Below are 120,982 nucleotides of genomic sequence, written 5' to 3' on the forward strand. Positions count from 1 at the left end.
TCAGGAGGTTGAGATTTGAAGACAGTGGTTCAAAGCCAGCCTGGACAAGAAAATCCATGAGAGACTCTTATCTCCTAAGAATCACCAGAAAACCAGAAGTAGAGCTGTGGCTCAACATAACAGAGCACTAGCGTTGAGCTGAAGAGTTCAGGACCAGCGTCCAGGTCCTGAGTTCAAGCCCCACAACTGACAAGAAGATTAAAAAAAATAAAATAAAATAAGAAAGTCCCAAACCAGGGGAGAATTTTCGGGTAAGGAAGGAGGCAGGCAAGCGTAGAGCTGAGAGAATGCCCGGGGCAGGCATGAAAATATCTTCCCAGAAACAATCAGAGTCTTAAGTTTGGGGAAACCCCAAGCAGGAAATATCTGGGCCTGGAATTCGTTTTTTTCTCTCTTTCCTTTGGGTCTGCATTGTGCTGGGGAGAGAGATTACTCCATAACCCCCCCTCCCCGTGCCAGCAGCCGCTATGCCAGCCTTTTATGCCTACAAGAACAAGGGCCAAGGGGCTATGTACTGAGCCTGAGCCTGAGATGGGTGTTAGAAAAGCAACAAAGCCACTACCTGGCACGGTGGCATATGTTCCAGTGACACAAGAGGCAGGAAGAAGGAAGGATCACAGTTCGAGGCCCACCTGGGCCCACGTAAGAGACCCTATCTGTGAAATGAACTAGAACAAACAGGATTGGAGGTATGAGGCCCTGAATTCCAAACCCCAGGAAACACTCCAATCACCTTAAAAAGCAAGGCGTTGGGACTGGGAATGTGGCCTAGTGGTAGAGTGCTGGCATGCATGAAGCCCTGGGTTCGATTCCTCAGTACCACAGACGCAGAAAAAGCTGGAAGTGGTGCTGTGGATCAAAGTGATAGAGCACAAGCCTTGAACTGAAGAGCTCTGGGACGGTGCCTGGGGCCGAGAGTTCAAGTCCCCTGACCAACAGTAAATACATAAATGAATACATAAATCAAATTTGGGGGAGATAGTTCCTCAGAACATTTGCTCTGTAGGGCTGGAGGGGGAAGGGGTAAAGGGAAGTCCAGGTAGCCAGAAGTTGGAGGGAGGGATGAAGACAGCAAAGGCTCTTAACCAATTGTGCTCTTACCAAATGTTACTCCATACGTGAAGGAAATTCAGTAACCAAATTGCTTCTCTCTGCCTGACCCGTCCTTCCTCATGTCCTTCTCCTCTGCCTTCCCCTCTCCTTCCTCAGACCCCCTCCTCCTCCTCCTCCTCCTCCTCTTCTTCCTCTCCTCCTCCTCTTCCTCCTCATCCTCCTCTTCTTCTTTCTCTTCCTCCTCCTCCTCTTCCTCCCTCGAGGCTCACTTTTAATCTCCCTGGACCAGTCCCTTCTCTGGCACCACTATGTATGTCTGTGAGATTCGGGGCCCGAGTATTCTAGAATCTTCTTTCATGTCCGTCTGTTCCCCTCCAGCCCACAGCCAGCATCTGGGCTCCTTCCTCAGATCTCTCCTCTACTTCTCTGTGTCTCGGTGTCTCTCTGTCTGTCTCTGTCTTTCTGTGTCTATCGGTCTTTGTTTCTGTCTCTGTCTCTCTATCACTCCCTATCTCTGTCTTTCTGTCTGTCTCTGTCTCTCTTTGTCTCTCTGTCTGTCTCTGTCTCTCTTTGTCTCTCTGTCTCTGTCTCTCTGTCTGTCTCTGTCTCTCTTTGTCTCTCTGTCTCTGTCTCTCTGTCTGTCTCTGTCTCTCTTTGTCTCTCTGTCTCTGTCTCTCTTTGTCTCTGTCTGTCTCTCTATCTCTGTCTCTCTTTGTCTCTGTCTCTCTTTGTCTCTGTCCATCTCTCTTTGTCTCTCTGTCTCTGTCTCTCTGTCTGTCTCTGTCTCTCTTTGTCTCTGTGTCTCTTTGTCTCTGTCTGTCTCTCTTTGTCTCTGTCTCTGTCTCTCTGTCTGTCTCTGTCTCTCTTTGTCTCTGTCTCTCTTTGTCTCTGTCTGTCTCTCTTTGTCTCTCTGTCTCTGTCTCTCTGTCTGTCTCTGTCTCTCTTTGTCTCTGTCCGTCTCTCTTTGTCTCTTTGTCTCTGTCTGTCTGTCTCTGTCTCTCTTTGTCTCTCTGTCTGTCTCTGTCTCTCTTTGTCTCTGTCTGTCTCTCTTTGTCTCTGTCCGTCTCTCTTTGTCTCTCTGTCTCTGTCTCTCTGTCTGTCTCCGTCTCTCTTTGTCTCTGTCTGTCTCTCTTTGTCTCTCTGTCTCTGTCTCTCTTTGTCTCTCTGTCTCTCTTTGTCTCTCTGTCTCTGTCTCTCTGTCTGTCTCTCTGTCTGTCTGTCTCTCTTTGTCTGTCTGTCTCTGTCTCTCTGTCTCTCTTTGTCTCTGTCTCTGTTACTCTTTGTCTCTGTCTGTCTCTCTGTTTCTAACTCTGTCTCTCTTTGTCTCTCTGTCTCTCTTTGTCTCTGTCTCTCTTTGTCTCTGTCCGTCTCTCTTTGTCTCTCTGTCTCTGTCTCTCTGTCTGTCTCCGTCTCTCTTTGTCTCTCTGTCTCTGTCTCTCTTTGTCTCTCTGTCTCTCTTTGTCTCTGTCTCTGTCTCTGTCTCTCTGTTTCTAACTCTGTCTCTCTTTGTCTCTCTGTCTCTGTCTCTATCTCTGCCTCTCTCTCTATCTCTGCTTCTCCATCTCCGTCTCTCTGTCTGTCTCTGTTTCTCTTTGTCTCTGTCTCTGTCTCTGCCTCTCTGTCTCTGTCTCTCTCTTTCTCTCTCTGTCTGTCTCTGTCTCTCTCTGTCTCTCTTTCTGTCTCTGTCTGTCTCTCTCTCTGTCTCTGTCTCTCTGTCTCTGTCTCTCTTTCTGTCTCTGTCTCTGTCTCTGTCTCTCTGGGAATTTGATCCTCAGGCCATCTTGTCAAACCACCAAGCCGACTCTTCAGGAGGCAGAGTTACTCCTCCTTTCTGCCTCTCCTCATCGTCTCTCCAGACTCTCCTCTTGCTCCCTCCTCTGATAAAACCCCTCTGCTCTAGAAAGTACTAGACGAGGCGCAGGCCTTGAACTGGAGGGAAGGCAACCCCACCCACCAGCTAGGTCAGTTATGGCAGGAGGCAGTAAGTATCCAGGCCCAGAGTTCGAGCCCCAGGACTGACTAAAGAAAGAAAGAAAGAAACACCGGCATTTGGAGGCCCTCAGTGCCATGCTTGGCAGAGTTGTGCCTCCGACAACTCATGTGCGCTGTGCCATTCGTTCCTGGTTGACACCCTTGTCGCCTCTGTGGGAGAAAGCTAAATAAATGAACGAGGAAATCGATGCCCTGGCTTTCTCCACAGCGTGTGGAAGAACTTGAGAAGGAAGGAAGTTTTCCTTCGATGAGACTCTGGCCCAGGAATAGCCCAGGGGGGCCCCCCACCCCCCCACCCCACTTCTTTCTAGCTGGGCTATGGGTACTGGTGCATACAGGACAGAAGTTCTAGCTAGAGGGCTAGGACCAGCCATGACGTCCATTCCATGGCAGCGGGTGCCATTTTCCCCTACTCCAGCTCTCAGGGGTGTGTGTGTGTGTGCGTGTGTGTGCTAGGATTTGAACCCAGAGCCCAGCCACTCTCCCTTAGCTCTGTTCCCTCTAGGCTGGGTGCTCTACCACTTGAGCCACAGCTCCGTGTCTGCCTTTTTTGGGGGGGAGGGGAGGAGTTCATTGGAGGTGAGAGTCTCATAGATTTTCTTTGCCCTGGATTGCTTTCGTATAGTCATCCTCAGATCTCAGCGTCCTGAGAAGCTAAGATGACAGACACACGTCACTGGTGCTATTTGACATTTTTTTGGGGGGGGGAGTGGGGGATAATCGTGGTATTTGAACTCAGGGCCTGGGTGCTGTCCTTGAGCTTCTTTATGCTCTACCACTTGAGCCACAGTGCTACTTGAGACTTTGCAGTGGTTCCGTGGAGATAAGAGGATCCCAGACACTTTTCAGCCGAGGCTGGCTTCGAACCAAGATCCTTAGATCTCAGCCTTCTCAGAGTAGACCGGCGTGAGCCACTGGGCAACTGGTTGACTTTAGCCTTTTGAACGACTCCTTGACATTTCCCAGAGGCCGGTCTTTGCCTCCTCTGAGAAGCCCCTGGAACTCAAAAAGCAAAGCTTCCTTTGAAACTCTGCTCTCAAATGTCCAATCTTACGCATGGCTGGAGAAAGTACAACAAGAGGAGGGTTCATAAATACATGGGTTAGGCAGGTCATAGAAGGGTAGGAATTTGGGCTGAGACTTGGGCTCTGGAGAGGTGAAGAGGAAGGAAAGCAGGAACAAGGATGTTTGGCAGACATAGAGAAACACCCCTTCTTTTCTGGGGGGGTGGGGTGGGGAAGACAGTTGTGGGGCTTGAGCTCAGGGCCTGAGCACCGTCCTTGGGTTTTCTCAAGGCTAGAGCTCTACCACTTGAGCCACAGCACCACTTCTGTCTTTTTTTTCTATATATGTGCTACCAAGGAATCGAACCCGGGTCTTCCTGCATGCTAGGCAAGCACTCTACCACTAGGCCACACTCCTGGCCCTTCTGTGAGACTCTTATCCCCATTAAACTATTCATAAAAGCTGGAATTGGGAACCGGGGAGTGCTTGCCTAGCATGCATGAAGACCTGGGTTCGATTCCTCGGTACCACATACGTAGAAAAAAGCCAGAAGTGGTGCTGTGGTAGAGCTCTAGCCTTGAAAAGACTCAAGGACAGTGCTCAGGCCCTGAGCTCAAGCCCCAGGCCTGGCAAAAGATATTCCCACCAACAGTGTTCTGCCAGCATTTGTTCAAATTCACACTAGTTGTACCACAGGGTTTGTATGGCACCACTGCCTCCCTGTGGTCAATATGGGCAAGTGCAGGCGTGCCTCTTCCTCCTGCAATGTCTCTCTTGAACCCTCTTAGTGAGAAAAGTTATAAGCAAAGCAGAATCTCCATACTGGTGGCTCATGCCTGTTTTCCTAGCTACTCAGGAGACTGAGATCTGAGGATGGAGGTTCAAAGCCAGCCTGGACAGGAAAGTCCATGAGAAACCAGAAGTAGGGACTGTGGCTCAAAGCAGCAGAGAGGAAGAGGAGGAGGAGGAGGAGGAGGGGGGGGGGGAATGTTATGCCCAGAAACTTGAAGCCCCCAAGAAGGATCACCAGAGACCAAAGATCAATGCAAATTGCAATGAGTCGTTTATGGACGAGCTCGAGCCCGGGTCTCTGCACACTGATAGTCGAGTGCAGACCAGAGGCCCAGAGCACAAAATGACAGCACCTTTAATACATTCTTTGGTAGGGGGCAGGTCCCAGCCAGCATTGGCAACAAATCAGTGCACCACGTGGGAGATTCATACCACGATTCCATTAAATGATTGGTGCAAGACAAAGCAGGAGGAGAGTCGTGAGTCATCATTGGTCGGTTTAGCGAGCTGTCGTGCTTTGAACTGATTGGCTAATGGGTGAAGGGAAAGACCCAATAAGGGGTCAGTGGAGAAAGACCTGACAAGGGGCCAGAGGTGGACAGGCCAAGGGGTTTGTGCCCAGTTCTCCAGATCCAGGAGTGTCTGGGACCCAGGGGCGAGTGTGTGGTTGTAGATTAGCCACAAGAACAGCAGTTACATTCCTCAGGGTTTTAGCAAGCAGGTAGACAGAAGCAGAAAGGCAAGTTAAGAAAATACAAGTATAAAAATGCAAATGAATATACGTATGAAAATACAAATGGCTAACATAGGTTTATACAAAATATATAGATTATTTTCTACGCTGCTCAGAATCGAACCCAGGGCTTCATGCATGCTAGGCAAGCACTCTACCACTAGGCTGTCTTCTCAGCCCCCCCCCCAAATCTGGTTAATTTATAACTGAACAAATAATATTGAGAAAGTGCAATGGGGAGGTGGGGTGTGGGGAGAAGAACCAGCCACCAATGTCATCCACCCAGGCTTGGAAAGGAAAGGAAATGGGAAGAGATTAGGATTTCAAAAGTCCCGGATGCTTTTTTACCAGCCACCACCCCAGTCTCCTCCTTTCCTTCCTGTTCTCCTGGCTGAGCGAAAGGCATTCTTCTTGAGGAAAAAACAAAACCCATGGAAAGACAAACTCGGAGCTAGCTGACAAGAAGACCCAAGATGTCGGCCTTGTGGTAAATATTTTCCAGAATCTTTTCTGCCTTTCCAGGGAGGGGAGACGTCTCCCCATTCGAGCATGGGTAGGGGTATGAGATGGAGGGGGGGGGCCGCTTAGTCTCCCAGGCCTCCTTTTAGGGGAACAAGATGATGGTTTCTGATTGATCTGGAGCCAGCTGGCTTAAGCTGGGTACTGGTGGCTCACGCCTGTCATCCAAGCTACTCAAGAGGCTGAGATCTGAGAATGGCGGTTCAAAGCCAGCCCCGGCAAAACTCTGATCTTTATTTTTATTGCCAGTCCTGGGGTTTGAACTTAGGGCCTAGACACTGTCTTGGAGCTTTCTCAAGGAAGGTGCTTTACCACTTGAGCCACAGCACCACTTCCAGCTTTTTCTGTATATATGGTAGTGAGGAATTGAACCCAGGGTTTCATGCATGCTGGGCAAACACTCTACCACTAGGCCAAACTCCCAGCTCCTCTCATCTTAATTAACCACCAAAATGCTGGAGGAGGAGATGTAAGACAAAAAATTAGAGATAAAGCCCAGGCCTTGGGGTTCAAACCCCAGGACCGACTGTCTGACACTCTCTCTTTCTCTCTCTCTCTCTCTCTCTCTCTCTCTCTCTCTCTCTCTCTCTCTCTCTCTCTCTCTCACACACACACACACACACACACACACACACACACACACACACACACCATAGACAGATGGTAGAGCCTGATTAAAATTCACTCAATTTTGATTCCAGAATTTTCTTCTTCGGTGTTATTTTTGGGGGGGATCAGTGAGGCCCCAAATATCTTCCCAGAAGGGACAGCTTCTCTCTCTGAACTTGGAAACAAGATAAAACTGACCTTTGATTTTTTTTTTTCTGGGGGTTAGACAGAAAGGACCCAATCCATCACCCCAATTTTCAAAGAGGGAGTCCAATTGAACCCTCCTTCTCCAAAATGGATGACCTCAGCCACTGCTACCCATCTGTGAGGCCCATAGAAGAGCCTAACACATCCAGAGACACCATGACAGCTGAGACCACACAGAACATAGAAGTGTGGAAGAAAGTGTTCCAGGAACTAATGCAGGAAGTCAAAACACACAAATGGACCCTGGAATTGGACAAAGAAATTCTTCCCAACACCCTGAAGCCAGGTTGGACACAGTGGCAGCAGAAGGCCTTTGCCAGGTAAGAAGGAAAACCCTTGCTTAGTTCCTTTGTGTTATTAATTCATGAATTAATTTAGTCAGTCCTGGGACTTGAACTCAGGGCCTGAGCTTCTTTTTGCTCAAGGCTAGCGCTCTATCACTTTGAGCCACAGCACCACTTCTGGTTTTCTGGTGGTTCCATGGAGAAAACCACTGGGACCTTTCTGCCCTGGCTAGCTTTGAACCACCATCCTCAGATCTTAGCCTCCTGAGTAGCTAGGATGATATGCCACCAGTGCCTGCTGGCCAGCCAAGAATCTTTGTAAAAATAGGACTTACGGGGCCAGAAGTGTGGCCTAGTGGTAGAGTGATTTCCTAGCATGCACAAAGGCCCAGGTTCGATTCCTGGGTATCACATACATAGAAAAAAGCCAGAAGTGGTGCTGTGGCTCAAGTAGTTGAGCTCTAGCCTTGAGAAAGTCCAAGGACAGTGGTCACGCCTTGAGCTTAAGCCCAGGACTGGCAAAAAAAAAAAAAGAAAAAGAAAAAGAAAGAAAAGAAAAAGAAAAAAAAGTTATCAAAAAGCCACAAGTAAAGCTGTGTGGCTCAAGTGGCAGAACACTAGCCTTGAACAAAAGAAGCTCTGGGACAGTGCTCAGGCCCCGAGTTCAAGCCCCAGGACCAGCAATAAACCTCCCCACCCCCAAGAAAAAAATAGGACTCTCAGAGGTCAAACAACCCCCCACATTCAGCTTGGAATCTGAAACCTAAAATTCCAGGCAAGAAGCCGGGGGGCCGGACTCAATACTCACAGAAGGTGGAGTCTAGTTGCTGTCTCCTTTAATCCCAACTAAGCAGACAAGGTAGTTTGTCCAGGCCCAGAGCTGGCAGAGGAAGCCACAGGGCAAAGTCTGTGTATTTGTAAGAACTTAGAAATTCGAGGGGCTGGGAGTTTGGCCTAGTGGTGGAGTGCTTGCCTAGCATGCATGAAGACCCGAGTTCAATTCCTGGGTACCACATATATAGAAAAAAAGCCAGAAGTGGTGCTGAGGCTCAAGTGGTAGAGCTCTAGCCTTGAGAAAGTCCAAGGACAGTGCTCAGGCCCTGAGTTCAAGCCCCAGGACTGGCTAAAAAAAAAAAAAAGTTCACTCTTTAGGGCTGAAAGTTTGGCTCAATCAGAAAAAAAAGTCTGCCTAAAAACTAACAAACGTAAGTTCCTGAGTTCAAACCCCAGTACCACAAAAATAAATACAAAACCAAAAATACACTGGATGGGTTTCTTCTACCTCTATTCTAGTCCCACCCACCCCACGTCGCGTGACCATGATTGATTGACAGCTCCTTTCTCTGGCTGTGTAGGTAAAGGCTAAGTTCAAAGTCATAGACCTGCCTCATCTCTCCCCAGATTTCGATGCTCTTCTTGTTCTCGAACTTGGGCTTCAGCTCAAGTCCTGGTCCTTTTCCATATGCGTTGGCATAAGAAGAAGCGACGGGGCCAGGTAAAAATGAGAGTGTTTGCCCAGAGATGTAAGAGATGTGTTTCATCTCAGTTTGAAATCCCAGAGTTCATGCCGGAAAATGTCTCCAGGATCTTAAACAATCTCGTGCTCCGAATCCTACAGAAATGCTATAAAGAAGGATTGCAGGCCCTGGAGGAGGTGTCTGTCATCAAAGACCTTGAACTTGAAGGACCCCATGACACTGCCAACTGTGAAGCCTGTCTTCAGGGCTTCTGCACTCAGACTGGTTCAGGTTTAGGGGTACAGCTGCCATCTTCACCCGGGCCCTGTGGGGAGACTGAGAACCCCCGAGTTCTTACTATCAACATTCCCCAATCGCAACCACCCCATCCTCAAGGGGACAAAATCCTTCCATCCACAGTGAACCCCAAATCTGACCCTTCCAAGACTCACTCCAAGAGTCAGCAGACACCTCAGACACAACAGGTTCCGTCCTCTTTGACAGTGAACCCCAAATCTGACCCTTCCAAGACTCACTCCAAGAGTCAGCAGACACCTCAGACACAACAAGTTCTGTCCTCTTTGACAGTGAACCCCAAATCTGACCCTTCCAAGACTCACTCCAAGAGTCAGCAGACATCTCAGACACAACAGGTTCCGTCCTCTTTGACAGTGAACCCCAAATCTAACCTTCCCAAAACAGACCCCAGGGTCAGCCATACCCCAAAGCCATCCACTGATCTACCATCTCCAACACGGATTGTGAACCCCAAAGTTCCTATCTTCCCCAACACTGACCCCCTCTCCCAGTACACCTCTGTATCGTCAACCGTTCCAACACGGCCAACCCAACAGGCCACAGGCACGTCTACCGTGAACCCCCAAATCTCTAACCCCCACAAAAATGCCTTCCAAGGCTACCAGATCTCAAAGGCACCCCCATTTCCAACACAGCATATGCCAGTCACGGGCTTATCTCACCTTGAGCCGGCCACTCAAATGGGTTCCCCAAACAGCATCCGAGATAGGGATGAGAATAGGAGGGTAATGCCAGGAAGGACTCAGTTACCCTATCCTCCTGTCATTGAACCCCTGGGGGACAGGGGGCCCCCCCATGCTAGCACTTCCTGCTGTTCAGAAACCTGTATCCAAATTGACCAGGCCTGTGAACAATGTCTGTGTCTGTCCAGGAATTGTCTGTGTGCCATGTTGAATAATCCCTGCAGGCTTTTCCTGGTGATGTTGGTGATTTTTGTTGTGTCATCTCTCTTTTTTGTGGTTGGACCTGGGCCTTGAACTCTGGGCCCACAGGCGGCACCTGAGCTCTTCAGCTTGAGGCTATATAGCGCTCTACCACTTTGAGCCACAGTGTCACTTTGGTTTTCTGGTAGTTCATTGGCTTTAAGAGTCTCAGGGACTTTCCTGCCCAGGCTGGCCTCGAACCGAGATCCTCTAGATCTCAGCTTCTTGAGTAGCTAAGATGGTAGGCGAGTATCCATTGTGTTCACGCTGGTGGGTGTCAGCTGAGTCCCAACACTGGTGGTTCATGTCTGTTATCCAAGTAATTCCCGGAGACTAAGATCTGAGGAGCGAGGTTCAAAGCCAGCCCTGAGCAAGAAAAGGCTGTGAGACTCTCATCTTGAGGCTACAGCTCTCCTTCCAAAGGAGAAGCCAGTGCAGCCATAGTGTGCAGTTGACACTATGTTGAAAATGAACTATACAGGCTGGGAGTTTGGCCTAGTGGTTAAAGTGCTTGCCTAGCATGCACGAAGACCCAGGTTCGATTCCTCGGTACCACATACATAGAAAAAAGCCAGAAGTGGTGCTGTGGCTCAAATGGTAGAGCTCTAGCCTTGAGAAAGTCCAAGGACAGTGCTCAGGCCCTGAGCTCAACACCCAGGTCTGGCAAAAAAAAAAAAAAAAAAAAAAATCAATTCCCAATAAAAGAAATACTGCATTAAAACAACTGCATTTATTTATTTGTTTGTTTGCTTGTTGATTTACTTTGTGACTGCACTGGGGCTTGAACTCAGGGCTTGTGTACTGCCTCTTAGCTTTTTTTGTTCCAAGTTAAGAACGCTGCCACTTGAGTCACAGCTCCACTTCTAGCCTTTTCCTTTTGTTTGTTTTTGCTGGTTCCTTCAAGAAAAGACTCCTAACAGACGTTCCTGCCTGCGCTAGCCTCCAATTGGGAAACTCAAGATTTCAGCCTCTTTAGTAGCTAGAAGAAAAAGCAGGAACTTACCAGCACCTGGCTTGTTTGTTTGATATTTATTTGTTTATACTGGTTCTGAGGCTTGAACTCAAGGCCTGCATTTTTCTCCCTTAGCTTTTTTCCTTGAAAGAAAAAACCTGGGTTTTGGTACTTCACTGGAGATTTAAAAAAGTCTCACAGACTTTCCTGCCCAGGCTGGCTTTGAACTAAGATCCTCAGATCTCAGCCTCCTGAGTAGCTAGGTTTACAAGCATGAGCCTCTGGCATCTGGCTGGCATATTTCTTCTTCTGACAGTGGTGTCTAGATTTGGTCGTGGTTTCTAGATGGCGCGCTGTACACACACAGACTTTGAAGCTCTAGAGGACTGGGAGAGATGATATCTTCAAGGTTTGTCGTTATGGATGTCAAAGCTGAAGGCTAAAAGAAACTTTGGTAGTATAACTAGGAACCGAGTCTGCAAATGAAAGGAAAAAAAATACACATAAGCAGCCACTCCCCCTTTTATCTATTATTATTATTTTATTTATTTTATTTTTTGTCAATTGTGGGGCTTGAACTCTGGGCCTGGACGCTGTCCCTGAGCTCTTCAGCTCAAGGCTAGCGCTCTAACACTTGAGCCACAGCACCACTTCTGGTTTTCTGGTGGTTCACTGGAAATAAAGAGTCTCACAGACTTTCCTGCCTGGGTTGGCTTGGAACCATGATCCTCAGATCTCAGTCTCCTGAGTCGCTAGGGTGACAGGCGTGAGCCACGGGTGTCTGGCTTATTTATTATTATTTTATTATCTACACTTCCACCCACTATAAAACACTAATCATTGCCACTTGATCGTTTAACTCATTTCTTTTTTTTTCTTTTTGTCAGTGGTGGGCCTTGAACTCATGGCCTAGGCACTGTCCCTGAGCCCCTTTATGCTCAAGGCTCAAAAAAATGAGCTCAGGGACAGTGCCCAGGCCCTGAGTTCAAGCTCTGTGACTAAAACCAAACTCAAACAAGCCTTAAATACAGGCAGCTCACCTCTTTCTCTAAGATCTTCAATATAGGCTTTCATAAATTCTTTATCAAGGTGTTGGCGGTCCTGTTTATTTTTCACAGTTTCGTTGTCATCCTGGCATTGAGTCTTCTCGATTGGATTGTCCATAAGACTTACGAATCTGTTTGAGAAATTACAGAAAAGAAGTTTCAAGCTGTGTGCCAGGTAGAAAAATAGGTAAGATTTTTTTTTTTTTTTTTGCCAGTCGTGGGTCTTGAACTCAAGACCTGGACTCTGTCCCTAAGGCTCTCTGTGCTCAAAGCTAGTGCTCTACCACTTGAGCCACGGTGCCACTTGCAGTTTTTCTGGTGGTTAACCAGAGATAAGAGTCTCACGGACTTTTGTGCCCAGGCTGGCTTTGAACCTCGATCCTCAGATCTCAGCCTTCTGCGTAGCCATGGTGCCTGGCCTGAGCCCTGTCCCTGAACTCAGGCTCCAGCAGTGCTAGCTCACATCCGCTCTACTCACTTTAAAGGCGTAGAGGAATCGCAGAGTGCAGTGGGAAGTTCCACTAAATGGTCTCCACTAACCACCAGCAAGGTAAGTTTCTTCAGATTTAGCAAGGCATGTGGAAGGTAGGTGAGCTTGTTCTTGTACAACAAGAAGCTGTGTAGTTCCTCCAGTCTGCAAAGAAGAGAATAGGATAAGAACATGAATATTGGGCCGGGAGTTTGGCCTAGTGGTTAAAGTGCTTGCCTAGCATGCATGAAGACCTGGGTTCGATTCCTTGGTACCACATACATAGAAAAAAGCTGGAAGTGGTGCTGAGGCTCAAGTGGTAGAGCTCTAGCCTTGAGAAAACCCAAAGACAGTGCTCAGGCCCTGAGCTCAAGCCCAGGACTGGCCAAAAAAAAAAAAAAAAAAAACATGAATATCTCAATTCCTAGGAATCACAAACCACAGTTAAGCCCTACTGAACTGATTTCACTTATGATATATAGATAGATAGGTAGATAGATAGATAATAGATGTCTGTAAGACCCGAGTTCAATTCCTCAGTATCACATACACAGAAAAAGCCAAAAGTGGTGCTGTGGCTCAAGTGGTAAAGCCTTGAGCAAAAGAAGCTCTGGGACAGTGCCCAGGCACTGGGGCTTGAACTCAGGGCCTGAGCACTGTCCCTAGGCTTTCTCAAGGCAATTGCTCTGCCACTGGAGCCACAGTACCACTTCCAGCTTTTTCTGTGGCTATGGTACGAGGAATTAAACCTGGGTCTTCATGCATGGTAGGCAAGCACTCTACCACTAGGCCAAATTCCTGGCTAAGGCCAGGAAACACTTATCTCTAAATTAACCACCAAAAACCAAAAGTGGAGCTGTGGCTCAAGTAGTAGAGGGCTTTCCTTGAGCCTAAAAACAAAACAAAACAACAATAACAACAAAACCCCACAGAAATAAGAAAAGAAAAAGCCCAGGCATTCTGTCCAGGGCCTGGCAAAAAAAAAAATAAAAATATAACATAGCAGGGCACTGGTAGCTCCCGCCTGTCGTCCTAGCTACTCAGGAGGCTGAGCTCTGAGGATCATGGTTCAAAGCCAGCCTGGGCCTGAAAGTCAGGGAGACTCTTATCTCCAATGAACCATCAGAACACTGGAAGTGGTGTTGTGGCTCAGATGGTAGAGAGATAGCCTTGAGAAAGTCCAAGGACGGTGCTCAAGCCCTGAGTTCAAGGCCCCAGACTGGCAAAACAAAACAGGATAGGGAGTAAAGGCATGAATAACTCATTTTACACCTCACCTTCAGGACCCAAGTACCTGTCTATATCCTGAGGCAGATCGTTCAAGCTGTTGTTGCTAATATCAAACCATTGCAAACTAGACATGCGCAGAACACACACGGGAACACTGCAGAACTTGTTGGCTGAGAGATCCAGAAAGTTCACTTGCTTCAGGTTACTTAGCTAGAAAGAAACAACAAAGGACCAAGAAGGTGGCTCAGTGGTAGAGTGCTCATCTAACATGCATGAAGTCCTGAGTTCGATTCCCCAGTACCACACATACAGAAAAAAAAAACCCAGAAATGGTGCTATGGCTCAAGTGGAACAGAGCCTTGAGCAAAAAAGAAGCTCAGGGACAATGGCCAGGACCTGGGTTCAAGCCCCAGGCCTGGCCCAACAAGAAAAACAAGGGTTGCATTACATTCACCAGATGGAAGGCGCATTACTTCACATACATTGATACCCTTTCTCATGTCTGGGTCCCCATTTTAAGTGGGTAGTTCTTACTTCAAAGGGGAGTTCGGTCAGATCCAGATTCCCAGAACAATCCAGTCTCTCCAGATTTTCGCAGTCTCCCAGTTCTGGTGGAATGGTCTTTAAATGGTTAAAACTCACATTGAGTTTTTTCAAGTTCTTCAAACGCCCTGGCAAGGGGATGGGAGGGGGGGCAAATTAAAACTTCATCAAGCAAATTAACACTTAATCTGGCAGAACCTTCAAGTTGTTTTCTTGTTTGTTTTGTTTTCTTTGCTAGTCCTGGGGCTTGAACTCAGGGCCTGAGCACTGTCCTTGGGTTTTCTCAAGGCTAGAGTTCTACCATTTGAGCCACAGCACCACTTCTGGCTTTTTTCTAGGTACGTGGTACTGAGGAATCGAACTCGGGTCTTCATGCATGCTAGGCAAGCACTCTACCACTAGGCCAAACTCCCGGCCCCTGTCTCTGGGGTTCTCAGATGAGCAAATCAACCCCATAATTAACAAAAGTCCATTTTCCCCCCAGCTTCTCAGCACAATGTTGGTGGCTCACGCCTGTTAGCCTAGCAACTCAGGGGGCTGAGATCTGAGGATCACGGTTCAAAGCCAACCCCAGGAAAGAAAGCTTCTGAGACTCTGATCTCCAATGAATCACCAGAACACTGGAAGTGGCACTGTAATTCAAAGTGGTAGGGCTCTAACCTTGAGCCAGAACAGCTCAGTGGACAATACCCAGGCCCTGAGTTCAAGCCCCACGACTGACAACAAACAAACTAGGCCTCACAACATACCGATTTCCGCTGGGAGATACAAGATTTGGTTTTTTGGCAGATCCAGAATTCTCATGGCTTGAAACAGCTCGAGGTAGGCAGGGATGGCTTGAATCTGAGTGTTTTGTATGTGCCATTCTTTCAGGTGTGTCTGCTCTTTCAACCAATCAGGAAGCTCCTATAACCAAGTAGGCGGTGACAATCAAAAACAGTTCCTAAGAGCCAGGAATTTGGCCTAGTGGTAGAGTGCTTGCCTAGCATGCATGAAGCCGTGGGTTCGATTCCTTGGTACCACATACATAGAAAAAGCTGGAAGTGGTGCTGAGGCTCAAGTGGTAGAGCTCTAGCCTTGAGAAAGCCCAAGGACAGTGCTCAGGCCCTGAGTTCAAGGCCCAGGACTGACAAACAAACCAAAAAACAGCTCCTAGCCAGGCATGGGTGGTCCACACCTCTAATCCTAGCTACTCAAGAGGCTAAGGTCTAAGGACTATGGTTTGAAGCCACCCCAGGCAGAAAAGTCCCCAAGAGACTTTTATCTCCAATGAACTACTCAGAAAAAACTGTAGGTGGCTTCTGTGGCGTAAGTAGAGAGTGCTGGGCTTGACTCAGGGACAATGCCCAGGCCTTGAGTTCAAGCCTACCAACCAACCAAACTAACAACAAAAGAGAGAAAACAAAAACCCAGCTCCTTGCCAAGAACAGATGTCTCATGCCTTTCTCCTTGCTCTTTCCATTGAGTTGCCTAGAGGAAGAAATAGGAGGATCAAGTTCCGGAGCAGATAACTATCGAGCCTTCTCTTCACCCACTGAACAAGCTCTCTACAGGCCAGAGTATTTCTTCAGCCAAAGCCAAGGTCAGGATTTGCTGCAGACATCTGTCAGTTCAAACATTGCATGAAACCACCCAACTGGCTACCATCAGAGACTGCTAGACTCACTTTCCAGTGCTCGCCGGAAAGTTCAAATACAAATGGACTGTTCTGTTGGTCTCTGGCCTTCGGAATTGTCCTGTGTTTTGTGAGCAAGTTCTTTTCCATCTTAGCCAGAAGTCTCATGTTGGTGTCTTTGACACCATTCTTGCAGTACTGAGTCTGAGGAATTCCTTTCTTCCTGCACTCAGCCACAAAGTTCCATTCCTCCTTGATCCTAAGACGAGAGTAACAGACCATGTTGTTTCTTAATCGCAGGGAGAAGCTAACACTACCCTTTCCTCTTTTTCTTTTCTTTTTTGCTCAGTCCTGGGACTTGAACCCAGGACCTGGGCACAGTCCCTGAGCTCTTTTTGCTCAAGGCTAGCTCTCTACCACTTGAGCCACAGCACCACTTCTGGCTTTTTCTGTATATGTGGTACCGAGGAATCGAACCCAGGGCTTCCTGCATGCTAGGCAAGCACTCTACCACTAAGCCACATTCACAACCAAGCCACGTACTTTTCTAGTGCGCTTTTCTCCAGCCTTTCTGCCTCCTTCTTCTGCCTTGCCTTGTGTTTCTTGACACGTGTTTCCCACAGCGATCTCACCACAGAGATATCAAATGCGACCACTTTATGTCCCATTTTGGAAGCAGGAAATGATCTAGTTAAAAAAATAATAATGCTATTAATAATAATCATAATACTGTACAGGTCAACTTCATAATAACAGAGAAAATCGTTTTAAGAGTTCTAGGTGTGAGCCACTGGCACGCAGCTTTCAGTCAAGTTCTTAATTAAATTACATTTGCTGGAACATGATCTGTGACCTTGGGGACACTTGATGATTTTTTTTTTATATAGTAATTTGTTAATCTTAGAAAATCATGTCAGAGGAGATCTAGGGTACAGACGGGATTAAGAGGCCAGGATCTGAGTCAGATATGCCCAGGCTGGAATTCTTCTGCCTGTCATCACCTTGTCCAAGAGACGCGGTCACCTCTGAATCTCACATGGGCCCAGGATTGGGGTGAGAACACCCCATTATCATTTGTCAAATGCTTAGGAACGGGAATCAGGCACCAAGGAAAGCAAGCCTGTTGTTTTACTTCTTGTTCTTTCTTTCTTTTCTTTTTGCCAGTCCTGGGGTTTGAACTCAGGGTCTGAGCACTGTCCTTGGGTTTTCTCAAGGCTAGAGCTCTATCACTTGAGCCACAGCACCACTTCTGGCCTTTTCTGTGTACGTGGTTCAGGGGAATCAAACCCAGGGTTTCCTGCATGCTAGGCAAGCATTCCATCACTCGGCCAAACTCCTGGCCCCTAATCACACTTTGTTGTTGTTGGTCCTGGGACTTGAACTCTGGGCCTGCATGCTCTCCCTGAGCTCTTCAGCTCAAGGCTACCACCTTATTTCTTGAACCACAGCACCACTTCTGGTTTTCTAGTGGTTCATTGGAGATAAGAATCTCATGGACGTTAGGGTCCGGGCTGGCTTTGAACCCTCAATCCTCAAATCTCAGCCTCCTGAGCAGCGAGGATGACAGCATAAATCGCAACACCCAACTCCCTGAGAAAAAACTACCAACGTTCATCTCCCTCCTTTTCCCTTCCCTTCCCGGCTCTCTCCCGTCTCTGCCCCTGTCAGGTATCCAGAATATTTTTTATGACCCCCAAAGAGGACATAAACAAAGTTGATTTATCACCACCACCCTCCCTCCAGAAAATACCTCCCAGCAAAACAAGAATGGAAAAACAAAAACAAGCCAGGAGCAGTGGCTCACGCCTGTGTCATCCTAGCTACACAGAAGGTTGAGATCTGAGGATCGCAGTTCAAAGCCAGCCCAGGCAGCAAAGTCTGTGAGACTCCAATGAACCACCAGGAAACTGGAAATGGCGCTGTGGCTTAAGGGGTAGGGCAGTAGCCTTGAGTTGAAGAGCTCAGGGACAGAGTCCAGGCCCTGAGTTCAAGCCCCACAACTGACAGACAAAAAAAAAAAAAAAAAGCAAACAAACAAAACCCACAGGACAAAGCCCCCAGATTCTTTGGGGACTATCAGAGCTTGGACACAAGTGCTCAAGCTCCATTATTCAATGGCATTCTGGATCTAGAAATAACAGATCCAAGCTGGGAGTGTGGCCTAGTGGTTAGAGTGCTTACCTAGCATGCACAAAGCCCTAGTTCGATTCCTGGGTACCCCATACACAGAAAAAGCCAGATGTGATGCTATGGCTCCAGTCAAAAGAGCATTAACCTTGAGAAAGCTCTCAAGGACAATGCCTAGGCCCTGAATTCAAAGCCCCAGGACTGGAAAAAAAATAAAATAAAATAAAATACAAGCAAATTAAATTACAGCTCCAATATCCAGTGTTGGCTTCGGGCCAGGCTTAGGCTATGTCCAAGTCCTGGAGAAAAGAACCATAGCTTGGGAATTTACCAGGCAAAAGGCAACGCCTCCCCTCCTTCTCCTTTCTCCCTCTCCTCCCACCCCCATTTCTCCTTTAATTTCTCCCAGCTATCCCATACCCACCTGCTGGGCTCTGATTCCCCTCCCTCCGCCACTTGCTGGGTGTGAGTAGGTTGGTCTCAGATAAATCTGGAATCTCACTGGTTTTCCCCAAACTGTTGCCACTGGGAAGAGTGGCTGGGCTGAGTGCCTTCCCCAAAGCCACCCGGCTATATTTGTAAACAGAGAATATGTGTAAACAGGACATGTGCTGAAAGACTGTCTATTTATTCTACGTGACTCAGCCAGGCTGGAGAGAAGTGACAGGGTAGGGTGTGGCTTCAGAGTGCAGGCTGCAGGCTGCAGGCAGTGAAAGGGAGAGGAGCAAACTGGTTTTTTTTTCTTTCTTTCCTTCCTTCTCTTTCTTTTTTCTTTTTTGGCCAGTCCTGGGACTTGAACTCAGGGCCTGAGCACTGTTCCTTGGGCTTTCTCAAAGCTAGAGCTCTACCACTTGAGCCACAGCACCATTTTTGGCTTTTTCTATGTATGTGGTACCCAGGAATCGAACCTGGGGTTGTAAATGTTAGACAAGCACTCTACCACTAGGCCCTTTTTCCTCTTTCTTTCTTCTTTCTTTCTTCCTTCTCTCCTTCCCTTCTTTTCTTCTGTCTCTGCCTTCCATTCTCTCTTTTCTTCTTTCTTTCCCCCTTTCTTTCATTTTACAAAATTGGGTCAATGTTGAACTAAGTCAGACAAAGTTGTTTCGTTCTTTTTATTTATTTATTTTTTTGGCCAGTCCTGGGGCTTGAACTCAGGGCCTGTGCACTGTTTCTTGGGCACTTTTTGCTCAAGGCTAGAGCTCTACCACTTGAGCCACAGCATCACTTCTGGCTTCTTCCGAGTATGTGATACCCAGGATCAAACCCAAGGCTTCATGCATGCTAGGCGAGCACTCTACCGCTGAACCACCTTCCCAGCCCCTCTTTTTCTTTTCCTAAGTGACTTAAGGTTCTCTTTAAGAGAGTTTGTTCACCAGGAAAATATGTCTTTCTGATAACCCAGCCTGGTGGCTATGTGACAATAAGCTATTAATAAGTATTGGCCTTCCCTGCTGCTTTCTTGTTTGTCTTTCCCATTCTGTCCCTCCAGTTAGCTTTGCTTTAAATCTGAAAAACACAGTCAGAGACTAATGGCTCACTCCTGTCATCTCAGCTACTCAGGAGCTGAGAGCAGAGAGCGGTTCAAAACCAACCTGGGGCAGAAAAATCTGTGGGACTTATCACCAGTGAGTCACCAAATATCCAAAAGTGGAGCTGTGAAGCAGTGGCACAAAATCAGCCTTGAGGAGAAAAAAAAAATAGCTTAGGGACAGCACCCAGGTCCTGAGTTCAAATCCCGGACTGAACAACAGTAACAACAAAGCCAGCTTGGGAATATGGCTTAGCGGTAGAGTGCTTGCTTTGGAAGCAAGCCCAGGGTTCGATTCCTCAGTACCACACACACACACACACACACAGAGAAAAAGGCAGAAGTGGTGCTGTGGCTCAAGTGTGGAGCAAAAAGAAGCTCAGGGATTGTACCCAGGCCCTGAGTTCAAGTCCCAGGACCGGCAAAATAAATTAAAAAAAAAAAAAACAAAATTAAGGCCATGTGCTAAGAGTCTTGCCCTTAATTTCTCAGTCCCACCCAGACCTGGACAGACATCCCCAGACACAGCAGAAGAGAAAGCAGAGGTGGTGGGACCTTTCTCAACCCCACACAGCGGACCAGCCATTGAGAAGGAAGTTTCTAGTAAGTATTTAAAATCCCTGGTGCAAATAGGAAGCCATTAACGTGTTAATTGAAGCCTTTAGGGGGTGCCTAAAAGGATTCCCACCTTCCCAGCAAGGATAAGGAGGGGGGGGGGGAGGAATTAGGAGAGGCCCCACCACAGCCAAAGTAGCTGGAAGGTGTGACGGGAAAGGTGTTGAATCCCCTCACCCTTCCAGTCCCAGGTTTCTAAGCCTGAAGGTTGAGAATGTAGACACAGATTTGCCCTTTGTGGCAAAATTGGCTTTTTTTCCCCCCCAGATACCCTGCCTTGGTGCCATGGAAGAAAAGCAGAATTGCTGTTATTTTGATTAATTTCAGTTCCTTGACTTAATTTCCTAGGGCTAAAAGTTTGCCCTTTTCTTATTTGATCCTGTCTTTCCCTCCCTCCCTCCCTCCCTCCCTCTCCCCCTTTCTTTCTTTCTTTTTTCATGCCAGTCCTAGGGCATAAACTCTGGGCTTAGGCTCTTCTCCATAAGCTATTTTTGCTCCAAGCTGGTATGGTGCTTTACCACTTGAGCCACATCTCCCTTTCTGGCTTTTTGATGGTTTGTCCATGATTTACAAAAAAAAAAAATTGAGTCTCAATGGATTTGACTGTCCAGGGTTTATCTTCAGATCTGGGCCTCTTGACTAAGATGACAGATGTTGACACACACACACACACACACACACACACACACACACACACCCACCCCTCTTTCCTGGCCAAAAAAAATTAAATAAATAAAAATAAAACAACAACAACAAACAACCCCCCCCCCACACACACACAGATTTCACAAACTGGAATTTGAGAAGGAAATATTAAAAAAAAACTTTGAAAGACCCCAAGAGTTCACCAAGTTCATTGACTTGGTAAAGAGTTTATTTATTTGCCTTTTACGTTTCTTTTCTCCTCTCGGAAGAGTAAATCTGCTCTTTTCTTTTCCTTTTCCTTTAACCCACTAAAAGACCATAGGGCAAAAAGAATTACTTAACCAAAAGCTATTATCATGTTGTTTTAAATTAATTGGGTGGGCCTATTGTAAGGGGTGTGAATCTCCGGCCTCTCAGCTCCCTGGAGAATCCCATCTGGACTCCCCCCACTTTCCCTCCTTTCCAGGGTCCCCTCCCCTCCCCACCCCCTGACTCAAGGTCAAAGCATTGAATTAGGGGACCAAGATCTTTCCCTGACTTCTCCTTTAGCCCCAACTCTCTCCGGATTCTTCCTCTCCATTACAGTCTAGACCCTTTGGAGTCGAAATTATTTAACCGGATTGATCATCTTTTGAAATGTATTTATTTGTTTATTTTTCATTGCAGGAAAGTGAATAATTTCCTGAAGATGTTTTGGAAATGACTCTTTTTATGAATGAAAGACCCAGCTAGAAATTTCTATTTCCCCCCCGCCCCCACACACACACCCCAGCTCCGTCCTAAATTTCCAAGGAATAAAGACAACGGATTTAGAGAAGATGGCAAGATTCTCTTTCAGGTATGATCTTCAACTTGAACTTGTGGCTCCAGTCAGTGATGGGAGACATGTGTGTTGCCGGTTTTGCTGTTTTGCTTGCACTGGAAGGCCCCTGTTTTATTTTTTGTATTTTCTTTTTTCTTGAACATGTTGATAGTTTTGCTCTTAATATCCTCCTGGGTGATTGATTTAAAAAAAATATATTTTTTTCAATCATATCTAGGACTGTTCTTTCCTATTATTGGATTAATCATATCAGAGTCACAGCCAAAAATGGAATATCTGCTTTTGTGAGAGGCCAGAAGGATTAAGAGATCTCTTGGCTGTTTACAAAACAATTAAGAATCAGAGGCCAAAAAACCAAACAAACATTTTTTTTCTTAACCTGAAAATGTTTGAAAAGGACACGTTTAATTAACAGTGGGTTTATAAGACGTGCTTCGTTGATTTGCATAGCACGGTATGCATCCATAGTTTAATTCCTTAAGTATAATTTATTATTTTCCTCCCTTCCTTTGTCCTTCCTTTTTTTTCTCTTTCTCTCTTTCTTTCTTTCCTTCCTTTCTTTCTTTTTGCCTGATCCTGGGGTTTGATATCAGGGACTGGGTACTATCTCTGGGCTTGTGTGTGTGTGTGTGTGTGTGTGTGTGTGTGTGTGTGTGTGTGTGTGCACTTTACCCCTTGAGCCACAGCTCCATTCCAGCTATTTTTGAGTAGCTTATTGGGCATAAATCTCTCAGACTGCTCAAGCTGGGTTCGAACCACAATCCTCAGATCTCAGCCTCCTGAGTAGCCAGGATGATAGGCGTGAGTCCCAGTGTCTGGCTGTTTTGTTGTTTTCTTTTGTTTTTGTCAGTAACTGGGCTTGAATGCTGGTGGGAAAAAAAAAAAAAAAAAGGTGGGACTCAAGTTCTCTTTATATATTTGTTATTTGCTCACAGTTGTCTGGTTTTGTTTTCCTAGTGTGATTTTGATCATAGCCATTTCCAATGTGTTTCAGCCCGGATTAGTTGTTGGTGAGAGAATTTTAATCTTTGGGTCACTATAATTTGCTTTCCTTGGGGTACCAGTAATCAATCCTCATTTTCATTTGCTGGGTAAATTCTGTATCACTGAGAAAACCCAGTTCTCATTCTTTTCATTCTTTTGATGAAAGCTAGCAAGTTTTTTTTTTTTGGGGGGGGGACAATATGTATATGTAATTATATGTAAATATATTCACACGTGATGTATGCACATACATATTTGCATATGTAAATACCTTTACGTATATACTTTTTTTTCTCTTCTTTGGTCAGTTGTGGGGCTTGAACTCGGGGCCTGGGTGCTGTCCCTGAGCTCTTTGTGCTCAAGGCTACTGCTCTACCACTTTGAGCTATAGCGGTCAGTTCCAGTTTTCTGGTGGTTCACTGGAGGTTATGTATGTCTGGAATAGCAATTACAGGTGTCCCTTTTACTTCCAGGAATGAACCACAGTGCACTTGCACGTCCATCTGAGAGAAGCCTGGCTTTGAGAGAGGGGAGCGTTGGGTCACCAGAGGAACTCACAGTTTCTAAACCATCTCAACATCATGTGCCATCTGTGGGAATTCAGGACAGTAAGACTGACCTGCTTTCCAGTGTTTCTGTCCTGGTTCTGACGTGTGTGTGTGTGTGTGTGTGTGTGTGTGTGTGTGTGTGCTGGTTCTGGTTTCAAGCGCCAGAATGAGCACAAAAGAACGGGAAATCAAATGATTTCTGGGCTGGCCACATGGCTTAATGATACAGTGCATGCATGAAGCCCTGGGTTCGATTCCTCACTACTCCACATACGCAGAAAAAGCCAGAGGTGGTGCCGAGGCTCAAGTGGTAGAGCTCTAGCCTTGAGAAAGTCCAAGGACAGTGCTCAGGCCCTGAGTTCGAGGCCCAGGACTGACAAAGAAAAAAGAAATTATCCTAGGACTTTTAATTTTCTTCCCCCCCCCCACCTCTCAGCTGTCACTTTCTTGCATTTTAGGTAAGACGCTTAACAAAACCTGCTGTCTCAATGGAGGGACGTGCATTCTGGGGTCTTTCTGTGCCTGCCCCCCTTCTTTCTATGGACGCAACTGTGAACACAGCACCCTTAAACAGTAAGCCTTTGCTAGGGGAGCTGACAGTAAGCCTTTTCCATGCTGGATGAGAGAGGGAAGGAGAAAAAACAGAACTGTTTTTCTTTTCTTTTTTTGCTTGTATGTGCAGGTTCTGGGATTTGAACTCAGGGCCTGAGGCCCTCAACAGTTTTCTTACTCTACTTGAGCCACAACGCCACTTCCAACTTTTTTGCTGGTTCCTTAGAGATAAGAGTCTCATGGACTTTCCTGCTGAGGCTGGTTTCGAACTGTGATCCTTTCGATCTCAGCCTCCTGAATAGCTCGGATGCCAGGCGTGAGCCACCGCATTAAGTTTTCAGATCTGTATTATCTGTTTGTTCGCAGGCACTGTGGTTCTGTGCCACATGGTACCTGGCTGCCCAAAAAATGTTCGCTCTGTCGATGCTGGCATGGCCAAATCCACTGTTTTAACCAGCCGTTCCTTAAAGACTGCGGTAAGTAGTACTTCCTTCTCCCATTCATTCATTCATTCATTCATTTAGTCATTCATGGGGCTTGAGCTCTGGGCCTGAGTGTTGTCCCTGAGCTCTTCAGCTCAAGGCTTTGAGCCACTTTTGGCTTTTTGATGCTTCACTGGAAATAAACTCACAGGGCCGGGAGTTTGGCCTAGTGGTTAAAGTGCTTGCCTAGCATGCGCGAAGACCCAAGTTCGATTCCTCAGTACCACACACATAGAAAAAAGCCAGAAGTGGTGCTGTGGCTCAAGTGGTGGAGCTCTAGCCTTGAGAAAGTCCAAGGACAGTGCTCAGGCCCTGAGTTCAAGGCCCAGGACTGGTAAAAAAAGGAAACTCACAGTCTATGGCTTTTTCCCCTCCCCCAGATGTGTGAGTTTTCTGTGGCCATCCTGCTGACAGCATAACTGCATTGCTTTTCTCAGATGCCCCCACCCCCACTGACACCTGATTTGTTGTTGTTGTTGTTGTTGTGGATGCTAATGCCAGGCAATGAAGAGCATGTTTTTGTGTGTTCCAGGGACTCGCATGGTGAATGATCACTTCCTGGCTTCCAAGAGTTCGGATCCAGCCCCCCTAGCATGGGCCATTTTCCTGCTGTCACCTGTCTGTGTGTGCAAAGTTATCAATAATTGACATTTATCTTCTCCCCCCCCCCCCCGGTCCCCAAAATTTAATTATAAATGTCATCGGAGTTTTCATGACCAGTAAAAGCTCTATTTATCTGGTGTCCAAGTCTTAGGTTGAACTCTTGTTAAATCTCCATATTAGTACCTTTTCTTTTTTGGTTGTCCTGGGCCTTGAACTTTAGGTCCAAACTGTGTCCCTGAGATTTTTTCACTCGAGGTTACTCTTCTATCACTGTTCCGCTTCCAGTTTTCTGGTGGTTCACTGGAGATAAAGAATCTCAGGGCTTAGTGGTAGAGTGCTTGCCTAGCATGCATGAAGCCCTGGGTTCGATTCCTCAGTGCCACATACACAGCAAAACGCCGGAAGTGGTGCTGTGGCTTCAAGTCATAGAGCAAAAGCAGCTCAGGGACGGTGCCTAGGCCCGGAGTTCAAGCCCCGGGACTAGCAAAAAAAAGAAAGAGAAAAAAGAAAAGAAACAAAGCAAGCCACACATTGGTAGCTCATACCTGTCATCCGAGCTACATAAAAGGCTAATAAGATCTGAGGACCACAGTTCAAAGCCAGCCCAGGCAGGAGAGTCTGTGAGATTCTTTATGTCCAAGAAACCACCAGAAAAACCAAAAGTGGAGTTGTGGCTCAAGTGGTAGAGTGCTAGCCTTGTGTGAAAAAAATAAAGACACAGCACCCAGAACCCCAAATTCAAGCCTTTACCCAGCACACACACACACACACACACACACACACACACGGCTGCCATGTGTCTCTCTTGCTCTGACCTTTTCCAAGCTCCTTATTAATCGGCTCCCTATCTCATTTCTCCTGTACTGAACAGCTCTTGCCAGGCTGGAGGGAAGGAATGAATGAAAGGACAGCTTCTAAGCTGCCTGGATTTTACCCCTATCTTCATTCAACTCTTCCAGGTCATTCTCTGAAGAAAGATGAGAATGAACAAGATTCTCTGGCAGGGCTTGGCCAGATTATTTTGGACAAGGAGTGAGGCTGCTAAATGTGGTTATTCTTGCTCAGACGTGTCTCCAAAGAGGAGAATTCACCAAGGCCACAGCTGTCCACAGACCAAGGGCTCTGGCTGGCCCCACACTGGTGTCATAGAGAAGGGACACAAGAAAATGGTGGGTCTCTGATGGGTGACCATACATCTCGCCTGTCATTCTAGCTACTCAGGAGGGCTGAGATCTGAGGATGGTGGTTCAAAGCCAGCCTGGGCAAGAAAGTCCATGAGAGTCTTATCTCTAGGGAACCGTGGCACTGTGGCTCAAGTGATAAAGCACTAGCCTTGAGCAAGAGTTCAGAGACAGTGCCCAGACCCAGAGTTCAAGCCCTATAACCAACCTAATGATAATAATAATAGGGCTGGGAGTGTGGCCTAGTGGTAGAGTGCTGGCCTAGCATGCATGAAGTCCTGGGTTCGATTCTTCAGTACCACATACACAGAAAAAAGCCAGGAGTGGTGCTGTGGTTCAAGTGGTAGAGCGCTATCCTTGAGAAAGCTCAAGGTTAGTGCTCAGGCCCTGAGTTCAAGCCCCAGAACTGGCTAATAATAATAATAATGTAAATTTATTTATTTATTTCTTTGGTCAGTATGGGGCTTGAATTTTGGGCCTGAGCACTGTTCCTGAGCACTGGGTTAGTGCTCTCCGACTTTGAGCCACAGTGCCACTTTTGGTTTTCTGTCTTAATAGACTTTCATTCCTGGGCAGGCTTTGAACCATGATCCTCAGTTCTTAGCCTCTTGAATAGCTAGGGTGACAGGCTAAGCCACCAGAATACAGCTACTGAGTTTTCTTTGTGCTCCAGGTCTACCACTTGAGAGCCATAGCGCCACTTCCAGCTTTCCCTGTATATGTGGTACTGGGGAATCGAACCCAGGGCGTCATGCATGCTAGCCGAGCACTCTACCACTAGGCCACCCTTGCAGCCTGTAGAACCTTTCTCTGCCGAATGCCTTTTATGGGAAAACACTGCTTTCTCACTGGTGGCTACTGTCCTGTTTTAGTGATCACTAAGCAATCTGAAATATCACCTCGCTGAACCCATGGATTAATAGTCCCGAAAGTGCAACATACCTTTCTTAAGTCACCCTGTCGGGTGTCCCCAAAATGTGACTGGTCACATTATATGGGGGTTCCTCCTCCCCCCGCCATCCCCCCCACTTTATCTCTGCTGCTTTGACAAATCTCCCAGATTTTTAGCCAGAACACGACCGAAACATAAGTGGTCTCCAGTTAAGTCCCAGCCACATTCTCCTGTCTCTCCCCACCCACCCCCCCTTTTCCTAGGACCTGCCAGTGATTGATCTATCTCAGAGCTCTAGGAGCTGGGGGACTTAATTTTTCATCAGGAGTATCCTGGAAAGCCAGCTCTTTCTGAGTCTGTGACTTAACTCAACGCCTGTAGCTTTTGATAGGCGGTGATATTTCTGCCATGATTCTACTCCTCATATAAAACAAGGTGGAGGAGACTCTGAGGTTTGGGGACCCCAAAGAATAATCCAAGAATTCTCTTCTCTGCAGCACTGCACTCTGATCCCCCCCCCCCCCACCAAGAAAGCAGGTTCACCTCAAAGGTAAACTTTTAGACAGCCTGGGATGCAATGGTATTCAGTCTGTGGTATATTTTCAGTAGTGCAGGAAATAGACGCCTTGTCTTTTTGTTTTGTTTTGCCAGTCCTGGGGCTTGAACTCAGGGCCTGGGTGCTGTCCTTGGGTTTCTTTTGCTCTACCACTTGAGCCACAGCACCACTTATACCTTTTTTTTTTTTCTGGGTATGTGGTACTGAGGAATTGAACTCAAGGCTTCATGCATGCTAGGCAGGCCCTCTACCACTAGGCCATGCACCCAGCCCCCTGTTTTTTTTTTTTAATACTGGTCCTGGGACTTGAACTCATGACCTGGGCACTGTCCCTGAGCTTTTTGACTGAAGAGTAGCACTTTACCTGTTTGAGTATTTATTAATTAGTTAATTTTGTCAAGTGTGGGGCTTGAACTCTGGGCCTGGGCGCTATCCCTGAACTCTTCAGTTCTACCGACTGAGCTACAGCATCACTTCCAGGTTTTCTGGTGGTTTATTGGTGGTAAGAGTCTCCCGGGCTGAGAGTTTGGCCACGTGGTAGAGTGCTTGCCTAGTATGCACCAAGACCCGGGTTCGATTCCTTGGTACCACATACTTAGAAAAAAGCTGGAAGTGGTGCTGAGGCTCAAGAGGTAGAGCTCTAGCCTTGAGAAAGTCCAAGGACAGTGCTCAGGCCCTGAGCTCAAGCCCCACAAAAGACAATTCAAAAAAAAAAGAATGTTCTTGTTTGCACTCAGCTGTTTTCTACTTCCAGATGAACAGTCAATACACCCGCCGTAACATCTTCTGCCAAAACACCTGCCACGAGCTCAAGCGCTTCTGGGAAAGAGAGATTGGCAAGCAGACATACTACCGAGAATCCGAAGAGTATCGTCTGGGAAAAAGCGCCCTGAGAAAGTAATGACCTCCTTGTCTATTGACTTTCTTTTTGTGCCAGTCCTGGGGCTTGAACTCGGGGCCTGGGCACTGTCACTGAGCTTTTACCACTTTAAGCCACAGCGCTACTTCTGGTTTTTTGGTGGTTCATTGGAGATAAGAGTCTCAGGGACTTTGGTGCCCGGGCTGGTTTTGAACCAGGATCCTCAGATCTCAGCCACCTGAGTAGCTAGGATGACAGGCGTGAGCCACCAGCCCCAGGTTATTTATTCTTATTTATTTTTTTCCCCTTTATAGGAAGTCCAGGCTGGGAATGTGTCTGAGTGGTAGAGTGTCCAGTGGCTCTCCCACTTGAGCCACAGCACCACTTCTGGCTTTTTCTATGTATGTGGTCCTGAGGAATCGAACCCCGGTCTTCATGCATGCTAGGCAGGCACTCTACCACTAGGCTAAACTCTAGGGCCCATCTTTGGGGTATTCAAAACCTAGATATATACCACAGGCAGTGCTCTGAAACCAACAGTTCCAGAAATGAATGAATGCACCGTGGTTTGGTTTGGTTTCTTTTTTTTTCATTTCATGCTATTTATTTCTTTTAAGGCTAAGAGAAGAATGGAAACAGAGGCTGGAAACGAAGCTGAGGTTGCGGAACGATCCAGAAGCAACTGAAAAGCAGCTAAATGTTGCTTGAGTACATTTTGCTGCTTGGACTACAGAGAGCTCTGGCCACTCTGCAGATGGGGTCTCTGGCAAGCCTCTGTCCATCTCCAATACCGTATTTCTTCATCAAGTAGTGTAGCATTCATGATTGCAAACACCCCCCTATTTAATAGAGGCATTTAATATCAAAAGCTATTTAATATCAAAACGCTGTGCAGTTGTGTTTAAACAATTACAGTCTACAGTTTGATTCTAAGTTGTTGGTTGTCTTGTTTTTGTTTTTGGTTTTGTTTTTTCGCCAGTCCTGGGCTTGAGCTCAGGGCCTGAGCACTGTCCTTGGACTTTCTCAAGGCTAGAGCTCTACCACTTGAGCCTCAGCACCACTTCCGGCTTTTTTCTATGTATGTGGTACCGAGGAATCGAACCTGGGTCTTCATGCATGCTAGGCAAGCACTTTAACCACTAGGCCAAACTCCCGGCCCTTGTTTTTGTTTTTGCCAGTCCTGGGGTTTGAACTCAGAGCCTGAGCACTGTCTCTGAGCTTCATTTGTTCCAAGACTTGCGCTCTACCACTTGAGCCACAGCATCACTTCCATTTTTTTTTTTCTGTGTATGTGGTACTGAGGAATTGAGCCCAGGGCTTCATGTATGCTAAGCAAGCACTCTTGCCAGGCACCGGTGGCTCCCGCCTGTCATCCTAGCTACTCAGGAGACTGAGATCTGAGGATCAAGGTTCAAAGCCAGCCTGGGCAGGAAAGTCCCTGAGACTCTTATTTCCAATGAACCTCTAGGAAACTGAAAGTGGCGCTGTGGCTCAAAGGGTAGGGTGGTAGCCTTGAGTTGAAGAGCTCAGGGACAGCGCCCAGGCCCTGAGTTCAAGTCCCAGGATGGACCAGAAAAGGAAAAAAAGAATGGGGAACTCAGGACAGAGCCAGGAAGCCAGAAAGACTGGAGGCTGGAATGTTCCAGCTTCCAGAACAAGTCGTGGGGTTGGGGAACAGTATTCCTGTTGCAAGGCCAGATGTGTTGGATGAAAGGAGGATCTGAACACAGGACAATGACAAGGCCTGAGGAGAAATTTCTCAATAGGAGGGGGGTAGGAGGGGATGAATGGTTTTGCTGAAAACATTTTTTTTTTTTTCCCCTCTCTTAGCCAAGACCTAGCTTAGCTTTCTGAGTTAGTCACCATAAACTAGACCAGTGTCAGTGGTCAAAGCATAGAGGAAACTTTTTATTTGAACACTTCCTGAGCAGGCAGCTTTTTTTTTTTTTTTCTTTCTCTTCTCTTCCCAGCACCACTTTCGATTTTCTGGTGGTTCATTGGAGATAAGAGTCTCACAGACTTTCTTGTCTCGGGCTGGCTTTGAACTACGATCCTCTAGCCTCCTGACTAGCTAGGATTAGAAGCTTTGAGCCCCCAGCTACCGGCTCTCCTGGAAGGATTTTTGTACTCATGAGAATTTCCAGGTCGGGGACTGGAACCATGGAGAAGTATTCACTGCAAGATTTGAGGCAGATGGGGTATGGGGGGGTGGGAGGGGAAGAAGCAGTGCCTGGTGGGGAAACTGAGGAAAGGTGGAAAGGTGGGATTAGGTGCTGTCCTGGCATGGCCCTCTTGCTCCCCCTACTGGCTCGAAGTGGATGTGCAGGGGGCAGCAAATTCTTTTATCTGCAAGTGATTGGGAGCTGGAACAGACATGAAGAGGGTGTCCGGCTGGATCCCAGAACAGCAGATGAGGGTGGGCAGTATAAGAACTTGGCTCCAACAGCCAAGCACTCACCTCTGCCATGCTAGCAACTCAGAAGGCTGGGATCCCAAGACTGTGGTTCAAAGCCAGCCTGGGCGGGAAAGCCTGTGAGACTCTTTTTTTTTTTTTTGCCAGTCCTGGGGACTGAACTCAGGGCCTGAGCACTGTCCTTGGGCTTTTCTCAAGGTTAGTGCTCTACCCCTTGAACCACAGCACCAGTTCTGGCTTTTCTGTATCTGTGGTACTGAAGAATCGAACCCGGGTCTTCGTGCATGCTAAGCCAGCACTCTACCACTAAGCCACACTGTCAACCCTCTTTTCTTTTTTTAATTTCCTGCAACCTAGGTGAGTTGGATCAGAGCTGGGACTCTTGGGGGAAAGGGTTTGTGATTTGCTTCTAGCTTCGTTGTAATAAACTTCCGATGTGAATTCAACAGCACGCAGAGAAGATTGGTTTGCAAAGAAAAAGAGATTTGTTTTTGTTTTTGTTTCAATCAGGATGTGAATCAATAGCGGATGGAAAAAGCACTAGATTCCAAAAGCCATGGTTCTCATCCTCTCCCACACACCCCAGTTGTCAAAAGTTGTCACCATGGCTTTCTGGAAAGAAAGAAACAAAAAAGGGCAATCTTCTCTCTGTGAGCCACCTTGAAGGCCAACCCAGCGGAAATCTGGAAATCCATCTAACCCTTTGGTACTTTTAGTTTTTGTTTGGTTGGTCGTGGGCCTTGAACTCGCGGCCTAGGCCCTGTCCCCTGAGCTCTTTGTACTCACGGCTCGTGTTCAACCGCTTTGAGCCACACCGCCACTTCCAGTTTTCTGGTGGTGCACTGGACAGAAAAGTCTCAGGGACTTTTTTTGCTCAGGCTGGCTTTGAACTGGGATCCTCAGATCTCAGCCTCCTGAGGAGCTAGGATGACAGCGCCAGGCTACCAGAGCGGCCTAGAGTCCCGCTAATCGACAGGCTATGCGATTTTAGGTCTTCTTTCTGGATGTGTCTGTAGCAAGACTAAAGGTACAGGGTTAGAGGTGAGGCTGAGAGGCCTGCAAGCCTGCTTCCCAACAGCACCCAAACCCAAACTAACCCTCAGCCACACTGCGGGGCTTGAACTCAGGGCCTGGGCGCTGTCCCTGAACTCTTCAGCTCAAAGCTAAGCGCCCTACCCATTGAGCCACAGCACCACTTCCGGTTTTCTGGTGGTTCGCTGGAGAGAAGTCTCCCAGACTTCCCTGCCTCAGGCTGGCTTTGAACCCCGATCCTCAGATCTCAGCCTCTTGAGTAGCTAGATGCCAGGTACTAGTCCCTAGTACCTTACACGGGAGTATAAATGGAGGCCGGGGTGGGGAGGATCAGTGGGTAGAGGCCTGGCCTCCATGGCTCACCTCCAGAGTTGTGAGGAGGAAATCGTACAGGCCACCCAGATGCCTGGAATCCATCAAGTCCCGAATCAGGTGGATCTCAGCTCCTAGATGCTGAATCCTGGACACACAGAGAAAGAGAGAGGAGAGGGGCGCCATTGAGAACAGATACCACATAGCTGGGGAAGGAATCCGGAGACGTGGTGGCTTCTGCCTGTCATCCTAGCTTGACTTGAGATCGGAGGGCTCGTGGTTCAAAACCAGCCTGGGCCCAAAAATCTGGGAGAAATCTTCTCTGCAATGAACCACCAGAGCAACCGGAAGTGGTGCTGTGGCTCAAGGGGTAGAGGGCTCAGTTTGGAGCTGAAGAGCTCAGGGACAGTGTCCAGGTCCTGAGTTCAAGTCCCATGGCCGACTAAATGAATGAATGAGATTTGAGGGGTGGGGTGAGCATATATCCCCCTCACTGTAAGTTTGCCCAGTCCAGGGCCAGCCATGTGCACTCACCGGGCCCGTGATACCACGTAGATAAGGAGAGGTAAAAGGTCATCCGTGGACAGCTTGTATTTGTAGCCCATTATTCTTGTCACAGCAGCCTCGATTTCCTCGTATGTCTTCTCCAGCACCTCCAGTTTTTCCTGGGGGTCCACTGTGGTGCTGTAGTTTTGGGGGGGTATAGGGAAGTTGGGTGGGGGGGGTCTTTCAGGTTAAAACCCTAGCCTGGTCACATCCCACCCAGAAGCTGAGGGACTGGAACTCACAGAATCTTCTGCAGACTTTGAGAAGCTGCCAGGAAACATGTCCCTGTTACAAGGGGAGATCTCTGTGGGGGAAATTGTGGGGAGGAGAAGGAGAGTGAACCCCAAAATAGCCACCAGTCATTATCCAGTCCTGTATGATGGCTGAGTTGGGGAAGGCACTTTCCACCTCTCCTGTGGCTTGTTTGCTTGCTTGATTGACTGGTAGATGGATGTATCAGTACGGGGACTTGAACTCACGACCTGGGGGCGTTGTTCCCTGAGCTATTATGTTCAGGGCTAGCTTGGTACCACTTGAACCACAGCTCCAACTGCCAGCTTTTTTTGGGGTGGGGGGAGAGGTTCAATTAAATCTCATGGAGGGCTGGGAAGGTGGCTCAGTGGTAGAGTGCTTGGCATACAGGAAGCCCTGGGTTCGATTCCTCAGTTCCACATACACAGAAAAAGCCGGAAAAAAAAGCTCAAAGAACAGTGTCTAGGCCCTGAGTTCAAACCCCCTGGCTTCTCCTATACCCATAGCTGTCCAGGACACCCTTTTTGATAAGGGGGTTCAGCTCGCCATCAATGAATTTTGAGGTGTCTTCTCACCCGATTGCTTGTCAGCTTGATGTCTTTGAGGGGCCAAAGATAACTGAAATTGTAAAAGAGAGACAGGAGGCTTTCAGGGTCTGAGTTTGGAAGGGTACAACCACCGTAACTTCCGGACCTGGAAATAGGAGCCACGGCTCAAGGGGTAGAGCACCAGGGTCTACCTGGAGCACAAAAGCTCGAGGATAGCACTCAGGCCCCGAGTTCAAATCCCAGGACTGGCGCATGCGCGTGAGCGCGTGCGCGCGCACACACACACACACGCACACACACACACACACGCAAATCGCTGAGGAAGGTTGTTTTCGAGATGGGAATTGAGGGAGGTTCTTGCATGACCTGCACCCAGAACCCTTAAATGTCCCTTCTCCACTCTCAGTCTTAATAGCTCCCGGCCTCAGTAAGTGACAGAGTTGGGTTTGGCCAAATGGACACCAAATCTGAGCGAGGTGGCCAAGTCTTTACTGGAACAAGATGCCAGCCTTCTGTGGAGAGAGCTGGGTCTGGGTTCAAAAGGTACCAATCGTAAGGTGCTAGTACCTAGATCCTAGCACCTAGATCCAGCCAGACCTGAAGTCCTAGTCCTAGAAGGATCAGAGGCCTGCTTTGTGCTGGAGATGGGCCGTGTCTACTCTGAGAGAATGCTAGCTAAGGAGGTGTGGGAGGCTTACTTCAGCAGCGTGGCGTCAGGAAGGAGGCTCAGGCTGGTGAGGCCCTGTTGGTAGAGGCTGTCTTCTCTTTCGTGGAGAAGCAGGTAGAGGGTGGAGAGCTCTGAGTAGAAGCTGGAGAGAATCGCTGGTAGCATCACGCCATGCACCTGCAGGTTTCTGGGAAGAAGGTAAGAACGCTCATGAGTGCCTGAGCCCCCTAAAATCCACGCCTGTCATCCTACCTACTCAAGAGGCTGAGATCCGAGGATCAGGGTTCAAAGCCAGCCTGGGCACAAAAGGACCTGAGACTCTTATCTCCAATGAACCACTAGAAAACCGGAAGTGGGGCTGTGGCTCAAGGGGTAGGGTGGCAGTCTTGAGTTGAAGAGCTCAGGGACAACACCCAGGCCCTGAGTTCGAGTCCCACAACCACCATCACCAACAATAAATAATCCTTATGCCTCTCTGGCAGCGTCCACATTCTCTATCCATGCCCAAGAGAATCACATTCTCTCCCTCTCCCTCCCTGCCTCCCCCTGCCTCGCTTACCCACTCTTCCCTCTTATGCTTATAAACCCAGGGCCTCACATTTTCCTTAGCTTTCTTTCTTTTTTCTTTTGCATACAATGCTGGTCCCCTACCACTTGAACCACACCTCCACTAAAGCTTTTTGCTGGCTCATTAGAAATAAGAGTCACATGGATTTTTTTTTTTTCCTTGCCTGGCTTCAAACCTCAATCCTCAGATTTCAGCCTCTTTTTTTTTTTTTTGTCAGTCATGGGGCTTGAACTCTGGGCCTGGGCGTTGTCCCTGAGCTCTTCAGCTCAAGGCTACCGCCCTACCCTTGAGCCACAGGCCCAATTCCCCTTTTTTAGAGGTTCATTGGAGATAAAGAGTCTCAGGTCCTTTTGGGCCCAGGCTGGCTTTGAACCTTGATCCTCAGATCTCAGCCTTCTGCGTGCCAGTGGCTGGGCTCAACAAAATTGTTCATAGTCTCCATACTTTCTGTCTGTTGCCCTCCCCTCCCCCAGCCCCTCCCCCCCTCACCCCAGGCCTATTCTGATATCTGACCCCACACCCCAGGCCTCTTAGGCAATGGAGTTTATAAGCAAGCTTCTCTAAGCAGGAACAACCTGAACATAGAATGGAAGATTGGCTTTAGGCCCAAAGATGTAGGCTGAAGCCATAAGCCTGGAAATGTCCCCCCACCCCCGTACCTCCTTCCCCCCCCCCACCAGAAACAGCCCCTCTGCTCCTCCAGGTCAATCACCTTGTCTCTTCATCTTCCTCTTTCAAGGTCTGACCTTTGTGGTCCAAAGCTACCCGCAGCAGAGCCCTGAAAACCAACCAGAGCTCATGTCCACAGAGAATCTCTAAGAGTCATCATCAAACACCAGAGCCGGTGGATTCCCTTTCTAGAACCAGCACGGGGTCCCGTGGAGGACGTTCAACACACACGTGGACAGCAGAAGAAACAATCTAGAACGTTCCATGGGTTCATGGCTCAGCCTGGGATAAGAGATGAGGGCTTAAAGGATGGTGGTTGGATAATTAATTAGTATGTGTGTGTGTGTGTGTGTGTGTGCTGTTCTGGGACTTGAACTCAGGGCCTGAGCACTGTCCTTGGACTTTCTCAAGGCTAGAGCTTTACTACTTGAGCCTCAGCACCACTTATGGCTTTTTTCTATGTAGGTGGTAGCCAGGAATCGAACCCGGGTCTTCGTGCATGCTAGGCGAGCACTCTACCACGAGGCCCTCTTTTGAGATCCTTCTGTCCACTGAACCACCAGAACACTGGATTTGGCACTGTGGCTCAAAGCAGTAGAGTGGCCAGCCTCGAGCTGAAGAGTTCAGAGACAACACCCAGGCCATGAGTTCAAACCACGACTGACCAGAAAATAAAATTAAAAAAAAGCTCAAGCCCCACCACCAACCCAAAAGACCCAAACACTCTACCACGTGAACCACAGTGCCACTTCCTGTTTCCTGGTGCTTTGCTGGACATACAGAGTCTCAGCGACTTTCCCATCCAGGGTTGGCTTTGAACCCGTGACCCTCCAGATCTCAGTCTCCTGAGGAGCCTGGAGAACAGGCCAGCAGGTTGAGTGTTCTGGGGTCAGAGTTTGAGGACTCAGTGACATGCTATGAGACCATGGCTTACCTGTAGGCGGCCCAGAGGTCCCGGGCGTGTTGTTTCACCTGGTCTTTGGCCAGGGCCTGAAGGTGTTTACTGGCCCCTATACCTGTATAGGTGGCCTGGAAAGTCAGTAGGAGGGTCTGCAACAGCTTTCCCAAAGGATGCTGGGAGTTGCTCAGAACCTGATCCAACAGGAAAAGACAAGACAGAAGACCCACTCAGGGGCCTGGAGTATGGCCTAGTGGGTAGAGCGCTTGCCTAGCATGCACAAAGACCCGGGTTCGATTCTTCAGTACCACGTGCATAGGAAAAAAAAAAAGCCAGAAGTGGTGCTGAGGCTCAAGTGGTAGAGCTCTGGCCTTGAGAAAGTCCAAGCACAGGGCTCAGGCCCTGAGTTCAAGGCCCAGGACTGGCAAAAAAATAAAAACAGAAACAACCACTCAGGCTCACACCTATCATCCTAGCTACTAAGGAGGCTGAGATCTGAGGATCCAGGTTCAAATCCAACCCAGGCACTAAAATCCGTGAGACTCTTATCTCCAATGAACCACTAGAAAACCAGAAGTGGGGCTGTGGCTCAAGGGGTAGGGTGGCAGCCTTGAGCTGAAGAGCTCAGGGACAGAGCCCAGACCCAGAGTTCAAGACCCACAACCACCAAGAAACCGGAAGTGGAGCTGGGACTCAAAGTCATAAAGCACTAGCCTTGAACAAAACAGCTCAAAGGGCAGTGCTGTGGCCCTGGGTTCGAATCCTCCAACAGACCAAAAATGAAACCAAACACACTCACTCAGGGTTTGGAGCCTTCCAGATTGTTCCCATTTCCCAGATGGAAACACCAAGGCTGCTCACAAATCCAATGGCTTCTTTTCCCTTCCCACTCAGGTCTTTTTCCAGGTGACCCACGCTGGATCCTTTTTACCTCTCTCAGGAAGGGTTGCAAGGCCTCAGGTTCTCGATGTCGTAGTACATCTTCCAAGATTTCTTTCATGTCGTCTGGATGGCCCTTTTGGTGGCTCCTGGGACAGTCACCAGACACTTTTCTTCAGACTTTACTTGGCCCCCCATCCCCGCCCCGCCCTGTGCCTTCTCTGGCCTGCACAAAGTGGGGTTTCCCAGCTCACCTGAGACAACACAGGTTTTCCTGGGACTTTTGAAGACCCTTTGATCTCTGGATGTAGAACCCCAACAAAGCCTCCTGGAGTTCTCCTGGACAGCCCTCATGCACAAAGGCCCAGAAGGGTTCAAAAACACCCTGCCAGTGATTCTCCTTGGGGAAGGCGCCCACACTCAGCTGCCTATAATGGGGAAAAGAAAGAAAGAAAGAAGGCCGGGAGTATGGCCTAGCACACACAAAGCCACGGGTTCGATTCCTCGGTACCACATACATAGAAAAAGCCGGAAGCGATGGTGTGGCTCAATGTGGTAGAGTGCTAGCCTTGAGCTGAAGTGCTCAGGGACAGTGCCCAGGTCCTGAGTTCAAGTCCCACCCCAGCTCAAAAACTAAACTTAAAAGCCAGGCGCGGTAGCTCACGCCTGTCATCCTAGCTACTCAGGAAGGTGAGATCTGAGGATCAAGGTTCAAAGCCAGCCTGGGCACAAAAGGACCTGAGACTCTTCTCTCCAATGAATGTCTAGAAAACAGGAAGTGGGGCTTGGCTCAAGGGTAGGGTGGTGGCCTTGAACTGAAGAATTCAGGGACAACGCCCAGGCCGAGTTCGAGCCCCATGACCACCCCCACCCCTCCAAATTAAATTAAATTAAATTAAAAAGCCTAGGACCAAGGCTGGGTAGTCCAGCAAATTCAGGGAGACCCCAGCTGGAAGAAATAAGCCGTCACCTCTTCCAGGTACTGCTTGAATCTAGAGGAAAGGAGGCTGTGTCAAGCACTCCTTGTATGGGTAGTCCTTTTCCTGTCCAACTGCCAAACCAGCCTTCCAGAACAAAGCCATTAGGGAAGGTGACCTTGCCCTGAAAGGGAAGAAAAGGGGGTCCGAGAAGTCTGGGGGTGGCAGAATTCATTTACGCCTGTCATCGGAACTACTCACGAGGCTGGGATCTGAGGATCACAGTTCAAAGCCAGCTCAGGCAGGACTGGGTGACAGAGGGTGAGCTCTGATGTCTGGCGGTACTCCAGGGGTACCCTAATGTATGTCCCCTGCAGGGCCCCCAAATCCTTGCCAGATCCAACCCCCTCTGTGTTTCCAAGGTTCAAAGGCTGCTTCCTTCTCCCGTATCAATCGGCTCAAGCCAGACTATACAAAGGATAGCGATGCCTGAAGCTGCTCCGTGATGGGGGTAGGGAGTGGGGGGTGGGGGTGGGGGTAGTGGTGGCATGAATTCAAAACTGGAGGCCAGTGAAGGGGACATGAGACAGTAGTCTTGTCCCAGAATCAAATCGGGGCTCCCTGGCAGAATCATCATTATCCTTTGGCTGGGAAGGCTAAACTATGTCAGATAACGTTCTTGGCCCCCGTGGCCTCTGTCCCCGTGGCCTCTGTCCCCGTGGCCTCTGTCTCCGTGGCCTCTGTCTCCGTGGCTTCTGTCCCCGTGGCCTCTGTCTCCGTGGCCTCTGTCTCCGTGGCCCTCACCTTTCCCATGGGTATCAGGTCGTTTGTGACGGTGCCTTCGTACAAGGAGCCATCTTCAGTCAGGCAGATACCTGGGCCCTAGGGAGGAAGCCAGAGAGAAGAGCAAGAGTGGGAATCGGGGAGAAGGATCAGGAAATGGGGTGGGGAGAGGGGGTGGGCACTGGCCATAGAAAGAGGGGCCTTGAGCCCTTGTCCACCCCGTGCCCAACCCCAGGACTGTGTCTCAGCTGGGCACAGTGGCTCACGCCTGTCATCCTAGCGACTCAGGAGGCTGAGATCTGAGGATCAAGGTTCAAAGCCAGCCAGGGCACAAAAGGACCTGAGACTCTTCTCTCCACTGAACCTTTAGAAAATGGGAATTGGGCCTGTGGCTCAAGGGTAGGGCGGTAGCCTTGAGCTGAAGAGCTCAGGGACAGCACCCAGGCCCAGAGTTCAAGCCCCAAGCCCCACAAAATAAATAAATACATAAATACATAAAAATTAAATGAAGTGAGAGTCTCTCCCTTGGCCTGTTAGTGCTGTACTCAGTGTTTCTTATTATGGAGGTTTTTCTTTTTTCCTTTCTTTCTTTCTTTCTTTCTTTTTTTGGTCAGTTGTGGGGCTTGAACTCTGGGCCTGGGCGTTGTCCCTGAGCTCTTCAGTTCCAGGCTACCGCCCTAGCCCTTGAGCCACAGCGCCACTTCTGGTTTTCTGGTGAGTAACTGGAAATAAGAGTCTCATGGACTTTAGTGCCTGGGCTGGCTTTGAACTGGGATCCTCAGATCTCAGCCTCTTGAGTAGCTAGGTTTTTCCAGCTGGGACTTGAACTCAGGGCCTGGGCACTGTCGTTGAGCTTTCCACCCTGTCTGACCCCACCTACCGCCATCTTGTCTTGCTGGAAGGTGCCCTGATAACAGATGCCAGCCTGAGAAATCACAATGCCAGGACCATGGCGCTGGTCGGCCTGCCACATGCCAATGTAACGCTCGCCCCTGGAGAAGCGGTAAATCAGGCTTTGTCCCCCAGAATCTCAGGGTACCGAGCTGGCCAGGGGAGGGGATACAGTGCCTGAATCTACTCAGCTCAGACTTGGGGTGCAGGAAAATTTGGGGTGAAGACAGGGGAAACATGGGGGTGTAGGTACTTGATAGATCTGAAGGGACAGTAAGTCCTTTAGAAGGCTGAGGGGGCCAGGAGCTGGTGGCCAGCCTGGGCACTAGAGGATGTGAGACTTATCTCCAGTGAAACCACCAGAAAACTGGAAGTGGCGCTGTGGCTTAAGGGATAGGGCGGTAGCCTTGAGCTGAAGAGCTCAGGGACAGCGCCCAGGCCCCGAGTTCAAGTCCCACGACCGACCAAACCACAAAACAATTCTGAGTCCCCAGAGGACAAGTGGAGATGAATGCTTACCTGTCATTGTCATCTTGAACACCAAAGCCACTCCTCTGGCCTTTCTCCCAATGGCCTGTGTACCTAAAAGCCTGGGGGACGCTGTCCAGAACCCCAAATCCATGCCTCAGGCCCACCTGGAAGTAGCCCTTATAGATGTCACCTGTGGCATACCTGGAAACAAGAGTCCCAAACTAGCTGTCCCCTCGAAGACGGCCCCCTCACCCCCTGCTACAGCCCCTCATCCACGGAGGTGACCTACTCGCACATGCCGTAACCGCACATGTGGCCCTTTCGCCAGTGGCATTTGTAGCAGTCGAATTGGTCTTCGGGTCCCCGGGGCAGCAGGTGAATGCCAAAGCTAACAACCGCAGGACAGGATGGGAAGAGAAAAGTTGAGCTGTTCACATCCCACTTCCGGGGTCTTCCACAGGAAAGGGGGGGTGGGGGAAGAACCCCCCTCCCACACCACCTCCCCCCCAACATGCCCAGAGTTACCCCTGCTCCAGGCCCTGGTGGAAACCTCCCACAAAATTCCGTCCATCTGGCCATTTCAGGGTTCCCCTAGAACGGACAGACAGAATGCCTTCATTCTCTCCTACACCCCAATCCTTTGGCATAACTGTGCTTCTTGGGGTGCTTTTCCTATACCCCAAAGACAGACCTACTCTACCCCTGCCCCTGGCCCTGTCTGCTCCTTCCCCGCAACTCCCAAGCCAGTGTTCCCTTTTTCCCTTGGCCAATAGGAAGCTCAGACTCAAACTCAAGCTAAACTGCTAAGCCAATCAATGGGAATATTCTTTTCCTGTTCCTCCAGAGGAGACCAGGGTAAAAGGTCACTCACTTGCCATGTGGCTTGCCTCTAAACCAGTCACCCTCGTAGGTGGCCTGGCACAGCCGTCCCTCTTGTTGGAAGGTATAGGTTGCCTGTCGGGAGTCTAAAGGCCCATCAGGATCCAAGCCTGTTCCCAACATGGGAAAGTCTTTGTTTCCCCGCAGGGCCTGGCACACAGCCAAGGTCATCTTCCTCCTCCAGATCGCCTGATTAGGAGTGAGACAAGGGTGAGTGGAAGGAGGAGGCCAGAAGAGGTCACAGACTTTGAAGACGCCTTCAGGAATGGCTTGCTCCAGGTCCCATGTCTTCCTCACTCCCTCCCCTCCCTGACCCCAGTACGCAAATCATACTAACCAGGTTCTTGGGGTCCCTGGCACACAAGGAAAACACTTCTTCGGGGGTCACGATGTGACACACACACCTAGACGGCAGGCAGACAGCATAAAGAGGCCCTTTTACCTCCTTGTCAGGTTAGGGGGGGAAGGGCAGGGAGGGGGGAGAGGCAGGTAATATGGGGGGGTGGGGAGGACGACGACGACGACGACGAGAGACACATCCACAGAAAGGCCCACTCACTCCTTCTGCCCCGATTCTACCCACACCAGCTTCAGATCGAAAGTGCAGACATTGTGACCCTGGAGAAAGAGACAGACCAAGGTCACCTCAAAGTCCAGGCCACCTCACCTGCTCTCTCTGGTAAGGTCATCCTCAAAGACAGCCCCCCAGAGAGGGTCCTAATTTGGGGGGGGACTGTCTATTGTCCCCACCATTCACTTGGGTGGACAGGCCTGGGGTCCCGCCTCCCTGCAAGACAGCTGCCAGAATGTTCTAGAAACTTCTGGAAGCTTCTACAGCCACTGTTAAGCCTTTCATGTAAGACCCTCCCCCAAAAGACCATGCTTAAGGGTTCCTAATTCTCCACTGTGTCATGTCCTAAGTTTGTCCCAGACTTCTTTTATCCCCTCCCTCCCTCCCTCTGTGTCTCTTGTCTCTGTCTCTCTCCCTCCTTCCTGCCATTCTGCCTTCCATCCTGCTTTTCGTCGGTTGTGGGATTTGAACTCAGGGCCAGGGCACTATCCCTAAATGTCTTCAGCTCAAGGCTAGCACTTTGAGCCACAGCATCATTTGCAGTTTTCTGGTGGTGCAGTGGAGAGAAGTCTCACGCGCTATTCTGCATGGGCTGGCTTTGAACCAGCGTCCTCTAGATCTCATCCTCCTGAGTAACTCGGAGGACAGATAATAAACCACAAATGCCTGGCTCCCCTTTTTCCCTTTCCAACCTGACCTCAGAACCACCCCCCACCCCACCCCATGGGTCCCAAGATGTCAAAGTCAGTGTCACCCCACAACCTGAAGCAGGACTAGGGTGTCATCAAAAAGTAGCCCACGTTCAGCCCGAAGAGGTGCGACTGTCACAGGGACATCTTGACTGTCGAGCAAGAGACGGTGACCAGGGGTACACAGTGTATCCTGGGGGGGGGCAGAAAGAGGGAGAGGGGGGCTGGGAATTCAGCCTAGTGCTAGAGTGTTTGCCTAGCATGCATGAAGACCCGGGTTCGATTCCTCAGTACCATAGAAAAAAGCCAGAAGTGGTGCCGTGGCTCAAGTGGTAGAGCGCCAGCCTTGAGAAAACCCAAAGACAGTGCTCAAGCCCTGAGTTCAAGACCCAGGACTGGCAAAAAAAGAGAAAAGAATAGCAATCATATCCAGAGTTCAAACCCAGAGTTCCAACCCCAGTAACAACCCCCTTTCCCATCCATACACACATAGGGAAACTGAGTCAGGCATGAACAACCAGCAGTCCTCTCGTCTCTGCACCCCACCCAGACCCCCAACTCACCCTTAGTCGGCTGCTCAAAGTGTCCCAGAGACCTTGGGTGGCCACAGCTTGATCCAGCGCCTGTGACATGAACGACTGCAGGTCCCCAAAGAGACTAATGGCTTTCATCACCATCTCCTGGGAAGAGTGCTCCTGCCACAGCGTGCGAGACAGATTGTGAGGGTTGTTGTTCTTGCCAGTCCTGGGGCTTGAACTCAGGGCCTGAGCACTGTCCTTGGACTTTCTCAAGGCTAGAGCTCTACCACTTGAGCCACAGCACCACTTTCAGCTTTTTTCTATGTATGTAGTACTGAGGAATCGAACCCGGGACTCTGGGCATGCTAGGCAAGCACTCTACCACCAGGCCAAAGAGTCCACTGGAGATGAGAGTTTCATGGACTTTCTTGCCTTTAGCTGGCTTTGAACTGGGATCCTCTGATCTCAGCCTTCTGAGTAGCTATCAGACAGCCTTCTGTGGGGAGGGTGGGCAAGGGGGAAACTTCCGGAGGAAATCAAAACCAAGGCTAGCAGCATCCGTGGCTCTTATCTGTATTCTAACCACTCAGTTCCCTGAGACTCTTCTCTCCAATGAACCACCAGGAAACCGGAAGTGGTGCAGTGGCTCAATGGGTAGGGCACTAGCCTTGAGCTGAAGAGCTCAGGGACAGCGCCCAGGTCCTGAGTTCAAGTCCCACCACCGACAATAAAAAAAAAAAAAAGAAAGAAAGGAATCAGTACAGCTATAAATCCACGCCCAGAAGAGTATCATGATCCAGTTTGGTAGGGAGTCTTCTGAGTCTAGGCTGGGATCCCCTCAGCCTAGCCCCATCTTTCTTCTCCCTCTCCCCATCCCCATACCAGGCTCACCTCTTCCAAGCGTTCCCTTAGGCGCAAGAGAAGGATCAAGTATTGTTGTACATGTTGGGCAAGAGGCTGGTGGAGGGCCTGAGCCAACATGGTGCCCAATGAGCCCTCGGCATTCCCGCCTGCCAGGATCTGTCGTAAGGCATTCCTCTGGCCTCGCCAGTACTCACTGTGTGTGTAAAAGGGGGGACAATATGCCATCCTTATCCTCCTCCCCAAGGCCACGCCCCTTGCTTCCTGTCACTACCCAGGTTGACCAGTTGTCTCTCCCTCCCTCCCCATCAATCTCCTGTGTCCAAGTCATAATACCTGTTATTCTAAACAACCCCCCCATACCAAAGACAAATAACCACTCTAGGGTCCGTCCTCCCCTCCCAGCTTCAAACTCACCTCCTCCTTTTTATCACCCTCTGGAAGGCGGGTACGACAATGCAGTTTGTATAGGACTCGATATACCTACAAGTGACACAAGAGGTCTCCAGCAAGGCCTGACACCCCACACTCCCCACCCACCACCTCCACTCTAACCTGAGCCTCTGGGGTCCAGGAGGGGTAAGGGGGAAGGTTCCCCAGATTCCATCTTTTTTTTTTTTTATTTGTGCCAGTCCTGGGTCTTGAACTCAGGGCCTGAGCACTGTCCTTGGATTTTCTCAAGGCTAGAGCTCTACCACTTGAGCCTCAGCACCACTTCTGGCTTTTTCTATGTATGTGGTACCGAGGAATCGAACCCAGGTCTTCATGTATGCTAGGCAAGCACTCTACCACTAGGCCAAACTCCTGGCCCTGTGAGTCTATTTCTTTTTGGATAATGTCACCCCTTCTCACTCTTCCTCCCCCCACCCCGGGGTCCCAGCCTGTCTCAACAGATCCCATCTCACTCTCTGTGAGCCTTCTGGATTTGATCAGGCTGGCCTAGCAGCAGCAGGGTCTTCAGGCTGCAAGATGGATTTTGCACCCTGCGTTGCAGCGAATGGAGGCTCTGATCTGTCACCTCCCACAGGTGTTGGGTGCACTCATGGAGCCGGTGCAGGAGCTGCAAGAATTCCCTGCCTCGGGGATCTGAAGACGACTCTGGTTCTACTGGAAACAAAGCCACACACAATGGAACTCAGAACCATGGTCCAGGTTTGGGATGGAGTTCTGGGGCTTGAACTCAGAGCCTGAGCTCTGTCCTTGGGGATTTTCAAGACTACAGCTCTACCACTTGAAACACAGCACCCCTTTTTCTTGCGTATGTGGAACTGAGGAATCGAACCTGAGTCTTTGTGCATGCTAGGCAAGCACTCTACCACTAGGCCAAACTCCCAGTCGGTTCATCTTAAATAGACTCAGGAGATTGACATCTGAGGATTGTAGGTAGTTTGAAGCCAGTCTGGGCAGCAAATTCTGTAAGACTCTGACAGCCAATTAATCAGCAAAAAAGAAGGAGGAGGAGGAGGGGGAGGAGGGGGAGGAGGAAGAGAAGGAGGGGGAGGAGGAAATAAGAAAGAAAATAAGAAAGAAAGAGAAAAAGGGAAAGAAAGGGCCAGAAGTGTGGCCTAGTAGTAGAGTGCTTGTCTAGCATGCATGAAATCCTGGGTTCGAGGACCACATACGCAGAAAACACCAGAAGTGACACTGGCTCAAGTAGTAGAGTTCTAGCCTTGAGAAAACTCAAGGACGGTGCCCAGGCCCTGAGTTCAAGCCCCAGGACTGGCAAAACAAAAGGGGGGGATAGCAATACAACTAATTATACTCGACTCTACTGTGGCTTAGAGTACCAATATAAGGACTTTTGTCCCCTGCGGGGGGGGGGGTTCTCCTTCCCTGCTCTCTCAATATCTAGATTTACCTTCAGAGAGAAGGGGTTGCAGAATAAGGCTGTCGATTCGGGCCAAGGTGGCTGAAAAGACTTCCTCCAGCTGAAACAGAGCTATCTCCTCAGAGGAAGCCATAATCCACTGTTTCCAACTCTCCTGCAAAGAGAGGTGAGCAAGCAACTGGCTTGAGTAAGACACATGAGCATGGAGCCAGGAGTGTGGCCTAGTGGTAGAGTGCTTGCCTCGCATGCATGAAGACCCGGGTTCGATTCCTCGGTACCACATACATAGAAAAAAAGCCAGATATGGTGCTATGGCTCAAGTGGTAGAGCTCTAGCCTGGAGAAAGTCCAAGGACAGTGCTCAGGCCCTGAGTTCAAGACCCAGGGCTGGCAAAAAAAAAATAATAATAAACCCATACAAAACTACTTTGTGTTCCATGCTCTCTCCCACCTTCAGGCTTCTCTGGTCATCTGGAAAGGAAGTTTCTAGACTATCCACTGGCCCCTGTAATGCTCCCTTGCTGGGGCCAGCTGAGGGGGTGCAGGAAGCGAGATTAACAGACTCAGAACTGCCAAAAGAAGACTCTACAAGCTCAACGTGTGTGTGTGTGTGTGTGTGTGTGTGTGTGTGTGTGATGGAAGGGTTGACTAAACTCACTGTGAGGGTTTGAATTCAGGTGCTGGTCCTTTAAGTTTTGCCACCCAAGTTTGGCACTCTACCATTTGAACCACAGCTCCATTTGTTGCTTTTTGGTGGTTCATTAAAAATAAAGAGTCTCACAGACAGGCTGGGAAGTGTGGCCTAGTGGTAAGAGTGCTCACCTAGCATGCACAAAGCCCTGGGTTCGATTCCTCGGTACCACATACACAAAAAGCCGGAAGTGGTGCTGTGGCTCAAGTGGTGGAGCTCCAGCTTTGAGAAAGCCCAAGGACAGGGCTCAGGCCTTGAGTTCAAGTCCCAGGACTGGTTTTTTTTTTTTTTTAAAAAAAGAGCTTCATAGACTTTGGTACTCAACCTTCATATTCAATTTTGGCTTGATTTTTCTCTTGCTCAAATGTGTGACAGGCTCACGCCTGGCATCCTAGCTACTCAGGAGGCTGAGATCTGAGGCTCTTGGTTCAAAGCCAGCTCAGACAGGAAAGTTCATGAGGCTCTTACCTCTAATGAAGCACCAGAAAACCAGAAGTGGTGCTGTGGCTCAAGTGGTACAGCGCTAGCCTTGAGTTGAAGAGCTTAGAGACAGTGCCCAGGCCCTGAGTTCAAGCCCCACAAACTACCACCACCAACAAACAAAAATTCAGCCACAGATTTCAAGTTCCTGGGATATTATCTATCTCTGCCCAAGGGATTCTGCAGTCTTTGGAGTTGGGATGTGCTGTCAGAGGTGTCTGGCCTTTCCCAAGAAGACCCAATTCTACGCTTCCTGTTACCCAACAGGCCTACGTAAGATAGGACGGGCCTGTTAGAATGAAGAGAATAAGCCTTGGCAAAGAGATCTAGATTACAGATACAGACAATTGGGGAAGAAAAAGAAAAAAGACAAAATGAGCTGGGAGTGTGGCTTACTGGTAAAGAGCTTGCCTAGCATACACGAAATCCTGGGTTCGATTCCCCAGTGCCACATACACAGAAAAAGGTGGAAGTGGCGCTGTGGCTCAAGTGGTAGAGCTGTAGCCTTGAGCAAAAAGTGTCCAACCCAAGCCCTGAGTTAGGACCGGGGCGGGGGGGGGGGGTGAGGAAAAAAAAATATATATAAATATGTTTATGTCTATCAATGTAGCTACTCAAGAGGCTGAGAGTCTAAGGAGGTTGAGATCTGAGGATCGAGGTTCAAAACCAGTCCAGGCACTAAAGAACGTGAGACCCTTATCTCCAATTAACCTCTAGAAAACAGGAAGTAGGGCTGAGGCTCAAGGGGTAGGGTGGTAGCCTTGAGCTGAAGACCTCAGGGACAGCGCCCAGGCCCAGAGTTCAAGCCCCATGACCCATCAAAAATAAAAAGGAAAAAATAAAAGGCTGAGAGCTAAAGGATCAAAATTCAAAGCCAAGACTGGGAAAGAAAATCCCTAAGAGAATTAATCACCCACAAAAGTCCCAAAAGAAAGTATAACTCAAGTGGTAAAGCACTAACGAGGCTTGAGAAAAAAAATAAAATTAACCACACACACACACATTCTTTTTCTCAAATGATCTGAACTTGGAGAGTGAAAGGTTTTTTGCTTGTTTGTTTGCCAGTCCTCGGCCTTGAACTCATGGCCTGAGCACTGTCCTTGAGCTTTCTTAAAGACTAGTGTTCTACCACTTGAGCCACAATACCACATCTGGCTTTTTCTGCATATGTGCTACTGAGGAATCAAACCCAGGGCTTTGTGCATGCTAGGCAAGCACTCCACCACTAGGCCAAACTCTCAACCTCTGTGTTTTGGGGTGTTTTTTGTTATTGTTGTTGTTGTTGCTGTTGTTTTGCTTTTGTTTTAAGCCCAAGACTCCTGGACTGTCTCTCCCAGATTCCCAAACATGGAGAGACTGTAAAAATAATAGCAGACTTGGGTTGGGCAGGTGTTCACCACAGAGAAGCCAAAGCGTGGCTAGCTTAGGCACATACAAAAAACAAATGGGATGGGGGTAGGGGCGGGGTGAGGGTCTTAGCCCTCTCCAAACCTATCCTAAAGGGGGGTACAGGGTCTCATAGGACTTACAACTTGGGGGGGGGAGGTCCAGATCATAGTAGAGAGGGGATCATCAGAACTCTGGCCCAGAGCCCAATACCCAGACATGCCTGCCACACCTTTCCTGCCTGGGATTTCTGTTGTTTGGAAGGGTGAGATTCTAGGAGGGAGAGACAGGAAGAGGAAGTACTGAATATCTGGCTGTAGCCCCTCCTCAGAGGTGGTGCAGGGGGAACACAACAGTGGACTCTAGGTTAAGCTCAAGCAGCCTAGAAGAGGCCAGGCAAGAGGTCAGGCTGAGAACCCCCCTCCCTCCCCACGCCCTGGTTTGAGGGGTCCACCCATCAGCTAAGCTTGCAAGATCGGAGGATCGGAGGTCAAAGCCAGCCCAAGCACTTTTCTTTCCAATGTACCACCAACAAAACGGCCACAAGTGGAACTATGGTTCACGTGAGAGCTCAAGGACAGGGGCTGGGAACGTGGCTTAGTGGTAGAATGCTTGCCTAGAATGCATGAAGCCCTGGGTTCGATTCCTCCATGCCATGCACACAGAAAAAGCCGGAAAGTGGTGCAGTGGCTTAAGTGGTAGAGCTCTAGCCTTGAGAAAGTCCAAGGACAGTGCTCAGGCCCTTGAGCTCAAGGCCCAGGCCTGGTGACAGACAACCCAAGTGCTGAACCTGTGGTTCACAGACCATGTGAGTCACACCCCAGAAGTTCTGGCACCACCAGGGGTGGAGGCCCAGATGGAAGTGGCTGGCTGGTTGTGGCCTGCACAGGTGAGTCACCTCCTGTCACACTGTGGAAGGTGGTCTGTCCCCCGGAGGGGGGGGGTGTGTGTGGTCTCTGCCCCTCTCAGGCTGGATGGAATTCAGGCCCTTCAGCCTCACCTCCTCTTGGCGACTCCCTGGCATTTCCTGGTCACACTGGCACTAAAGACCTTTCTTCTGGCTGCCCTGGAGTTTCCAATACAGGCAGTGGGGAGTGCAGGGATCTCCAGGGTCCCCCCCCCCTTTGCAAAAAAGTGGGGGTGTCCCAGCTACTCCTCCTTCCGCCTTTTTTCTCTTATCCTAAAGGTCTCCCCATCTTCTGCTCCCAGTCCCCCCTCCCAATCCCCCTTCTTCAGTCGACTGAGCTTCCAGCCCAGACTCCAACGTGGGGGGAGGGGGCCATCGACACCTATTTATTTATTTATTTTTTTTTTTTAGGCTTCTCTCGCCCTGACAACCAGCGGTCTCCTCCTTCTGGCCCCAAGGGGAGGCAGAGAAAATTAAAAATAAGGCTCCGGGTAGGGGTGTGGGGGGTAAACTCCCAGCAGGGCCGGCCTGAGTGTCCTGGGAGGGGGCGATCCCCCGCCTCGCTGCAGAGGGGTGCGGAGACCGGAGCCCGCCCCGCTCCCGACCCCACTTCCATCACACCTGGCGGCGGGGAGCTCCGGACGGCGGATCCCGCCCCACCCGTGTCCACTCTTACCTGCGCGGCGCGGCGCTGCCGGAGCCCAAGCGCGGCCGCTTCGCTGTGGCCCCCCGCGCCTGGAGTTTGGCGTCGGCTCCGCCCCTCCAGCCTGGACACGCCCCCTCCGGGAGATCACGCCCTTCCCCATTGGCCGTCCCTCCCAAGTGGCCACGCCCTTCCCGCAGGCCCCGCCCCGTGAAGCTTGTTCCAGCCCCCTCCGGGAGATCACGCCCTTCCCATTGGCCGTCCCTCCCAAGTGGCCACGCCCTTCCCACAGGCCCCGCCCCATCCGACTCTCCTCCGGACCCGCCCCCACAGACAACCCCCGACCTTCCCATTGGCGGCTCTGCCCGGTCTGCCCCGCCCCATTCCACTGACTCCGTCCCGTCCCTCTGGGAGGATACGCCCTTCCCATTGGCCGTCCCTCCCGGCTGGCCCCGCCCCTCCCGGTGGCTCCTACCCCCGGTTCCTTAGCCCCGCCCATCCTCCTTAACTGGGCCCCCGCTGCCGCTCCCTTTCCTTCCTCCCTCCTGTCGCCCCACCCCGGAGCTCCCTGCTTTAGCCAAGCTCCATGGAACCAGTGCCAGGCCGAGATGGAGTTGCCAGGCTCAGGTTTCCACGCCCGGCTTGCACACCCCAGGTTTGCACGAAGCTACCGGGGACAGGTGTGCAAGGTCCCGGGCGGGTCCCGTGTGGCGCTCAGAAGCCTAGGATGGATGGAGGCAGCACCCTGATCTGGGTGGGCCACTGTGGGGAGTCCCCTACCCTAAGCCCTTAGGTGTAGTTACGAAATTTATCAATGCAAAGGGTTCCCTAAAGGTCACCCCACCACCCCTAAGCTGAGGACCCTGGGGACCCTGGGTGGCTTGCCACTTGTTTGTGTGACCTTGAATTCATAGCCTGAGGCTGGATTGGTTTCCTGCAACCGAGTCCCCCACTTTGGAAACAGGATCCAGCCAGACTTGTCTCAGATCCCACTTGGCTGGAGGAGAAAGCCTGGTTCAAGGAAGCCCTCTGGTGTGCCGTCAGGGTCTCCCACTCACTCAAGCAGTAGAGATCTAATAGTTATTGGGGTCCCTGGGAAGTGGGTACGGCCAGTCTGGGGGATACAGAGGACAAATGGTCATCAAACCTCCCTGTAACAGTTGCTGGTGAAGCAAGGCCCTGATCAAAACAGATCTGCTTTTGTGCCAAGTGTCTCAGGGGTCAGCCTTGACTTCTCTCGGTCTCAGTTTCCTCATCTGTGCATGTGTCTGAGAAGAGATAGTTCTGCCAGGCTCAGGTAAGAAGAGAAGGGCTTCCTGACTCCCATCTCAGGGAGTTGGAAGGCTGAGTTGAGTTCTGGGCTGGCAATTGGTCTTACCTTATTCATTGGGCAAGTTTATGGGCATTGCAAAGCTGGTGTTTTTCATTTATTAGTTTTGTGCACATACTAGGACTTGAACTTGGAGCCTGGGTGCTAGCCCTGAATTCATTATTTTGCCAGTCCTGGGGCTTGAACGCAGGCCCTGAGCACTAGCCTTGAGATGTTTCAAGGCTAGAACTCTACCACTTGAACCACAGCACCACTTCCAGCTTTTTCTGTGTATGTGGTACCAAGGAATCAAACACAGGACTTTTGTGCAAGCACTGTATCACTAAACCACACTCCCATCCTTCCCCTTTATTTTTATTTATTTAATTTTTGCTCTACCATTTGAGCCACAGCTCACACTTTTGTCTTTGGGGGTTATTTATTGGAAATAAAGAGTCTCCCAGATTTTCCTACTGGGATTGGCTTTAAATCACGACCCTCAAGATTTCAGCCTCAAGATTTCCTGAGAAGCTAGGATTATAGGTCCGAGCCACTAGTGCTTGCTTTGGCTGAAAAGTCGGTTTTATTATCTGCAGAATGGGGTAAGATCTGCCCAGCCTTTCTCTTGGTTTCTGGCTAGGGACCAGGCAAGAGCCTCTGGGTTCCTGGTAATGCTTAAAGAACTGACTTTACTGGGTTAACCTGCTTTCAATTCCTGTAACCCAGGGCCACCCCCAGTGCCTTATAGGTGAGTTTAAATCCTGCACACACAGGCTATGCCACACTCAGAGAATGTAGGCCCACACCACGTGGATTCTGACTTGCTGAACCAGCTGGCAGATTCTCCAGATCCAGATATACTTTTTTCCCCCTCCGCTGGTTGTAAAGCTTGAACTAAGGGCCTGGCCACTGTCCCTAAAGCTCTTCAGCTCAAGGCTACTGCCCTACCACTTTGAGCCACGGAGCCACTTCCAGTTTTCTGGTGGTTCGTTGGAGATCAGAGTCTCATGGATTTTCATGCGTGGGCTGGCTTTGAACCACAATCCTCAGATCTCAGCCTCCTGAGTAGCTAGGCTGACAGACTCCTAGCTTAAAGATACCAAACTTTACTTGGAGACACTCAGCAAAGCAGAACACAACACAATCTCCTCCACATTAGTATCCTGGCACACAAGTGTGTAAGATCACACAAGTCCAGGTTTGGCTTAGCCCCTGAGTTATTTCTGACTGGGCCCGAGGCCAACAAATTTAAGGACAAGCCAGCTTTCATGCAAGCCTAGCCACTGTGTCTCAAGTAGTCTGGCTCTTCCCTCTGCTGCAGGCTAAGTCCACGAAGCCTGCATCCTCCCCTCCCAGTTTCCTTAGAATTAAATCCGAGTTCCAGGAAGTCAGGTTGCAAAAGAGAAATGATCACGGGCTGGGCTACGTGTGTGTGTGTGTGTGTGTGTGTGTGTGTGTGTGTGTGTGTGTGTGTATTTGAACTCAGGGCCTAGGTGCTGTCCCTGAGCTTTTTTGAAGGACAGCCCCCCCCTTTTTTTTTTTGCTGGTTTCTTGGAGATAGGAGTTTCCTAGACTTTCCTTCCCCAGGCTGGGTTTGAACCACGATCCTCAGATCTCAGCCTTCTGAATAGCGTAGCTAGGATGATTGATGTGAGCCACCCAGCTCCTTGCTCACTTTCTTGGCCTATAACATCTCGCCCTGAGTCCCTGGAGATTGGATTGGGTCCCTACAGGAAACTCACTGGAGTTAAAAATAGAGGGACAAACAGTTTTCAGTAGTCCAGCGTCTGGGACAGCAGGCAGTGAGGGGACACTGACTCTGACTCAGAGTTCCCTTCCTCCCAGCTAGGGTTTAATGGACACAGCTAGGGTGGGGTGCAGACATAAGACAACCCGATCCAAATCCAAAGCAGGCTAAGAGTGTGGCCTAGTGGTAGGGCGCTTGCCTAGCATGCACGAAGGCCAGTGTTCGATTCCTCACTAGCACATACATAGAAAAAGCCAGATGTGGTGCTGGGGCTCAAGTGGTAGAGCTCCAGCCTTGAGAAAGCCCAAGGACAGTGCTCAGGCCCTGAGTTCAAGTCCCAGGACTGGCAAAAGGGGAAAAAAAAATAAAAGAAGGAGGAGGGAAGGAAAGAAGGAAGGAAGGAAGGAAAGAGGAAAGGGAGGGAAACTTTTAAAGTCCATTATCAAGGTTCCCATTAGGGCAGAAGCTGAGTCAGTAGGAATGGGTCTCTCGGGCTTTCCAGGGACATTCTGTAATGGAAGAGCTACTGGCTCTTTCAGGAACCTTCCATGACAGCAGTCCCAGGCTGCTTGGACCATGCTCCAACCTCCCCCTCTCTAGTTCTGGTCTCTAGAGTGACCAGAACCATCTCTGGGCAGGAAGCCAGCTCAGAAAGCCATGTACATCCCTGAAAGCCTGTCACTATGGCAACCCGCCTGCTTCCGCCTTCCAATCCAAGTCCAGGAAGATGAGAATGAGAATGGACTTTCTGAGATCAGCAGATTCCAGGAGAAACTGAGGCCTGCGGGAGGAAACCACCGAGAGAATCTGTTGATGAAGAAGGGTTTTCCCTCTCCCCTGTCCTAGCCCCCCTCTCTTTCCCTTCTCCCCATCTCATTGTCCCTGAATAGATAGAGATGGATTTAGGGGTGGAGCCTGGAGTCCGATCACTCAGAAGGGGGGGGCCTGATCACCCCTCCCAGCACCCCATGGGGCTGGAATCTAACACCAGATGATGAATAAATGATACTGGCTCCTCCCCTACCTGCCAAGGAGCCACCAAGCCCCTGACCCCGCAGCCCAGCTCAGCGGGAAGAAAGGGGAAGAAAATGGCAGGACAAAGGCCAGACACAGGATGCCTGTGGGCACTGGCTAGTGCCATGCTGGCATCCTGCCTCGCAGGGGTGGCTGCGCAGCTGGTGGAGGTAAGACAGGCTGTGAGGGTGTGGGGGGGGAAGGACTGTATTTAGGCTGATTTTTGTGGTAGTTGTTTTAGCTCAAAGACTAAGGGTTCTATCACTGAAGGCAACAGCTCTACTTCTGTTTTTTGGGATTCATGAAAGAGTCTTATGGGCTCTTCTTGATTTCGAACCACCATTCCTGGATCTCAGCCTCCTGAGTAGCTAGGATGATAGGTGTGAGCCACCAGATGTTCTGAATTGTCATCTGCTCTTGAGTCTCTTGGGAAATTGGGTAAGGATATAGATGGACAGGATTCAGGCTTAATATACCAGGTACTTTGAAAACATTAATTGTTTTGCCAGTCCTGGGGCTTGAACTCAGGGCCTGGGCATTGTCATTGAGCTTTTTCAAGGATAGAGCTCTACTACTGGAGCCACAGCACCACTTGTTTTTTGTTTTGTTTTCTGTGTATGTAGTACTGAGGAATCGAATCTGTGGCTTCATGCATGCTAGGCAAGCACTTGGGTACGTTAGAGAAAATAGCCTCTGATTACAGAGCTGGAGATGGTAGGGGGAGATCTTTGGAGGTTAAGGATAGGAGCTTGGAGAAAAGATGTCTGGCCTTGTAAGGTAGGGAAATACTTTAGAAGCAATCAGGTAGAACAGGGTACCAGTGGCTCATGCCTGTAATCCCAGCTTCTCAGGATGCTGAGATCTGAGGGTCGTGGTTCGAGGCCAGCCTAGGCAGGAAAGTCCGTGAGACTCTTATCTCCAATGAACCACCAGAAAATCAGAAATGGAGCTGTGGCTCAAAGTGGTAGAGTGCTAAACCTTGAGTGTGACATAAGCTCAGCGCCCAGGCCCTGTGTTCAAACCCTTAGGATTGGCCAAAAATAGATAAACAAAAAGATGACAACAAAGCCAAACTCTGTACCTTAGGGGACACAGATCTGAGCTAGATCTGAGGGGATATGAGAAGGGGACCCCTCCTTCCCAGACGGGGGGGAGGGGAGAGGGAGGGAGGGAAGGAGGCGTGATCAGGAGGTTACAGGCATTTGATATCAGCTCCAGTGTCTCTGTAAGGTGAGCTGGGCTGGGCTGGCTTGAGCATCACAGAGTAGACTTGGGGCTTTTTTATCAGCTACCCTAAAGCCCTGGGTATAGAAACTGAGCTGGCCTGGGTTATTGGGGGTGCAGGGCAGGGCAAAAAAGTAATCCTCAAGTCAGTGGAAATCATGTCCCAATACATCAAAGGAAGTCCCGTTTGGAAGCCATTTTGATTGACATCTGTCTGACCCCTGTGCTTAAGAATCCCATCAGAAAAAAGGGTTTGAGGGACTGGGAGTGTGGCCTAGTGGTAGAGTGCTTGCCTAGCATGCCTGAAGCCACAGGTTCGATTCCTTTAGACCACATACACAGAAAAAGCCAGGCAGTGGTGCTGTGGCTCAAGTGGTAGAGCTCTAGCCTTGAGAAAACTCAAGGACAGTGCTCAGGCTCGGGGTTCAAGTCCCAGGACTGACAAAAAAAAAAAAATAGGCCCATATCCTTAAAATACCTGGACGGACTCTGTCCTCTAAATACCCCCTCCCCAACAAGGTGTCTTACTAGACACTTGAGACAAGGTTCTACCTCTGGGACAAGGTCATCTCCCCTCTAGACACAACTGAATAAACTCATGTTCCCTCAGACTACCCAGGACAAGGTCAGTCCTTCAAATGCCCCCAAGTATAGAGACATATGCCCCGCCCCTAACAGTCAGGCTTGGGGAGAGGGCCAGACTGTAGGATCAGATCCTGACCTCATGAAACACGGTTGTACCTTCCTGCCCCCCCCTCCCACCCCCTGAGACCTGGGAGGTCACTATGGCTAAGGGGAAGAACAGGTCCCTTTAAAGACCCCTTTAAGGCGGGGTCAACACTGAAAGGTAGAAGGTGATTGGCTGTTTTCAGGTACATTCAGCTGCATGTACACGGCTTGGCCTCCAGATGTCACTAGTGGATTAGCATATTACATCTAGACCTAGTTCTGCTCAGTGACTTTGAAATAAAAGTCTAAGGATCTCTCTGAAGAGCTCAGGGACAGTGCCCAGACCCTGAGTTCAAGTCCCATGACCGACCTTTGACTCTCTAAATTAAAAAAACCTAAGATGGAAATGTTAAGTACCCTATTATTTTTTGTCAGTGCATATTACGTACATGTACGTTATCTCCATTAACACCCAAAAGCCGGAAGTGGAGCTGTGGCTCAAATGGTAGAGCACTAGCCTTGAGCAAAGAAACAAACAAAAACGAAGCCTGGTGTTGGTGGCTCACGCCTGTCATCCTAGCTACTCAGGAAGCTGAGATCTGAGGATCACAGTTCAAAGCCAGCCAGAGCAGGCAAGTCCATGAGACTCTTATCTCCAATGAACCCCCCCCAGAAAACCAGAAGTGGGGCTGGGGGTCCAAATAGGTAGAACATGAGCCTTCAAACGCAAGAGCTCAGGGACCAGTGCCCAGGCTCTGAGTTCAAATCTAAGACTAATGCTAAATCAATCAATCAATCCAGACCCACCCCAGGTTTAGGGTGTCCCCCCCCAAATCAAACCCATCAATTGGGAGGAACTGAGGGCTGGGTCCCCAAATTCCTGGTCTTTCTGCCTTGGCTCACTTGCTGTTTCTCTCTCTCTCTCTCTCTCTTTCTCCTTACCCCCCATTAGCCCAGCACGGCTCCCCCGAAGCCCAAGCCCCCCCCGCTGACCAAGGAGACAGTGGTATTTTGGGATATGCGGTTGTGGCACGTAGTAGGCATTTTCTCGCTCTTTGTATTGTCCATCAGTGAGTAACGAAAGCCCCTAACCCCACCCCATGGCCCAGCACCCCTAAAATTCCCCCGAACCCCTTCTCCCTTTTTTCTCTCTACCTCCAACATCTCCTTTCCAGCTCCACCCCTGGGCCTGAGAAACAGCAATTCCGGGCAGTAGAAACAGGCCAGTCACCCACAAAAGAGGTCTTCATTATGATTTCTGGCACCTTCTAATCCACACAAAGTCCCCCGTGTAGAAAGCTGACAGGCTAGTGGTGACCCAAAACAGTTGTGTATGTGTGTGTGTGTGTGTGTGTGTGTGTGTGTGTGTGTGTGTGTGTATGTGTGTTTTCTACTGGAGTGAAGAGGCAGCCACAGGGTAATTACAGTAATTACAGGGGACTCCAGGCTAAAATGGAAGATGTGTCATTTTCCCCTATGGCTAGCCTTCCCAAAGCTTTTCTTGAAGTTGAGCCAGTTCAGAAACTCCAAACACCCAGGTTGGGGAGGTTGGGGGTGGTGGTGGGGGGCTGGAAGGCCAAGCCTTCTGATGCCTAGCAGATGTCTCTTTCAGGCTTTGAACCCTTGTCTTGTCACCTACTATTTCCTAGGAGTGTTTCACACACACCCCTATTCAAAGGAGAGGGCCCTGTCTTCTTCTGGGGTCTCTGAATATTTCATTATTTCCTCTCTCTCGTCTTTTTTTTTTTTCTTGTTGGTTGTGGGGCTTGAACTCAGAGCCTTTTGGCTCAAGGCTAGTGCTCTTACCCCTTGAACCACAGTACTACTTCTGGCTTTTTCTGGGTATGTGGGTATGGAGGAATCGAACCCAGGGCTTCAGTCATGGTAGGTGAACACTCTACCGCTAGAGCCAAACTCCCAGCCCTTTGGATGAGTTTCTTGATATAAAATCCAAAGCTGAGTCTGTGCCCTCAGCTTTCCTATCAGAATGAGTCCACAGTTGGAAAAGTCGGGGGGGGGGAGGATAAATGGGGAGTGGAGGGGAGAGAAAGTTGCTTAAAATATAGGGGAATTAGGGATGGGGGAGTGTGGCTTAGTTGTAGAGTACTTTTCTAGCATGCATGAAGCCCTGGGTTTGATTCCTCAGTAGGGGAATTAGGGACCGGGGAGTGTGGCTTAGTTATAGAATATTTTCTAGCATGCATGAAGCCCTGGGTTCGATTCCTCAGTACCACAGACACAGAAAAAGCTGGAAGTGGTACTAGCCTTGAGCAGGAAAGCTCAGGGCCAGTGCCCAGGCCACGAGTTCAAGCCCCGTGTTGGTATGTATGCACATGCACACACACACACACACAGTGTTTCCTGGCTGGTCCCCTTCTACCCCACCCCCCACCCAAAGCCTCCCCAGCATTTTGCCAGGAAGTGTTGTTTTCTGTCATCTGATTTATAATAGAAACCAGTCTCATAATTCCACATTGCTCTCCTGGGGCCGGGGCTAAGGTGGTCAGACTGTGGAAGCCTTAGAAAAATAAACGCCAGTCCAGTCCCAGTTATAACCTGCCCTGCCCAGAACTTGCCAAAGCCAGCTCCATACCCCAGGCTTAATGCCTAATGGGTGTGGTAGCAGCTGCTCTACACCGGAAAACCAAATCCTGGAATAACTGTGTCTCTGAGACCAACACCCCAAGACAAGGTCTGGTTCCTTTCCCTCCCCCCCCGTCCCCAGACAGAGGGGTCCCCAGGCTTGTCCTCAGAGACATGTCCCTTGTGGGGTGTCTGACAGGAAACATACAAGGGACAAACCCAGAGACGTGGGTTGAAAATACAGGATATAGCACTGAGACTCAATCATTAGAGCCATAATGTTAAATTTGTCCCTTGTCTTCTGGCATCTGATATCTTCGGAAAAACCCTTAGGGATCAGAGTTTGGTGACCTCGTTCCAGGGCATGGTGCAAAATCAAAATGGGACACTCTTCCTTCCAACTTAATTATGAGTTGAGTGTTCAAGCTCTCGCCTGCAATCCCGGCCACTCAAGAGGCTGAGATCTGTACATTGCTGTTCGAAGCCAGCCCAGGCAGGGAAAGTTCATGAGATTCTTCATTAATGATGTGAAGTGGAATAGCTCATGTGGTTGGGTGCTAAGGCAAGGTGATGAGTTCAAGCCCAGTACCAACACACACACACACACACACACACACACACACACACACACACACACACACACACACAGAGTTGTAACTCTCAGCTATATTCTCTTTATAGTCATCACTTTGTGCTGCATCTTCAACTGTCGAGTTCCTCGCACCCGCAAAGAGATCGAGGCCAGGTATCTCCAGAGAAAGGCAGCCAAAATGTACACGGATAAGCTGGAGACAGTGCCCCCGCTTGACGAGCTCACAGAAATCCCGGGAGGTGAGTAAGACCCCAGTAAGAAGCTAGCCTGTCCCCCAGTTAGGCTGTCAGGAATCACCCTGTGTTTGTCCTACCAGCCAGGCACTGGTGGCTCACGCCACTAGCTACTCAGGAGGCTGAGATCTGAGGATCGTGGTTCGAGACCAGCCCAGGCAAGAAAGCCCATGAGACTCTCATCTCCTCTTCCTCCTCCCCCTCCTATTATTATTATTTTTTTTTTCGCCAGTCCTGGGCTTGAGCTCAGGGTCTGAGCACTGTCCTTGGACTTTCTCAAGGCTAGAGCTCTACCACTTGAGCCTCAGCACCACTTCCGGCTTTTTTCTATGTATGTGGTACCAAGGAATCGAACCCGGGTCTTCACGCATGCTAGGCAAGCACTTTAACCACTAGGCCAAACTCCCGGCCCTCATTATTATTATTATTACCAGTCCTAGGACTTGAACTCAGGGCTTAGGCACTGTTCCTGAGCTTCTTTTGCTCAAGCCTAGCACTCTACCACTTGAACCACAGTGCCACTTCTGCTTCCCCCCCCCCCCCCCATGGCTTCGTGCATGCTAGGCAAGCCCTGTACCACTAGGCCATATTCCCTTCTGACCGCTTTTTTTTGCTACCCACAGAGGATAAGAAGAAGAAGAAGAAAAAAGACAGCGTAGACACGGTGGCTATCAAGGTAGAAGAAGATGAGAAAAATGAAGCCAAAAACAAGAAAGGAGAGAAATGAAGACTTTATCTGAGACTTAAGCATGGCAGCTGGAATTGGCAAGCCCTGGAGCCTAAAAGCTCTTATCAGGATCTGTAGGCATCTGGATTCTGAGTTCATTCATGGACCATGGAAGCTGTGATCAGAAGGGAAACTGAGGCCCTGGCCCAAATCTTCAAGGGCCCAATCAGGACAGGGACAAAGATTCCAGGGACACAGCTTAGACTCTGATCCTGAATACTAATTCTTTTTTTTTCTTTTTTGCCACCGGAAGTGGTAGCTATAGAGGAGGAGGGACAGGAAGTTGCATTTAAATGGCTGTCGGGGTTATGGAGTGTCTGAGTCACCCAGGTAAGATTTCAGCTGCTTAGGAGATAGCTCTAAGCCTCTGGGTGGTGGTGGGGGGAAGACTGAGGGAGCCCTAAAAATAGGAGAAGTCCTAAATCCAACAGATGTCAACAACAGGACCCAATTGTTTTTTCTGCCAGTCCCGGGGTTTGAACTCACGACCTGAGCTTGTCCCTGAACCAATTTGTGCTCAAAGTTAGTGTTCTACTACTGGAGCTATAGCACCACTTTCTGTTTTTGAGTGTTTCATTGAGACTCATGGGGGCTTTTTTGCCTAGGCTGGCTTTGAACTGTGATCCTCCGATCTTAGCTGCCTGAGTTGCTTTATGATTTTTTTTTTTTCCGTCAGTCATGGGGCTTGAACTCTGGGCCTGGGTGCTGTCCCTGAGCTCTTCAGCTCAAGTCTACCCCCCTACCCCAGGAGCCACAGCGCCATTTCCTGTTTTCTAGTGGTTCACTGGAGATAAGAGTCTCACATTCTTTAGTACCCTGGCTGGCTTTGAACACTGATCCTCAAATCTCAGTCTCCTTAGTGAGTCACATGACCTGGCTTTGCTTTACACCGTTTATTTGGCTTTTTTTGGTGCTCTACCACTTGAGCCGTACCTCCACTTCTGTGCTTTTGGGTGGTGAATTGGAGATAAAGAGTCTCATGGATTTTCTTGTCCTGGCTGGGTTTGAACCATGATCCTCAGATCTCAGCCTCTGGAATAGTTAGGATGATCCCCAAGACTTGATTATTTTGACACTTAAGTATGGAGTTGAGGCTGCTGAGAGATTGGCTTGAGGCCCAAGTGCTGAATTCTAGGTTGGAGAAGGATACAGATTGCAGAAGGCAAGACCCATGGTCCGGACACAAGAGCTAAGGGCCCGACCGGGAGTTTGGCTTAGTAGTAGAGTGCTTGCCTAGCATGCATGAAAACCCGGGTTCCATTCCTCGGTACCACATACATAGAAAAAAGCCGGAAGTGGTGCTGAGGCTCAAGTGGTAGAGCTCTAGCCTTGAGAAAGTCCAAGGACAGTGCTCAGGCCCTGAGCCCAAGCCCAGGACTGGCCAAAAAAAAAAAAAAAAAAGAATGTTCAAGGACAGTGCCTAGGCCCCGAGTTCAAGCCCCAGGACTGACTAATTAAATGAATAAAGCAGAGTGCCTTCTCAGAGCCTGTCTCCTGACTGTCAATCATCGTTGCATTTTTTTTTTTTGGTGCCAATCTTGGGACTTGAACTCAGGGCCTGGGCAATGTTCTTGGGCTTCCTTTCCACCTGTTATTGTTGTTATTTATTAGAGATACACGTCTTCCAGATTCTCCTGCCCAGGCTGAATTTGAACCACAGTCCTCCCATTTCATAGCCTCCCGAGTAGCTAGGGTGACAGGGGTAAGTCCTTAGTACCACACTGAAAGAGTCACCCCGCCCCCGACTTCTTCGTTTTTTTCTTTTGGGGGGTGGGGAGGAATCTATACTTGGCAGTATAAACTCACCAGAGTCCTTTGCCCACCCCCATAAAATAAGGGTCCCCCCCCCCAAGACCTGGAAAGGAAGAGACGTGAGTAAAACGAAAGGTTTAATGGAACATCTTTCCTCCCTGCCCTGACTTGGCTGGGCACACACAGAGCTCTCAGGGCTGGGAAGAGAAACAGAGAAGGGAATGGGTGGTGGATTGGAGGCCTAAGTCCCCGGATGGATCCGGAGGTCACAGGCTGAGGGAGAGCAGAAGAGCCAGAAGCAGGGTCCTGGATGGAGAGGGCAGGCCTAGGGGCTGTCCGCTCAGCCGATCCCAGATCCATGATTGGTAGGCAGAGACTTTCAAGAAAATGGGCGGGGCGTCACTCTTCTTGCAACCAGCACCCCAGCTCATCAACCCTACCAGATACCAGGAGTCATCGGAATTGCAGGCCAAGGGCTCGCCCGTGGTCTCCTGTAGAGGGGGGGTAACAGGTCACAGCAAAGAGTCACTGTCCTATGAGTTCCCTAGCTACTCAGAAGGCTCCACATGCCAGGAATCAAGAAGTCAGGCCCGGGATGGAGGCTTCAAGATACTCACATAGCAGAAATCTTCTCTGTTGATGTCAGAGACACAGATCATCCGAGGGGTGATGATTCGAACCAGGGATGGGATCCTGGCTGACCTGTGGTAAAAGTCCTCACACTTTCGGCTGTTCAGAATGACGACCTCCCTTTCCTGAATGGTCCGGAACTGGGGCCACACGCCTGCGTGACAAAGCTGCATTTTAGCCTGAGCTCCTTTGATGAGACGGGTCTTGAGACGGGCGTGGTAGCGTATCCCTGTAATCTCAGCCGCTTTGGTAAGGCAGAGAGGGGGGGAGAAGCACTGCTCAAAGCCAGCCTCCCCCTCCAAAAGATAAAGGGCCACAGTCAGCACCAAGGGGCTCACGCCTGTCATCCTAGCTACTCAGGAGGCTGAGATGTGAGGATCAAGGTTCAAAACCAAGCCCAGACAGAAAGGTCCATGAGACTCTCATCTCCAATGAATCATCAGGAAACTGGAAGTGGAGCTGTGGCTCAAAGCGGTAGAGCGCTAGCCTTGAGATGAAGAGCTCAGGAACAGTGCCCAGGTCCTGAGTTCAAGTCCCACCAACGACCAAAACAAAAGAAAAGAAAACCACAACCGTACCCCCCAAGAATTCACATCGTTGGGGGCCCCTTGGCTTCTAACCCACGTCCTCTCTCTCCTATTCCGTGGGGGACACTGTGACTCACCTTCAGCTCTAGAGTAACCCCAGCCTGTGACAACGCACACAGATTTATCCTCTACCTCGAACTCCAAGCCGGGCAGGCAGATGGGCCAGACGTGGTCGTTGTACTTGAACATGTGCTGGACTTTGAGGAGCCCGATGTTGTTGGCTCTGCCTACCCAGGACCAGTACCGCTCAGATTGGTACCTCTTGTTCACAATAACCTGCAGTACTTGCATGTCCACGGTCTTTTCTGTCACCTCATCAAGCCACGGACTGCCCACTCTCACCGTGTAGTTCATATCGGGTCTAGGACAAGTTCAAGAAGTCAGGTAAGGAAAGAATTGAGGGGCCAGGAGTTTGGCCTAGTGGGTAGCGTGCTTGCCTAGTATGCATGAAGACCCGGGTTCGATTCCTCGGTGCCACATATAGAGAAAAAAGCAGGAAGTAGGGCTGTGGCTCAAGAGGTGTGGGGTGGTAGCCTTGAGCAGAGGAGCTCAGGGACAGCGCTCCAGGTCCTGAGTTCAAGTCCCAGGACTGACCGCCACCACCACAAGGCTTTCCAGAAGCGCACTGGGGTTCCCTAGTACCCCCCCTCCCGTGGAATCCCCCTCCACCTGGGCCCCAACTCACTCGGTCAAGCAGTAGGCGACCGTCAGTACCCACTGGGAGGAGATGAGAATGCCCGCGCAGACGTGGGTGCCGTTGGCTCTCACGCTCACCATCCACGGCCAGCGCTTGGCCATAGCCTCGGGGTCCCGAAGAGTCGTGTCGCGTTCGAAGGAGTGGCCACAGGCTGCGGGATGCAGGGGGGGGGGACTTTCTCGAGAGGGGGGGGGACACCCGCCCAGCTCCACCCTGGTCCTCTGCTACCTCTTGTAGAGGGGGTATGGAGGGGTGAGGTGTGCAGAGGTGGGGTGTGCAGGGGTGGATGTGCAGAGGTGGGGTCACAGAGGAGGGGTGTGCAGGGGTGATGGGGTGTGCAGGGGTGGGGTGTGCAGGGGTGATGGGGCATGCAGGGGTGATGGGGCGTGCAGAGGTGGGGTCACAGAGGAGGGGTGTGCAGGGGTGATGGGGTGTGCAGGGGTGGGGTGTGCAGGGGTGATGGGGTGTGCAGGAGTGATGGGGCGTGCAGGGGTGGTGGGGTGTGCAGGGGTGGGTGTGCAGGGGTGATGGCGTGCAGGGGTGATGGGGTGCGCAGGGGTGATGGGGTGTGCAGGGGTGGGGTGTGCAGGGGTGGGGTGTGCAGGGGTGATGGGGTGCGCAGGGGTGGGGTGTGCAGGGGTGGGGTGTGCAGGGGTGGGGTGTGCAGGGGTGGGGTGCGCAGGGGTGGGGTGTGCAGGGGTGGGGTGTGCAGGGGTGATGGGGTGCGCAGGGGTGGGGTGTGCAGGGGTGGGGTGTGCAGGGGTGATGGGGTGCGCAGGGGTGATGGGGCGTGCAGGGGTGGGTGTGCAGGGGTGGGGTGTGCAGGGGTGATGGGGCGTGCAGGGGTGATGGGGCGTGCAGGGGTGATGGGGTGCGCAGGGGTGGGTGTGCAGGGGTGATGGGGTGCGCAGGGGTGATGGGGCGTGCAGGGGTGGGTGTGCAGGGGTGGAGCGTGCAGGGGTGATGGGGCGTGCAGGGGTGATGGGGTGCGCAGGGGTGATGGCGTGCAGGCTGGCGGGCACTCACAGGGTAACGGGTGGTGGGCTCCGGCCGGCGTCCAGGCCTCCTCCTCCTCCTCCTCCTCGGCCTGCCGCGGCGGGCGCGGCCCGGGCCCCGGGCAGGCGGCGTGGGGGGCGCAGGGCGGGGCGGGGGCGGCCGTGGGCCAGCGCAGCAGGAGCAGCACCACCACCAGCAGCAGGAAGCGGGCGTGGGGAGCCACGGGCTCCCGCGGGGCCGGGCGGCGCGGGGCTCGGGTCCCGTGCAGGGGCTCCATCCCGGGTCGACGGCCACGCCAGCTCACGGCGCCTGCGCGCGCGGCGCCCCCCGGAGGCCGCCCCACCTCAGCGCACGCGCGCATAGCGCCCCCCGGAGGACGTCCCGCCTCAGCGCACGCGTGCACAGCGCCCCCCGGAGGCCACCCCGCCTCAGCGCACGCGCGCATGGCGCCCCCCAGAGGACGTCCCGCCTCAGCGCACGCGTGCATGGCGCCCCCCAGAGGACGTCCCGCCTCAGCGCACGCGTGCACGGCGCCCCCCGGAGGACGTCCCGCCTCAGCGCACGCGTGCACGGCGCCCCCCGGAGGACGTCCCGCCTCAGCGCACGCGTGCATGGCGCCCCCCCACCCCCAGGGCCGCCCGCTGCGCTGATGCCATATGTGAAGCGACATCAACCGGGGCCTCCACCAGCCAGGAGACTGCGGTGTCCAGACGCGAGAAACGGGGCGAAGCCAGGACCACCCTCCACGCCCCACCCCTGCACACCCCACCCCTGCACACCCCACCCCTGCACACCCACCCCTGCACACCCAACCCTGCACACCCCACCCCTGCACACCCAACCCTGCACACCACACCCCTGCACACCCAACCCTGCACACCACACCCCTCCACACCCCACCCCTGCACAGCCCACCCCTGCACAGCCCACCCCTGCACACCCACCTCCGCACACCTCACCCCTCCACACCCACCCCTGCACACCCAACCCTGCACACCACACCCCTCCACACCCCACCCCTCCACACCCCACCCCTGCACAGCCCACCCCTGCACACCCACCTCCGCACACCTCACCCCTCCACACCCACCCCTGCACACCACACCCCTCCACACCCCACCCCTGCACAGCCCACCCCTGCACGCCACACCCCTGCACACCTCACCCCTGCATGCCCCGCCCCTGCACGCCCCACCCCTGCACGCCCCACCCCTGCACGCCCCGCCCCTGCACGCCCCGCCCCTGCACACATCACCCCTGCACACCCCACCCCTGCACACCCCACCCCTGCACACCTCACCCCTGCACACCACACCCCTCCACACCCCACCCCTGCACAGCCCACCCCTGCACGCCTCACCCCTGCACGCCACACCCCTGCACGCCCCACCCCTGCACGCCCCACCCCTGCACGCCCCACCCCTGCACGCCCCGCCCCTGCACACCTCACCCCTGCACGCCACACCCCTGCACACCCCACCCCTGCACACCTCACCCCTGCACGCCACACCCCTGCACACCTCACCCCTGCACGCCACACCCCTGCACACCTCACCCCTGCACGCCCACCCCTGCACGCCACACCCCTGCACGCCCACCCCTGCACGCCCACCCCTGCACACCCCACCCCTGCACACCTCACCCCTGCACACCCCACCTCTGCACACCTCACCCCTGCACACCCCACCCCTGCATGCCCCCACCCCTCCACATCCCACCCCTCCACACTCCACCCCTCCACACCCCACCCGTGCACACCCCACCCCTGCACACCCCACCCCTCCACGCTCCACCCCTGCACACCCCACCCCTCCACACCCCACCCCTGCACATACTCCTCCTCCATACACCACCCCTGCACACCTCATCCATGTCCGCCCTGCCCCCCACCATCCCTGTCACCCCTCCACACCCCGAGCCGTTCCCCCTCATCCCCCACCTGTACTCCCTGTGCAGTGGGGTTGGATTAGCTCAACTGAGCCTTGCTAAGTGCTCACTCCTGCCTAACACCGGAGCATATTACTCCTGCACCCCAAATATACCTTCATGTCCCCAAATCAGCACACTCCCCCACATCTTTTGCTTCCAGATCTGAAATTGAGCAAATTAACCTTTCCTAAATGATGTGGTTTTTTCCCCGCCTTGTTTCTGGCGTCAGGTTTAAACTCAGAAGTTTCTGCTTACTCTGAGCTTACTTTTCATTTATTTATTTATTCGTGGGCCTTGAACTCAGCCTGTGCGCTGTCCCTGAGCTCTTCAGTTCAAGGCTACAGCCTTCCCCTTGAGTCTTGAGTCTTCCTAGCTACTCAGAAAGCTGAGATCTGAGGATCACGGTTCAAAGCCAGCCAGGGCAGGAAAAAGTCCATGAGACTCTTTCATCTTGAATTAACCACCCTCAAACCAGAAGTGACTCTAAGTGGTAGAGCTAGTGTGGAACAGAAGAGCTGAAGGATAGAGGCCAGTCCCTGAGTTCAAGCCCCACAACCAACCAATCAAACCAAACCAAACAGAACAAGAAACTAGGCACAAAGCTCCGGATGACAAGATTTAAGAGCATTTCATTGAACAATTGGAAGCCAAAAGAAAAAGAAAAAACTCCACCATGGGTCTCAGCCCTTCCCTGAGATTCACTCTTGCCCTGATGGGAAAACCCTTGCCCAACTTCCAGTGTCCACTTCAGAGCAGACAACGGGAAGACGTTGCCTCTGGGAACTGAACATTCTGGAAACAAGATTCAAAGGAACCACAGGGAGCCCAGGGAGACGAGGAGAATGTAGCTTTCCAGGCTCATGGGGTTCAGAAAGGAGGGGGCTGCCCGGCTGGTAAATCTCATGTTAGACACGTGCTTCTTGATCCAGGGGGTAAAGAAGGAGATGCTGGTATAGATGCTTGGGAACTGGCGTTTGCCACAGCCAAAACTCCAGCTCACCACCCCCATCTGAATCCACGCCTTGTTCATCTGGCAGAAGAGGGAGCTGCCCGACTTGTCCTGCCAGGGAGGAAGACAGAGGGAGAAAGGGAGTCAGGGGGGGAGACAGGAAGTGAACTGGGCTTGGGCTGTCGCCAAGGATGGGACTTGGCGTTGGGCCTGCTCTCCAACACCGCGCTGCATGGAGGCGCTTTGTGATGAGGCTGCCTTGCGCTGGCTCTGCTGGGTCCAGGAAGAGTCTTTTTCCTCCCCTTCCTTCCTTCCTTCCTTCCTTCCTTCCTTCCTTCCTTCCTTCCTTCCTTCTCTCTTTCCTCCTCCTCCTTCTCTTTCTCCTCCTCCTCCTCCTCCTCCTCTTCCTCCTCCTCCTTCTCCTCTTCCTCCTCCTCCTCTTCCTCCTCCTCCTCCTCCTCCTCCTCCTCCTCCTCCTCCTCCTCCTCATCTTCTACTCATTCTCTTTCTGCTGGTCCTGGGGCTTGAACTCAGGGCCTGGGCACTCTCTCTTTTTGCTCAAGGCTTAGTCACAGCTCCACTTTCTGGCTTTTTCCAAGTAGTTTATTAGACATAATCGTCTCACAGATTTTTCTACCCTGGACCAGCTTCAAACTGTAATCTTCAGATCTCAGCATTCTCAATAGTTAGGATTATAGGCCTGAGCCACCAACACCCTGGCTAGTGGGGTGTGTGTGTGTGTGTGTGTGTGTGTGGTGCCAGAGCTGGGGCTTGAACTCACAACCCTGTGCTGTGCCTTGATGTTTAGGTTGCTCGTGAGACCGAGATCCAAGAATCAAAGTTCAAAACCAAAGTTCAAAAGTGTGCGAGCCTCTTACCTCCAATGAACCAGCAGAAAACCAGGGCGGAAGGATGTCTCCAGCTGCGGAACTCTAGTCTTGAGCAAAGAGAACTAAGGCCCTGAGTTCAAACGCTAGTGCCGAGAGTCAGGAGTGTGGCCTAGTGGTTAAAGTGCTTGCCTAGCATGCACAAAGACCCGGGTTCGATTCCTCGGTACCACATACATAGAAAAAAGCCAGAAGTGGTGCTGAGGCTCAAGTGGTAGAGCTCTAGCCTTGAGAAAACCCAAGGACAGTGCTCAGGCCCTGAGTTCAAGCCCCAGGACTGGCAAACACAAAACCAAAGCCTAGTATTGATCTAGCAAGAGAGAGAGAAAGAAAGAAAGGAGGGAGGGAAGGAGGAAAGAGAAAGGAAGAAAGGAAAGAAAAAGAGGAAGAGATAGGAAGGGAGGGAAGAAGAGAGGAGGAAAAGAAAGAAATTCGAGTCTTGCCAAACACACACACACACACAGAGGGAAAATTCAAATACACTGTGGTTTGAGTAAGAATAGAAACGAGTACCACACCCAGGGAGGAATAAATATACTTTCTCAGAATCCCCAGCCAGCTTACAAACTTTCTCATCTTGGTGCATTTAAATTCTGGATGAAAGGAATAATTTCTAAGAAAAGGCAAATCATTTAGACAAATTGCAATCCTGATAGAAAGCCTGACTCGTCCAATAACTATGTACAAAACAACTTCAAATTGCCCAACAGCTACCCATCAAAGGGAAAAATGTGTCTTTGTGGTTTCACAGGAACCTTCTATACAATCTTCAAGGCGGGGAGAATTTATGCTATGTCAAATGTTCCAGAAACATGGACAAGCAGTTTGCAAGAGCACATAGGGACTGGATACTGTAACTATAATTTAGTCAAAAAATGTGGGAGCCCCTCCCCTGCCCCGCCCCCTCCTCCCCGCCTTTCCACCCTTTAATAAGCTACACTGGCAGAGAAAGGCTATAAGAATGAGGCCATTAGCTGGGTGCCAGTGGCTTATTGTAGCTACTCAGGAGGTGGACATCTGAGGCTCCGGGTTCAAAGCCAGCCCAGGAAGTTTATTTCTAATAAACTACTCAGAAAAAAAGGCCAGAAATGGCTCAAGTGGTTAGCCTTGAGCACAAAGAGGTTCAAGAACAGTACCCAGGCCCTGAGTTCAAGCTTCATGACTGACATATATATATATATATATATATGTATATGGTTATAGGTGTGGCTTAGTTGGTAGCGCACTAGTTAATGAGTCAAAGCATCGGGTACGGAGTTCAAGTTCTGGTCTTGGACAAAACAAACAAACAAAAAAATAGACCTGGGCTGGGAGTTTGGCCTAGCGGTAGAGTGCTTGCCTATCATACATGAAGCTGTGAGGTCAATTCCTCGGTACCACATACATAGAAAAAAGCCGGAAGTGGTGCTGTGGCTCAAGTGGTAGAGCTCTAGTCTTGAGAAAGTCCAAGGACAGTGCCCAGGCCCTGAGTTCAAGCCCCAGGACCGACAAAAAAAAAAAAAAAACCAAAAAACAGACCTGTAAAATGTCACTAGTATTCTCAGGGTTATGCAAAGGGTAAAAGGAAGGAGTGTGTGTGTGGGGGGGTCTCTCCTCCCTTCCCATGAATCCCCACTCCACTCAATACCTGACAAGTATTCAGGCCCCACTCTGGCTTGAGACACAGCATGTCATTCCCAATAAACTTCTTCTGGTTCTTGGACAGGAGGAAATGATACCGGTGATTACAGATCTCATTGCTGACGACTCTCATAGCCAGCTCCTGGAGATAGTACGGTTCTGGTTCTTTTGAGGTAGCTAAGGAGAAGTTGGGGGGGGGGGAGAGGAAAGAGGGAGAGGGGAGAGGAGAGGGGGAAGGGAGAGAGAGATCATTCTGTGTCAGTAGTAAAGCTTGAATCCGGGGCCTGGGTGCTGTCCCTCTGCTTATTTATTTTTGTTCCTTATGGGATTTGAACTTGGGGCCTGGGGGGCTGTCCCTGAGCTCTTCAGCTCAAGGTTACTGCTCTACCCCTTGAGCCACCGCGCCACTTCCGGTTTTCTGGTGGTTCCTTGGAGATCAGAGTCTCCCAGACTTTCATGTCCGGTCTGGCTTTGAACCCTGATCCTCAGATCTCAGCCTCCTGAGTAGCTAGGACGACAGGCTTCCCTTAGCTTTTTCACACAAGTCGAAAATTCAACTAATAGCACCATACCTCCATATCTGGCATTTTTTTTTTTTGCCAGTCCTGGGGCTTGAACTCAGGGCCTGAGCACTGTCCTTGGACTTTCTCAAGGCTAGAGCTCTACCACTTGAGCTTCAGCACCATTTCCGGCTTTTTTTTCTATGTATGTGGTACCGAGGAATCGAACCCGGGTCTTCGTGCATGCTAGGCAAGCACGCTACCACTAGGCCTAACTCCTGGCCCCCCTCATGGACTCTTATCTCCAATGAACCACCAGAAAACCGGAAGTGGCGCTGTGGTTCCAAGTGGTAGAGCGCTAACGTTGAATTGAAGAGCTCAGGGCCAGCGCCCAGGGCCTGAGTTCAAACCCCAGGACCGACAAAACAAAACAACAACAACAAACCCCCCCCCCCTGTACTCACCATTACCCGATTTCTTTCCCCACCCAGTGGTCCAACACAGCGTGCCAATAGTTAGCTTGAAATTGTGGGTGGGCAGGCAGATGGGTTGGATGAGAGGTGACCAGGCGACAGGCTCTCTGAGCTTCAGAAGGGCAATGTCCTCAGATAGGTGATTGTTGAAATTCTCATGAATGATGATCCGGGTGAGCAGATGGCGTGCGCTGCTGTTGTCTGGCAGTTCTTGGCTTCCCAGAGTCACGCTGTACTGGTTGGGGTCCTTGGATCTGGAAAAACCAGGATGCAAAAAGCCAAGTGCATAGGGGCGGGAGTGGGGCCTGGTGGCAGAGTGCTGGCCTAGCATGCATCAAGTCCTGGGTTTGAGTCCCTCAGGACCACACACACACACACACACACACACACACACACACACACACACACAGAGCACAAGCACAGTGAAGAGTCCTGATTGGAGAATCCACACCCGGTCAGGAGTCCTGATTGGAGACCTAGCAGCTGCGCCGTAGGCTAACTCAGTCCCAAGGTCAGGCTCTCTAACTTTCCTATTGGTTGACTGATGGATTGCCAGTTCGGAGGTTTGAACTCAGGGCCTGAGCACTGAGCTCCTTTTTGTTCCGGGCTAGCACTGTACCCCTTGAGTCACAACGCCCCATCTCTTTGGTTTTGTTTTCCCCCATGTATGTGGGACTGAGGAATCGAACCTGGGTCTCCGTGCCTGCTAGGCAAGCACTCTACCACTAGGCCAAACTCCTGGCCCTAACTTTCGGATTTATTTACCCAGCCCCCAAGGGGGCCCCCCCCTAGGTCAAGGGCACCCTCCAATAGACTGACCTCTGAAAACAATGTGCAGCTGTGATGATCCACTGGTAATGAATGAGAGAACCACTGCAGATGTAAGCTCCCAGGAACAAGAGGCTCACCTGCCAAGGCCACCGGCCCACCTCGACCACTTTGCCCCTCACCACCTTGCAGGAGACGTTAGACTGACCACAGGACCGAAACCAAGGTCCTGAGTCAAAAGGAGATGCAGAGGGAACTGTAAAGAGCGGCCCTCTTACACGTGAACGCCTCTATTACGCACACATGTAGGAAGGCCTCATTTATTTTATTTGGTCAGTGGTGGGGCTTGAACTCTGGGCCTGGGCGCTGTCCCTGAGCTCTTCCACTCAACGTTAGCGCTCTTCCACTTTGAGCCACAGCGCCACATCTGGTTTTCTGGGGGTTCATGGGAGAGATAAGTGTCTCATGGACTTTTGTGCCCTGGGTTGGCTTTGAACCTTGAACCTCAGACCTCAACCTCCTGAGTAGCTAGGATGACAGGCGTGAGCCACCAGGCCAGGAGTTTGGCTTAACGGTTGAGTGCTTGCCTAGCATGTATGAAGACCCAGGTTCGATTCCTCGGTACCACCACATAGAATAAAAGCCGGAAGTGGTGCTGAGGCTCAAGTGGTAGAGCTCTAACCTTGAGAAAACCCAAGGACAGTGCTCAGGCCCTGAGTTCAAGCCTATGGGATCCCTATAATTTCACAGCCCATTCCTAGCCTCTCAGTTTATGAGGATGGACCCATCCACAGAGACAGAGACTCCTTCAGGCCTGAGTACAAGTAACACAGGCACCCATCTCCACTCACGCCACCCCCCCAAACCTTTACCTTCTATATAAGGATCATTCATAAGTCTGACAGAAGAAAGTGGGGATGCGTCAAAGTCCTGAAGAGTCCCTGGCTCACACGCCATGACAAATAGCTGTCAAACCCTCACTGCTTCTTACACGAGTCTAGCCCTAGCTCCTCAGTTCCTTAACAGTAGAACGTAGGATAGGGTGACAGAGCAAGTACATTGTGCAAGGATTCTAGAATTCACGACATTTTTTTTTCTTTTGATCCGTTGTGGGGCTTGAACTTGGGGCCTGGGGACTGTCTCTGAGCTTCTTTTGTTCAAGGCTAGTGCTCTACCACTTGAGTCACAGCCTCTACTTCTGGTTTTCTGGTGGTTCATGGCCAATAAGGAGTCTCAGGCATTTTCCTACTGGAGTTGGCTTTGAACTCAGATCCTTAGATCTCAGCCACCTGAGTAGCCAGGATGGCAGGTTTGAGCTACTGGTATCCAACCACGCTCTTCTTTTTAGTATTATGCTTCTGATCACTAACCCTATCCCTTTCCTTGTGAAAAGCCAGAGCAGGATCCAGGGTCCTGGGGCCCCCTGGAGTTTTGTGAAATGAACACATGACTTTGGTCAGATTCCCCGTGGGTTGATCAGAGTCAAGGCAGGAAAAAGGCGGACAAAATCATGCCTCTACCCCCTTCTCCCTATCTGGGGGTTCATAGCAGCCAGGACAGGAAGAGAAAGCTAGGGAGATTTGCAGTGTCTTTTTTTTTCCAGTCCTGAGGTTTGAACTCAGGGCCTGAGCACTGTCCTTGGGCTTTCTCAAGGCTAGAGCTCTACCACTTGAGCCTCAGCATCACTTCTGGCTTTTTTTTCCATGTATGTGGTACCGAGGAATTGAACCCGGATCTTCGTGCATGCTAGCTAGGCAAGCACTCTACCACTAGGCCAAACTCCCTGCCCCAATTCACAAAGAGCTCCATTGAAAGAAAAAAAAATCCCCTTTACTCACTTGTGCCTTGATGGAGCTGAAACACATTTTGTTGACACATGTGACATGTGGCCATACTCAGATTCTGTGAGCTTCTAAAGGCTTTCATCCATTTGTCCTCGACTTTGTCAGTGAAGCCCCAAAATCATCCTGGAGAAAGATCAGAGAGAGATATAGACAGGGGCTGGGAACGTGGCCGAGTGGTAGAGTCCTTGCCTAGCATGCAGGAAGCCCTGGGTTCGATTCCTCAGTACTGCATACACAGAAAAAGCCCAAAGTGGTGCTGTGGCTCAAGTGGTGGAGCTCTAGTCTTGAGAATACTCAAGGGCAGTGCTCAGGCCCTGAGTTTAAGCCCCAGGACTGGCAAAACAGAAACAAACAAACAAAAAAACCCCAAAACCTAAAAAAAAAAAAATTGGGCACTAGTAGTTCACATCTGTAATCCTGGTTACTCAGGACACTGAGATCTGACAGGATCAGGGTTCAAAGCCAGCCCGGGCACTAAAGTCTGTAAGACTCTTATCTCCAATGGACCACCAAAAAAATCACAAGTGGAGCTGTGGCTCAAGTGGTAAAGCGCTAGCCTTGAGCTGAAGAGCTCAGGGACAGCGCCCAGACCCAGAGTTCAATCCCCACAACTGACAAAAGAGAGAGACAGACAAAAGAGATGAGATAGCTCAAAAGCAACGTGCATGTGGCCATACAGGATGGATTCCAGGATAGGGAAACAAGAAATTTATCCTTGTGGTTGTTTTTAATGTACTATGTGAAGTTATTTCTTTACTTTTTTTTTTCCCCCTTAGGGTTTATCCCCTGTCATTGCTATATCTGACTTTGGTACCTGGTGTAATGTACTCATTGCCTTACGAATGTAACTGTAACCTCTTTATACATCACTCTGATAATAAAATAAAAATTAAAAAAAAGAGAGAGATGAGAGACAAAGACAAGAGAGACACAGAGACATGGAGACAGGTAAGAAAGACAGAGAGAAAGACAGAGCTAGGTAAGAGAGAGACCCACTAGAGAGGTGAAGACAAAAGAGACAAAGATAGAGACAGAGAAGTTTCAGAGACAGAGAGAGAGAGAGACAAGAAAGAGATAGCAAAAAACATAGAGAAAGAGTCAAGAGAGAGACATAAAGAAAAAAAAAAGGCTGAGAATGTGGCCTAGTGGTTAAAGTGCTTGCCTAGCATGCACGAAGACCTGGGTTCGATTCCTCGGTACCACATACATAGACAAAAGCCAGAAGTGGTGCTGAGGCTCAAGTGGTAGAGCTCTGGCCTTGAGAAAGCCCAAGGACAGTGCTCAGGGCCTGGTGTTTTCACCCAAAGCTGGCACGCTACCACTTGAGCCACAGATCCACTTTCAGCCTTTTGCGGTGTTGGTGGAGATAAGGAAGAGTCTTGGCTTTGAACTTGGAGCCTCCAGACCTCAGGCTGGTGAGTAGCTAGAAGAATGGGCGTATGTCACCCCCCATCTGGGCTGCCTTGGGGGCCCTGTCGTGGTCTGGGAAGGGAGTTGGGTGTTTAACGTTATTCCTTCCAGTGGAATAACAACAGTGAGGGGGTAACCGAGGAGAGGGGAGGGTGTGGAGGGTGTCAGAGGACTCAAGGTGGGGGGACACACACAGGAGTGGAGGAGAAGTCACCTCCGGAATCTACAAACCTCACCCCAAGTTCTCTGGTGGTGTTGGTAGCAATGGCTGGAGCAACAGCAGCAATGGCAGCAAGCAGATGGGACAGCTTCAGAAGCCTCAGGCCCAGGCCCAGGGTCCGAGGGTACACCATGGAGAAGCCATGGAGAAGCCAGGGGGTCACAGCCGGCCACCTGCCTGCTGGACCACAGATACACCTGCCCGCACCGGAAGTGCCACGCCCCCTGTGTTGATTGATTGACAGGCTCCAGCATCCTACTCCCTCCCCCCAGACTCTATAAAAAAAAACATCCTTCAGTGACCGATCCCCTCTTTCTTTGTCTGGCTGCAAAACAGGGGACCCCTCCACTCTCACCCCAGTTTTAGGGCACCTTGTGAGCCCAGCCTCTCATCATGTCTTTGGGATTGGAGACTCTGGAAAGATATGGAAAAGGTTAGAAGACAAGGTTCAGGCCCTGAGTTCAAGTCTCAGGGCTAGAACAATCATGACAACTAACCCGGTGCCCCGTGGCTCACGCCTGTCATCCGAGCTACTCAGGAGGCTGAGATCTGAGGATCGAGGTTCAAGGCCAGCCTGGGCACTAAAGTCCATGAGATTCTTATCTCCAGTGAACCACCAGAAAATCAGAAAGGGGTAGGGCGGTGGCCTTGAGCTGAAGAGCTCAGGGACGGCACCCAGGCCCAGAGTTCAAGCCCCATGACCCCCCTTACCCCCCCCCACAACTACCCACAACAAATTAGCTCAGTGAGACTCTTTAATGAATCACCACACACACAAAAAAAGAAGTGGAGTTGTGTCTCAAGGTAGAAAGAGTGCCAACATGAGATAAAGAGTCTCAGGGGTAGTGCCTCAGGCTCTGAGTTCAAGCCCCAGGACTGGCACCAAAAAAGAAAAGCTTTATAAATTAAATTAGAGCAAGCTTGGTGTCACCACCTCCTCCTCCTCCTCCCTCTTCCTCCTCCACCTCCATCTTCTTCCTCCTCTTCTCCTTCCTCCTCCTCCTCCTCTTCTCCTTCTCCTTCTTCTAATGTGGGTCTTGAACTCTGGGCCTGGGCACTGAGCTCTTTCAGCTCAAGGCTACCCCCCTACTAATTGAACCACAGCCCCACTTTCGGTTTTCTAGTGGTTAATTGGAGATAAGAGTCTCATGGACTTTAGTGCCCAGGCTGGCTTTGAACCGTGATCTTCAGATCTCAGCCTCCTGAGTAGCTCAGATTACAGGCGTGAGCCACGGGGCCTGGCTGTCCCATCTTTTAAGGTTGAATGGGAGCAGAGGGTTCTAGTTTTTCCACGGAAGGCATTTTAAGCTACCAGACACTGCAAGTAAAGCAGATCTCAACAACATCCAGGGTGCTGAGTAAACATTTATTCGGTTCCCATCTGAAATCCCTAGTCTTTGGGGAGGGACGGGGGGGGGGGGGTTCCCTAGAAACGATCACCAGGGCATCCAAAAAATGAAAATGCCACCCTGTGTTGGCACAGGAGGTTCTGCCTCACTGGGATACAGGAGGAATGTCTATTAGTCCTAGACATGGCGCCAGATGTGCAAGCAGCTGGCAACCCCTGCATCTTTTCTTTCTCTCCAGCAGCCATAGCTCGCCGGCTGTGACCAGAGCCCACTGCTGTCTTTTGCACTGGTCTCACTGTGGCTGTTTTGTCTCTGGGACAATATTTACTGGTCTTGCTGTTCCAAGCTGGCTGGCTCTTGCCCCCACACAAGGCATAGCTTACAGCCCACGATATAGTGGCCTAGCAGAGAGATGAGCCCAGCATGAGGCCAGAAAGACTTGCAAGCTCATTGCTCCCTGTTGGATTCATCCATTGGGATGCAAAGAATATTGAGAAAGGAAGGAAGGTGGAGGAAAGGCCCAGCAGGAGAATCTGAGATACACAAACAAAAATGGACCGGGGTTGGGGAGGGGGGGATGAGGAGTCAGGGTGTCATTAGAAAAGCCAGATGCAATGTGAGGCACAAGCTAAAAAGTAGAGAGCTAACTGAGCCCCAACTTGAAGCCTGACTCAGGTGTCTAATGACCCATTTTTTGTAGAAACTGACTTCTGTATAAACGCCTGGATAGCCTATGCGACCACAGCCGATACCCCAGCTTACAATTCCTATTTGGATCCACGTGTTGTTAAATTCACATACCAGGGGTCCCCCGGAATCTCCCTGGAGCAAAAGAAAGAAAGAGATGACAAAGGATAACTAAGTCCCCCCCCCACACCTGTCAGCCTAGCTACTCAGGAGGCTGAGATCTGAGGATCATGGTTCAAAGCCAGCCCAGGCATGGAAGTCTGTGAGGCTCTATCTGCAATGAACTACTAGAAAACCAGAAGTGGTAGAGAGCGCTAGCCTTGAGCTGAAGAGCTTTAAGGACAGTGCCCAGGCCCAGAGTTCAAGCCCCATGACTGACAAAAAAAGAACAAAAGAAAAATGTCAAGAGCTGATCTTGCTGGCTCATATGAACATACATCCATAAACATACAGAATATCTACTAATTTTTTTTTGCCAGTCCTGGGGCTTGAACTCAGGGCCTGAACACTGTCCTTGAGCTTTTCTCAAGGCTAGTGCTCTACCACTTGAGCCAAAGCACCAGTTCCAGCTTTTTCTATGTATGTGGTACCTAGGATTCGAACCCAGGGCTTCATGCATGGTAGGCGAGCACTCTAGCACTAGGCCATGCTCCCAACGCCAGCCAGATATATTTCATTTCACATGGAAGGGGTTCCCAACTTTTGTGACTTAGGGTTGATCCCTCTATCCCTTCTAGATAGCATCCATCAGCAGAGCCCAGGAAACCCTTGATAATCTAATTAGCTTGAATATTGGGGTGTATGGATGGGACATAATTCAGAGCCTCTAGAGGACCTGGGAACTAACCTTACAAGAGTCTCTTCCTTTGAAACTGTAACCACACACGGTCCCTTTCCTGATCACATCAGTCCTGGTGTACATGATCTTTTTGAGTATCTTGTTACATTCCTTGTAATTGAGAATGTTTAGCTCTGTCTCATGGAGTTTGCGAGGTGCTAAGTTCAGTCCATCTAGAGAGAGAGAGAGGGAGAAAGGGAGTCAGGTTGTGGCCTAGTGGTAAAAAGTGCTTGCCTAGCATGCATGAAGCCCTGGGTTTGATTCTTTGGTACCACATATAATAGAAGAAAAAGCCAGAAGTAGTTCTGGGGCTTAAATGGTAGAGTGCTAGCCTTGAGAAAGCTCAGTGCCTAGGCCCTGAGTTCAAGCCCCAGGACTGGCAAAAAAATAATAATAATAAAAGAATGAAGATAGCTAGAATCTTACCTGTTTCTTTTAGTTTGCCCCATCCAGTTACCCAGCACGGGGTACCACTCTTGACCGTGAAATCTGTCGTAGGAAGGCATACGGGTTGGATGTGAGAAGAGTAATTCACTGGAAAGGCCAGCAAAGCCAGGGCTATATCATGGGACATAGATCCCACAGAAGAATAATGCTGATGAATCACGATGTCTTGCACAGGGACCACGGCGGCTGTTGGAGCGTTGTGGCTCAAATCAATATCTCCCAGCTTCACGAAGTAGTCCAGATGGCTGCAGAGAGACTCATCTTCAAAAGTTCTATACACTTTTTCTACATGCTTCCAAGCCTGGCTTCAATGATCTTATGTGAACTATCAGCCATTTTCCTCCCACCAAATCCATGTCTCTTCTAGAACTCTCTCTCCTCTACCACCCCCCCCAACCAAAAAAAAAAAAAATACTCAGGGGCCGGGAGTGTGGCCTAGTGGTAGAGTGCTTGCCTAGCATGCACGAAGACCTGGGTTCGGTTCCTGGGTACTACATACACAGAAAAAGCCAGAAGGGCCACTGTGGTTCAAGTGGTAGAACTGTAGCCTTGAGAAAGTCCAAGGACAGTGCCTAGGCCCTCAGTTCAAGACCCACAACTGACAAAAAAAAAAGGATAGTGTGTGTGTGTGTGTGTGTGTGTGTGTGTGTGTGTGTGTGTGCGTATGCCAGATCTGGAACCCCCAAACACTCACCCATATATGCAGTGGGCAGCCGTTAGTACCCAGCGGTTGGCTATGAGCGTGCCACCACACACATGAATGTCACTGATTTGCAAGCTCACTTGCCACGGCCATCTTCTTTCTGCGGCTGGCCAGCCGCCAGTTATCCTGGTCATTCGCTGGCCACATTCTGGTCAGTGAAGGGAGGGGCCTGAGGGCAAAGCTGGGGGGAAGGTGGACCCCAGCTTTTCACCCAGAACTCACAGACTCCGCCCCCCCATCTCCATCCTCACACTCCCTCGGGGCTAGATTTGGATCCTGATTTCTCTCCCCCCCCCCTTTTTTTTGTGGGTCATGGGTCTTGAACTCTGGGCCTGGGCTGCTGTCCCTGAGCTCTTCAGCTCAAGGCTACCGCCCTACCCTCTTGAGCCAGGCCCCACTTCCCGTTGTCTAGAGGTTCACTGGACATGAGAGCCTCAGGTCCTTTTGTGCCCAGGCTGGCTTTGAACCCGGATCCTCAGATCTCGGCCTCCTGAGTTGCTAGGATGACGGCTGCTGGCTCACACCTGTCATCCCAGTGACTCAAGGAGGCTGAGATCTGAGGCCCCAGGTTCAAAGCCAGCCCACGCAAGAAGGTCCAGGAAATTCTTATTCTCCGGTGTTCCACTAAAAAGCCAGAGATGGAGATGTGGCCCAGGGGTCGAGTGCTTGCCTAGCATGCACGCAGACCCGGGTTCGATTCCTCGGTACCACACACGTAGAAAAAAAAAAAAAAAAAGCCAGAGGTGGTGCTGAGGCTCAGAGTGGTGGAGCTCTAGCCTCGAAAAGACTCAAGGACAGTGCTCGGGCCCTGAGCTCAAGCCCAGGACTGGACTGGCTGCACACGCACACACCCCGCCCCTACCCCGGGGTGACCCCGAAACGTCACCTGGAGCCTGGGGCACGGCCCCGGCCCAGGGCTGCATGCTCTCCACGCTCTCCCGGGACACCTCCGGGGCCTCCCCCAGCCCGGGGGCGGGGAGAAGACACAACAGCAGCAGCCATAGCTCGGCCCAGACTCCCGCAGCCATGGCGACCACGCCCGAGGCCTGTGCTGCCCTGCGCGGGCCGCGCGGCTCCGCCCATGAGGCCCCGCCTCCGCGCGGCCCCGCCCACCCCGATGGCCCCGCCCAGCCCCACCCTGCCAGGCCCACCCAGGGGCCCCGCCCCCGCGGCCCCGCCCACCCCGACGGCCCCGCCCAGCCAGGCCCACCCAGGGGCCCCGCCCCCGCGCAGCCCCGCCCACCCCAATGGCCCCGCCCAGCCCCACCCTGCCAGGCCCACCCAGGGACCCCGCCCCCCGCGTGGCCCCACCCACCCCGACAGCCCCGCCCATCCACACCCTGCCAGACCCACCCAGGGCCCCGCCCCCGCGCGGCCCCGCCCACCCTGACGGCCCCGCCCAGCCCCACCCTGCCAGGCCCACCCAGGGGCCCCGCCCCCGCGCAGCCCCGCCCACCCCGATGGCCCCGCCCAGCCCCACCCTGCCAGGCCCACCCAGGGACCCCGCCCCCCGCGCGGCCCCGCCCACCCCGACGGCCCCGCCCAGCCCCACCCTGCCAGGCCCACCCAGGGGCCCTGCCCCTGGGTGGCCCGAGAGACACTATGGGAGAGACACAACGGGCTCAGTGCACCACGAGGGGTGGGGGAGTCTCTGCCCTCCCCCAGAACCCGCCTCCGGGGGTTCCAATCTCAAAATCAAACTCATATCATCATTACCATCTTCATTATATCACCATCATATCATCATCACATCACCATCATCACCATCTCATCATCATCATATTATCACCACTATCATCATCTCATCACCATTATCTCATCATCATCATCATCATCATCATCATCATCACCATCATGTCATCATCTCATCATAATATCACCATCATCATCATCATCATCATCATCATCATCATCATCATCTCATCACCATCAAGAACTGGTGGTTCACCCCTGTAATTCCAGCTTCCTCAGGAGTCCTGAGGTCTAAGGGCCCGTGGGGTCTAAGGCAGCCCCTAACAAATCACCAAAAAAAAAAAAAATCCCCAAACTGGAATTGATGTCGTGACTCAAATGCTAGTGCACCAACTGGAATTAAAAGAAATGACATAAAATAAACGTCAGGGACAGTGCCCAGGCCATGAGTTCAAACTCCACGCTGGCGCCAGTGGCTCACACCTGTAATCCTAAGTATTTAGGAGGCTGAGATGTGAGAATCCTGGTTCAAAACCCGCCCAGACATGAAAGTCCATGAGACTCTTATCTCCAATTAACCAACAGAAAACTGGAAGTGGGACTGTTGCTCAAGTGGTAGAGCACTGTCCTTGAGCTCTTCAGCTCAGGCCCAGAGTTTAGTGGCTCTCATGCTTATAACCCTCGCTATTCAGGAAGCTGATATCTGAGGATCTCTGTTCAAAGACAGGCCAGCCAGGAACGTCCATGTGTATGGTTTGTTTTTGTTTTTGTTTTTGCCAGTCCTGGGTTCTGAACTCAAGGCCTGGGTACTGTCCTTGATCACTTTTACTCAAAGCTAGCATTCTGTTATTTGAACCACAGCACCACTTCTGGCTTTTTCTTTGTATGTGGTACTGAGGAATCAAACCCAGGACTTCGAGCATGGCAGGCAGGCACTCTGCCACTAGGCCACGCTCCCAGCCCCCATGTGGTTTTGATTTCCAATTAACCAACCATAAGACAGAAGTGGAATTATGGTTCAAATGATAGAGCCCCAGGCCTGAGTGAAAAAAAGCTTAGGGATCTAGCCTCTAGTTCTAGCCCCAGTACTGGCGCGCATGCGCACACCCCCCCACACACACACACACACACTGCTTACCAGTTTGAGTCCCTGTTTTCACTTCTATGCCCTGGAGTGGAATTATTGGAGAATTCTGTGTTTTAATGGCTCCAGGAACTGTCTGCAATCTCTTCCATAGTGTATCATTTTACGTTCCCCTCAGCAAGACAGCTTTCTCAATTCTTCGTATCCTCTCCAACACTTACTTGTTATTTATTTTAAATATGGCATACAGGGTTGGGCGTGTGGTGAGTATGTCTCTAATTCCAGTTACTCACCAGGCAGAAATCGGAAGGATCGCATGGTTCCAGATCAGTTTGGGGAGAGGGAGTTAGTAAGGCCTCTCATCTCAACTAATAGCTAGGCATGATAAAAATGTATGCCTGGGGCCAGGAGCTTGGCCTAGTGGGAGAGTGCTTACATAGCATGCATAAAGCCCTGGGTTCAATTCCTCCGTATCATATAAACAGAAGTGGCCGTTGTGGCTCAAGTGGTAGAGCACTAGCTTTGAGCAAAAGCAGCTCAGGGACAGTGTTCAGGCCCCGAGTTCAAGCTCCAGGACTGGCCAGAAAAATAAATACATTCAGTTGTTTGCAGTGTGTACATAGCCTGAGTAACAGCATTCGATCTGCAGTTTTATTTCTTCATAGGCCTGCAAATCTCTTTTTTCTAGTGTGTTTTTACTATCTTATTTATGAATCTTCTAGTATTTAAACAATATGTGCCTAGCAAATGCTTAGGACTTTTCCTTAGTCCTTTCTCTTTTGGAATTATAATTCTTTTTAGTTTAGATTTTTTTTTCCTTCCCATTCTTTCTTTTCCTTCCCTTTCTCCTCCTTCTCTTTCTCCTCCCTTTCCTCATTCCTTCCGTCCTTCCCCCCTTTCTTTCTTCCTTCCTTCTCTCCCTCTTCCTCCTTCTTTTAGTGGCACTAGGGTTCAGATTCAGAGTCTCCACCTCAGAGCCACACCTCCAGCCTTAATATTTTCTTATTATGCTGGTTTTATTTATGTATTTATTTTTGTGGGTCATGGGGCTTGAACTCTGGACCTGAGTGTTGTCCCTGAGCTTTTCAGTTCAAAGCTACCCACCCTACCCCTTGAGCCACAATGCCCCTTTCCATTTTCTAGTGGTTAATTGGAGATAAGAGTCTCACAGACTTTCCTGTCCTGGGCTGGCTTTGAACTACGATCTTCAGATCTCAGCCTCCTGAGTAGCTAGGATGCCAGGTGTGAGCACCTGGCTTACTATGCTGTTTTTGATTTTTTTTTTAAGCCAGGCACTGGTGACTCACATCTGTAATCCTAGCTACTCAAGAGGCTGAGATCTGAGGATCATAATTTCAAGCCAGGCAGGGAAGTATATGAGACTTTCATCTCTAACCACTAAAATGATAGAGGTGGAATTCTGTGGCTCAGAACTGGCACACACACAGACAAAATATTTTTGTGCATCAGTTCCATGGTTCCTTGTATTTTACTTATACTTTGGTTCAGATTTTCTATTTGGCTTCTTCCACCTCATCTGAGAACTGTTTGTTGTACCCTTCACAGTTGTGGTTTGAACACTGGGCAATTTTGTGTGTGTGTGTGTGTGTGTGTGTATATGTGTGTTTTCTTAAGTAGCTTTACAAGGATATAATTCACGTATCACACAATCCGCTCATTTCAAGCGCACATTCCAATGGTTTTGGTGTGTTCACAGAGTTATGCAACTATCACCACAATAATTTTTAGAACATGTTCATTATCCAAGAAAGAAACGTTATAACCATTAACAGCATTCTCATTTCTCTCATTCTTCACCCCAGCCCTTAACCTACAACCCTCCCTCCTGGAAATCATTTCTTCATTTCCTTCCTTCCTTCCCTTTCTTTCTTTTTTTTCTTAGATCAGAAATCAGGACTCCAACTTGGTGCCTGACACTTTTGCTCCCTGGCTGGTGTTCTAACAACTGGGCCACACCACCAATCTCCCCCCACCCCACCACCCCCATCTCCCTGTCATTTGGGCTAATACTGGAGCTTGAACTCTTTAATTTCCTTCACCTGCATGCGCCTGCGCAGCTTCTCAGTAGCATTCATTCGAGAATCTGCTCTTGGCTGGGAGTCTGGCCTGATGGTAGAGGGCTCGCTTAGCATGCACGAAGACCAGGTACACAGAAAATGGTCTTGAGAAAAGCCCGGGATGGGGCTCACTCAGGCCCCGGATGCAGCCAGGCCCAGGACTGGGGTGGTTCAAGCTGCAGCCTTGCTTGGTGAACACCGGGTGATCCCAGCCCTCCCCTGTCCCTTGGACACGTCTCCTTGGGAAGGGTGGCCGTGTCCCCCCCCCCACATGTTGCTGTGCATGGAGTGGCTGGAGAACCAGGCAGGGGTGTGATTGCATGGCACAGGCCGCACCCCAAGTCTGAAGGCCTGCGGTCAGGATAGGCCGCTACCGGAAGTGCGGCCTGACAACCGGAAGTCCGACCGGGGGTGGGGTGTGGGGGGCGTCTCCAGCCTGGAAGGTTCACCTCGGCAGGCGCCATTCCCTCCGGCGATGGCTGGTCTTTTCCTTGTTTCTTTTCTTTTCTTTTCTTCCGCTGGCGTCTCGTGGGCCGCAGATGACAATTCAAGTACAACAGAAAAGCCACACACGCCTTTCAGCTCAGGTAAGGGAACGGCGTGGTCACCGGGTCTGCCAGGAGCCCGGGCTGCAAGGGCGGCCCCGCCCCCTTCCTGCGCCCCACCCATCGCCTGCAAGCCACGCCCACCACCCGCGCGGCACACCGGCCTACAGGACGCTGAAACCCCGCCCACCACACGCACGTGGGGATGAAGCCACGCCCACCGCGCACGTGGCACTCCGGCCCCCCCCACCCATGGCCTACATGAAGGCCAAGCTCCGCCCACTACCTACAGTGACGCAAAAGCCACGCCCATTGCCTACGTTGAACCTAAGCTACACTCCCACAACCCCTGGGGAGGCGGAGCCCCACCCACCACACCCCAGACACACTAACCCCGCCCATCTCCTACTGCCCGAAGCTCCGCCCACTACCTACGAGGGTGCCGAAGCCACGCCCATTGCCTAAGTTAACCTAAGCCACACCCACTGCCCCTGGAGAGCCGGAGCCCCACCCATCACACACGCTAACCCCGCCCATCGCTTACGTGCCTGAAGCTCCGCCCACTACGTGGCCTCAAAGCCCAGGCACTGAGACAGTGGTGCTATGGCCTCTCTTGTCGACGCTGCCCTGGGCCTCTTGGCCCGGCTGCTGCTCTTCGAACGGCCTAGACTTAGTGAGATCTCCTCAGGGAGGCATGAAGGGAAACCTCCATCTCCGGGGTGCCAGGATCCCCTGTGAGCCTCCACTTTGGGGGGGTGATCAACCATCACCCCATTTACCTATCTTCCCCCCACCCACCCAGGAGGCTTGGGGGGGGGGTGTCAGGATGGGGATGAGGTGACGGGGACGGCTCTGAGTAGTGACTGAGTGTGTGTGAGTGGGTATCCTGGGCCTTGGACTCGCTCCCACTTGAGCCGCAGCTCCACTTGTGACTTTAGATCCTCCGCCTCCTCCTCCTGAGTAGCTAGGATTAGAGAGAGAGAGGAAGCAAGGGCATCCCCGTCTGAGCTGATTGGTCTTTACCGTCTCCACCCAGTCTGTGGCCGATCCATCCTGAAAATTGTAGGAGGAATGAATGCCGAAGAGGGAAAATGGCCATGGCAGGTGAGCGTGAGGATCAACCAGAGGCACGTGTGTGGAGGCTCTCTTATCACCTCCCAGTGGGTGCTGACTGCAGCCCACTGTATTTTCAGGTGAGGAGTTGTCAAGGAGACAAGAGGATGGAGGAGTGTACCCCGCCTTTCTCAGATTTACAGTCACAAGTACCCTTGCCCTGGCAAGTTGGCAGAGGAAGCAAACAACAAAGAGAAGGACCTAGAGGATTCTTGTTCCTCAAAATCTTTAGGGGGTACAGGCACCATGTTTTGAGAGATCCAAGGAGGGGCTTTTGAGGGGAAGTGCTGCTGGCTCAATGCCTACTATAACCCTTAGCTACTCAGGAGGCTGAGATGAGAGAATCACAGTTATTGGTTGTTGTTTTTTTGCCAGTCCTGGGACTTGAACTCAGGGCCTGAGCACTGTCCTTGGGCTTTTCTCAAGACTAGAGCTCTACCACTTGAGCCACAGCATCATTTCTGACCTTTTCTATGTATACATGGTACTGAGGAATCAAACCCTGGTCTTTGTGCATGCTAGGCAAGCACTTTACCACTAGGCCACACTCCTGGCCCAGCCTTGTCTTCTTTCTTACAGCTTTTACAGGTACTCGGTCAAGTTGGGAGATCGGAGTATTTATCAAACGAGTACAAGTCTTGTGATTCCCATCAGCAATATCTTTATCCACCCACATTTCTCCACGGCCAGGAGTGTTGTGAACGACATAGCTCTCCTCTACCTGCTATATCCTGTGAACTTCTCCTCCACCATCTACCCTGTCTGTGTCCCCGAAGAAACTTTTAGGGTGAAAGCTGGGATGATATGTTGGGTAACTGGATGGGGCAAAACAAAAGAAGGCGGTAAGACTTTCCAGGACTGTTTGAGGGAAAGGCAACTTTGGAGTAGCGACAGAGACAGTGAGAGATCAGATTGCTGGGCAGAGGGTACAGAGGCCACCTGGGGGTGTGGCCTAGTGGTAGAGTGCTCGCCTAGCATGCATGAAGACTCAGGTTTGATTCCTCCATACCACAGACATAGAAAAAAGCCGGAAGTGGTGCTGTGGCTCAAATGGTAGAGCTCTAGCCTTGAGAAAGCCCAAAGACAGTGCTCAGGTCCTGAGTTCAAGGCCCAGTCATGGGTCCAACACAAATCTTTGATGGATTAGGAAAGTAGCCTCTTTCCGGTGTGTGTGTGTGTGTGTGTGTGTGTGTGTGTGTGTGTATGTGTGTATGTATGGGGTGGGGAGTAATAGAATTGTCTAAACCAGGAAAAAGAAACGAGTCTCCTCATTACTCATTTGTGTGACAGGGTGCTTGACTGGTTTGGGTGTTATTTTGTTTGTTTTTGTCAGTCGTGGGACTTGAACTCTGGGTGTACCCCTTGAGCTACAGTGCCCCTTCAGCTGTTCTAGTGATTAACTGGGGGGGGTCTCACATTCTTTAGCGTCCGGGCTGGCTTTGAACTGTGATTCTCACATCTCAGCCTCCTGAGTAGCTAGGATGACAGGTTTGAGCTATGGACAACCAGCTCTTTGTGACTCTTGTTTGTTTGTTTGCTTGAACTCAGGGTCTGAGCACTGTCCTTGGACTTTCTCAAGACCAGAGCTCTACCACTTGAGAATCAGCACCACTTCCAGCCTTTCCTGTGTATGTGGTACTGAGGAATCGAACCCAGGTCTTCATGCCTGCTAAGCAAGCACTCTAGCACTAGGCCAAACGAACAAAACCTGTATGAAGTAGGCTGCCTTCCCTGGGTGGGCGTGGCTACGGAGGGGGCGTGGCTTGCCATCCACTTGGGCGGATCCACGCACTGGGCGTCCTCTCTCTGGCTCTCCATGATTGACAGGGTCGGCATCAGAGGTGCTGCAGGAGGTAGACCAGGAGCTGATGGATTACAAGGAATGTAACAAGATGCTGCAGACAGCCTTGTCGACGGACGAAACCCTGGTCATGCAAGGAATGCTCTGTGGCTATTTAGAAAGCATGAAGGATGCTTGTCAGGTGAGTGCCCTCTCCCACCTCCTGTCTCCACTCTCACTTGATGGATTTGGGGGGCGGGGAGAAATCCTCCTAGCTCCCCTGAGTTGGGTGTGTGTGTGGCGGGAGGGGGTGCGTATGCCAGTCCTAGGGTTTGAATGCAAGGCCCAGGCACCATCTCTGAGCTTTCTTTTGCTCAAGGCCACGGTTCTACCACCAGTACCACAGCTCCACTTCCAGCGTTTTTTTTTTTTTGGTAGTTTTAATGGAGATAAAAAGCCTCCCAGAGGGGCTGGGAATGTGGCCTAGTGGTAAAGAGTGCCTACCTACCATGCTGGAAGCCCTAGGTTCGATTCCTCAGTACCCCATACACAGAAAAAGCTCCAGGTCATGCCGTGGCTCAAGTGGTAGAGCGCTAGCCTTGTGAAAAGCCCAAGGACAGTGCCCAGACCCTGAGTTCAAGCCCTACTTTCCCACCTGGACTGGCTTTGATCCTCAGATCTCAGCCTCCTGAGTAGCTCGGATGACAGCAGTGTGAGCCATCCATTTTTTTTTTTGTGGCTGCATCTCACATTCACAAGAAGTCTGGAGTGAACCGAGTCTCTGAGGCTGAAGGAAATCTCTGTACATGGCTGCTTCTACCCCTGTTCTCAAGTGACTCTTTCTCTTCCTTTCTGATGTTTGTCTATTTCCTTCTCTCTCTTTTTTTTTTTTTCTCCAGGGAGACTCTGGGGGCCCCCTGTCCTGTGAAGTGAATAATACGTGGGTCCAGGTGGGGGTTGTGAGCTGGGGTATTGGCTGTGCACGAAAAGGCTACCCAGGTGTGTACACAGATCTTAGTTTCTACAGCAATTGGGTCAAAAAGGTGTTGAACCAGGCCGCCCGTCTGCATTCAATGCGATTCCTCCCCTTCGTGCATCTGCTGACTTTGTGACATCCAGGTCCACCTGTCCTGCGTGGAAAAATCTCCCACTAAGGACTTCTCCCACCTTCCTTCTCCCATCATTGACTCCACAAGCCGGCGAGCTGTGACCACGGGAGAGAATGAAAAGAAGCAAGGGTCGCCAGCTGCTTGCAGTATGCCACGGCTTGCACATCTGGATCCCAGTGAGGTTCCAGCTGGGAGGGCAGAATCTCCTGTGCCAACACAGGGTGGCATTTTCATTTCGTGGTCGTTTCCAGGGACCCCCCCTCCCCCCCCCCCCCCCCCCCCCCCCCCGTTCCCCAGGTTGTATGCATGCACTTTGGGCTTCTTGATGGGAACTGAATAAATGTTGGCTAAAGATCCTGCGATTGTCTTTTCTTTTTTTTGATCATGAGACTTGAACTCTGGGCCTGGGCGCTGTCCCTGAACTCTTCCGCTGAAGGCTAGAGCTCTACCACTTGAGCCACAACGCCACTTCCGTTTTCAGGTGGTTCATTGGAAATAAGAACCTCACAGACTTTTCCTGCCTGGGCTGGCTTCGAACTCTGATCCTCCACTTTGCCTCCTCACTAGCCAGGATGACAGACGTGAGCTGGTGCCAGTACCTCCTATCTCTCTTTTTCATTACTGTATTCCTAGTACCTAGAATGTAACTGTCTAATCAGAGGCATTGTGTTGGGTGAATGAATGCATGCATGCATGAATGAATGAATGAATGAATAGAACTTACAGAGGAGGTACAACCTAGAAATACTTCCAAGTACCTTGGAGTGCTGAGTAAGTATTACCGCCATCACTGCCTTCTTTCTTTCCTCTCCCCGTCCTCCTTCTCCTTCTCTGGCCCCAGTTTCTCCGTCCATCTTGCTGGATCCATGGCTGGTTGCTTTTTCTGTATGCATGTGCACAATAGACCTAGGACTTGAACTCAGGACCTGGGCTTTGTCTCCCTGTACTGCTTTTTTTTTTTTTTGCCAGTCCTGGGGCTTGAACTCGGCCTGACCACTGTCCTTGGGCTTCCTCAAGGCTAGCGCTCTGCCACTTGCTCTAGCCAGTACCATTGTGTATGTGATACCAAAGAATCGAACCCAGGGCTTCGTGCATGCTAGGTAAGCATTCATCACTAGGCCACGCTTTGGCCCTGTTATTCTTATTAATTAATTAATTAATTTTTGCTGTCTCAAGGCTAACACTCTACCGCTTGAGCCACAGCCCTTCGGCTCAAAGCTAGCAACCTACCACTTTGAGCCACAGGTGCCATTTCTAGTTTTCTGGTAGTTCATTGGAAATCAGAGTCTCAAGAACTTTCCTACCCCAGGCTGGCTTTGAACCATGATCCTCAGAACTCAGCCTCCTGAGTAGCTAGGATAACAGATGTGAGCCACCACGCCCAGCTGAGGGTTGTTTTTGTTTTGTTTGTTTGTTTGTTTGTTTAGCAGTATGTTGAAAATCACCCAAGAGATAATCAAGCAGAATTTGGAATCCAGAAGCCTGGATCAAAGACCACCTGCTACTTGTCCAAGGATACACACAGTAGGCCAAGACAGATTTCTGGTAATGCCAGCAACTGGGCTGCAACTAGGGCTGTGAATCCAGAGGGGGGGGGGGGGGGAAGAGGAAGAGAGGGAGAGAGAGAGAGACCCCTCCTTCCTCCTTTGAGCTCTGCCAAGCCTGGCGTCAGGGGTTCATCCAGCCCCCCCCCCAGTTCTCCCTCTCTGGCACCCACCCAAGGTCTCAGCACCCGTGAGGCTAGCCAGGGCCGGCGATTTCAGGGAAATACCAACTCCTTATTAAAAACAGGCCTTGGTCAGGCCCCTACTGCTTTCCCAGTCTTAGCTGGAGTGTTTTGTTCCAGAGGAACAGGAGCTTGCAAGCAGGACCAGGAGGGGGACCCCAGCCCCCCTTAGCCCCCAGGCCCCAGCAGGCAAAGCTGATTTTTCAACATCTACAGGATCAGGGCAGGATCCTGCCTCTGGTCTCCACAGTTGTTTCATCGGCCGTCCAAAGGAGACAAAAGCAAGGATCCAGGCACCAGTGCCTCAGGTCTGTCATCCCAGCTACTCAGGAGGCTGAGACCTGAGGATCGAAGTTCAAGGCCAGCCTAGGACAGGAAAGTCTGTGAGACTCTGTGGGGGTTTTGTGTGTCTGTTTGTTTTTGGTCCTGGGGTTTAAACTCAGAGACTGAGTACTGTCCCTGAAATTTCTTTTGCTCAAGGGTGCTCTACCACTTGAGCCACAGCGCCACTTCAGTTTTTTGCTGTATGAGTGATATGGAGGAATTGAACCCAGGGCTTAAGCACTCTAATGCGAAGCCACATTTTCAGCCTCTAAAGAAATATTTTGGGGGGCTGGCTTCGAGCCAAGAGGCTTCAGATCTCAGCCTCTTGAATAGCTAAGATTACACGTGTGAGCTCTGTGAGACTCTTAGCCCTAATTAACCACAGAAACCAAACCAACCAAACAAACAAAAAGAGAAACAGCGCTCAGACACAGCGTTTAAATTCCAAATAAATAAATAACAAATAAAATATGACTCCAGTAGTAGAATGCCAGCCTTGAACAAATAAAGTTAGGGCCCAGGAGTTTGGCCTAGTGGTAGAGTGCTTGCCTAGCATGCACGAAGACTTGGGTTCGATTCCTCGGTACCACATACATAGAAAAAAATCCAGAAGTAGTGCTGTGGCTCAAGTGGTAGGGCTCAAGCCTTGAGGAAAAACCTAAGGACAGTGCTTAGGCCCTGAGACTAAGCCCAGGATTGGCAAAAAAAAATTAAAAAATAAAGTTAAGGGACAGTACCAAAGCCCTGAATTTTTGCCCTAGGACCAGCACTTCAATAAATAAGTTAGGCCAGGAGTTTGGCCTAGTGGTTAAAGTGCTTGCCTAGCCTGCTCGAAGACCCGGGTTCGATTCCTTGGTACCACATACATAGAAAAAAGCCGGAAGTGGTGCTGAGGCTCAAGTAGTAGAGCTCTAGCCTTGAGAAAGTCCAAGGACAGGGCTCAGGCCCTGAGCTCAAGCCCAGGACTGGCAAAATAAATAAGTTAATAAAATAAAATGTGGCTTGAGTGGTAGAGCACCAATCTTGAAAGGAATATAGCTAAGGGATAAAGGAGTGACGTTGTCCAAAAAGAAATGTACTCTTTGCTAGATTTATGTAGCTGTGTATCTCATCTATGTAATAACAGTAAAAAAAAAAAAATTAAGCTGGGCACTGGTGCCTGTAATCCTAGCTACTCAGGAGGCTGAAATCTGAGGATTGTGGTTCAGAAACAGCCCCGGCCAGAAAGCCCATGAGATTCTTATCTCCGATAAGTACTCAGAAAAGTTAGACACTGTAGCTCAAGTGGTAAGAATTCTAGTCTTAAACACAAAGAGGCTCATGGACAGGTCCTAGGCACTGAGTTCAAACTCCAGGAACAGCCCAAAAGCAAATAATAGATCGACAGACAGATGATACATGGATAGATAAAATATGACTCAAGTGAAAAAAAGAAAAAACACTCAGGGACAGTACCCAGTCCTTGAGTTCAAACCCCAGGATCCACCCCTAAATAAATAATAAAATTAAAATTAAAATATGACTCAAGTTGTAGAACTGCCAACCTAGAGGCATCCATGTATAGTATATATATATATGTATATATAATTTTCTTTTACCAGTCCTGGGACTTGAACTCAGGGCCTGAGAGCACTGTCCCTGAAACTTCTTTTGCTCAAGGCTAGTGCTGTACCACTTGAGTCTCAGCACCACTTCTGGCTTTTTCTAGATGTGTGGTATCGAGGAATCAAACTGGGGTCTTCGTGCATGCTAGGCAAGCACTCTACCACTAAGCCAAACTTCTGGCCCCAAGAAATATTTTTTCAAGGGACAATACTCCAGGCCCTGAATTCAAGCCCTAGGACTAGCACAAAAATAAAAAATAAATATGGGGGGGAGGGAAATGGGGACCAAGACATGAGAAAGGGTATCAATGTATGTGATCTGGCGAATGTAATGTAACCCTTCTATTAATTACAATAAAAAATATATGGAAAAAAAGAAATAAATAAAAAGGAGAGGGAGGAAGGGAGGAAGGGGGAGAGAGAGAGCAAATAGAATAAATATGTATATATTCAATACATACATATATATTTAATACATATACACACATATATATCTAATACATATGTATATACATATATACATATATTTAATACACATATACATATATATTTAGTACATATATTCAATACATGCACATATTTAATATATGTATACATACATATTTAGTACGTATATTTAATACATGTATACATATACATATATAACACACATATATTTAATGCTCATATACACATATACATATATTTAATATATATTTAACACATATATACATATATTTAGTACATATACAATACACATATACATATATACATATATTTAATACATATATACACATATATTTAATACATATATTTACTACACATATGCATATATATTTAATACATGCATACATATATATTTAATACATATATACATGGAATACACATATAATACACATGTATACATGATGCATATAGGTATATAATACATGCATTCACATATACATATATTTAATACATATATATTATTTATTTATTTATTTATTTTTGCCAGTACTGGGCTTGAGCTCAGGGCCTGAGCACTGTCCTTGGACTTTCTCAAGGCTAGAGCTCTACCACTTGAGCCTCAGCACCACGTCTGGCTCTTTTTCTACGTATGTGGTACCAAGAAATTGAACCCCGGTCTTCGTGCATGCTAGGCAAGCACTCTACCACGAGGCCAATCTCCTAGCCTAATACATATATATTTAATACATACGTACATATATTGAATGCACATATACACATACATTTAGTGCATGTATTTAATACACATATGCACATATTTAACACATGTGCACACATATACACATCTGCACATAGAATATCAATGCATATACACATATATATGGAGAGAAAGAGAAGAGAGAGAGGCAGAGACAGAGAGAATGAAGACAATCCGCAGGCGAGGACACCAGGCCTTGTTTTTCCCCCAGTCTCAGTCCTGGGAGCCGGGCAGCTTCCCTGGGTGTCCAGCCAAGGGAGCCCTGCAGGGGGCGCCCGAGAGCCGGCCCTCCGGTCCCCGCCCTCCAGCATCTGGAGCCGGTTAGGCATGGGCGGCGGTCTGAGTTCATCCCGCCCCACCCCGCTGCGGTCTACCCGGCCGCTGCACACAGAGAGCGCCGCGCCGAGGGCCCAGGGCCGGCACGGGGCGGTCGTGAAGGTTTGTTGGTGGTGGTGCAAGCTGGGAGGATTTTGCTGCAAACAAGAGCAGGGTGTGTGTCTGTCTGCCTGCCTCGTCTGTCTGTCTCCATCTAAGGTGCACGGATGGCTCTTGCCTTAACATCCTAAGCGAGTTGGGAGGCTGAGATCTGAGGATCCAAGTTCAAAGCCAGGCCTGGGTAGGAAAAGTCCCTGAGATTCTCATCTCCAATGAATAATAATAATAATAATAATAAATAATAATAATAATGGGGCTGGGAGTGTGGCCTAGGGGCAGAGTGCTTGCCTAGCATGCATGAAGACCTGACTTTTATTTCCTGGTACCACAGATATAGAAAAAGCCAGAAGTGGTGCTATGGCTCAAGTGGTAGAGTGCTAGTCTTGAGAAAACTCCTAGGACAGTGCTCAGGCTCTGAGCAAAAAAAAAAAAAAGAAAAGAAAGAAAAAAGAAGGAAGGAACCAGAGGAGTGCATCCCCCACCCCCCCCCCAAAAAAAATAGGTGCCTAACTCTCAAGATACTGGGGAAAACTGGATAAAGGATAATTTTCCCCCCTTGCTTTTAAACTGAAATGGCTATGGTTTGTCTAACCAGAGCTTCCAAATTACTTAGCAAAACATGTTTGCTTTTTAATTAACATGTGCTTGAAAAACAATGGTTTTAATTAAAGTGGGTGGAGGAAAGAAGGGATGTTAGTGGGGGGGGGGAATAGGAGAGAATAGTTCAAGCAACTCTGATTCTTGGGCCAATTTTTTTTTCTTTTTTGAATCAAGTAGGAAGCTTGCCCTGTGATTCCAGATGAGATGAGAATTCTTTGGGGATACCTCCCTAGAAACCTTGACAGACTGCGACCTCCACTGCCTAAAACTCCTCTTACTGAGAATTGCCTTTTTTTTTTTTTTTTAAATGCTGACATTGGCTTTTCCTTAGCCACTTTTGGGAGGCTGGGATTTCAAAAAAGCAGTCCTATATGGCAGGTAAGTGGTAGAGCCTAGCAGACAGATAAGAGAAGAAAAAAAAAATATGTATACTGAAGTGCTAAAAATGGGAGCCTGATGAGGGGAACAATATTTCCTGAGAAAGAGAGAGGAGAGATCAGAAAGGTTTAAAAAAAACAAAACAAGGGCTGGGAAGGTGGCCTAGTGGTAGAGTGTTCACCTAACATGCAGGAAGCCCTGGGTTCGATTCCTCTGCACCACATACATAAAGAAAGCTGGAAGTGGTGCTGTGGCTCAAGTGGTAGAGCTCTAGTTTTGAGAAAACCCAAGGACAGTGCTCAGGCCCTGAGTTCAAGCCCCAGGACTGGCACAAAGGAAAGAGGAGGGGGGGAAAGCAACCAGATAATGCTCATGAGACGTGTGTGTGTGTGTGTGTGTGTGTGTGTGTGTGTGCACGTACCTATACTTACTACACACATGTGTGCAGATATTGGATCTTTTTCGCTGTTGTTGTTGGTTGTGGGGTTTGATCTCAGGGCCTGGGTATTTGTCCCTGAGCCTCTTTCTGCTCAAGGCTAGTGCTCTACCCCTTGAGCCACAGGGCTACTTCAAGTTTTTGAGCACTGCATTGGAGACCAGAGTCTCCTGGGAACTTTTCTGCCCCAGGGTTGGTTTTGAACTGCGATCCTCAGGATCTCAGTCTCCTGAATAGCTAGGACGACAGGCGTGAGCCATCAGTGCCCGGCTCTGGGTTTTGATCTTAAGGCCTGACTCCTTCCTGTCTCAGCTTTTTCACCCAAGGCTAATGCTTCACCCTGGGACTTGAACTCAGGGCCTGGACACTGTCCTTGGGCTTTCTCCAGGCTAGAACTCTACCACTTGAACCACAGCACCACTTCTGGCTTTTTCTGTGGATGTGGTACCGAGGAATTGAACCCAGGGCTTTGTGCATGCTAGGCAAGCACTCTACCACTAGGCCAAACTCCCTGCCCTCTCCCCTTTTCCTTTTCTTTTGGTGGTTAAGGGTAAAAAGAATCTCACAGACTTTTCCTACCCTGAGTCGCTGGGATTACAGGCGTGAGCTATCAACCAGTGCCCTGCCTCCATGCTGTAAAATGTAGTCTCATTGAAGTAGAAACATGAAAGAGGTACCCCTTTTCTGCTTCCTGGCCTGTTGTAGGGTGGGGGGGGCCTTCTATATCTTTTCCAGGGTGCAACCTGAAGTTAAGAAAGCAATAGAGGACTGTGTAGTATATTTATTTATTCAGAGATAGTCATTAGTGAACAAAGGCAAACAGCTCCAGAGGTCAAACCCAGATGACCCAGAACTCTGTTTCTCATTAGGAGACTTCTTGCTTCTCCCACCCCCCCCCCACATTTAAAAAAAAAAAAAAAGTGCCTTCCTGTGCTTAATTTATTACCAGCCTGGCAGTGGGCGGGGTAACGTTTTCCCCTGAGTTCAGACATTCCTCATTTTCGAAAATTCTCCACATTTCAAAGCAGCTGTTGCCTCCAGACTGAAGCTCAGAGCCCAAAGTTTTCAACACTACAAAGCCATCCCCACCCCACCCCCAGCAACTCAGCAAAACAGAGAAACAAAGGCACAGGGGGAGGAATTTGTGAGGTTGAACTCCATAGCAACCAACAGAGACACCCCCTCCAATCCACATACACACCCCAACACCCTGCACCTTTGCTTAATCTCAGCCTCTATTTGCCCATCATAATGGATTTCAGTGTCTTTTCTTTGTTCCTCCATTCCTGAAGTAGGGGTGTGTGTGGCGGGGGGTGGGGGTGGGAGTGAGGGGGGTTAGGAAGATTTCTCAGAATTCCTAATCTGTTCTTGACCCTAGCAAATCAAATTGCCACGAATCAAAGATGGCTTTATCCAGGGCAAGATCCATCTTGGAACAAGGGCTCAATCTAGAAGATAGTAGGACATGGCTGAAGTTAGCTCTCCATTGCTGGAGAACTTTCCCAGAAAGTTTTGAGTTCAATCCTCAGGACAACAAAACTACAATTGCATACATACACGAGAGCCTAGCAAGGTAGCACATTCCTATAATCCCGGCTACTACTCAGGAGGCAGAAATAGGAGGATCACGGGCTGGGAGTGTGGCCTAGGGGTAGAGTGCTTGCCTAGCATGCATGAAGACCCGGGTTCCATTCCTTGGTACCACCGGATTCCTCAGTACCACTGAACATGTGCCTTCCTGTCTCAGCCACTACCATCCTGGCCTACCTTCTAGATCACAGCTAGACACAAAAGGCCACTGTCACAGTCCAAGCTGCAGTTCCCACAATTTCCAGTAGGGGAAATTGGCACCGAATGTCCATCCAGTGGTTTGGAAACATCCCAGTCTCTGATAACACCCATCAAGGGAGTTGGGGCATTGCTTTCCTGTGTCCTGTCATCTGTGCCTACAGGGAAAAGTGGCTCCTTGTTAAGTCCCTGCATCACACCACCGGCATGGCTGACCATCAAAACAGGTGGAGTTCAGTCAGTACCTCTGAAATATCTGGTGGATGGAGAGATGGATGGATGGATGGATGGATGGATGGATGAATGGATGGGAAGGTGGTTGGGTGAATGAATGGATGGATGGAAGGATGGATGAATGTGTGGATAATTGATGGATGGGTGTGTGGATGAAGGCTAGATAGGTGTGTGGATGGATGGATGGATGGGTGTATGGATGGGAAGGTGGGTGGGTGAATGGATGGATGGATGGATGGATGGATGGATGGATGGATGGAAGGATGAGTATGTGGATAATTGATGGATGGGTGTGTGGATGAAGGCTAGATAGGTGTGTGGATGGATGGATGGATGGATGGATGGGTAGGTGGGTGGTGGATGAGTGGATGGATAGATATGTGGGTAGATGGATGGGTGGATAGGTGGATGGATGGGTGGACAAATGGATGGATGAATAAACAGGTGGGTGAGTGTGTGAATGAATGGATGGATGGGTGGATGGATAGATGGGTGGGTGGATAGATGGGTAGATGAATGCCTGGATGGATAAATGGATGGATGGATGGATGGATGGATGGATGGATGGATGGATGGATGGAGAAATGGATGGATTTGTATGTGGAAGGGTGAATGGATGGATGGGTGGATGGGTAGACAGGTGGGGAGGATGGGTGGAGGGATAGGTGGATGGATGAATGGATGTGTGGATGGATGGCTAGATATGGGTGGATTGGTGAATGGATGGATGCAGGGAGAAATGAATGGATGGATGGATAGGTAGATGGATGAGTGTGTGGAGGGTGGGTGGGTGGATGGATGGAAAAATGGATGAACCACAGATGGGTAGATGCACTGACAGCTTCATTCAAAGGAGCTTGGCCCTGGAACAGGTCTATCTAATTCTATTCAAAGGTCTCTATCCAAATGTCCTCAAAAATTAAAAACTGTTTGGAGATAGTGACTCCTGCCTGTACTCCTCAGAAGGCTGAGTCTAAGGATTCCGGCTTGAAGCCAGCCTAGGCAGGAAAGTCCATGAGATCTTTTTTAAAAAATTTTTTCTGTGGGTCATGGGGCTTGAACTCTGGCCTGGGCGCTGTCCTTGAGCTCTTCAGCTCAAGGCTACCACCCTACCCCTTGAGCCACAGCCCCACTACATCACTTCCACTTTTCCAGTGGGTCACTGGAGATAAGAGTCTCAGATCCTTTTGTGCCAGGGCTGGCTTTGAACCTTGATCCTTAGATCTCAGCCTCCTGAGTAGCTGGAATGACAGGCGTGAGCCACCTCTCCCAGCCATTTGTTGTTGTTGTTTTGTTTGTTTGCCAGTCCTGAGGCTTGACTCAAGGCCTGGGCTCTGTTCTTGAGCTTTTTGTTGTTGTTGTTGAAAGCTAGCCTTCTACCATTTGAGCCACAGCACCATTTCCAGCTTTTTCTGTGTATGTGGTACCTAGGAATCAAACTCAGGGCTTCATCCACACTAGGCAAGCACTCTACCACTAAGCCACATTCCCAGCTCCACCCTTCAGACATTTTAAACCACCTTATCCCACCTCCAGAAAGCTTCTGAGACATCAATTCTTGCCAAGGCCTCAGTGGGGACACCTGAAATATGTGAACCCACACATCAGAAAAGGAGATAGGAAACTAGTAACACTAGCGCCTCATTCCTGTTATTCTAGCTACTCAGGAAAGCTGAGTCTTAAAGATGACACAGGGTGTGAGATGATGCCAAGAGCTATGGATAGACTTTCTGTATATCACAATAGAAGAATACATTTGTTCCTGGCCCCATCACTGGCCCAACTCCCATAATTCTGTTTTTTGGGGTTATTTTTTTTTTTTTTGCAATTCAATCAATGTAATATTTCACACAAGATTAGAAAAATCAAGAGTATGATCATAAAAGCATAAAACTAAACAGAAGGAAATCAATTGCTACAAGAAATCAAATCTATTTACAGTGAGATTTAAGGGAAGAATAAACTACTTGAACCATAACTTTTATTTTATTGTAAATAACTTGCGCTACCGCAATGGTTAACACAATAAGAGCAGAAAGAACAAGCTGCCTTCCCTCCCTCCCTTCTCTGGGTTTTTTTGAGGTTCAGTTCTCAGATCCCAAATTTCTATCCTAAAGCAGTGCATTCCAAGGGTCCACTGGGGATATTTTTGTCCTATAATGTTACTAGAACTTTTTTTTTGGGAGGGCCAATCCTGGGGCTTGAACTCAGGGCCTGAGCACTGTCCCTGAGCTTGTTTGCTCCAAGCTACCGCTCTACCACTTGAGCCACAGCACCACTTCTGGCTTTTTTCTGTGTATGTGGTACTGAGGAATCGAACCCAGGACTTCATACACACTAGGCAAGCACTCTACCACTAAGCTGCATTCCCAGCCTGACTGGGACTCTTGTGTTAGATTCTTCAGCTTTTGGGGAGACCACCAGGCCTTGTTGGGGTCCTAAACTTTAACTCTTTCGTAGGCCTTCCCTTCTGACTTGCTGGTTCAGCTTGAACTGGAACTGAAAGTCAGCTATTCTTTGTGTGTGTGTGTGTGTGTGTGTGTGTGTGTGTGTGTGTGTCATGGGGTTTGAACTCTATGCTTGAGTGTTGTCCCTGGAGTTTGGCCTAGTGGTAGAGGGCTTGCTTAATTTGCATGAAGTCCTGGGTTCAATTCCTCAGTACCACATACACAGAAAAAAGCCAGTAGTGGTGTTGTGGCTCAAGTGGTACAGTGCTAGCATTGAGCAAAAGAAGCTCAGGGACAGCATCCAGGCCCTGAGTTCAAGTCCCAGGAGTGGTAAAAAAGAAAGAAAGAGAGGCCGGGAGTTTGGCCTAGAGGTAGAGTGCTTGCCTAGCATGCATGAAGAAGACCCAGGTTCGATTCCTTAGTACCACATACATAGAAAAAAGCCGGAAGTGGTGCTGTGGCTCAAGTGGTAGAGCTCTAGCCTTGAGAAAAGTCCCAGGACAGTGCTCAGGCCCTGAGCTCAAGCCCAGAACTGGCAAAAAAAAAAAAAAAAAAAACCAGAAAGAGGAACTCAGACACCAAACCAGAAGTGAAACACAGGAACTGTCCCTATCCCCGCCCCAGCCTCAGCATTCACACGACCCAGCATTTGATGTCCAGAAAAGAGCAGGCTGGCTGGAGGCAAAAGCCTTCACCCTGTCCCATGCCTTTCCAGCAGCAGCTGGGCCACAGGCCGGACCACCCTGCCTGAGGGGAGGGGGGCTGGGAACAGTGTTTATGCATTTGTGGGGAACCCACAGCGTGGCTGGCAATATTGCCTGCCCAAGCAAGAGTGCTTACTAAGCAGTAGCCCCCAGTACACCCATACTCAGACAGCCCAAGAGAACACACACACACACACACACACACACACACACACACACACACCAATGGCACACACATGCCTGTTAATCCACAAAGACAGCCTTATCTGTGTCACATACATGCACGCAAGAGCACACGCACATGGGAACTCATGCACACAGGAACATGCACACACACACACACACACACACACACACACACACACACATGCACGCACTGATGTCAGGGTCCCGTGGCTCACGCCTATCATCCTAGCTACTCAGGAGGCTGAGATCTGAGGATCAAGGTTCAAAGCCAGCCTGGGCACAAAAGGACCTAAGACTCTTAACTCCAATGAATCTCTAGAAAAGGGGACGTAGGGCATGGCTCAAGGGGTAGGATGGTAGCATCCAGGCTGAGTTCAAGCCCCATGACCCACAAAAGAGAGAGAGAGAGAGAGAGAGAGAGAGAGAGAGAGAGAGAGAGAGAGAGAGAGAGAGAGAGAGAGAGAGAGAGAAGATGATTTGAAATCAGTTTGGGGCAGAACAAAATCCATGAGAGTCTTATCTGCAATGAACCAGCCAAAAAAGCAGCAGTGAGGATGTGGTTCAAGTGGGTAAGAGTGTTACTGTTGAGGGAAAAAGCTAAAGAAATGTAGGAGGCCCTGAGTTCAAGTCCCAGCACACACACACACACTCACACAGACTGGGCACCAGTAACTCTCACCTGTGATCCTAGTTACTCTGGAGGCTGAGATCTGAGGATTGTGGTTTGAAGCCAGCGCAGGAAAGAAAGTCAGAGACTTATTTCTAACTAAGCATGAAAACACTGGGAATGGAGCTATGAACTTGTAGAGGGCTAGCCTTGAGCCCTAGGACCAATGAAAGAAAAAAGGGGAAGTGGGGCTGTGGCTCAAGTGGCAGAGTACTAGCCTTGAGGAAAAAGCCCAGGGACAGTGTCCAATCCCTGAGTTCAAGCTCCAGGACTGGCAAAGAGAGGGAGGTGGGGAAGAGAGGGGAAGAAAGGAAGGAAGCAGAAAGGAAAGAACTCTATTTATTCATCAGGGTGGCAACACAGAAGCAGTCCCAGGCAAGTACACATAGCTCAGGGCCAAGGATGAAAGATCTCATTCTTTCTTGTAGAAAGAGCTGTAGGTGCGTGCAGGCATCTGGTCTACCTCCTTCTCCTTCCTGCATTTAGGATACCTGCGTGGGCATTGCAGATAGATGAGATGTCCCCAGCATGGTGTCCCCTGGGCTTCCTGAAGCAAAGGCAGTCACAGGTTACCCAGAATGGCGGCTGCAGTTAGTATCACTGGAGAATTGGGGTGGTGGGAGGTGATGGGAGTGGTGGGTGTGATAAAGGACTAGGGGTCTCTTACCTATAGGGGGCGCTCAGCTGGCCATAATATGCTTCACAAATGCTGGAAGGAGAAAGTAAGGGTCAGGGGTCCCCACTGGGCAACTAAAGGCTGGAGCAGGGACCCCATAACCCACTCCCATGCCACTGAGCTCACCTTCGTAATTGATGCAGCCATTAGAGTCTTCTTGTCCTGCCATCAACTTCTCTACCTCATCCTCTGTCAGTCTTTCACCTGGCAGAGATAGGAGGCTGAGTTAGCACTGCGCAGAAGTGTAAAGAGATAGATGGATGGATGAGTGGGTGATTGGTGGGTGGGTGGGTGGTTGGATGGCTGGATAGATGAATGGATGGATGGGTAAGTGCATAGGTGGATGATTGGATGGGTGAATGGGTGGACAGATGGATGAATGGATGGGCGGGCAGATGGATGGATGAGTGGGCAGATGGATGGATGGGTAGATGAGTGGGTAGGTGGATGAATGGATAGATGGGTGGGTAGATGGATGTATGGATGTATGGATGGGTGGTTGGTTGTCTGGTGGATGAATGGGTAGATGAGTGAATGGGTGGATGGATGGATGGATGGATGGATGGATGGGTGAATGGGCGGATGGCTGAATGGATGGGTAGGTGGATGAATGGATGGGTTGGTGGGTGGATGGATAGAGGATAGATGAGTTGATGGCTGGGTAGGTGGGTAGGTGGATGAATGGATGGGTGAATGGGTGGATGGATAGATGAATGGGTGGATGGATAGGTGAGTGGATGAATGGTTGGATGATTGGACAGGTGGAGGGATGGAGGGAGGGATGGGTCGGTGGGTGGGTGGATGGGTGGATGGATGGGTAGGTGGATGGATGGACGGAAGTCCCCTACCCCGTTGGGGTAGTGCCCAACAGTAGTGCCATTTCTAACCTCACAGCCATCTTTTTTTTTTTTGCCAGTCCTGTGGCTTGATCTCCACGGCCTGGCCTCTCTGGCTCAAAGCTTGCACTCTACCACTAAGCCACACTCCCAGCCCATTATTTCTTTTTTCTTTTTTGGCCAGTTACGGGTTTGCGTGTCTTCCTGATTGATCCGCCATCAGAATGCCAACTGCCTCGCTCACCAACCTGCCCAGTATCTCCACCCACCCACACACAACCCCGAAGACCAACACAGAGCTTAACTAATAGTCACTCAATAAACCCTTCGCTCTAGAAAAAGGACTTTTGAGGAGTAAGGAGGAATCTGATTTAACCAAGAGGTATAACACAGTGATTAGAAAGTCCCACACAAGCCTGGTACTACTGGCTCACTCCTGTCATCCTAGCTACTCAGGAGACTGAGATCGAAGGGTGGTGGTTCAAAGCCAGCCTGGGCACAAAAGTCAAGTAGAGACTCTCCTATCTCTAACTGATCAGCAAAAAGTTAGAAGTGGTAGATCACCAACCTTAAACAACAACAAAGCCAAGGGAGAGTTCAAAGCCCTGAGTTCAAGTCCCAGGACAGGCACAAAATAAATAGCCCACTCAAGAGGCAATGTGTCACCTTCTCAGTCACCGAGAGCAATACGCATTAGGACAAGTCGATGGTGGGTGTGTTGATCTCACAGCTGCTTCTTTGGTCCTTTTGCAGGGGTTACAGCCATGTCTTCTTTATCCCACCCCTCTCTCCTAAATGACATCTCCACTGACCACTAAGGAGTAAGGGATGGAGGAGGGGATCGGCGGTCCTCACCCAGTGTGGCCAGCACGTGGCGGAGTTCGGCACCCATAACTGTACCGTTACTTTCCTTGTCGAAGACCCGAAGCCCCTCCACGAAATCCTCATAGGTGCCCGTGTCTTTATTTTTGGAAATATGCTGGAGCATGGGCAAGAATGTTTCAAAGTCCATCATCTTTGTGTTGAGTTCTACAGAGAGAGAGAGAGAGAGAGAGAGGGAGAAACCAAATCCTGCTTTGGATTTGTTTGGGTTGTGTGTGTGTCCATGCTGGGATTTGAACTCGGGGCCTGAGCAGTCTCAGGTTGTTTTGAGCTGAACGGCTTAGGGATGGCACTCGGGCCCTGGACTACCAAAAAACCTAATTAATTAATTAATAATTAAATTTTAAAAAATAAAAGGAGGGCAAGAAGAAAGACCGCAGGGTCTGGGTAGAATTTCTCTGGCTGACCCATCCCTGATAGAGACCCACTGAGGCAGATATGCATTTCTTTTTCTTTTCTTCTTTTTTTTTTTTTTCCTTTTTATTAGTCCTGGGGCTTGAGCTCAGGGCCTGAGCCCTGTCCTTGGGCTTTCTTCAAGGTTAGAGCTCTACCACTTGAACCACAGCACCATTTCTGGCTTTTTCTATGTATGTGGTAACTAGGAATCGAACCTGGGTCTTTGTGTATGCTAGGCAAGCACTTTAACCACTAGGCCAAACTCCCGGCGTGGACATGCATTTCTACACAGGCGCCTTACCTTCCTGTTTCGGCTTCCCCAGGACTCTGAGGACCTCAGCTTGGGTTGGATTCTGGCCCAGTGCCCGCAGGACGTCACCACACTGCCCATAAGTGATTTTCATCTCACCCTTGGGTGTGCGGTCAAACAACATGAAGGCTTCTTTAAATTCTGCAGGGAGAAGGGGATGAATGGGGGGGGGTATTCCCCAAAGGAATGAATCACCTCCCCCCCACTCTCCCCATATCAACTCCTCCCTCCTCCCCTCCTCTCCCCACAACTACAAAAAGCCTGCTCACCTTCTATCTGCTCCGGTGTGAACTCGATCTGAAAAAAAAAGAGAGACACATTGAGGCCGGGAGTTTGGCCTAGTGGTTAAAGTGCTTGCCTAGCATGCACGAGGACCCGGGTTCGATTTCTGGGTACCACATACAGAGAAAAAAGCTGGAAGTGGTGCTGAGGCTCAAGTGGTAGAGCTCTAGCTTTGAGAAAGTCCAAGGACAGTGCTCAGGCCCTGAGTTCAAGCCCTGGAACTGGCAAAATAATAATAATAATAATAATAATAATAATAATAATAATAATAATAATAAAACTTGTCTACTCTGGGCTGGCTTCAAATCACGATCCTCAGATCTCGGCCTCTTGAGAGGAGCTAGGACGACAGGGGAGAGCCTGAGAGCCAGCCAGGGTGCCTGACCTCAGATCTATTTTGAATCACTGCTGTCACTCTTTCCAAGCAAGGTCAAGGACATACAGGGAAAGGAGCTTTGGAGCCACCTCTCTCACTGCCACTCCCTCCCACAATTCCCTCATCCCCACCCCCACCCCCACCCCAGAGTCTTTGTCACCCAGCCACGGTTTTTCCTCCTGAATTCAGTACTGAAGGAACTGTCTTTCTTGATTTCCAAAGGACTTACCACCAGGAGACCTGAGAATGGACTCTCTGCCCTTCAGTGGGGTAGAGGAGGGATTGGAGGAAACTCGAGGAACCCCACTGCCCCCCACTCTTCACAGGAGAAATTGGGGCCACTATGAGTTTAACTGGGGGGGGGTAGGAATCACCCCAAGTCATGTACACTTTAATTGACAATAGAATTTTTTTTTTGCCAGTCCTGGGTCTTGAACTCAGGGCCTGAGCACTGTCCTTGGACTTTCTCAAGGCTAGAGCTCTACCACTTGAGCCTCAGCACCACTTCTGGCTTTTTTTCTATGTATGTGGTACCGAGGAATCGAACCCGGGTCTTCATGCATGCTAGGCGAGCACTTTAACCACTAGGCCACATTCTCAGCTCAACAACAGGACCTTTTATGGTGCAATTTCACAGCGCCAGTGACTCCCCCTTGTCTTCCTAGGTACTCAGAAGGCTGAGGTCTGAGAATGGAGGTCAAAATCAGCCTCCAGTGAGCCGGCTGGAAAAAGCTAAAGGGACAAATCCTAGGACCCTGAGTTCAAGCCCCAGGACTGGCACAAAAGAGAAGGGAAGGGGAGGGGAGGGGAGAGGAGGCGAGGGGAGAGGAGAGAAGGAAAGGAAAGCAGAAGAGAAGGAAGGAAGGAAGGAACTAAGGGATAAAAGAAGAGAAAGACAGGGCTGAGAGCATGGCCTAGTGGTAGAGCGCTCGTCTAGCATGCATAAAACCCTGGGTTCGATTCCTCAGTATCACAGACACGGAAAAAGCCAGGAGTGGTGCTGTGGCTCAAGTGGTAGAGCTCTAGCCTTGAACAAAAGAAGCTCAGAGACAGTGCCCAGGCCCTGAGTTCAAGATCCAGGTGAGAGAGAGAGAGAGGAGACCAGATGCCTGTAGGAAAGGCCATTCAGAACTTGCCTTGCCAACCGAGTGCCTCAATTTCCCCACCTGAGACCCCAAAGAGGGTTCTATCAGTTCTGAGCTCAGTGATCTTGGCAAGGGTGAGTGTTGAGCCCACCTGGCAGGAACCCCCCATCTTCCCCCCACCCCATCCTATCCCTTTCCCTCTTGATTCCCCTATTTTCGGCATCTTAGGATCTTTAGCTTGGGACTCTACAAGGGGCTTTGGGACTGGGGCTGGGAGAGAATGGGCTGCAGGATCCCTAAAGGATAATGGAGTTCAGAGAGAAAGGCCAGATTTCAGATCCCACCATGTAAAAGTGACGGTCAGCACGGACAGTCCTGCTTGTTATCTGCCCACTGCCCCTCCTGCTGCAGCTCTGCCTGACACAAACAGAACTGTGTCTGACCTCTGAACACCCAGGCTGCCAGCTTTTTTTTTTTTTTTTTTTAACTCAGGGCTTTTTGCTGTTGGAGTCCCACCTGTCTGGCCACTGGTTAGATCCACTTTGGACTCCTATTCACCTACCTCAGTCCTACTGACAAAACCCAGCCTCTTCACTCACTCACCTTGATCTTGGAAGCATCAAATTCCACTTCCTTGGGTCGGTCAGGCTCAGGGGCTGGAGCAGGGGCGGGGGCTGGAGCTGCTTTAGGGGCTGCCTTAGCCTCCTCCTTCTTAGTCTCTGGCTTTTTGGGGGCCATGAGGGCTTTCAACCCAGAAGGACCTGGGGAGAGAAAGGTGCAGAGAGCAGGATAAGGAGGGGGACTGGCTGGCTGAGGCCTTTATCCTGCCTGGACACCTCATGACCCCAGTCCCTCCCCCCCCACCGTGCACAATAGGGACAGGGCCATAAAAGGACATTGGCTTGTGCTCAGGGGCTATTTTGGGGTCTGGGGAGGGCATTGTTCAGACCCAGGGAGGGAGTGTGGGGTGGGGGGGGGAAGAAGGGAGGGCTTTTCATGCCTCTGATCACCTGTTGGAGAGAGGGAGGGGGAGGAGAGCAGAGGCACACACACACACACACACACACACACACACACACACACACACACACACACACACACACACACACACAGAGAGACAGCATGCGCGCATGCGCACACCTGCACACACACAACTACAGGCACCTGCAGCCTGCGCGCATGCGCACACACAGGACAGCGGCGCAGGCCTGCAGGCGCCCCACTGCACATGCTTAGACCAGCACGCGCGCATGCGCACACGCGCGCGGCTGCATTGTACACGCATGCGCACTTATACAACACAGCCCACCCTCCCCAGCTTGCACGCATGCGCACACCCTCCCCCCCCCAGGTGTGCACCATCTCCTTGACCCTTTCCCAGGCCAGGACACTGGACCCAGGGGAGGGCTGGATCCAGTGTGTATTGGGGTGTGGTGTGAGGGCCCCAGATCCACTAAGTGTTGAGTAAAACCTGCCCACCCAGGCCTAGAAGCCCTGTGGGTGTCTTGTGTCCTGTGCCCCAGCCCTTTGGTCCAGGTGGTTGGTTGGCTTTCCATGTCTGGCAGGGGTCTGGGCTCTGTGTGTATTTCTGGGGTGTGGGGCTGTGTCTGGGGGGGCAGGGTCTCTGTGTCTGGGGTGTTCTCAGGCGCTGTGGGTCTGTGATGCTGCCTCTGGGTGTTGATGTCTGGGTGTTTGTAAAGCCTGGGTGTGAGGGGTGTCTGGATATGGCCTGCAGCTGGCCTGTTTAAGGGGAATCTGTCTACTAGGGGTCTCCAGGACACCCCTCCCCCCCAGCCTGCCCCCCCCACACACACAAGGGCTAGGAGAATGGCACCAAGCCATCTTGACAGCCATTGGCTCTCAGCCAGAGTCTTGGGTTTCATCCTCTGGCTTCCTGGAAGGGAAATAGTCTCCCCATTTTCTTTCCTTTGCACCCCAAAGCTTAGCTCCTTTCCACACTGCAGTCTCTCACTCTGCCCTCTGCCGACGTGGTAGGTATCCCTGCTCTGCTTGGCACGATTGAGATTCAGCAACTCTTACCCCGCTTGCTTGCTTGCTTTTTATTTATTTATTTATTTATTTTATTTTTCCAGTTGTGGGGCTTGAACTCAGGGCCTGAGCACTGTCCTTGGGCTTTCTCAAGGCTAGAGCTCTACTACTTGAGCCACAGCACCACTTCCAGCATTTTTTTCTACATGTGTGATACCGAGGAATCGAACCCGGGTCTTCATGCACGCTAGGCAAGCACTTTAACCACTAGGCCAAACTCCCAGCCATTTTCCTTTTCTTTTCTTCTCTTTTTCTCTTTCCTTTTTTCTTTTGTCAATTGTGGGGCTTGAACTCAGGGCCTGGGCTCTGTTCCTGAGCTCTTCAGCTCAAGGCCATAGCTCTACCAGTTTGAGCCACAGCACCACTTCTGGTTTTCTGGTGGTTCATTTGGAGATAAGAATTTCACAGACTGGGGCTGGGAGTGTGGCCTAGTGGTAGAGCACTTTCCTGGCATGCATCAAGACCCGGGTTCGATTCCTCAGTACCACATACATAGAAAAAAGCCAAAAGTGGTGCTGTAGCTCAAGTGGTAGAGCTCTAGCCTTGAGAAAGCTCAGGAACAGCGCCCAGGGCCTGAGTTCAAGCCCCGGTACTGGCACAAAAAAAACCAAAACACAGAAGTGCAGATGTAATTTAAGTGGTAGAACACTAAGATCTTGTGTGAAAAAACCCAGAGACAGTGCCCAGGCCCCAAATTCAAACTCCAGTACACACACACACACACACACACACACACACACACACACACACTCAAAAGAGAGGGAGACATCTTGCATGCACATTGGGTTCTCTTCCCTGCCCAGTGTCTGTGCTGAGGGGTGGGGATGGGGGGGGACGGGAAGGGGGGCTGTTCCTGGTTATTTTTAAGAGCCTTTGATAGAAACATCAGAGGCAAGCCACACTCCACCCCCACCCCAGCCCATCCTACCCTACCCTAGCCCACCCCCCTCCAACACCCAGAGAGATGGATGCAACAAGCTCTCCTCAGGTTGAGCCCAGGTTTTGAGCCCCAGCCGTGGACTCAAGGCTCAGTCAGTCAGAAATAGGGAGCAGCAGCCCTGAGTTTGAAATCCTCCCCCCAACCCCCTGTCCCCCAATATATACCCATACAGAGGTTGGGGAGGAGGATGGGGAGGAGGAGCAGAAACACATTCTTCATAATCTGGAAAGCAGACTCCTTCACATCTGGAATGCTGACAATATCCAGGGTTTTGAGTTTTGCGGAGCTTTTTTTTGGGGGGGGTGTCACAAGTTTTTCACTTTTTTTCCAGATGGTTGGCAAAGGTATTGAGAAAGAAGAGGGAAGGGCTGGGGGGGGGGCATGGAGGGTTGTGGGGGGGGGGAGAAGCTCACAGACACAGCCAGAAATACTACAAAAGAAAAGGGACAGACAGCCTGCAAGGGGGAGGGGAGCAGGACACACAGAGAGAAGTTTCTAGGCAGCCTTATCTCGCAGACTCCACTTACAGAGCCTCAGGACAGCCTGACTCTGCTTCTCTTAAAAAAATGAGGCTTGGGCCAGGAGTTTGGCCTAGTGGTAGAGTGCTTGTCTAGCATGCACGAAGACCCAGGTTCGATTCCTCGGTACCACATACATAGAAAAAAGCCAGAAGTGGTGCTGTGGCTCAAATGGGAGAGCTCTAGCCTTGAGAAAATCCAAGGACAGTGCTCAGGCCCTGAATTCAAGGCCCAGGACAGGCTAAATAAATAAATAAATATTTAAAAATGAGGGTTGGGGGGCACTGGTGACTCACGTCTGTCATCCTAGCTACTCAGGAGGCTGAGATCGGAGGACCACAGTTCAAAGCCAGCCCAGGCAGGAGGTGAAGTGAGGTCAGTGGTGGGACTGGAACTCAGGAGCCTGGGAGCTGTCTCTGGTCTTTTTCACTCAAGGTTAGTGCTGGAGCCACACCTCCGGTGTCCTGGAGGTTCATGGGAGATAAGAATCTCACAGGGACTTTCGTGCCCAGGCTGGCTTCGAACCATAATTCTCAGATCTTCGCCTAGTAGCTAGAATGACAGATGCCAGCCATCTAATGAACTAAGCAAAAAACCAGAAGGGGAACTGTAACTCAAATGACAAAGCATCTGCTTTGAACAAAAACTAAGTAAACTAAGGAAGAGAGGCCATGGGCTCTGAGTTCAATTCCCGGTATTAAAACAAAACAAAAACCCTATCCCTGGAATAGGGAAAGGGGAGGGGTTACCAAATGATTGACAGGAGCTCTGGTGACTGCAGAGCTTTAACCCCTCACCCCCCAGCACAGCCTTCTCTGTCCCCAACCCCATAGCCATCTCCTGTGCCCTCCAAAATGTTTATGTCACTGTCCAGTCACTTTCTGGGACCAAGGCAGACTTGACTGTGACAAACAGCCGGCAGGGGGCGCAGAAGAGACGGGAACAGAGCTAAACCTCAAGTCTAAACCTCAGATGGCGGGATCCTAACCCAGACCCCAAGCCTGAATTCCTGCAAGTCTAAAACCCAACCTTCAAGATTCAGGATTTGAATCCAGAACCGAGAACCCTAGAGCCCAGGATCCAGAACTAAACTCCATCCTGGAGATTCCAGACTCTTAAAGCCTTCGGGAGACAGGGCTGGGAATGTGGCTTAGAAGCAAATGAAGTTTCAGGGACAGTGCTCAGGCCTGAGTTCAAACCCCAAGACTAACATAAACAAACTAACCAACAAAAACAAGTCTTAAATTTCAAACCCCCAGGTCAGGAGTTTGGCCTAGTGGTGGAGTGCTTGCCTGGTATGCACAAGGCCCTGGGTTCGATTCCTTGCTTACCATATGTACAGAAAAAGACAAAAGTGGGGCTGTGGCTCAAGGGTTAGAGTGCTAGCCTTGAGAATACTCAAGGACAGTGACCAAGTCCTGCGTTCAAGCCCCAAGCCTGACAAAAACAAAAAGTTTCAAACGCCAAACCAGGATTCAAAGCTATACCCCAGATACAAGACTCAAGACCCAGAATCCAAGATTTTTAAACTCAGAATCCAATACTTTGAATGCCCAGAATAAAATGAATGGTTTACTGGTAGAGTGCTTGCCTCACATGCATGAAGCCTTGGGTTCGATTCCTCAGTCCCCACATACATAGAAAAAGCCTCAAGTGGGGCTCAAGTAGTAGAGTGCTAGCCTTGAACAATAGGAAAGCTCAAGGACAGTGCTCAGGCCTTGAGTTCAAGCCCCCAGGACTGGCAAGGAAAACAAAATGACTTTCTACCTGGGCATTGCCCACTATCCAGGTTGGCAGGAGAGATGGTGGATTGGCCTGGCAGAGTTCCCTGAGAGCTAGCATTTGAACGGCATAAAGGAAAGTCTGCCATCCCAGCTGAACCAACAGCCACAGATGTCAGGGTGGGGAGGAGAAGCGGAGGGGGGGGGGAGAAGAGGGGGCACTTGACTGGTTTTTTTGGAGGGGGGGGTGTCAAGAAACAGAGGCAGGAGATGAGAGTTAAGCTCCTATGTGTCCTTTGTCATTCCCTCTCCATCCTCCCATTCTCACCCCACCTCTTCTCCCCCCTTCAGCCACAGACTCCCCAGGCTTTCCTGGCCCACCCCAATCCTCCCCTCCTGGCACACAGCCTCTGGGCTGGGACATGAGCCTACACTTCCCGGAGGAGTTGAGAACGCAGCCCGAGCCAGACCCAGAGCCTTAGAAATAGGTCAAATGTTGCTATACAGTAGCTTCTGGGCTCCTTGCCATGAACAAACACTTCTATGGGGGATTGGGAGTATCTTGCCTCAAGCACCCCCAATAAGGGTGCTTGATAACCCCTAACAGTGGGGGAATACCCACGGATTAGAAGCTGAATCAAAGAATAGAGAGAGAGGCTGGGAGTCTGGCCTAGGGGTGGAGTGCTTGCCTAGCATGCAAGAAGACCCGGGTTCGATTCCTCGGTACCATATACATAGAAAAAAAGCCAGAAATGGTGCTGAGGCTCAAGTGGTAGAGCTCTAGCCTTGAGAAGACTCAAGGACAGTGCCCAGACCCTGAGTTCAAGCCCCAAAACTGGCACACAAAAAATAATCATAGATAGATAAATGTTTAGATCATGTCATGAATTCAAAGTCTGATTCTTTTGTGTGTGGGAGGGGGTTTGGGGGATCCTGGCCCTTGAACTCTGGACCTGGGCATTGTGCTTGAGCTCTTCAGCTCAAAGCTACCTCCCTACCCCTGAGCCACAGTGCCACTTCCAAGTTTCTAAGTGATTAATTGGAGAGAAGAGTCTCTCGGTCTTTAGTGCCCAGGCTGGCTTTGAACCCTGGTCCTTAGATCTCAGCCTCCTGAGTAGCTAGGATGACAGGCGTGAACCATGGCGCCTGGTTTCAAAGTCTGATTCTAAGGAGGACTTCCCACTAGGAAAAGGTTTGCCAACAGCAGGATGCAAACCTGTTTCCTGAAGATACAGTCCCAAGCTTTGTGTGTGTGTGTGTGTGTGGTCATGGGACTTGAACTCAGGGCCTGGGGACTGTCCCTGAGCGCTTTTGCTCAAGACTAGTGTTCCATTTCTTTGAGCCACAGTGATACTTCCTGTTTTCTGGTGGTTCGTTGGAGGTAAGAGTCTTCTAAACTCTCCTTCCCTGGGGGCTGGCTTTGAACCAGCCACCCTCTAGCTCTCAGCCCCCACCCTGAGTAGTAGCTAGGATGACAAATGCCAGACACCAGCAACTGGCCCCAGCCCCGGGTTCGATTCCTCCACACCACACACATAGAAAAAACCTGGGGGCCGGGAGTGTGGCCTAGTGGTAGAGTGCTTGCCTAGCCTGCACAAAGACCCAGGTTCGATTCCTCAGTACCACATACATAGCAAACGCTGAAAGTGGTGCTGTGGCTCAAGTGGCAGAGTGCTAGCCTTGAGGAAAAAATACTCAAGGACAGTGCTCAGGCCCTGAGTTCAAATCCTAAGACAACAACAACGAAACAAGCAAGGAGCTGGGGGTGGGAGTATCTGTGTTTCTCCAGGCCTCAGTTTCCCTACCTATATAATAATCAATGCCAGGGATATCTAAGAGAGATTCTACCCCCTATGTCTCATCTTTAGTGACACCTACTCCCTCCGTCCACCTTCCCAAAACTCTGTCCTTGGTCAGGCCAAACACCAGGGCCTTCCCTCTTGCCCACTGTGCTGCCATGGACCCAAGGCTTCAACCTTGTGGTTTCAAGGGAGTGTGTGTGGGGGGGGGGTGGCAGAGCCCAGCGGGCTGGCAGACAACTTTCGGGTTTGGCTCAAGGACCTATAATCAATTTCTGCACCTCTGATCCCGGCCCAGGACTGATGCTTGAGGCTGTGGTATCCTGGCTGGCTGTAGCCATAAGGCTATATTTGGGAGCCCAAATTCAGTACAAAAGGAGGGATGGGTTAAAACCCCAAGAGGCCTAAGGCCTCACTTGGGGACAGCTTGGGGACAGCAGTGGCCAGACTTGACCTATCTTCAAGGGATGATTTGTTCGCAGAGGCCTGGCCCGAGAGAGGAGAGGAAAGGGGGTCCCTTAAGCCCTGTCTTTCACAGCTTGCAACTGAGAATAGTGAAATACCCCCCCCCTTTATTTATATTTATTTATTTATTTTTGCCACTCCTGGGACTTGAACTCAGTGCCTGGGCACAGTCCCTGCGCTGCTTTTGCTGAAGAAGTTCCACTTGAACTGGGTGCCAGTGGATCAGGTCTGTCATCCTAGCCACTCAGAAGGCTGAGCTCTGAGGATCACAGTTCAAAGCCAACCCAGGCAGGAAAGTCCGTGAGACTCTGATCTCCAGTGAACCACCAGAAAGCCGGAAGTGAGGCTGTGGCTCAACGTGATAGAGAGCTAGCCTTGAGCTGAAGAGCTCAGGACAGCATCCAGGCCCAGAGTTCAAGCCCCACAACCCACAAAAAGGTGAAGGAGGGAGGGTGGGGGGAGGGAAATGGGGACCAAGACATGAGAAAGGGTATCAATGTTTGTGAAGTAATGCACCTTCTATCTGGTGGATATAATGTAACCCTTCTATTCGTTAAAATAAAAAAAATATATGAAAAGAAATGTTTTAAAGATGATGGAGGAGAAGAAAGAAGAGGAGGAGGAGGAGGAGGAGGAGGGGGGGAGGAGGAGGAGGAGGAGGAGGTGCTGTGATCAAAGGCAAGCCTGGGATATAAAGGAACATAATGAATTTTAGTCATGTACCCCCAAATCTCCTCTTCAGCTTCTGAATGGGGGCCAACCCTCACCCCCCCTTCTCCTCCCCTCCCACCCCCCCCAGCCCCCTGACACACAGCCTGTGGCCTCCTGAACTGCTCTGGACATTTTCTGCTACTGGGCCAAACCCTGTACTCTCCCACAGAAATCTCCCGAAGAGCAAATATTTATTGTCCTTGGAATTAAAAAAAAAAATGAGTCCCCTTTTAGGATCAGGATTTGGGAGTTGCTATTGGGGTTTTTCAGGGGCCCAGAAATGGCCTGAGATGACCAGAAAACCTCCCTCCCCACCCCCAATGAACTAGGAGAAGAGAGGGGGAATTTTTTTTTTTTTCCAGTCCTGGGCTTGAGCTCAGGGCCTGAGCACTGTCCTTGGATTTTCTCAAGGCTAGAGCTCTACCACTTGAGCCACAGCACCAGTTCTGGCCTTTTCTGTGTTTGTGGTACTGAGGAATCGAACCCAGGGCTTCATGCATGCTAGGCAAACACTCTACCACGAAGCTACTTTCCCAGCCCTGTCTTCCTGTTGTGATAACATTTGTCACCAATGGGTCTTTTTGCCATGTGTGAATCTGAGTATAGCTGGGTGCTTCTGCGTCTGTCTGTCTGCCTGCTTGCCTGCCTGTCTGTCTGTCTGCCTGTAAGTCTGTTCAGTCTGTTCACATAGGCAGGGTGGGGCTTGTGAACTCTAGCTTCTGTTGAATGGCTGATTCAGTGTGAAATGTAAGTAAATTTAGCAGAGAGGGGGGAAACATTTGCTGTCAGTCAGAGCTGGAGTCTGAATTGAGTAGTTGTTTGTCTGGATGGACCTACTGTCTCAAGCAAACGGCTCAAGCTGGCTGGAAGGAGAAAACCACTTTCTCGGAGCTGTCATGAAGAAAATTGAACCCGGGGGAGACCCTTAACTAGGGCAGAGAATGAAGCCAAGAAAAGAGGTCAGAGCTGGGCACTGGGGTTCACGCCTGTCCTCTTAGCTACTCAGGAAGCTGAGATCTGAGAATCAGGGTTCAAAGTCAGCCAGGGACAGGAAAGTCTGTGAGACTCTTACCTCCCAGGAACGAGCATAAGTTGGATGTGAAAACTGTGGCTCAAGTAGCAGAGTGCCTGCCTTGAGTAGAAAGGGTTAAAAGACAGGGGCTGGGAATGTGGCCTAGTGTTTAGAGTGCTTGCCTAGTATGCACTGGGTTCGAAACCAGGGTGTAATTGCTCAGTACCACATACACAGGAAAAGCCAGACGTGATGCTGTGACTCAAGTGGTAGAGTGCTAGCCTTGAGAAAGCTCAAGGACAGTGCTTCGAACCTGAGTCCAGACTGGCAAAAGCAAAACAAACAAACAAAAATGTAAGGGTTAAAAAAAGACAGTATGGAGGCTCAGAGTTTGGGCCCAAAGTACTAGCATAAAATAAAAAAATTAAATTAAAAGGGGGGGAAAAAAAAGAGCAAAAGCTAGGACCAGATTCAGCAAAGGGAGAAGCCAGGAACCCATGGCTCATACCTGTGCTTCTAGCTACACAGAAGGCTGAGGTCTGAGGATCCTGGTTCAAAGCCAGCTCAGGCAGGAAAATCGGTGAGACTCTTCTCTCCAGTGAACCACAAGAAAACTGCAAGTGGTGCCATGGCTCAAAGTGGTAGAGCGATACTAACCTGGAGCCAAAGAGCTCAAAGACAGCTCCGGGGTCCTGAGTTCATACTGCCATCCTAGCTACTCAGGAGGCTGAGATCTGAAGATCAAGGTTCAAAGCCAGCCCGGGGCACAAAAGGACCTGAGACTCTTATCTCCAAGGAACCTCTAGGAAACGGAAAGTGGAGCTTGGCTCAAGGGGTAAGGTGGTAGCCTTGAGCTGAAGAGCTCAAGGACAGAGCCCAGGTCCAGAGTTCAAGCCTCATGACTGACAAAAAGAAAGAAGGAAGGAAGGAAGGAAGGAAGGAAGGAAGGAAGGAAGGAAGGAAGGAAGGAAGGAAGGAAGGAAGGAAAGAAAGAAAGAAAGAAGGAAAGAAAGAAAGAAAGAAGGCCGGGAGTTTGGCCTAGTGGTAGAGTGCTTGCCTAGCATGCACAAAGACCCGGGTTCGATTCCTCGGTACCATATACATAGAAAAAAGCCAAAGTGGTGCTGAGGCTCCAGTGGTAGAGCTCTAGCCTTGAGGAAACCCAAGGACAGTGCTCAGACCCTGCACTCAAGCCCAGGACTGGCAAAAAGAAAAGAAAAGGGTAGGGGAGAAAGCAGGTAGGGGAGAAAGAAGGGAATGAAGGAATAAAGAAGGGGAAAGGAAAACAAAAGGGTAGGGCAGGCTTCTCTGTCTCCATCCTCCCTTCTCCTCACTGTGGTTGTCACTCTCTGCCCCACCCAACACCAGCTGTGTGGCCTTGACTCTAGTGGCCACACACACACAAAAAAAACCTATCTGTGGCCCAGGGGCGTGGATGCTATGTTAAAAATGGCCCCAAATCCTTTGCTAGGAATAGCTAGCATCCATTGTGGTACCTGCCTGTGTGGGTATTTATACATCTGCCCACCCGCCCGCTGTGGTTAGGGCTGAGGCCTTCACACAGATTTCTTGGTCACCTTGAGGAGCCTGTGGAGATATCTTTGTCCCAATGTCCCACTCACTGGAGGCTGAGATCAGAGGCTGTCTGTGCCATGTCTCTAGGCTCAGGTGCCAGGCACCGGTGGTTCAGATCTGTCATCCTAGCTACTCAGGTGGCTGAGATCGGAGGATCCTGGTTCAAAGCCAGCCTGGGCCACAAAAGTCCCTGAGACTCTTATCTGCAAGGAACCACCAGAGAAAACCAGAAGTGGCACCGTGCCTCGAAGTGGTAGAGTGCTAGGGTTGAGCAGAAGAACTCAGAGACAGTGCCTAGGTTCCGGAGTTCAAGTCTCACTCTGCAGGAAAGAAAAGAAAAAGGGGGCTGGGAGCATGGTCTCGTGGTAGAGTGCTGGCCTAGCATGCTCGAGGACCCAGGCTTCCATTCCTCAGTGCCACATACACAGAAGAAGCTGGAAATGGTGCTGTGGCTCAAGTGGTAGAACTCTAGCCTTGAGAAAGCTCAAGGACAGTGCTCAGGCCCTGAGTTCCAAACTCCAGCTGGACTTAGGCAGGAAAGAGTTTGGGGTTACTCTACCAGCCTGTGCGTGTGTGGGGGACATCAGAGTGTGTATTCAGGTGTTTGGGGGGGGGTCTTTTCTGCAGCCTCTTCCCACCAATCCTAAGGCTCCCCCCCCCCCAATTCACCATAGGGGAAACAGAGACAAAGCAGAGCAGCTGCGCCTTAAAAAGGTCAATGACTCCAGGTTCGGATCTCAAGAACCGAAGCATCTGTGCTGTTCTTGGCACATCCGGACCAGATAAGGATGAGGGGGGGTCAGAGCTCGGCTCCCGTGGGAAAGAATTCTCTGGAAGGCTCCCATTCCTTCCCGTCTCCCATATCTTGGGCCCCAGAGCAAGTAGAGGAAAGTAAAAAAAAAGGGGGGGGTAAGAGCAAAGATTGAGGCTCTGGGGAAATCCATCTAGAGACACACAGGGTACCCAGAAATAGGGCATTATACCTCACTTCAGTCCCAGAACCTGGAGATGCCAAACTTACCCAGCTGTCCATAAGAGATGGACTTGAACCCAGGAAGCCATGGCATTCTGGAGCTGGAGCTTCAGTTCAGGACGTCACAGGTCAGAAGCTAGATTAGGCCAAGGTGTCAGTAACTCACCTCTGTCCTCCTAGCTACTTGGGAAGCTGAGATGTGAAGATCATGGTTCAAAACCAGCCTGGGCAGGAAATTCCATGAGACTCTTATCTCCAAGGAACCAGCAAAAACCTGGAAGTGGAGCTGTGGCTCAAATGGTAGAGCCGTAGTCTTGACCAAAAACAAAAACCAAGCTCAGGGATAGAACCCAGGCTGAGTTCAAGCCTCAAGTAAAATAAAATAGAATAGAATAAGCCAGGTTGAATCACTGGATCAAATTTGGGGGGTGGGGCTGGACTGATGGCTCAGCTACTCAGGAGGCTGAGATCTGAGGATCAAAGCCAGCCTGGCAGAAAAGTCCACATGAACCACTCAAAAACCACAATGGGGGGCCGGGAGTGTGGCCTAGTGCTAGAGTACTTGCCTAGCATGCACCAAGACCTGGGTTCGATTCCTCGTCCTTACCACATATGTAGAAAAAAGCCAGCAGAGTGGTGCTGAGGCTCAAGTGGGAGAGCTCTAGCCTTGAGAAAGTCCAAGGACAGTGCTCAGGCCCTGAGTTCAAATCCCAGGACTAAGAAAAACAAAAACTAAAGTCTTGAGTTTCAACCCCAACATCAGCACAAAAGAAAAATTGATATTTGAACCACATTGCCACTTCTGGTTTTCTGGTGATTTACTGGAGATAAGAGTCTCACAGACCTTCTTCATGCCTGGACCGGCTTCAAACCACAATCCTCAGATCTCAGCCTCCTGAGAAGCTAGGATTTCATTAACTTTCTCTAATTGCATCTCTTTCCAAACAAGGCCCCATCAGCATGTGGTTCCTTTTCTTGGGGGTGGATAGGGTAGAGAGGATCTAGTGTCTGAGCTAAAAACCCCCTTTAAAGCACTGGCCCCTCCTTCCCAGCCCTCTCCTCCCTTCAAACCACAGAGGTCTTTGCTTGGCTTCTGGAACACAAGCCAAGACCTCAGTGACATTTTAAGTGTAAGAAAACTTTGCAGTGGGCAGGAACTCTTAAAGGTTATAAATAGCAATTGTGAGGTGTGTTGGGGGGGCCACGTTGCCTGCCAGGGGTGGGGTATTCTGAAACATTGATCTCCCCCCCCACACACTCCCACACCCACTTACCCCCCTTCCTTTCTCTCCCTCCCCCAACACACACACCAGGAACCCACCAAGGCTTCTTTCTGAGCCTTTTTACAAGCTGGAAGTCACACCCTGACTCGGAAAGTGTCTGGGAAGCAAGATACACCCCCCCACACACACTTTTCCCACCTTTCTGGCCCCAAGTAAAATTCCCCTGGTAACTGGCTAGGTTGTCTGAGGGCATGGAGGGGGTACTGTTAAAAGGGGGTCTGGATTAGAGGATTTCCCCCCCCCCTACCTTGCTCGCATGCAGTATGCCAACTCAGAGATACACATCAGACATGCTGAGGAGTGAAATTTTAAAAAGAAATTAGGGTCCCCAAAACCAGGGGTTGAGAGGACATGATTCTGAAGTTCTAAGAGAGTCGGATTGCCTGGAGCTGGTAGCTCCTGTCTGTCAGCTTAGCTACTCAGGAGGCCGAGATCTGAGGATAATGGTTCAAAGCTGACCCAGGCAAGAAACTGTGAGACTCTTTTTCTTTTTTTCTTTCTTCTTCTTTTTTTTTTTCTAGTCCTGGGGCTTGAACTCAGGGCCTGAGCACTGTCCTTGAGCTTTCTCAAAGCTAGAGCTCGACCACTTGAGCCACTGCACCACTTCTGGCTTTTTCTGTGTATGTGGTACTGAGGAATCGAACCCAGGGCTTCCTGCATGCTAGGCAAGCACTCCACCACTAGGCCAAACTCCCGGCCCCAAGTCTGTTATACTCTTATTTCCAGCAAACTACCAAACAAAAATGGTAGTGGAGCTATGGTTTAAGTGGCAGAGCACTAAGCCTTGAGCAAAAGAAAAAGAAAAAAAAGCTTAGGAAAGCTCCCTGGCCCTGAGTTCAAGCCCAGGCCTAGCACAAATAAATAAATAAATAAAAAGGAATCTAATTTGAGGCCATTCCTCTGAAACCTAGCTAGAGAAGACAAAGTTTTACCCTCAAGGGTCTGCTGTGAGAGAAAACAGGAAGGTCTTGGTTAAGAAGTAATATTTCAAGCTTCATCATCTTCTGGAATCTTCCAGAGGAGCCCCAAGCAGAAACCCAAACTCCATATATTAGGCAATGTAAAAATAAACAAGCAAAAACAAAACAACACTGGTGGCTCAGGCCTAGAGTTCTAGCTACTCAGAAGGCTGCGATTTGAGGATCACAGTTCAAAGCTAGGCCTAGAGGAAAAAAAAGTCTGTGAGACTCTCCGCCAGCAAAAGGCAGAAATGGGGTTGTGGTTCAAGTGGCAAAATGCTATAGCCTTGAGCAAAAAAAGAAAAAGAAAAAAAGCTCAGAGACAATATCCCAGGCTGTAAGTTCTCTCGGTGTCTGTCTGTCTAACACACACACACACACACACACACACACACACACACACACACACCACAAATGTATCCAATTAAAGTGTGTCTTAACTCTCACCATCAACCCCAGTCCTGATTCACAACCTTACCTGCTATTTAGGGACCTGAGTGAGTCTGGGGGAGGCAGTTAGGCTTGGTGCCCAGAAATTCGGAACCTTAAAGTGCCCCCAAAGGGTTTATGGGGCTCCCTATGAATGGAAGCCTGTTGAGTTATGCAAGGGGCACAGCCCGAATAAACATGGCTTGGGTCTAAGCTGCCATTCTTTCCTGGGCCTCTTTACCCAGGACCAAAATACGACTTCCTGTCCCTGGGCTGGGGGGGGGGGGACAGGACTCAACCCCCTCACCAAGCCTTAGGCTACAAGAATTCAGACTAGACTCTCACAGCTTCCTCCAAAGCTCCAGGGGACAAAATGCCTCAGAGTTGAAGATCTGTCTCTATCCAGTGCTTGAGGAATTCATGGTGAGTTTTGTTTTCCAGCCCCAGTAGTAGCTGATGGGAAACAAAAATCATAGTAGATCTGGGCGCTGTGGCTCACGCCTGGCATCCTAGCGACTCAGGAGGCTGAGATTTGAGGATCGCGGTTCAAAGCCAGCCCGGGCACAAAAGGACCTATGACTCTTCTCTCCAATGAACCTCTAGAAAACAGGAAGGGGGGCTTGGCTCAAGGGTAGGGTGGTAGCCTTGAGCTGAAGAGCTCGGGGACAGCACCCAGGCCCAGAGTTCAAACCCCATGACCCCCACACACACAAAAAATCATATTAGAAAGCCAAGTATGGTAACAGGCACTTGTCATTCCCAACACTA

General features: G+C 50.2%; 11 protein-coding genes across 15 annotated transcripts; 5 read left to right on the plus strand and 6 right to left on the minus strand.

Annotated features, from left to right (window-relative positions):
* The first annotated feature begins 5,845 nt into the window (after window positions 1–5,845).
* On the plus strand, window positions 5,846–10,620 carry Rtp3 (receptor transporter protein 3). 3 transcript variants are annotated; one of them, XM_090323640.1, is made up of 3 exons: window positions 5,846–6,062; window positions 6,930–7,230; window positions 8,596–10,620. In XM_090323640.1, exons 2-3 carry the CDS (start codon window positions 6,998–7,000, stop codon window positions 9,944–9,946), a joined length of 1,584 nt encoding a protein of 527 aa, XP_090179766.1. In that variant the 5' UTR covers window positions 5,846–6,062; window positions 6,930–6,997; the 3' UTR covers window positions 9,947–10,620. The 3 variants fall into 3 exon arrangements, with proteins under 3 accessions (XP_090179766.1, XP_090179767.1, XP_090179768.1); XM_090323641.1 differs by having other exon boundaries at window positions 6,934–7,230; XM_090323642.1 differs by lacking the exon at window positions 5,846–6,062 and having other exon boundaries at window positions 7,062–7,230; window positions 8,741–10,620.
* Window positions 10,621–10,725: 105 nt separating this feature from the next.
* Lrrc2 (leucine rich repeat containing 2) lies at window positions 10,726–18,394 on the minus strand. The gene is given in 9 exon segments (XM_090323643.1): window positions 10,726–11,320; window positions 11,885–12,021; window positions 12,369–12,524; window positions 13,654–13,852; window positions 14,072–14,260; window positions 14,882–15,038; window positions 15,799–16,006; window positions 16,291–16,434; window positions 18,299–18,394. Coding segments are annotated over 8 exon segments (1,221 nt in total). The 5' UTR covers window positions 16,416–16,434; window positions 18,299–18,394; the 3' UTR covers window positions 10,726–11,270.
* A 3,032-nt stretch (window positions 18,395–21,426) lies between these two features.
* Cripto (cripto, EGF-CFC family member) lies at window positions 21,427–24,760 on the plus strand. Its single transcript, XM_090323157.1, has 6 exons — window positions 21,427–21,500; window positions 22,443–22,495; window positions 22,943–23,077; window positions 23,476–23,590; window positions 23,936–24,045; window positions 24,584–24,760. Exons 1-6 carry the CDS (start codon window positions 21,481–21,483, stop codon window positions 24,697–24,699), a joined length of 549 nt encoding a protein of 182 aa, XP_090179283.1. The 5' UTR covers window positions 21,427–21,480; the 3' UTR covers window positions 24,700–24,760.
* A 2,363-nt stretch (window positions 24,761–27,123) lies between these two features.
* On the plus strand, window positions 27,124–28,989 carry Fam240a (family with sequence similarity 240 member A). Its single transcript, XM_090323156.1, has 3 exons — window positions 27,124–27,277; window positions 28,038–28,180; window positions 28,760–28,989. The coding sequence occupies exons 2-3, from the start codon at window positions 28,038–28,040 to the stop codon at window positions 28,848–28,850; spliced, it is 234 nt and encodes a 77-aa protein (XP_090179282.1). The 5' UTR covers window positions 27,124–27,277; the 3' UTR covers window positions 28,851–28,989.
* A 2,028-nt stretch (window positions 28,990–31,017) lies between these two features.
* Window positions 31,018–49,550, minus strand: Als2cl (ALS2 C-terminal like). 2 transcript variants are annotated; one of them, XM_090323710.1, is made up of 26 exons: window positions 49,474–49,550; window positions 45,365–45,488; window positions 44,412–44,610; window positions 43,924–43,989; window positions 43,537–43,702; window positions 42,691–42,822; window positions 42,201–42,320; window positions 41,427–41,485; window positions 41,205–41,271; window positions 40,860–41,056; window positions 40,514–40,579; window positions 40,278–40,376; window positions 40,037–40,189; window positions 39,507–39,618; window positions 38,648–38,725; window positions 37,897–38,027; window positions 37,181–37,354; window positions 36,979–37,075; window positions 36,084–36,241; window positions 35,193–35,258; window positions 33,944–34,099; window positions 33,273–33,315; window positions 32,688–32,749; window positions 32,434–32,583; window positions 31,951–32,047; window positions 31,018–31,576 (listed from the first exon to the last, which is right to left on the minus strand). In XM_090323710.1, the coding sequence occupies exons 2-26, from the start codon at window positions 45,465–45,467 to the stop codon at window positions 31,478–31,480; spliced, it is 2,850 nt and encodes a 949-aa protein (XP_090179836.1). In that variant the 5' UTR covers window positions 45,468–45,488; window positions 49,474–49,550; the 3' UTR covers window positions 31,018–31,477. The 2 variants fall into 2 exon arrangements, with proteins under 2 accessions (XP_090179836.1, XP_090179835.1); XM_090323709.1 differs by lacking the exons at window positions 31,018–31,576; window positions 31,951–32,047; window positions 32,434–32,583 and having other exon boundaries at window positions 32,586–32,749; window positions 44,412–44,613.
* Window positions 49,551–53,236: 3,686 nt separating this feature from the next.
* On the plus strand, window positions 53,237–60,201 carry Tmie (transmembrane inner ear). The gene is made up of 4 exons (XM_090323126.1): window positions 53,237–53,680; window positions 56,356–56,473; window positions 58,668–58,817; window positions 59,435–60,201. The coding sequence occupies exons 1-4, from the start codon at window positions 53,585–53,587 to the stop codon at window positions 59,536–59,538; spliced, it is 468 nt and encodes a 155-aa protein (XP_090179252.1). The 5' UTR covers window positions 53,237–53,584; the 3' UTR covers window positions 59,539–60,201.
* Window positions 60,202–61,414: 1,213 nt separating this feature from the next.
* Window positions 61,415–64,481, minus strand: Prss50 (serine protease 50). Its single transcript, XM_090323165.1, has 5 exons — window positions 64,231–64,481; window positions 63,193–63,355; window positions 62,585–62,868; window positions 61,908–62,074; window positions 61,415–61,781 (listed from the first exon to the last, which is right to left on the minus strand). The coding sequence occupies exons 1-5, from the start codon at window positions 64,475–64,477 to the stop codon at window positions 61,557–61,559; spliced, it is 1,086 nt and encodes a 361-aa protein (XP_090179291.1). The 5' UTR covers window positions 64,478–64,481; the 3' UTR covers window positions 61,415–61,556.
* Window positions 64,482–66,738: 2,257 nt separating this feature from the next.
* On the minus strand, window positions 66,739–72,338 carry LOC150043314 (serine protease 46-like). The gene is made up of 5 exons (XM_090323332.1): window positions 72,199–72,338; window positions 71,378–71,555; window positions 70,550–70,812; window positions 69,593–69,762; window positions 66,739–67,189 (listed from the first exon to the last, which is right to left on the minus strand). The coding sequence occupies exons 1-5, from the start codon at window positions 72,281–72,283 to the stop codon at window positions 66,935–66,937; spliced, it is 951 nt and encodes a 316-aa protein (XP_090179458.1). The 5' UTR covers window positions 72,284–72,338; the 3' UTR covers window positions 66,739–66,934.
* Window positions 72,339–74,822: 2,484 nt separating this feature from the next.
* LOC150043315 (serine protease 44-like) lies at window positions 74,823–79,852 on the minus strand. Its single transcript, XM_090323208.1, has 6 exons — window positions 79,711–79,852; window positions 78,816–78,972; window positions 78,101–78,366; window positions 77,684–77,847; window positions 76,912–76,971; window positions 74,823–75,214 (listed from the first exon to the last, which is right to left on the minus strand). The coding sequence occupies exons 1-6, from the start codon at window positions 79,850–79,852 to the stop codon at window positions 75,152–75,154; spliced, it is 852 nt and encodes a 283-aa protein (XP_090179334.1). The 3' UTR covers window positions 74,823–75,151.
* Window positions 79,853–84,860: 5,008 nt separating this feature from the next.
* Window positions 84,861–88,285, plus strand: LOC150043316 (serine protease 42-like). Its single transcript, XM_090323140.1, has 5 exons — window positions 84,861–84,978; window positions 85,260–85,416; window positions 85,916–86,178; window positions 87,164–87,318; window positions 88,016–88,285. The coding sequence occupies exons 1-5, from the start codon at window positions 84,918–84,920 to the stop codon at window positions 88,226–88,228; spliced, it is 849 nt and encodes a 282-aa protein (XP_090179266.1). The 5' UTR covers window positions 84,861–84,917; the 3' UTR covers window positions 88,229–88,285.
* Window positions 88,286–101,601: 13,316 nt separating this feature from the next.
* Window positions 101,602–106,535, minus strand: Myl3 (myosin light chain 3). Of its 2 annotated transcripts, none has more exons than XM_090323573.1 (6): window positions 106,384–106,535; window positions 104,307–104,334; window positions 104,029–104,178; window positions 103,350–103,478; window positions 101,740–101,817; window positions 101,602–101,646 (listed from the first exon to the last, which is right to left on the minus strand). In XM_090323573.1, the coding sequence occupies exons 1-6, from the start codon at window positions 106,516–106,518 to the stop codon at window positions 101,618–101,620; spliced, it is 549 nt and encodes a 182-aa protein (XP_090179699.1). In that variant the 5' UTR covers window positions 106,519–106,535; the 3' UTR covers window positions 101,602–101,617. The 2 variants fall into 2 exon arrangements, with proteins under 2 accessions (XP_090179699.1, XP_090179700.1); XM_090323574.1 differs by having other exon boundaries at window positions 103,305–103,478.
* Between the last annotated feature and the right edge of the window lie 14,447 nt (window positions 106,536–120,982).

The sequence above is a fragment of the Megascapheus bottae genome, chromosome 32 (genome assembly GCF_031878675.1).
Source record: "Megascapheus bottae isolate mThoBot1 chromosome 32, mThoBot2.hap1, whole genome shotgun sequence".
NCBI lineage: Eukaryota > Metazoa > Chordata > Mammalia > Rodentia > Geomyidae > Megascapheus > Megascapheus bottae.

Excerpts from the sequence above, each read along its gene's own strand:
- Als2cl (XM_090323710.1), bottom strand. The coding sequence starts at position 45,467 with ATGGCTTCCTCTGAGGAGATAGCTCTGTTTCAGCTGGAGGAAGTCTTT. Across the intron at positions 43,703-43,923 it reads AGGGTGATAAAAAGGAGGAG|TGAGTACTGGCGAGGCCAGA; the intron begins GTGAGTTTGAAG and ends TTACACACACAG. Across the intron at positions 32,048-32,433 it reads TACGTGGTATCACGGGCCCG|GATTCAGCATCTAGGAGCTG; the intron begins GTGAGTGCACAT and ends CTGTGTGTCCAG.
- Tmie (XM_090323126.1), top strand. The coding sequence starts at position 53,585 with ATGGCAGGACAAAGGCCAGACACAGGATGCCTGTGGGCACTGGCTAGT. Across the intron at positions 56,474-58,667 it reads GCTCTTTGTATTGTCCATCA|TCATCACTTTGTGCTGCATC; the intron begins GTGAGTAACGAA and ends TTCTCTTTATAG. Across the intron at positions 58,818-59,434 it reads GCTCACAGAAATCCCGGGAG|AGGATAAGAAGAAGAAGAAG; the intron begins GTGAGTAAGACC and ends TGCTACCCACAG.
- Fam240a (XM_090323156.1), top strand. The coding sequence starts at position 28,038 with ATGAACAGTCAATACACCCGCCGTAACATCTTCTGCCAAAACACCTGC. Across the intron at positions 28,181-28,759 it reads GGAAAAAGCGCCCTGAGAAA|GCTAAGAGAAGAATGGAAAC; the intron begins GTAATGACCTCC and ends ATTTCTTTTAAG.
- Cripto (XM_090323157.1), top strand. The coding sequence starts at position 21,481 with ATGGCAAGATTCTCTTTCAG. Across the intron at positions 22,496-22,942 it reads TCAGCCCGGATTAGTTGTTG|GAATGAACCACAGTGCACTT; the intron begins GTGAGAGAATTT and ends TTTTACTTCCAG. Across the intron at positions 23,591-23,935 it reads GAACACAGCACCCTTAAACA|GCACTGTGGTTCTGTGCCAC; the intron begins GTAAGCCTTTGC and ends GTTTGTTCGCAG.
- Myl3 (XM_090323574.1), bottom strand. The coding sequence starts at position 106,518 with ATGGCCCCCAAAAAGCCAGAGACTAAGAAGGAGGAGGCTAAGGCAGCC. Across the intron at positions 104,335-106,383 it reads TTGATGCTTCCAAGATCAAG|ATCGAGTTCACACCGGAGCA; the intron begins GTGAGTGAGTGA and ends TTTTTTTTTCAG. Across the intron at positions 104,179-104,306 it reads CACACCGGAGCAGATAGAAG|AATTTAAAGAAGCCTTCATG; the intron begins GTGAGCAGGCTT and ends TTCTCCCTGCAG.
- LOC150043315 (XM_090323208.1), bottom strand. The coding sequence starts at position 79,852 with ATGGCTGCGGGAGTCTGGGCCGAGCTATGGCTGCTGCTGTTGTGTCTT. Across the intron at positions 78,367-78,815 it reads GCTGCCCACTGCATATATGG|CCATCTGGACTACTTCGTGA; the intron begins GTGAGTGTTTGG and ends GTCTCTCTGCAG. Across the intron at positions 77,848-78,100 it reads GGGCAAACTAAAAGAAACAG|ATGGACTGAACTTAGCACCT; the intron begins GTAAGATTCTAG and ends CTCTCTCTCTAG.
- LOC150043314 (XM_090323332.1), bottom strand. The coding sequence starts at position 72,283 with ATGGCGTGTGAGCCAGGGACTCTTCAGGACTTTGACGCATCCCCACTT. Across the intron at positions 71,556-72,198 it reads GAATGATCCTTATATAGAAG|GACCTTGGTTTCGGTCCTGT; the intron begins GTAAAGGTTTGG and ends CTTTTGACTCAG. Across the intron at positions 70,813-71,377 it reads GCTGCACATTGTTTTCAGAG|ATCCAAGGACCCCAACCAGT; the intron begins GTCAGTCTATTG and ends TGGTTTTTCCAG.
- LOC150043316 (XM_090323140.1), top strand. The coding sequence starts at position 84,918 with ATGAAGGGAAACCTCCATCTCCGGGGTGCCAGGATCCCCTGTGAGCCT. Across the intron at positions 86,179-87,163 it reads GGGCAAAACAAAAGAAGGCG|GGTCGGCATCAGAGGTGCTG; the intron begins GTAAGACTTTCC and ends CATGATTGACAG. Across the intron at positions 87,319-88,015 it reads GCATGAAGGATGCTTGTCAG|GGAGACTCTGGGGGCCCCCT; the intron begins GTGAGTGCCCTC and ends TTTTTTCTCCAG.
- Prss50 (XM_090323165.1), bottom strand. The coding sequence starts at position 64,477 with ATGGAGCCCCTGCACGGGACCCGAGCCCCGCGCCGCCCGGCCCCGCGG. Across the intron at positions 63,356-64,230 it reads AGCCCACCACCCGTTACCCT|CCTGTGGCCACTCCTTCGAA; the intron begins GTGAGTGCCCGC and ends TGCATCCCGCAG. Across the intron at positions 62,075-62,584 it reads GGGTTACTCTAGAGCTGAAG|GCGTGTGGCCCCAGTTCCGG; the intron begins GTGAGTCACAGT and ends TTTGTCACGCAG.
- Rtp3 (XM_090323640.1), top strand. The coding sequence starts at position 6,998 with ATGGATGACCTCAGCCACTGCTACCCATCTGTGAGGCCCATAGAAGAG. Across the intron at positions 7,231-8,595 it reads CAGCAGAAGGCCTTTGCCAG|ATTTCGATGCTCTTCTTGTT; the intron begins GTAAGAAGGAAA and ends ATCTCTCCCCAG.